At 40.0% G+C, this 144179-nt stretch overlaps 4 protein-coding genes and 1 long non-coding RNA gene across 12 annotated transcripts; 3 read left to right on the top strand and 2 right to left on the bottom strand.

The window, feature by feature from the left end:
* Positions 1-36321: 36321 nt before the first annotated feature.
* MEMO1 (mediator of cell motility 1) lies at positions 36322-64218 on the bottom strand. Of its 3 annotated transcripts, XM_050893462.1 has the most exons (9): positions 64082-64218; positions 51718-51799; positions 49854-49922; positions 47810-47922; positions 46327-46438; positions 45246-45388; positions 44003-44079; positions 38345-38449; positions 36322-37018 (listed from the first exon to the last, which is right to left on the bottom strand). In XM_050893462.1, exons 1-9 carry the CDS (start codon positions 64140-64142, stop codon positions 36887-36889), a joined length of 894 nt encoding a protein of 297 aa, XP_050749419.1. In that variant the 5' UTR covers positions 64143-64218; the 3' UTR covers positions 36322-36886. The 3 variants fall into 3 exon arrangements, with proteins under 3 accessions (XP_050749419.1, XP_050749417.1, XP_050749418.1); XM_050893460.1 differs by lacking the exon at positions 49854-49922 and having other exon boundaries at positions 64082-64196; XM_050893461.1 differs by lacking the exons at positions 46327-46438; positions 47810-47922; positions 49854-49922 and having other exon boundaries at positions 64082-64196.
* A 1583-nt stretch (positions 64219-65801) lies between these two features.
* Positions 65802-70469, top strand: LOC127014991 (uncharacterized). Its single transcript, XR_007766259.1, has 3 exons — positions 65802-65873; positions 69050-69205; positions 69768-70469. It is a non-coding gene; the product is annotated as an uncharacterized LOC127014991 (long non-coding RNA).
* A 2065-nt stretch (positions 70470-72534) lies between these two features.
* On the bottom strand, positions 72535-78369 carry DPY30 (dpy-30 histone methyltransferase complex regulatory subunit). Of its 2 annotated transcripts, none has more exons than XM_050895103.1 (5): positions 78316-78369; positions 77724-77795; positions 77592-77639; positions 76104-76246; positions 72535-72829 (listed from the first exon to the last, which is right to left on the bottom strand). In XM_050895103.1, exons 2-5 carry the CDS (start codon positions 77757-77759, stop codon positions 72757-72759), a joined length of 300 nt encoding a protein of 99 aa, XP_050751060.1. In that variant the 5' UTR covers positions 77760-77795; positions 78316-78369; the 3' UTR covers positions 72535-72756. The 2 variants fall into 2 exon arrangements, with proteins under 2 accessions (XP_050751060.1, XP_050751059.1); XM_050895102.1 differs by lacking the exon at positions 78316-78369 and adding an exon at positions 77984-78034.
* A 4575-nt stretch (positions 78370-82944) lies between these two features.
* Positions 82945-120583, top strand: SPAST (spastin). 4 transcript variants are annotated; one of them, XM_050893936.1, is made up of 17 exons: positions 82945-83350; positions 88044-88127; positions 89392-89475; positions 95153-95248; positions 103057-103241; positions 104238-104371; positions 104700-104793; positions 107640-107714; positions 108964-109035; positions 109566-109641; positions 110170-110261; positions 112077-112156; positions 112991-113033; positions 113731-113810; positions 115598-115668; positions 117585-117625; positions 119290-120583. In XM_050893936.1, the coding sequence occupies exons 1-17, from the start codon at positions 82945-82947 to the stop codon at positions 119410-119412; spliced, it is 1836 nt and encodes a 611-aa protein (XP_050749893.1). In that variant the 3' UTR covers positions 119413-120583. The 4 variants fall into 4 exon arrangements, with proteins under 4 accessions (XP_050749893.1, XP_050749892.1, XP_050749896.1 ...); XM_050893935.1 differs by having other exon boundaries at positions 88041-88127; XM_050893939.1 differs by lacking the exon at positions 95153-95248.
* A 7613-nt stretch (positions 120584-128196) lies between these two features.
* On the top strand, positions 128197-143936 carry SLC30A6 (solute carrier family 30 member 6). Of its 2 annotated transcripts, XM_050894450.1 has the most exons (14): positions 128197-128234; positions 130901-130987; positions 131609-131693; positions 132662-132704; positions 135234-135299; positions 135724-135804; positions 137067-137102; positions 137918-138012; positions 138730-138778; positions 140749-140868; positions 141162-141264; positions 141558-141605; positions 142186-142254; positions 143418-143936. In XM_050894450.1, exons 1-14 carry the CDS (start codon positions 128232-128234, stop codon positions 143913-143915), a joined length of 1383 nt encoding a protein of 460 aa, XP_050750407.1. In that variant the 5' UTR covers positions 128197-128231; the 3' UTR covers positions 143916-143936. The 2 variants fall into 2 exon arrangements, with proteins under 2 accessions (XP_050750407.1, XP_050750408.1); XM_050894451.1 differs by lacking the exon at positions 135234-135299.
* The last annotated feature ends 243 nt before the right edge of the window (positions 143937-144179 follow it).

Raw genomic sequence — 144179 nt, 5'->3', positions numbered from 1 at the left:
TCCATACCATTTACGTCATGCTCAGGTCCCACACTATCCAATACATCCTCATTAACCACCACCCCCCTTCCCATCCTTTGATATAATACACAGATATCATTCCCCTAGTCTATGGACCACCCCTGCGAAATGTCTGTAAAACGTCCATAAATGTCCACGAAATGTCCACAAAATGTCCATTGAGTTCATTCAGTCCGTGACTTTGGGCTGCATCTGTTACGGTGGTCACTCAGGACAGGAGAGGTGGTGTGTTCCGTGGAGTTCTCAGGCACCAAAGCCAGCTCAGGTCAGGTCACTGCTGCACTTGCACTGCTTCTTGTAAGGCTTGTCCTTCATTGGTTCAGGTGGTTCCTGCTATAGTAGTTCCTATAACATGCAACTCAAATCATGAGTTACAACAATTTAAAGGTATTTCCATTACAATCTCCACCCCGGTCCCTTTGGGCCAGATTACAGGGTTTAACATTGCAATGAACTCCTCCCCTTGCTCCTAGCCTGGCCAGCAACAAGGGGTTCTTGCTATAGTAATTCCCATCACATGCAACTCAAGTCCCAGGTTACAACAATTTAAAGGTATTTCCATTACAGTCTCCACCCCTGGTCCCTTTGGACCAGACCATTGGGTTTAACATTGCAATGAACTCCTCCCCTTGCCTCTGCTCCAGCGTGGACTTATCCACAGACTGCAGTCCCTTAGGGTTGTACCTGCTCCAAGTGGAGCCTTATCTACGAGCCACAGTCTCTTCAGGGGTATACCTGCTGTGGCAGAGACTTATCCACAGCCACAGTCACTTGAGGTGTACCTGTTCCAGTGTGCCCTTATCCATGGGCCAAAATGCCTTCAGAGATATACCTGCTCCAGCGTGGCCTTACCCACAGCCACAGTCCCTTCAGAAGTAAACCTGCTCCAGCGTGGACTTACCCATGGCTGCAGTCCCTACAGGGGTGTACCTCCTCTGTCGTGGGCTTATCCATGGCCACAGGCTTTGAAGTGCTCCAGCATGACCTCATGCACAGCCACTGATACTTTAAGGTGTACCTGCTGCAGCATGGACTTATCCACAGCCACAAATGCTTCGAGGTGTACTTTCTCCAGCGTGGACTTATCCTTGGGCCACAATCCCTTCACAGGTATACATGCTGCAGCACAGATATGACCATGGCCACAGACGCTTTGGGGTGTCCTGCTCCCACGTGGACTCATCCACAGGTCACAGTCCCGTCGACTCGAGTTCACACTGGAGTTCCAGCCTGTCCAGTACAGCAGCACAGAAACAGCAGCGATGCCCTGGCCATCTGCCAGCCCAGGCACATGGCCATTGCTGGTATCAAAATGTTCCCAGGCACAGCAGAGTAAGATGGTAAGCAGTATAGCAGTGCAGCAAGCAGCAAAAGCAAAAAGCAGCCACTAACAAGCACTAGACTCTAAGATACAGTAAGGCAGGCAAGCCCCATGGCAAGCACAGGAGCCTGCCAATTAATAGCTAAACAGTACTAACAGCTATAAATTCGCTCTAGCACGTTCCAAGCAATGCCTCCTCCCTGCCCCTGTAAATTCATCATGAATTCATGGAGATTACTTGGAAACACTCCTCTTGACTTCAGAAAGGTTGGATATGGCCTTTTCTTAGATTTCAAGGGAATATTATACTAGTCATTGGCTACCATTTTGTGTTGGATTTAATCAGTACCATTCGAGAGGAGACCCTGGGGACATGTATTTTCTCATATTGTTTCTTCAGACTTTGCTGTTGGCCTAAGTATATGCTTGAGCAGACAATAGAAGTTTAGCAAGAGAAAGAATAGTTCAATATTTTACCCAGCACTTGGGAGATCTACGTTCAGTTCTCAGATCTGCCAGAAGCTCCCCAGGTAGTTTTGAGCAAGTTATTCAGTCACTTTTTCCCTCAGTCCCTGGTTTGTGAAATGGCAATTATAGCACTCTATTAAGTCACGATTCCCCGGTTTGTAAGAAGGCTGGTGTGTTCAGGACTATGACTTTCTTGAACACTACAATACTATGAGCTACTTGCTTAAAATAGACCACAAGGAACTAGAACAAAGGAAGTGTGCATCACCAACCCTGCAAGACTTTGTCATTAGCAACAGTGCTTCATGGCACAGCCCATACATGTGCCTTGGTGCACAAAGCAAGCTGCAGCGGTGATGAAGCATTTCTGACTTCACAGCCTGTGAGGCTGACATATTCCTGGCATGACCTTAAACAACATGGGCCACACTGATTTTATGACTCTGCTATTGAAACGTAATTCTTTTATTTTACCCCTGGCAGTATTCTTTTAGGAATAGTTTGTCATTTTTCTTACTTATGTTAGAAGCAGCTTTGGTTGGTCTTCTATTTCAGCATTTCCCTTTTGTGTGCTTGCAAGGCTGGTATACAAGTAGTGGTAATGGAGGGGCCATAATACTGTTTACCTCTGTTTTGCCAGGCTGCTCTGACTATAGTACAGGAAATAGAAATCTCTGTGTTCGGTACGTCAAGCATTTGATTGCTTTCTGGTTGCTTCCTTTCTGGAGCTGCTGAGCATGCCTGCCTAAAGGATTGGCTGTAGCTAAGGGATGTGTCAAGCTTACACTGACGGCTTAGATGATTGCTATTTATTTTGTTTAATGTGCTCCTGATGTGTCTCATGAGGGTGTCCAGTGACACCATCCATCTTGCTATCCATTTGGGAACCACAAACTGCCCTAAGTCTTGCTGCAGAGCCACAGGTAAGGTTCACTGCCCAATTCCTTTCACTAACCCGCAAGGACTTGTAGAAAAGGTGGGGTGAGTGGAAAGGAACAGGAGGGAGGAAGCACGTGAACCAAACATTGCATCTCTGGAGTAGTAGCTTTAAAGTCACATTGTCCCCTGTAAGCAGATTTCCTCCCATGCAAAATGGGGTTGCCAAGAGCCATCCCCAGAGGCTTGGCTTAGCTTGAACGCCTGAGCAGAGCAGGGAGGCCCTTCCTGCCAAGCCTCCTCTTGGGTCACAGTGGCAGGATCCGTGGCTTTCCTCCATCATCTCCCTATCAGCTGCACTCTCCCTCACAGTGAGCTTACAAGCCTGGTCCAAAACCAACACAGCTCAACAGCACACTGAGACTTGGCATGGGCTGGGGGAAGAGAAGGGGACATGACCTCTTCTGGGGGGCATTCTGGCAACATTTTCTTGAAGTTGTATCTCCTCCATGGTTGGAGACAGGGACTTGCTATTTGGGAGTACTTGAATCTAGGCTCTGTTTCAGAAATGTGGCATTTGTCATTCTCTTGAAGATCCACATACATTTGTTCAAGTTACAAGTATTGTTATCATTAACTAGAGCTAAAATCAGAATTTATGGCTTTTATTAAGATAATTAGAATAAGATCAACATGATTCTGGCAGAATTAGAGGACAACTATAGCTGAAGTGCTGACATACATAAAAAAAAAGAACAAACTGAGAACATTTTCACTTGGTGTCAGTGACAGAGGAGAAGCAACCTTGCCTGCGTTAAGCCATATGCCAAGTCCCGTGTCCTGGTTTCAGCTGGGATAGAGTTAATTTTCTTCCTAGTAGCTGGTATAGTGCTCTGTTTTGGATTTAGTAGGAAAATAGTGTTGATAACACACTGATGTTTTTAGTTGTTGCTAAGTAGTGTTTATACTAAGTCAAGGATTTTTCAGCTTCTCATGCCCAGCCAGCAAGAAGGCTGGAGGGGCACAAGAAGCTGGGAGGGGACACAGCCAGGACAGCTGACCCAAACTGGCCAAAGGAATATTCTATACCATAGAACGTCATGCCCAGTATATAAACTGGGGGGAGTTGGCCAGGAGGAGTGGATCACTGCTCTGGAACTAACTGGGCATCGGTCAGCGAGTGGTGAGCAATTGCGTTGTGCATCACTTGTTTTGTATATTCTAATTCTTTTAGTATTATTATTGCAATTTTATTATTATTATTATCTTCATCATTATAATTATTTTCCTTCCTTTCTGTCCTATTAAACTGTCTTTATCTCAACCCACAAGTTTGGGTTTTCTTCAATTCTCTCCCCCATCCCACTTGGTGTGGGGAGTGAGCGAGCAGCTGTGTGGTGCTTAGTTACTGGCTGGGGTTAAACCACGACATCCCATAACTCAGAAGTTCTCCATATTGGCAAGCACACAGAACTCATACACTTTTGAAACTTAGCAAATATCTACTTACAGCTTTATAGAAACTCCAAAAATGTCTAATTGTAATAACAAGTGGACTAAAATTAAATTTCTAAAAACTAGAATGAGCTCTTAAACTAGTACACACCCAGGAACAATTCGGGACAAATTTTAGTTTCTCTTAGGAAAACATTCTGAATTCCTGTATTATATATCAAAGTAGCACGTATTTTTACAAATACGCAGGCAATTCAACATATATGAAATTGTAAATATGCATTTCTACATGATGCTTTTAATATAAATCCCATCAGTCCCATTGAATTTATCTAATTGTTTACTGTGATCAAGTGAGTGGCTGACTGACCTGTGAGCTTGCTGTATTGACTCCATATGAAACCATGCCTTTTTCTTGCTATAAGACAGAACTGGATACAGAAACACCTACTTTTCTTGGACAGGCACAGACTGGCTGTTCAGTCACCAGCCAGCTGTCTGACTACATACGTCAGCTGTAGTTTAGTTAATGCACATAGCTAATAGATAGCTTCTGGTTGCATTAAGAACTGAATGAGAACTGATCTGCGCACAGGATAGAATATGAACTGGAACTGGTTCATTACTCTGAAATTAAAAGACTATGATTGGAAGCCTTTGGGAAAAAAATCTGGTTTAAACATCACATTCTAACTTGAACACTGAAAAAGACAAACGTTTTCATGTGGAAGTAACTGAGCTGCCGCAAAGGCGATCAGCACAGTTAGGATCTACAGAGCCACAGTAACTGAATGTGCCTTTGTTGCTTGAGTTGATGGAACTAGTGTTACGAGCAGCAGGTTGCTTTCTGCGTTGACCTGCTGCGTGCTGAGGAGGGACAGAGGCACCCGCACTGCTGTCACACACCATAGGTGTTTGGGAAACTCCATGAGAAGGATGAGAAAGATCCTACTTAATTTTCAGGCATGGGATGGAGGCTGTTCAGCCATTTGGTGGAGATCGAGTATATTCAGCCTGCTGGGAGGGACTAGGCCATACTCATTACAGACAGGTGTTCAGAGAATTAGCTGGCAAATTTTAAGAAGTTTCTAAAGAACACACAAGTCATCTCAAGTGTGAAATTGGAACACATTTCACTATATTTCAGTGGGGATTGGCACCAGGATAAATCACTGCCAAGTGAAAACTGCCAGCTCTAAAACATGGAGGTTTTTTCTCTATTTAACAAACTAGTTCTAAGAATTTTCTATGAGGGAAAAGACATTCATTTTCCTTTCACCTCATCCTCAGAAAGACTGGTATCTTTCTCAGAATGAATTTTTGAATGATTTTACTTTAAATTACCATATTTTAATGAAAATATTTTGGTTTTCCTAAAACTGGAGGGAAATGTATTGTTTTTCCCATATGAATGATGTCCCCAAAAGTGCTGAACATTTCACCTATTCTTTTAACTAGTCTTAGGCAGATACCAAGCAGGGAAAATATAGGAAGGAAGAAAATGGGGAAGTGTCAGCAACGTTAAACAAAGGCATTATTATTGGCACTGCTTATAATGGCTTCTGGAATAGTGGAAGCAAGCTGGGTATATTTATCCCCTTTTCCACTATGCTTATTTTATTTTACTTAGGCAAATTAGCTTTCTTCATCTGTGTTATAATATGAACATTTAAACAGAGAAGAGATACTGCTGAAATGTTATAGGCAACTAAAAAGGAACACAGTAGTAACTGCGGATTGTTTTTTCCTGTAGGGGAAAAAAAAAAGACTTGTACAGATATTGTCCCTTTTTTCCCAATTTAACCCGTATTTTTTCTCAAAATAATTGGAAAGAACTTTGCCGCTTTGTTAGGAGTTGAGAGCAAAATATGTAAAAATGTCATGCTGATGTATATCCAAGCTTGAACAACTGCTGCTGCAATTATTCCTGCCTCTGCCATCCCACAAGGCCTTAGCTTGTACTAGGCTTGGCCTGCCTAATCACATTGTTCTGGCACAGCCTGGGCTGAATGTCCCACTGTTCTCTGAACGTTATTGGCATATGCCAGAGCTCATGGAGGAACTTATGGAGGATCAGACTCTATCACAACAACTTGTTGAGGGGTCTTTCCATGGAGACGTGCCTCCCCATTGGCTTCTTCCCAGCAATCACAGAGTGCTAAAATATATCAAGAGCGGTAAACCATATGTGGGGAAAAAAACACTCCTGAAATGCACCAGGTGTTGTGACAAAACCAGTGAACTGCATTAGGTCTGTACAAAAAAATAAGGATAATGATTAGATTCATCATCATCATCAGAACATCTCCAGTAGAACTCATCTGACAAAGGAATGTTAAATTAGGGCACAAAACAATGGTACAAGAAGTTTGCCAGGAGATTTAACTGGAAAAATGCCTTTCCATTTTCAGACACTCCCCACAATGGCAAGAGCAAAAAGAAATGAAATTCCAAAACTGAAAAAAATTAAGGGAAAATAACATTTTATCTATGCTGGCAGTTGGCTAACATTGTTTTGCCATGTAACTTTGTGGTTTCTCTGTTCTGGTAACCCCTGGCTGGGCATGGCCTATATAGAAATGCTTGTTGATCTCATGAGTCATTCCCAGGAGATGGCAAACATGACTAAAAGACTGGAAGACAAGACACACGCTACAGGATGAGAACCAAAAGAACTGGAGGATGATTGAAAAGCCATCAAGAGAATATCTATGCAGTGACTATGCAAGGAAAAGGACTTGAAGGAAAGATGCAGAACATGATCACAGCACCCTTTTGCTCCCATTCCTCCATAGCTGCTGTTCGTGTGCAGGCAATCCTCTGCAATCCCGCATAGAGCTGAGGGGAGAGACAGTTGTCTCACTGGTCCCAGCCCCAAAACAAGGAGACCAGTAATGGTCCCCCTGGCATATAACTACCGTTCTCCATTACACACATACCATAGCACTTTAGTAAGCTGTGCAATAGTTTGCTTGGCTCAGGGTCGACATTGTCTTGCTATTTACGAAATCAATAAAAGCTTTTTGTTTATTGAGCATATGTGCTTCGTTCAAAGGTTTATTGAAGCACACTCATCCTTCATAAAACATGTGGATGTCTTTTGGGATGGACAGTCAAATTTTTAATGTCACAGGAGGTCATATTCAATTACAAATACCATAGCATATTAACAACACATGTACAGAAGCCTCAAAATTGATAATGTGCCATAACAATCTATTAAAGTTCATTAAAAGGGTTGGAGGTTTTTTGTGAATCAATGCATGAAGAAGTACTGGGTCACATTTAATGCCCCTGCACCCTGCTTTTGAAGATAAAAGTATCTCCACACACTTGCCCAACTGACGGAGGCACTGAGCAGTCACCTTTCCTCTCCTTCTCTACTCTGCTAGGAAGAGCTTTCTGCTATTCTGCCACCCACTGAGTAGGCATTTGCCTTTAGAAACTTCTAAAACACAATATGCATTGGTAACACAAGGCAGAAATTTCTCAAATGCTTCAAGCCATGCCCTGACATGTTTCCATTTTTCTTTCCCTCTTCCAGAATTCATGGTCATTCTTCAAACATTGGTACTATAGCTCAGAAGATACTTTTCTCAGATTTCCACTTACTGAAAAGCCTATCACCCTGAGAGCAGATAAAATCAGAGTTCTCAAAATAACAGTACTATTAACATACCATTTAATTTCTACAACGTGGGGCTGTGGAAAGTGGGGGGATGCAATATTTATGCAACCAAACGAGTTTTGAAACATCTTGGCATCAGAGACTATTCCAGTACTTTGTAGACCATGTAGCTTAAAGCAATTCAGGGAGAGAAATATGGAAACATGTCTTCAGGTTCAGTTCAACATTTCAACAGAAGAGAAGCAAATGAAGAGAAAAAAATCAGTCAACATAAGTCAATTATGCATTTCAAAGGAATGCTTTCATTTAAAATCTGAAAAAATAGTATTAATACTAAAGCTGCTTAAATCTACAAAGCATAAGCTAATGTACCATTCAAATTTAAAAAAAAAAATCCTATTTTGCCTAGTTTTTGTTTTGTTGAAAAAGAAAAGCCACTAATCAATTATTTGTATAGCTCTATCTGAGGCTGGCTGCTGTATGACATTTCCTGTTCTCTTTGTTTCAGTTTTAACACCTTTTTTGAACTTTTATACACTCCATCTTATTATCCCCATCTCATTCTGCACCTTTCCTTCAAAAAATTGAATTTTTTTACTTACTTTGAATCTAGCAGTGAAAGATGATAAGAAGAAGATATTTTATATAGATGTGTTTGTTTGTTTGCTTGGACAGCAGAGATAACATTCTCAGTTATGTTCTTTAACAACGGTTCCTGACCCAGAATTCCATGTAAAAAAGCAACATAAAAGTTGGCATTGAAAATTAATTCTACATTACCAAAACCAAGTTTTAAAAACACAGCAGCCTATTCTGTAGTATGTTATTGTATTGAATAACTTAAGCCAGTGTGGGCTGTTGAATTTATGTTATAAGCTTTTGCGAGGTGACAAAAGTACACTAAACATATTAGAGATAAACATATTACCATTGATGTATTAATTTTAAAATGTGGATCAGTTGGCAAATGATCGTTTTCTCCTTCTCGGTGAAAAATTTAATAAGAACAAATTGTAGTAGATCTAAGCACCTGCTGTGTTTTGTTTGTTAGCACAATTATGTTCAAAGCTTTGTCTTCATTTCCTAAGGGCCAAGTTATACATACATTCAGCCATGGTGCCACTGAATTTCCATTTCTGTCAGTTGAAACATTTCCATTTCAATCAATTGAAACATCACTGCATTCTTGCATTTTTCTTTGTGGAAGAAAGAAAAGCAGATTTGGCAGTAAAAGAATATTGCAGCAGAAAAGTTCACAAGATAGTAAGAGCTGGATGAAAACCAGGACTGTCATTGTGCAAAAAAAGTAATCTAAACTGGTTTTATTTCAAATTTCAAATGTGTTTTAAATTTAATTGCAGTTTCAGGGCAGAATTTCTTTGCTTTATGTAACAGTGGCTGGTAATAGTGAGTTTTACTTTGGAAAAATAAACTTGGGTTTACTTTGGGTTTGTGAAGACTTTTTTTCCTTACCATAGCACTGTCAGTATGGACTTAATAGGGTTTCCTTTTGTATTTTTCCATGCTCTTCACTCATTTGAAACGCGTCAAAGAAATTGTCATTTCTTGAGAGATTGGCATCTAATAGGCACTGTTACAAGTCAAATGTTAAACAAACTCCTCCCACACACAGAAGTTTAATTTTTCTAATTGCAGTAATTTCTGTGATGTGTACGGTAGGATGCTGAGGTAAGGTTTGGGAAGACTTCCTGGCTCTAGCAGATGTTAAACATGGGATGACTTTACATCTTTTGTTTGTTTCTGAAACTACAGTGCTTTTAAAAGTATTTTCTTTTGGATTCTTAGAAAAGTCTGAGAAAGTCTGACCTGAGTCCAGCAGGGATACCCGTGTGGGAGGAGGCATCGGTGTACTTCAGCTTTGTATTCCTGTTGCCTGGAGCAGTGCCTCACGAAATACATGTACCTGCAATATGCTGGCTCCTGTGGAACCCCGCTGAGTCCCTCCCTGTGAGTGTCTCAGTGGGTGGCCTTTCCAGGGGGCTGTGGGGTCCCAGGGCTGCGCAGGCCTGAGGTGCGGGGACAGACATGGGATAATGCAGTGACCACAGCCCCGCATGCTGACCAGTGGACACTGGGGACTCCTGGATCTGGGGCACCCTGGCAGCCAGCTCTCCTAGACCCATGTGGCTTTACCCCGCTTTGAGGAGAATACTTTTAAGCTGATATTCCTTCCCATGTCAGAAGGAAACAGGTTCCCCCTCAAAAAAATGAATTGCCCCTCTCCAGGCATCACTATTAAAGACGTTGAAAGGAGTGTAGGAAAGCAACACGCCGTAGTCCCACTGGATGCCAGTGAGAAGCGGGTACCTAACCACTCGAGGTGCCTTGGAAAATCCCAGACAATTACGAAATCAAGCAACACTCAGCTGTCATCACACATTCCAGCAAAGGCTGTACGTCTCTCATTTGCAGGCTCCAGACTGTCTCTAACAATTTGTGTCTCTCTTTTTAGCATGGGAACAGTGCTGCTTCAAGGAACAACGACACGTTCCTGGTGCATTACAAAGTAAAACCCTTGCTGCTCTGAAAGCGCCCGTGGCCTGCAATGTGGGGACAACAGATCCCACTGAAGATAGGTTCATACTCTGGGTGTCAAAATGTTTCTCAAGGACTGGGCTTCCTGTTCAAGCTTTTGCTATATTCCCTGGTTTGCATTTTGCCACTCATTTTTTCCATTCTTTTGCTGCTAGCTATTTTTCATGAATAGCTAGTCAGCAGGAACCTATCCTGCTTCAACTTTACAAGAATTTTGACAATTGAAATTCACCCCATCATGTTTTTCAAAGCAAAGCTCAACAATTCTTCATCTGTTCCTAGCTGTGAATTGCCCAGACATCTGACCCAAATTATGGCTTCAGCTGGCAAGAACAGGAATTTGCTGAATGCAAATCAATTGCTTCCAAAGACTTTGTTTCATCCACGCAATATTTTTAAATGCAAGTTTGAAGACCGGATTGGTAAGAACTCTTTGTTATCACTTATTACCAACTAAAGACTCTGATTTCCTCCACTATTTTCAAAACAGATGGAAAATTAATTTCCCTGAAATTTCATTTTTTAATGGGAATGTATCAATTCTGATGCAAAATTTCAAAAGAATAACTTAAAATGAAAATGGGAGATTGCAGCCCAACTCTTTCAATTTATTTTCAGCCTTCTCATTTCCCTTTCATTGTAACATTGCAATTTTTTTTATGTCAGAAATGCTGTTATAAGGTGGTTTCTGTGTCTTTGGATAAATTTTTCTCTTTCTCTCTGAATTTTTATTCTGGATTTTGTTTATTCATTTAAATTTTGACTTTTCATCCTAAATTAGAATGAAAACAAGATTCAAAGTGCAAGAATTTGTCTTGGGATTGAATTACTTTCTTTCACCAGCTCAGAATTTGATCACAGCTGAATCATCCCAGTAACAGGTCTTGTATCACACATCAGATTCCAAAGTTCTTTGGAACTGCAGTTCTTTGGAACTGCAGATGAACTGCAGTTCATCTCCATCTCCAGACAGATGCACTATCTTCATCTCAGGCTGTCTGAACCTGGGTTAGTACCCATCTGCCATACTGAGGAACTTCTAGTGAGCACCCACGTGCCTCTAGGCAGAGGGAGCGCAGTTATAGCTCATCACCGATTTCAGCTCCAGGGCACCTTCTGCCAGCCTTTCCTTAGGATGTGAAACCCCATATTCAAGCTCTCCCAGGTACTGAAACTAGTGGCACAGGTCACGCAGTGCCCTTCTTGCCTAGTCTCATTTCTTGGACATCCACCTATGCATGGGAACTCACATCCCATCACTTATTTCCTCCAGGACAACAGAGCAAAAAAGGATGCAAGGCAGGTGCAACACAGGATGCCTTAGCCACTTTAATATCCTAGGAAATTATACACAAAAGTATCCTGAGCTGTCATGTCCCCAACAGCAGGTGTCATCCCTGTCTGTAAGTCTGAGACAGCAGACACAGCAAGAGCTGTGATGGAGACCTCAGTGTACTGTAAAGCCCCACTTACATGCCCTGTGGATATGCACAAGCTCACTGAAGAGTAACCACAGTTCTGCAATGACTGTTCAGACCCTCAGAGTTTGACTGTCCTGCCTCTCTTTTTTATTGGCATCTTAGTGTCTCGATAGTTTGTCCTGGGTTTCCACAAAAGAGTTCACGTCTTGCTCAAATGCTGTGTTTTGTGACAGCAAACAACTCTCAACAACACCTTGTAAAGTCTTGTGAAAGTAATACTGTCAGATGCACCTCATTAGCTGTCCTGACAGCTGTAGCCTTAGGAAGAGGCTTGATCCAGCTGCCATAAATACTAATGTAAACAGAGCAGGGGCTGCCACAGTGTACGGCCAGAGACAGGGTTGCTGGGAGGGCCACCCATGCCCAGAGGTGGAGTAACATGAGCATCAGCATTTCTTAGCTCTTTACCCTCTTCAAGTCAGGATATCATTTGAGGTTAGAGGAAACCAGGAAGTACAGGAAGGTTGGGATGCAGGTCCCTAAACATAGGTGTCTACTGTCATTTTACACATAGGACCTACATTGGCTTGTGCACAGCAAATAGACATAGGGTTTTATATGTCTCTCTCCCTCTCTAGTGCACCTGTTGGTCCCATTTGGCTTTAATCCATCTGAACCAAACTCTAGCCACATGCTTTCACAGCATGAGTCCTCCACCAGTGATAATGGCCTCCTGGTGCCAGATCAGGTGCTCATCAATACTGTCCCTGCCTGTATGGGATCAAACCTTTCCACATCATGGCTTGTCTGCCGAGGATCATCATCCAAACAACAAACAGAGGTCGTGGCTGGCACAAGGAATGGTATTTGGTGACACCACTTGCATTTCTCTCTTTCCAACCCACCTCAGTGTTTCTGAGTGCCTACCTTGAAGCCTGTGGTTATTCTCAAACCTATTTCAGAAAAACAGTTACACTAAGCATGGATTTAAGAGCTACTAATTTACTTGTTGCTGCAATGATAAGGTTTAAAATTAATTTGCTCAAGCAAATCCTTGTACCAACACGTCAGCATCATGTTTTAGCCAACAACTGGTGCCATGTCTTACCTAGATCTCCAAGAGAAATTTCCAGCTTGTTATTTAGGAGTGATGGAATTGCCACATGGAAGAAGGTCCAGAGGCCCTTGGCCTCCAACAGCAGCTGGTGCTGAGTGCATCAGAGAAACCCTGCAGCTGGCACTCCTCACACCCACCCAGGGCTTCTCTTGACACATGAGATGCGAGAGGTCTGATTTTAATGGCAAGGCCCAAGGATGCTGCTCTAGAAACTTCTCTTGTGATTAATGTTAATGAAAGTATTCTCCACATATGTCCACTCAGTGTCTAATTTCTGTATGAGTTGTGAGTTGTTGGTCTGAGTGACAACTGTCTTGGCAGAGGGTTACACCTCCAAGCTTGGGAGCAGGGAATCAGGGATGCTTTTGGCCTCCCCATGCCCTGAGGAGGATATGCTCAGTTGTTTTTTTTGATGGATCTGAAGATGGAATAGGAGTGATATTTGTTTCTGGATTTTACCTTGTTTTACTTGTCTGATCAATGCATTGGGGGACATGCCTCTATACCTAAAGCCTGGCAACTGGAAATGATACAGGCTAAAGAGAATGATAGCTGCTGCACATGTTGGGCCAGTGATGATGCTGGGGATTAGTGACTATTAATTGTTTTAGTTTCAGTAGTTTGTCTGAGGCTTGGCAGTTGGCTCCTTTTTAGTCTCTGTAAAAAGTGTCTTGTGAACAATTCAAAGTATGGGTCTCTGCAGATATGTCTCTTTAGAGAGACTCTTCTTTTCATAGTGCATGTTCCAAGAGATGATAGATTTATGTTTCGTGCCAGAGGTGCACTTGGGTAAAGACAATTACACTGACTGGTTTACTGAGTAGGGAAGAGAAGTTTTTCTTAGTTGTGGTGTAGAGATTGCAGCTCCAGCCTGATTTGATTTCTGTTCAGAAAGTTATTCCAGGTTTTTTATTGGTGTTTTGAGTTCCTCTTTTGATCAACATAATCTTTTCTTTAATTAAAGTTTACGTTTCTTCCATAGGGATAATTTGTTCTTTTGGCAAATTGTTTAATGACTGACCTTTTATTCTGGGGGAGTGATTTGAAACACTCTTAACTAGATGTTACACGGGAAACATTTGGAACTGCATCCTCTCTGCTCAGTGATTTAGTCTTGGCTGATGTTTGGTGACATTTCCACCCTGAGGAAAGACAGCATAACTCACAGAGTTTTAGTGCCACTCTCTTTGTGGCCCATCGGGCAGGTTTTAATGCAATGGTAGATAATTTATTTTCTATCTTTATTGTGTCTAACAGAGCTGTAGATAAGAGTTTGAACTGGTACTTTATAGCTTGCATTTTCTTTCAAACCTTTTCCTCCCATGACTTTCTAAGACTCACCTTATATAAAACATGTAATTGTGGTACTGTTGGGATTTCTCCTAAAGAGATGGGTTTGCTTTAAGCAATGGCTTTTCCTCCATTTAAGCAGCGCTGGGAAGTAGGAAAGTGAATATTAGTTTCCGTAAGCAACACATGGACTAGACAGCCCTGGGTCTTTGCCACAGTGTGGAGAAGTTCTGGGATTCACAGAGCTAACAAAAATCCCTGTTGATGTAACCTTAGGCACTACCAAGAGTACAAAACAGCAAAAAACAATCTTATAGGAGGTGTGGGATGACAAAGTTTGGGGTAAGTGGTCTGGGCTTGGCTCCTGAGCCCCCCAAATTTCCACACCAGCTCCCTTCTGCCTTGCTCTGGGCTAAAGTGTGGGACACAGAAGGCAAATGGCAGTGTCAAGGGCCTTGGGAGATCAGCTCTTCTTGGCCCTACATTTTGCAGAACTTGTGTCCACTGGTGACTTACCAGATCTCATCAAGATCCTCACAGTATCTCAGCTTTGGACCTATAAGGATTGGACAGGAGTTGATTCTCTCCACATTGACCCTTGACTCAAGCAGCTGTGTTCCCAGGATGGCACGCAGCACTAGTGGTTTGCCACTTGAGTTTCACAAGATCTGTTAGTCTCTTTTTTCAGGTCATATGAAAGAGACTTGGGGAAAAGTTCTGCCACTTAGTTATCACCAGGCCTTTATCCTGAGGCTTAAGGAGAGATAGAGGAACCTCTGGGGGATGAAGCAGTGAAGGGTTTTGTCCCTTCTTTGGCTGTCATCTTTAGGCAAAGAATTTGGCAAATAGACTGCAAACTGTGTGTGGTTTGGCTATGAACCCTCATCATTCCTCCTTTGCTCTCAGCTGGGTTTTCTCTCTGGAGCATGCAACTTCTGCCTAAAACACATGTGGTTCTTCCAGCGGGTTGATTTCTGTTGATGGGGGATGTGTTTTGATTATGGGGATTGAGGGTTCTTTGTCTGTATTCCAGGTGCTTTTGGAGTAAAGGCTGCATTTGCCTCCTGTGCTCAGTTATTGTATAATGCCTAGGCTTGGCCCTCACTGAGTTATTACAGTCTCTTTTTAACCGAGTCTTGGTTAGGAATATTGTGAAATTGCCTTTCTGGCCTTTTCATATTGCTCGTTTTAGGCTGCATCTGAGTGAGCAAAGGTATCTGAAGCAGGTATCTGAAGAAATCACTATCCGCTACAAAGGAGAAAGTTTTCACTCTAAAATAGGCAAAGAATGAGTTAGAAATTATTCAGATAATTTAGAAGTTTTCCAATGGACTAGGACTGATAAACCTCAGCATGAGATCCTGAAGACCTGGTGGAAGTAACCTCAGAGTGATGCAACCTCTGCAAACCCACTGAGGGCAAACAAGGTGGACTGAAGATGAGAAAATGGAGAATGTAGTGTATGACTTTAAAAAGCGTAGAATGGAGACAGGAAATTATCAACTGTCCAAGGGAAATTTTCTCGGAAAAAATCTTGATGGAAAAAATTGAACAAACTCTGTCTGGAAGACAAAGAAGGCAAGTATCAGCTAAGATAGGTTTGTCAAGTGTAAATAATGTTAAACCAGTTTGCTTTCCTTCTGCAATAGGGATAACAGGTCTTGTGGAAAGGGCAAAAGCAAGAGTTTCCACATTCCATGATTCTAGCCAGGCCTTCCTTAGCACTGTTGCATTTGGTATTCTCATTATAATTTAGGGAAGCATGGTTTAGATGAGTGGTTTTCAATCTTTTCTAATGTAGATCCATGAGGAAGCTCACAGTCCTCCATGGTAAATTTTAATTACTGAAAATATGCCTACTTCTCTTCGCTACATTTCAGAAGCCCCTTAAAGGTAGCCCATATCAAAGCCTAAAGACAGTAATTTCAAAATCACTGGTTTACACAAAACTGCCATAGGTTCAGTACAAAACTGGTTGCACATGTGACTATAGAGTACCCACTGGTGGTCAACTACTAAAATGTAAAACATATGGAGGTGGTTTGTTTGGAATCTCTTCTAGGTTTGCTCTGTCACCAGGTAATGAACCAAAAGTACGTAGGTCTCTAGAGCCACAAATCATACCTGGGAATGCTGTGAAGCATTCTCCAGAAAATGATCTGAGAGGATTAATAAGCTAATTGAAGAAGCTGAACTTGTATCAACAGTGTCGTTCTGGTGGCAATAAAGCAAATACTGTTCTTGTAAAAGCAAGACTATAGACTGCAAGACATAAGAAATGACCATTCTGCTCTGCTCAGTGCTTGGTAACGACTCAGCTGGAATATTGCCTGTGCTGGTCTGCCTTACATCCCTGCAGATGGAGAAAGTCAAGAGAAGAGCAGCACAAATGACTAGTGATCTAGAAAATATGACTTAAGAAGAAAGATTGAATGAACTGCATTCTCAGGCCAAAGGAAAAGAAGACTGAAGAAGTCATGAAGATCTTTCATGTCCTTAAATACATATAAGGTTGCTGTACAAAGGAAAGGAATAATCTATTTATTTCCCATATTCACAATGAAAAAAAATAGGCTTAAGTTACTGCAAAGGATATTCAAGATAAACATTAAGAAAAACTTTACAATATTAAGGGTTATAAAGTGGAACCTGTTGGTTCCCCAGTGCTGCAGGTCTTTGAAACACGAGTCTGTCAGGAAAGGTTCAAGTACACATGATGCAGCCTCAGGGCAACGGGCTAACTGGTCTCAGAAGTCCCTTTATAGCCTTTATTTCTAGAAGCCTGTGAAGTTGTCCAGTTTAAGCTAAGATAACATCTGATAGTGGATTTCAGCCAGCCCACGTGGCCAACTGTCTCCAGTTTAAAGAGACAGGATAATTTACAATAGGCAGTTCTTTATAATACTGATTTATAGTACTACAATGAGGTTTGTATGTGATTTTACTTGAAAATGACATAGATGAGACTATTTATAAATCCAGATTGTAGCTGCTATTTGTTTTGCACCTGGGTTATATTTCAGTTATGGCTTGAACTTTTTATTACTTTGTGTATTTTCACTGTTAAGGATCTGCTTGTAAATCATTATGTGCCTTGAAAACCTTGACTGAACTCAGATGGGCATAGTCCATCTGAAGAGCTTTTATAATCAACAAACTTTGTTGTCTCACTGTTCACACACTTCTGATGATTGTTTATGTATATGCTCAAGAGCACAGGCCCTACCACTGATTCCTGAGGGATTCCACTGATGTCCTTTCTCCATTGAGAAAACTTTGTTTTCTATTATTCAACCAGTTATTAATACGTAAATTATCTTCCTTCTAACCCTCTGGCAATTTAATTCTTTTTTAAAAGCTTCAAAGGAATCTAACACACGTCATGACTTTTCTCTGCACAGTATGGGACCTTTCCCAATATACCACATTTATCTATGTGACTACTTCTAGTCTTATCCTGTGCCATGTCCCTGAGTGAAAATCAGGATTGCTGATCTGTTTCCTGGATTAAAAATCTAGTGTCACATCTGTCATCTTCCATTCCTGTGGCATCACAGCTGAGGTATTATGTCTGGATGGATTATATATCCAAGTAGTAGTTTCATGACTTTATATCTAAGTTTTAGCTATATTCAGAACTCCAGTGTGAATACCTTCTGGCCCGGCCAACCAGCCATTATTCATATTATCAGCTCTGAAGTCTCATTTATTCATTCTTTAGTTTTAGGAAGTTTATTTGCCATAAAGAAAGGCTACAGTCCAACAGAGTGGACACCAAAGCTTTTCTGCTAACCTTATTGCCATGGCCTGTTATCTCTCTTGCTTGCTCCTTTTACTACTTGATATCATATCAGTCCCATCGACTTTTGGCTGGTTTCTGTTAGAGGAAAATAGATCATGCTGGATCTGACAGCTAGAGAGAGGTGAGGCTGCCAGAGCTTCATGCCCCAGGTCAAACAAGTAGCGAGGCTGAAAATGTATTCCCAGTAGGTACACGCACACAAAGCACCCCAAGTCACCTAAATCCCTGCTTTTCCCACCTTTGGTTTCTCCCCTAAACATCTTGTAATAAGTCACGTGCAATTCCAAACTGCTCTTCCCTAGCATCCCATAATGTGTCCTACAGCCCCAGGCAGTGACCCCCCACAGTCCGAAAGGAGATCCGGAAAGCTGCTCCCAATGATGCCTTGTGGTGGGTTTCAAGCCTGGACACTGGGGCTGAGGCCCTCCTGGGACAGCCCTGGGAGGGACCCGGAGAAGTGGCTCCCTCGTTCCTTGCAGATCCTTGATTTGTGTTCCCGCCTGCCCTTGTGCCTCTGTGCTCCTCTGGCGTGTGGAGATGGGCCTTTGGTGGGCTGATGGCCCCTGTGACCGGCCTGGGAGGAGCTGGGCAGGGTGTTGTGTGCCCCCCCGCCCTGTCTCTCTGTGCTCCTTTGTGGGTGTGCAGACAAGATTTTATTACATAACCTAACAATTTCCTGCTTCTGCTGTGTTTAAAGACATTTAATATTAGCTTTTGCCTTTGGTGACTTGCTCTTTTAAGTCTTTTTTCTGGCCCAACTTTTTTTTGTTTTCACATTTAACTTGACAGACATCATGCTTTATTCCTTGCTTGAAATAACCTATGTCTTTTTTTGTAAACTTTTTTTAGCTTCTGCTGTTTAACCACACTGACTTGTTTGGCTTATCAGGGGTCTTTCAGAGTTTTTATTCATTAGAGAGACACATTTACTCTCAGCTTCTAGAATGGTGTCCTTAAGCAACCTCTGTGATGCCTATCAGCATATTATCCTCAGTTTCCTTTTAATTTCTTATCAAACAGCTTCTTCATTCTTACATGAATCTATTTTTTTAAAAAGTTTTAAGTCATTATTGTGGGGCTTGTGTGTGTGTTTGTCTTTGTTCCTGCCGAAGGCCGGATTTAATACATTATGGTCCCTTGTATGGAGTACTACTTAAATAGTTACCTTCTGAACCACGTACACTGCTCAGGACTGAATGAAGAGCTGTATCTTTGCTGCAGGTCCTCTAAGATCATGACTACAGTGTGACTTTAATCACTTTAATTAGTTTGCACAGCCACTGAAGAGGGTGGTCTTGCCTTTCATCCCTGCTGCTGCTCCCTCCCTCTGGATCAGGAAACAGAGAACTAACTCAGTAAAACTATGTGACACTTAACAGTTCCATTTAAAACTTGCTGTCTTTTGCTTTGGGAACAGCGTGTTAAGCAGGGGGTTGAGCCATCAAAAGCTCCAGCTCAACTCCCTTTCAGGTTTGGCTGGGGCTGAAAGTGTTGCCAACAGCAAAACTTTAAAAACATGGCTTAGGCTCAGCTCTGGTCCAGGTTCCTGGTCCCAGCTTACTGCAGACCCCTAGGGCAACATGTCTTTTGATCTGTCACTTGCTGTGCTTGAGCAAGAGTGCCTATAATTGGCTTCTAAAAAAGCCAGTATAAAAGTAGAGAAGGTTTATCAGGAAGAGGTTCAGCACCTGTTGGAGGAGCAGCCTTTTGCACTCTTCTGCAGTTCTCAGGGAAAGGCTTTGGCCTCTGCAGCTGGTAATTTTATTACAAAGAGAAGGAGATAGATAGAAAACATCACGCTCCTTACCAGCTTTGCCAAAAGCACTTGAAAACAACTTCAAAGAAGGACAACCCCCTCCATGCTCAGAGTGCAAAACATCCCTTTGTAGGGAGTTAAACCAGACCAATGAAATGAGGGAGACGTCTTCTTTGATCATTTGTTGCTCAGACAAACTCCTCAGTAACAGTTTCTAGGTTAATTAAATGTTACTTTTTACTGACAACAGCTGAGCTTGTGTTCAAGCCTCAGAATTTGTTTCTGTGGCTGAAAGCTTGCACTCCCACATAGTCACAGCATAAGACACAAGCCTTCCAGCTAAGTAACACACAAACATAACAGCAAACAGCAAGGTCCAAGACCTGCCTTCCTGGCTTAAGTATTGGTAGTGGGGGAATGAGCTTCCCATGTCAGAGAACTGGTTATTTTCTCAAATTTATAATCATGAATGCATAACTTTCCAAATCCATTTCTTTTCTTTAAGGGAAAGAAGCATGCATTCAGTTTTCATGAACTTTCCCTTTTTTTCCCAACTGCTCCATGATCAGACTGGCTCAGTCAACTCACTTTCTCTACACAAAAGAAGAAATGGGGAGAGAAGAGAAAACAAGTCTTGCCTACTCCGTTTATGATTAGGAGTAAGAAAGAGGAACGAGTGGATTATGTATGGAGGGCTCTGGCTGCTCTGTTGCTTTCCCGTTGCTTTCCCATGTCTGTATGTCAAGTGTTGCAAAGCTTAATGATAGTACAAAAATCCTGCTGTCATGGGAGAACCATTATTTCTATGAAGTGCTACTTATAGTCTATCTGAAATAGTTCCTGTCATAAGGGAACACTTAAGACAGAAGGTCAGCTGTTACTTGGGCAGCCTCTCCTTTAGCTGTACTTTGTTCTGGGCAGTGGTTCCAAAGATTTCAAAAGGCTTCGACTACAGGAATGAACTGAGCTTAAAAATACCCTGTGGTGCTATGAATGTCAAGCCCCTATATTGCCAAGCCTGACTGTGAATGCTAGCCCTGGAAAAGTGTTTCTTTCTATAGCTAGAGACACCACAGGTAGCATCAGATGCTGCAGTGCAAATACTAATGCCCAGCAGTGTCTCCAGAACAGATCCAGTGCAGCCAGATCTGGGGAGGTTTAACTGACAAACGGACATCAGGGTCCTAATTTCTAAAATGTGCATATGGTGAAGCACACACTAACTAAGCTAGCATATGCAGGGTAGTCCTATTCACAGAATTGCCAACTACATATGTCCAAAAATCACAAATCAGACTTTTCCTTTACATAAAGGGGCTAATTTTAAAATAATGAGATTAAAAAAGAAAATACCCATGACCTTTTGCTTGTTTGAACCCTTTAATCAAAGCCAAGTAACAATTTCCAGCTTCTCTCTAGCTCATGACAGCTAGAAACTGAATTATTACTTTTAATCAATTCTGGGATTGTCCTGTGTTCCCTGGACTGTGGGAGTCAGGGCTCTAAGAGACCCTCCAGTAGCATGATAATTGCAATAAAATGCCTCGGTTCCACAGAGCACACCCTTGGCAGCGGAAGGGCAGATCTGCTTATGAATTTCATTCTAAATAGCTGTTGGATGAAATTCTCTTCTCCTTCAGTTATTTAAGTTTAGGAAACTGTGTGCATCTCCAGGGATGGGCTCAGGCCTCTCACACCAGGAAAGACAGTCCCGCTTTCGGCCTGACCAGTGAGGGTCACGGAAAACCATTACCGGGGATTGTCCCCACGACAACGCGGGCTTTCTGCTGTCTTTGTGCTTGGGAAGGTGCAAACAGCTGACAGTGCGGCTTTCACGCAGGACCTTTGCCAATGGGACCAGTCTCTTTTAAAGTATCTGAGTGCTTTGTAACCCTTTGGAGCTGGTATTTCCAGAGAGAAAAACTGCAAGTCAGCTTTTAAATCAATATGTGGGGAACAAAAGCTTGCCGATGTTGTGACCACCACTTGTGTTTTTACATAGAGACATTGAGCTCAGGACATCTATTTCAATGGAGGTGAAGTGCTGGTAGTTTTTATCATAAAGGTGATCGATGAAGGTAAAATGAAGGCTGTGAGCATGTGGCCAACCTCAATAGCTCATACTCAGTTACAAAGCACTTGTGCCTTGTCTCCGTGAGGTTTCTGTCAGGGCAGTTTTATTCCAAGGCAACAATTTTAAGTGTCTGTCACAGGGTCAGGAGCCACCTCCCTTGGGCAGAAGCAGTACAAACGCAGCTCTCCAAAGCACAGAATAATAGACCAGGCAGGAGGAAGTATGAGTCAGGAGACCAGCTAGGCTCCAATCTGTGTTCCCAAAATTATTTTTGCTTTTCATCCAAAGTCTGGGGTGCAATGTGTAAGCAGACTTGCCCTTTGTGCCCCGAGTCCACTTGCTCATCCCTCAGCTACAGAGTCTTTCTTGCTGATTCTCTCTGATGTGGGTTGGAACATCTTCCAGCTAAGAAAGGCTAAAACTCGTGTCTCTCATTTCCTGAGCACGTGTTCAAACCACTAATTTAAAATTTAGGCATTAACACCAATGCCTTTTTTTTTTGCTTTTAAAGGATGCAATGAGTGCTGTTTGGTTCTGAAAAGGCAAGACGTTAGCACCAGCCCTCAAGATAGGACCCAGGTTTGGGTGCCCCAGGTCTGGAGAAGGGCCCTAACTCTGGACCTTTCCCAGTACATCTGGTGGCAAACTGTAGGGGCTCCCTGACCCATAGTATGCCTGGTTTCCAATTCTCTTTAAAGGGTGCCAAAATTTCCATGTCTCCTGTATCAAAAGTATGAGCTCCAGGTTCTGGCTTTCATGTCGGTAGCCCTGACCGACTGCTGCAGCCTCCCAGTCCTGTAACACACTCAGGAGTTTAGGGACAGTTGTGCAGGCAGAGTATGGTGGACCACGGATCCACTTTCAGCTCCTCTGATTCACAGGCCAGCACCCTGATGGCTTTCCCTCAACATCCACTGCATAGTGAGGCTTGGCTTTGAACAGGGCAGCCTGGAGCTATTACCTCTCACTGCTAGGGAATAATCACAGAGCATTTAAAAGGAAATAAAGTGTGTTCTAGAGCCTTTTAAATCATCCCGTTGAACTTCAATAGAAACAATGCTTCTGCTGTCAGATGCTCCATGATTAAAAAAACACCAGAAAATACATGTTTAGTGAAATTATACATCTTAATAGATTGCTATCGCATAGCAAGAGCCTGATTAGTTTCCTTTTTAATAAAACACCTAGGACTTTTCCATACAGATTTAAGAGGCTAACCTGACTTGGAAGTCTCAAAAGAGAAAGCGCTTTTTTAATGCAAAGCAGTCTTGTCTAAGGATTTAATTTTAGGACACAGTTTTTGTAGAAAAAAATTTACCATTGCTCAGAAAACCTTGTCTATTGTCACTCTAAATATAGTTCCGCTTGCTGGAGGAATACTGAATACTCTGTTCCGATCCTCAGGACAAAATAATATTTTTACTTCAGCATGAAACAATACTCAAACTTCAACCCCTTCATGGTTCAAGATAAGACAATCATCTTGCCTGTTGCAGACAGAAAGAACTTTTTCTGAACTAAGATAGAATAATGTTTTCTTATTCCAGGACAAATATAAAAATGGTATTCCTTTTCAGGTTGAGTATTTGATGATGCTAAAAGAAGAAAAAATAACAGATAAATGCTTATTTTGTCATAGACAAAGTGTTGCTTTGTTCTCTGAGCACGACATCACATCCAAATAATATTTCAGATTCCCAGAGCAACATAACAACCCAGTCAAGTTCCCCCAAAATCCAAGGGGATTCACCACACAGGCCACCATGGGAGTGGGATCATGCTCTGAAGATGGCAAATTCTGTGTTTTATTAAAAATTCCTGTGCAACTGTTTGTTGCAGGGCCTTTCCCACCTTTTTAACTTTTCTGAAGCTGATGCCTGCACGAGTAACGTCACTCCATGAGCAGCAGGACTGATACAGCCTGGTTTCATGTGGATTCACCTCCCTACTTGAGCCCTTCTGCAGACTTTCTAGAGGGTGCCCATCTCCTCCTCCTCCCTCTTCTCCTGTAGTGCAGGCACACAGCCCTGCTTTCCAGGCGATGCCCTTGGCACCCCAAGCCACTGGGGCAGCTGGCAAGAGCTTCAGTCCTTTGCAGCAGGCTGGATGAGTATAAAGTTGCTAGTCTGGTGGGGGAAGCAGTGACAGTGGTCCGTCATCATCCCTTCAGGTGTTGAGCTGAGCTAGGCACGCTCGGAGCCAGAATCTCCAACTCTGCCTTTCTACCAGGGATGCCCTCCCTCGTACCAGAGACCAAGGCAGACGTTGATGTGGTACCTTCCTTCAGCACAAGCCAGAGCCTGAGCAAATCTGTCTGTGAGGGATATTGGTGCTTTGTTCACAGGATTTTTTTTCCTTAGAAATATTTCACAACTATGAAAGGAGAAAAATTGCTCATGCCATCAGTTCTGTCTGCAAACTCTCTCCCACTTCTTGGCAGTGGAATTTATTAGTGGTGCTTTGGCACCATCATGCACTCCCAGGATGAAAAGATTAGTTGTTTTAGTTGTTTCTAATGAATATACAATTTTAAATAAGTTTTCCACATAAATTAGACTTTTACACTCTTCAGTAGTGCCAGATGGACAGAGCCATCTGTCAGAGATTAACACTCATTAAAGGACCACTTAGTATTAAAAAAAATAACAATATGTAACATTCCAAGAAAATTTTTGCTTTGTACATTGGTTGAACTAAACAATTGCATGTGAAACTGCTCTTGTTTTTAAAGATCAGCATTTATGACTGCTTGTATAATACTTTACTGAGTCAGAAACAAGAGATTGTTGGATGATTAACCCATTTTTACAGCTTGGGGACATTTCTGAGGGTCTCTGATCTGGGATGATGCTGCAAATGCTGCAAAAAAAATTGGAGAGCGAGAGACAGCACAGCCATCATACAGCTGTGGCAAGTCACAAGCAAATGGGGGATTGTTGCAGGAAAAGTGAAGCCCTGAATAAAATGTCTTTCCCTTTGAATTGAGAACAAGAACCTGTATAAAAGTTAGCAATAACACTGTTTAGCTGATGAGCATTGCCATTATCCTGCAGGCTCCCTCCTGGAGATCTTGTTTGTATTTTTCCTCCTCACTGTCCCACCACCAGCCTGAAGCCTTGCACCAAGGGAGCCCAAGCCCGAGCCTTGCACCTCTCCACCTTTGCACCAAGGGCTGAGGGAGAGGCCCTTAGGCCATGACAGCCCACGCTGGGGCCACACTCCTCAGGCCACCGCAGCCACCTCTCGCCTTGGGGAATGTTCCCCCTGGCCTCCCTTTCCAGCCACAGCCTGTTTTGTGACCCAAACAGTGGTGCCTGGAGGCTTGCAGAGGCTGTCCACCCGGCAGGGCAGCAGCCGAGAGCATGCTGGTGCTGCAGCGGTGAGTAGGAGCATAATCCTCAGTAATAAGGAAAGGCAAAAGGTAAACCCCCAGGTCTCCAAAAGCTCAGCCTGCCTTTTCAGTGTTAGCAGTGCAGGGTAATAGCTTCCTGGCAGGAACTTGTTAAAGGGGATTTGGCTTGTTAGGTGCAGAGACTTGCATAGTCTCTGCATTATGTTATACTTTATGGCCACTGGAGATGGGACTTACTGAACCAGGTAGTACTTTCCCTTCCCACGTTTCTATTACTTAAATCTATCAATGCCAATAATGACACTGTTTAATATATTTTTTTCTGTTTCCACTGAAAGGGTCAAGTGTGATCGGACAGCTGACAGAACTGCCATCAAAAGACTGAGATTTCAGGGTACTAAAAAAAGAGAAAGCTATCTGAATTTATCTAAAAAGGTCATTTAGATAAATTAAATGTTTTCAAACTGGTTGTGCCTAATGAAATTCCCCATAGGTACTTCCACCAGTGGCAGAAGCTATCTATCTCAGAGCTGGCTGAGGTTAATTGAGAATTTGGGGAGCGTGACCAAGGTCATGCAAGACTGACCAAGGACAAACAGAGGGCCTAGCTTTATAAAGGGGGGACAGATGAGCAAGACAACTGGACACCAGTTAACTTCAGTGCCCAGAAAAACACTGTAAGAACAAACCAGGCTACTTGCAAATACATGAAAGATGCCAAGCATATGAGTGATGGCAAACGCAGATTAATGAGGAACTAATATGAAACCTATTTCAGGTTCCTCCTGTGAGAGGATAAAAGTAGAAACTGTCATTCTACGTAAGCAACAGATGTGCTTTGACTACAGTAAAGCTTTGGTGTTTTCTCACATGGCATGCTTACAAGGGGAAGTGAATTCAGTCAACATGACACGACCATAAGGGAAGTTCAGAACTGGTCAGAAAACTTGTTTCAAAGAGTCATTGTCAGTAAATCCCTGATCAAACTGGAAGAGTGCATCAAGCATGGATTTCACTGAAGCCAGTCTATGGTACTATACTGTATCTTCATTAATGCTTTGGATACTGAGAGCCTCGAGTACGATTATTAAATTTGCAGATGACAGCTAGGGTGGAAGGACTTCCAGTACACAGGAGAGAGCCTAGGAATTCAAAATGATCTAGCCGAACTGGAGAAACTATCTAATCTAAAAAACATAAGGCAGTTTGATAAGGACAAGAGAAAGTGCAAACCTGGCATGGGTTTCTGGATGAGCAGACATTTGACAAGGCAACACCTGGCTACACAGCTGTTCTGCTGAATTTAGGTGTTAGCATGTGTCACAGCGCCTTGCTGCTGCAGGGAGAGGTGAGCGTCATACTGGGTCACACCATGCAGTGCTGAGATGTGTGAAAACATGAAGTGATACACCCCCGTTTGGCACCAGTCTGGCCTCAGCAGAAATGAGTCATTTGGGATGTTACAGTTTGAGGAAGCATTGACGAGCAGCCTGGAGGAAAGCAGCAAGAGCAACTAGTCATAGTGTAGGAAAGGATGGAGAGAATTAGCGCTGTTCCTGCCAGGGAAGAAAAAACTGAGAGGAGATGCAATAAGGTTTTCACAATCAAAAACAGTAGCTGCAAAGGAGATGGGAGATTTTAACAAGTCTGCTGGGATAGGAAGATAAATGGGATTAAATTGCAGAGAGGAGATCCCAACTCAAGTGCCCCCCAGGAACGGCAGCAAAGCCCTGGCAGAACCATGCTGGAGGGCTGTGGGTCACCACACCAGAGGCTTTTCATGGACACATTGGAGAAACATCTGCCAAGGGCAATTTAAATGTGTGCGCTCTGAAAGAGAAATGGCGTGGCAGACCTCCCAAGTGTCACACGATGCAACACTGCTATCTCTCCAAATGCCTGCAAGCAAGAAAAAGACCCTGGTAGCTGTGGTGGAGGTCACTAGCGTTTCTCTCTTGCTGCTACCAAAAAGGAAGTCAAGTACATGGTTTCTGGTTTAAAGATGAGGAAACTGAGGCACATATCCCTGCTTGGATGGAAGTTTGGCATTTGGTCGAGCACAGAGCTGGGCAAGAAGGCCGGTGCGCTCTCCTCCAGAATGTGCAACCCTGTCGCCAGGGATCCGGTGGACTACTCACCCAGCTGGAATATGCTTTTTGATAAAATTATCAAGATTAGAGCCAGGGCTCATTTTTGTGTCTATGTTATATTGCTCAGGGAAATAGTTAAGAAAAACATTGTGTTCCATTTATAGAACAGTTTAGAAAAAGTTTAATCCCTTTCATGAGGCATATGCATAAGAGAAACCTGAAGATTTCACTGCATTTCATTTATCTGTAAAATTGATGCATCCCTCTTACTCTCCAAAGGGGTCTTTTCTCCCCTGTAAATTTCTTTCTAGAGTTATACATTGCAGAAGGTGAGGTATTTGTCTGTTATGCCAAAAGGAAGAGGGCAGTTAAAATAATAGACTTAATTCTTCTGATCTGTAGATGGGAGGGCTGAAGAAGCTTTGATCTCCTTTGGAAAATCTTAGGAGGGCAGAAACTGAGAGCTATTCCTAAAACATCCTTACAAAGCACTTTGAAATCCCTTGATGAAAAATACCCGATGGCAGTGACTCTATCAGTACCTCACTGTGCTGTATCAGCAAGATTGCAGCCAGCGGATCAAGCGATGCAACTATCCCACATCACACCTCGGCACTGTGTCTGGTTTTGGTCAAGAGGGACATTGAAAAACTGGGGAGAGCCCAGCAAGGTTGGGGGGGGTAAGTGCACCAAGATGGTTATGGGGTTGGAGACCTTGGCACATAAAGAAAGGCTGAAGGGGTTGGGTTCATTCAGCCTAGAGAAGCGAGGGCTCGGGGGGATTTCATCCCTGTCTTTCAGTGCTGGAAATGTAGAGATGATGAAGGCACTCTCTTCATGATGATGCACTGTGATGGACAGTCAAGTTGTTTCAGGCCAAATTTTGTCTCCAGACCCAAGAAAAACTTCTCTACTGTGAGACCAACTAAAGGCTGGGATAGGTTGCCCAGAGGTGTTGCAAAATTTCCCCTCAATGGAAACATGCAGGACTTGGCTTGGCGATGCCCTAGATCACCTAACCTAAGGCCCTGCTTCCAACATTCATTGGCCCAGCTGCTCTCTTTGGTCCTGGCCAAGCTGGGCTTTCCCTCAGTTTTTGTTTCTTTCAGTTATAGCGAGTTGCTGGAGACTCAAAGAGGCAGTGTCTTCACAAGACTGTCTCTTACCTCTGCTTTATCTTTCCTCCTACGGAGATACAGCTCCGCAGTAGCAACAGCCGGCAGCAAAAGGGCATCTTTAGCATCCTGTCAGCTATGCCCATGCAAAGCAGCTGTATACAGCACAGACACGATAGCTACACCGCCCATTTTAGCATACATCTCCCTGCTACGCGAGGTAGAGCTACACCAGTGCTAGGTCTGCAGTGGCATGTCCCCGGAAAGGACTAGTGATGGCACGCTCCAGCCATACGAGGTGCCAGGGCATGGATGCTCACCAGTGGCAAAAGCAACTCAGCAATGGAAAGTGAAGAATATGAATTTCAAAATGTCTTCACTGGCCCAACTCTGTTCCAGCTGGAGTCAGCTGGAAAAAAGTGGACATTGTCTTTTTTTTTGTGTGTCTTTTCCAGCCCAACTTTTTAGTCCCTCACCTTCTGACTTCATTTTGGAACACTGCTTAGTTACAAAATAAGCTGGATCCAGCCTGAGATTTCTCTCTCAGATAAGATGAGTTCAGCTAAAAGAAACTCTAGTCATGGAAAAGCTCATATGTCAAGAAAATGGAATCTAGCAGTATTTAAAAGAAAAAGGGAAAAAAAAAAAGAAAAAAAAAAGCAGCAGCTTGGCTCCTATTCCCTTTTTAATGAACAAAATAATGTTGTAAAATCAACTGGCAGACCAGATAAATGAAACTTCTGCTTGGGGTTAGAAAGCATGGACATTTGTCTCCAGATACAATTTCAGTGCATCTTCTTCATCTCTGGTTTTGTTCCACTTCATGAGCTGCCAGCAGCATCCTTCCACAACCTCTCCCCAGGTTACAATGGCTTTGATCTAGCTCCCTCGCCACCTTCTTGAGCAGCTCCATATCTCTTTAAGAACGTGAAGTTTGATTCATCTCCTATTGACTTCAGTGAGAGCTTGGTCAGACGCAGAGGTATTTTTTCAAGCTTTGAAAAAATAAGTATCTGTGCAGAGGTAGGATGCTCTAAAATACGTCGCCTGATGGGTGCCCCCCAGGCTGGCTGCCCTCCACTTGCCAGGCCAAACCAAAGCACCAGGACCAAAGTCTGGGAACTGTCCTGCCCCTAAGTGCAAGGGTGGGAGATGCCATGGAGGATGCTCACATCTGTCCTGCCGCCCCCAGCTTGGGTAGGGTGACAGCTCCAGCTGCTGTCTCGGGCCCACTCTGCTGAAACCCATTCAACCTTTGCCATCACCTTTTACACAAACAGGAGTGTATCCTTAACAATTTACTTGCAATGCCACTTGCAGTGCAGCTTGAGGGAAACCTTTCCCTTTCCTCACGCAACTCATAGCCCAAGCTCCCACCTCGCCCCTAACTGAAGAACAGCCTTCTTGAAATACCAAACAAACCAAATGAAGCAATTTTTGCACGACTTGCAAAACACTGAGAGATTACAAGGGAGCAAGAGGGTCCATGTCCGGAGACACAGCTGAAGGTGAACCATCGCCTTACTTTGAATGTTTGCTTATGAGCTTTGTCAACAAAAATATTTGTATATAATAGATGCTGTTGCCCTTTTTTACTGTAGTTTCTGACAGAGATAACTCAGTAGGTGATGATCTCCAATGTAATTTTTTTTTTAAGGATTTTTTTTTTAAAAAAAACACAGTATTGTAAAGGGACTGTTGGAAAAGGGGCTTTTGGATATGGCCACAAAGTTCAGGACAAACTGGAAAACGAAAGGCTCTAACTGATATTTTAAAAATAATAGCAACTCCTACTGACTATTTGGGGCTAGAAATATTGCTGTCTCCCGCCGGCGCACACCGATGTCTCCTGACAGGCAGCTGTGCTCTGCGGGCCAGGCAGGAGCAGAGGGAAGCACGACACTGACACCTAGTGTCGGCCAGCCCTCCCCCTCCCCAAAATAACTCTTCTTTCAGAAACAAACAAAAATCACTGAGGAAAAACCTTCTTTCCAGAATACTTTGCAATGAGCATTCCTGACGAGGGGCGGTTAGAGGCAGCCAAGTTACGCTGGCTGTGGGCAGGGCTGCCCCGCGCTCACTGGTACAAAGCTGGTTGCTGCGGCCGTACCTGGCTGATGGTAGCAGCAATTGTGGTGGTACCTGGCCTACATTTGAGAGAGGCATTGACATCTGGAAAGCAGGTAGTCAGGAGAGAGAGAAGAGGTAATGGCAGCAGGAAACTCCCATTTTCCAGTCAATCACTGTGCAATGATGGGAACACATCCCTGACCCCCAGCACTTTCACCCAATCTCGTACAAGACTCTGCTTGCAGGAAAGCAGACTGTTTAAGAGACTTTTACTAAAGTTCATTCTCTAGTACAAGCAAAGGCAGTTTTTCAAAAGACTTGCTGATCAGAAGAGACTTCACCTGCATTTAGCAGAAAAGGCCCTTCCCTCTGGACCAGGAGTCCTGAGCCTGCCCTGAGGACCACCTGCTCCAGCAAGCCTCACCAAGGGCACCTGCCTCTCCGAGGGCTCCTGCTGCAGATGCGGAATAGGAAGCCTCCCAACCCACGTCTGTCCCAGCCTTCGTGAGGAGGTTAACCTTCTGGTTGAAGTTTTCCCTACTCTTCGTAGAAATACGCTTACACATTTTTTGAGTTTTGGGGGGTTGTTTGGTTTTTTGGGGGTTGGTTTTTTTAAGTGAACATGAGAATACTCTTGTAGTTTCCATAAAGTACAGGTTTACACCTGCCACAACGTATCTGTTATCCACTTTACTGGAATTATTTTCCCACACAACTCCAGTGCTTTGGAGTTGGCTTGGAAATACATAGGACACATGTCAGTAATGCATCCTGTTGCCCTGCTGCCCAGGTAACTTCTCTGATGGGTGAAAAGCTGAGCGCGTACCAGAGCTAAATGCTTATATACTACAACCAAGTCAGTTTATTTCAGAATGGCTTGAAAGCAGCATTTGGTTACATTTCAGCCCTGCAAAGAGAAAACCATTTCTTACAATGCAGAAAGTGTGATTTCTCCCTGAAAGTAGTTGTGACGCCAGTCAGCATTTCCAGACCAGCCATTTATAGCAGACATCTTACTGACAGCTTATTTGTAGCATCGGCTCTTTGGACTGTGATCATAAAGGAAAATAGATTTTTGTCACAAAAAATATGTATGAGCTCAACACTGATTCATCACAGCTGAGCTTAAAGGCTCACTCTTCAAATCTTTATAACAATTCCTGGAGACAAATGGAAAGTTATTTAAGTCTCAGCCGACACATCCCAGGGGATGCCTTTCCCTACCTGTCCACGCAGCCTGGCAGCTCAGTCAAGCCTCTGCGGCCCAGGCACTAAGATGCTAATACTCCACTTTGTGCTCCAAGAGTTCAGCAGAAAAATACAGTAAACACCCTGTACCAAAGAATGGACTTCACCCAAGAGCACTGCTGTTTTCAGTCTTGTGAAGCTGCAGTCACAGGCTCAAGAAAGTAATTTCTCACTGTTTTAAAATTCACTAGAGAAAAAGAAGAAATCTGAGAAGTTTAGGGTCGGAGAGTTCCTAGTTTAATGCTTAATGCAATGTTTTATTCCTCTTGCCATTTAGGTCTTTGTCATATACAGAGCAGATACTATATCACTGAAGTCTAAAGTTTCATTACCAGCTTCACTCACAGCAGATTTGAGGCCCTGGATAATTCTTTAATGGGATTTAAATACAACTACTAGAATTACCATATATTTTTGTTTGAAAACAGTAATTAAATAACTTTGGTTTCACAAGCTTTGAAAAAGGTATATAGAACTGTTTGCAGGGAATACATATTTACATTAATGTCAATGAGATCACAGGGCTGAGATAACTATTTATTTCTCTTAAATCCACCGAGAACCAAATACATAGCCTTAGAAACCTGAGGGGTGTGGGGGTCTACCTGTCACCTTTGCATAAAGGCCAAGACACTTTTATTGACCTGTAACTTAAGGATATCAGCATAGGATTCTCACCCTTGAGCTTCAACAAATTGAGCTAGACTTGACAAAAGTCTTGACAAAATACCTCCAACATTTCTTCTCTTTGAAGTAGCAGTAACAGGCTGCCCACTATTACATCCAGCCCACAGCTGCACTGGGCAATATTTTGCAGCATGTCAGCTCCCAAACAGGACAGCAGAATAGTTGCTGACATTAAATTGGAAAAGCAACCATTTTCTTCCCCATCTATGTCCATTCTCCTCATTTCTCTGCCCTTTCCAAAAAGATCCAAGCCTCTACCAAACCCCCTCCCCCAACCCACCAAAACCAAAAAACACAAGCAAGCAAACAAACAGACATAATCTCTTTCTTAATTTAGAGAGATCACTACCATGACGTTTTCATTCCTGGGGTATAAGCAATGGGAGAGATGTCTCAGACCCTGCCGTTAGGGAATGCCCATACTAAATACGTACCAGACAAGACTGGAAGAAGCCAATGCTGAGTTTTCAGCAAATGCTGGAATGAGATAACCCCCAAATGACACCAGGCATCTGGAAGTTGTCTGCAGTACGCATGGACAAATTGTTTTCAGAATTAGACAAAATCAAATGAGAAAAAAAAAAATTGAAATTAAAAAAAAGCTCTAGAGACAATTAGAAGAGGCAATAGATTTTGCATTACTGAAAGAATTAAGTCAGTTCATCCCTACAGACCAAATCCAAATCATGTTTTGCAACCATCTATTGAAAAGGCCATCTGGCTGCACTGTGGGCCCCGAACCAAAACATCTCACATCTTTGGGGTGCACTAAACTGGATCCTGAAATTCAATTTTTCTTCACACTGAAGATCTTTTCATAGGCTAGCTTCAAGGGTTAATTTCAGAAAGTTTCTCACAGAAGTAAGACGGCAAAAAGGTCACCTACACAAGGGACTTCAAACATTTCTCCATGAACGTAATAGTTTGGGCAATTTTTGAGAGTGGATCAGATGCTAGTTAGCACACTGAACTTAGCCCGAGGAAATAACAACTGCAAATCATGGTGACTAATGTCATTTGAAAGCAAAGCTTCCTTTGATGCAGAGGAAAGCATTTTTCCTGAGGGAATAAGGGGAAAAGGACAAACATAAAATGGAAAAACCCTACACCCACCACCAAAACGACATGCCAGAGTACCAGGAGACTCCATGTGCCGGCGTCAAACAGAACCCCCCCCATTTCAGCACTTGAAATATCAATTCAAAATTCCTGAGTAAAGCCTACAGCAATATCCAGAACCCCCAAGACGGTGCAATAAGCCCCTGACTGGGAAACTGCGAGAGCAAGAGCTAGGCCTAAAAATGCCCAGGCGAACTCGGCATTTCCAAAGGCTGCAAGAAAGGAGGCCGCGCTGGAGTAAGACTGCAGTTCAAATAATAACATTGGATCAAAGCCACCCACGTCATGATTTTTAGAATAAATAGATAAATAAAGGCAAACCGTCATTATGAACGGACGAAGGCTGAGAGTTGAAGTAGCTACACCTAACTGGCACCATGCTGAGAGCGCCCAGGTGCCGCGAGGGGCAGGCGTTCTCCGACTGGGTTAAAAGCGAGAGGTGGCTCCTGATGCCCATGGCGGCATTCGCCGCCCAGCAGCGGGATGCTGCCTATGCCTGCGCTTTCTCCTGCTTCTGCTGATCTAAACCCGAAGCAGCAGAAGACCTACTGCTCCATTTCATGTCAAATACATCAAGCTGAAGAATTAAGAATTCAGTAGATAGTACTTTAAAAGCACTTTTTAAAAGACATTATTTAAAAAAATAAAATCCATAAAGCTCTTTTGTGAACGAGAACAGAAAAACAAAGGAGTATTTTAATCAACATTTTCACACATTGAACACTTCTCTAAAATGCCAAAATTTTAAAATGAGAATCATGTCCCTGGCTGGATTTATTGTACCGGAAGAGTGGTCAAAGCTCAGTCATCCTACCCATAGAAGAAATCTCCACAAAACTGAGCAGGACTGTAGATGTTCCATATTGTCTACACCAGACACTCTTTGTCCCAAAATGCTATATTCAAATGTATATTTAGGTGAGAATAAAATGTGTGGTAAAGCTAAAATAATGAAACTATAGTCTTGAGTGAAGATCTTTTCAGGAGATTATTTGCTTTTCCTTCTGACACATTTTAAACTGACACACCAGGAAACTGAGCACTGAAGTCAACTCCCTCCAACCCCACCAAAAGAGAAAAAAAAAATTGAGTTCTTGGAAGTCAGGTATTTTCTGCTTTCAAACAAACAGGGTTTTTACAACAAAGCCTTCTAAGTTAGAGCAGACTTCACAAAGCTTTAAATGTCTCTCTGAGTGGGCTTTTGAACTGTCATTGCTGGTTATTATTAGTAGGCACAGAAATTCCCATTTTAATTAGAAACTTTATTTTGAAATACATTACACAGTTTACATGTGAAGTGCTTTCACTGTAAGATATTTCATAACATTGTGCTGAGCAAAATGGCTGACCAATTTCCTTGAAGCTCTTCCAGTTATGTTTTGTTTTTATTAAATCTATCTTACAGAATTAAGATGCAACTTAGGCATTTGTATTCAGAAGCTAATTACTATGTTTGCCTTAGGAAGAAAGTATATACTTAACTGTTCCAATTAACTGTGTTTTAATAATGACGTTAAGCATTTGGCATAAGACTGAAAGAAACCTGAGTCCTAATTAAACTTGTACTCACCAAAGATTAAAAAAAATTAATTTTCATGATCAAACTACTTTTTTTAATAAGGCACAGTCAGACAAGTATTTATAAAGACTGGCTACCAATTCAGTTGTACCTGCACAGCCTTCCTGCTGGTCTGTCAAAAGTAATCTGAAAGTTGTTTTCCCTGTCTGCTGCTGAGACTTTTCAAGAACAAGGCAGAGCAATAAGGCAACTAAAAGAACGGACATGCAAAGGAGTTTGGCATTTGGGATGGATTCTGAACATCTGCAAAGTAGTTCATTTTGTAAATGGAGCATTCACCTGTTGTTATTAAACTGGTGGCCAACGGTGATAAGGAAAATAGAAGTGGTGCAAACAGTGCCTGTTTGCAAAAGGGTATTTTAATAGGAATAAACAAGATGTCTGGTATGCTTTCAGGTGAAGACTTTGCATGCAGCAATTCCCACAACTTTCACAGATAATCTAAATTGAATTCTGAAATTCCCCTCTGCTACTCAGAAAAGCTGAATGTACCAGGAGATTGCTTGACAGCAGGTGAAATATCAGGGAATGAAATCTCCATTTAGATAATGAGCCAGTACTGCCATCCTACTTTGCATTTCTTATTAGAACAAAAGGAAGTCTTCAGGAATGATAACTCAAATAATTACACCGTTATTTTGGCTGGAAGAAAGTTCAAGAACTCTTGAGATGTGATGATGTTTAAAGAACATGAAACAATTCTACCCACAGTCAAAGAATAAAGAATAAAAAATAAAAATTAAAAAAAAAAAAAAAAAAAGAGAAGCCTTACTTTCCCCTCCCAATTAAATCTTTGAGGAATAATTGCTTGAGCTTAGCACTGTATGGCTTCTGTGGCCTATGAATGCTTGATAGATACTCTAAGAATTATCATTTTCAAGCTACTGTTTGTTTTCAATTTTAAGTCATTTCAAATAAAAATACTGCATTTATTTCACTTTAATAATCAAACTGAGCATAAAAATCATTAAAAGTGTATTTCTGATACAAATTTGTATCACATACTAAAAGATACTATTATATAGATAATTGTAAAACAAAAAGAATTAGAATATACAAAAAGTTTTTAAAATTCTTTTGCACAGCTGAACTCATAGTGCAGGTTTAAGATAAAAAAATCTGTAAATGAAGTAGTCGTAACAAATATTGGATATAAAATACATTCTAAAGTATTTTACAGAATGGCTGAATTATCAAGCATAAGAACTGAGGATAAAGGATGTTAATGACAAGCAGCCACATACAGAACACAAAGCAATAAGTTTAAATCAGACTATTTTGGTTTGTGTAGCCCTTTATTAGCAACTAAAATAGAAGATATCTGTTGTACATCATGGGTAGTAACTGACTATACTGGAGTTTTATTATATTCTAATACAGGATCATTTATAAATGCGTTGTTTTCCTTTTTTTTCTTTTATTAAAAGGTTTCCACCCCTTTTTCTGTTTACAACTTGCAAAACTATTCTGAAAGCTGAGTACATGTGCACAGGTCTGCAAAGAGTGCAAATTTAGGATATGGTAAATGCTTTACATGTTGTATTTGTAAGGACTGTCTGCCACCATGCCTTCATAGCCATTATCTTTTTAAAAAAAAATAAAAAATAAAAAAAAATTTCACAAAATGTTTCAATACCAGCCTTCCTTCCATTGTCCTAAACAAGAAAGCATTTTTAAATGAGTTGAAACTAAGGAAGGACTACACCTACTAGAAAAGAAGAGAGTTCTATTAGTTTGAGGTTTCAGTATACCCAAAGACCAGGGACTGTATCTTTGTAAGGGCTAGGCTGGGACCCCGTATACAGAGTGTGTGCAGGTGCCATCCCTGAGCATTCAGCAGTTCAGTGGACCATAAGTGCTCCAGCTGCATAACTCACTGAGCTGTCTTGCCAGTTACGACACTGGCTTGACTGAGCATAATTCAAAAATGAAAAGCTCATATTCATTCCATTCTTCTGGAGCTCGTTGATAGCCTGAAGAGAGGAAAAAAAAGCTGCTTAAAAAAGGTATCAGTGAAATTATGACATTTTCTAGATTACAGTCCTGTCCTGTCCCCTCCCCCCAGGGGTCCTTGCACCATCTCTCATAATAATATAAGCACCTCCAAGTAATTTGTAGACCTAACCTGTTTCTGTGCCGTTTCATTCACTGACGCTGCCCCCACTGCACTAGCACATCCTTGCAGTTCTATAAAGCAATACTAAACCTTTCAAAACAGATCCTTTAGAAACAATGTTTTCAGTTCCATAGGGAACTTACACAGAAACACAGATTTAACAGGAAAAAAAACAACACTATTAACACTTTTAGATGTTATTGCTTCCATTAAGGAAAAAGAATGTACCAAGACAATTTATTGAAGTGTGACAATTGGCAAAAGTGAATGAACAGAATTTAGCTCAGATTCACTGCAAAACTAATCATTATCTGAGGTTAAGAGTTGGATATTTTTGCAGAGTTGTCATAGTACTGAATTTTGCTCCATGCATCTCCAATTTTAATATTGCTCATACAAACTTTTATAGACACCACTTTAAAAGGTTCCTCTATATGTTCTCCATATAGACTACATTTCCAGTGAATTAAGTTTTTGTTTTTAAAAAGGTTAACATGCTTCCTGTTTCAGATTTGAATTACAGTAAAAATACAGAGAGATTCACTCAAGCAATATGACAAATCTGCAGCACTCCAGCAGTGCTGTAAAGCAGCTGTGACCCAATTTAGACAACTACGTTAAGCCAGGTTTATGTCTGCCCTGCATCATCAAAGCAGAATATGGTAACTAGAAAGTACCAGTTAATCTGAATTCTAATTGCCATTAATTTATGAGTTAACGGTGCACTGCACTAATACTTACAGAGGAAATCTCTCACCATATTTGCAAAACTCAAAAACGCTGCCAGACATCAAGGCACTCACAATAGCTAGCTAATAGCAATACAGAAAAAATATATACATGTTTGTAAGCACTGATTCAAAAGAGTAAGTATGTACTTCTTTAGGGAGATGGATTTATTTATTTAGGGCCAAGAGAAAGTGAATGATTGTATTTCATTGAAATTCAAAAGGAACATGGTACCTCATCTCCCTTAGGGAACTGAAAACCCTCAGCCCTTGTAAGAGCTTACATTTGTCTATATGCAAGACATGGAATTTGGAGACCAAATTGAGAACACTTGGAAAAACAATTCAAGACTTGCCATTTTAGAACTAATGAATACTCCAGCAATATTGTGTTTAAAACAAATGTAAGCATTTTGCTAAATGTCACATTTTTCAACAAATCAAAAGTTACTTACGTTTAATAATACACCAATAGGATGTCTTCCACATATTGTATTATGGTATTTCTTCAAGTAATTGCTAAAAGATACAGGATCTAGCTGCTCTATAATGCTCATACCCTGAAAAAGAATCGATAGCTATGATTACTTCACACATTCATAAGCAGGTGTTTATACATCACCTATTTATGACAACACAGAATACTTCAGGAGGAAAAAACCTCGACTTTATATCAAGGGTATCAAGGGAATCTCAGCATGTGAGCTCTAGCTTGTAGTCATCTTCTTGCGATCCCTTGCCAAACTAAAAGTGCAGGAGCTCTTCCAAAGCTGTCAATGATCCACACATCTGTGAAGCTATCTTTGCAGATACCAGTGAAGCTCACGTTAAAAAAGCTCCTCCCGCAGACTAGCTGATCCCCACCTCCAAGGGTGCCCTACTTCCATAGGATTTTGTACAGCAATAACCAGATAGGTTTACTGGAAGGGCAAAGCAGGAAGAGTTTTGCCTCCATCTCCTCTCCCTGGTAACAGAGCTCAGGGCTGAGCACTTGCCTGGGACTTCTGGATGTCCAAAAACCCTAGACAAATCATCAATATACACACATGCAATTCAAGCACATAGCAAGTGTAATGTATCCTAGACACATCAGGCATGCAAGGTAGTTGATCTGGGCACAGGCTGGCCATCTGCTCAGAGCATAAAAAGCAGATCCAGAACATCTCTAAAGCACTAGAAAGTTGGTGCACAACAGAAAGATAAGAACCAGGAGAAGATGCTTCCATTTCCCATGAGGCAGTCACATATATACATCCTTTTCTCCATCCACAGTGAGACCCATGATCCCATGGAGTCATACTACGAGAACTAGTGCATGTATGGAAAACAAAAACTTCCACATATACAAACATTTGCATCCTTAAAAGCAAAAAGAATCCTACAACTCCAGACAACTGCCTACTCTTACCCCATCCCACAGAGCAGATCAAATACAATGAAAGCAGTTTAAAGCAAGTCTAAATCAATTATTGTCGGGGTTTTAGCATGGCTTTGCTATTTTGCCTGTATGAGACGCCATCATCTTGTGTTTTTCCTTCCTCTGAAAATGATTCATTCCCTTCACCAGGTAAATGAGCTCCAGACACTCACTAATTCAGTAAGACACATAGCTGTGCTTCTTACATGTAGCTGATGCAATAGGAAGGTTTTCCTTAGAGACTTGAAAAAACCATACACTTTGCATGGGAACAATGGGAGGTTGATATCAGAACGGGAGAGAACTTCTCCTAAGGTTTCTGCAATTGTCCCAGCCCCTCTCCCTGCTTTTGGGAAAGTGCGGGTGATAAAAGGAGAAATCGCGATGCAGGAAGCAGTCAGTCTGTCTGAAGTCTCCACCTCAAGACTGAAACCTCTTGAATGCTCTGCAAGGGCGTTGGCTGATCTGACAGATAAGCTAATTATTCAGACTGGATCACAGCTTACAATGAAGGAGCTAGAGATTCCCAGGAGAGTCAGGAAGGATTAGACAACAGCAACCATAACCACCACCTTTGTGTACTTTTAATTAAAAACAGACATAAGATGAATTCATAGAGAGATAAATTTTATGGAAAAATAACCAAACTATGCTGACCAATTGCTGGCAAGAGCTCAGTTCTTCCAGGGTCACGGAGAGGGTGTTTGGACCCCTGGCCGGTAATTACAGCTGTTACTCACTCCAGATCTACAGAACCTAAATGAGTGCCAAAAAAAATAAAGGTAGCTATTCTCTAACTAGCAATGATTGCATAGATACCATTGCATTTCTGAAGTTTAAGCAGCATGTCTTTGAACCATCCATTTACTTGTAAATTGTACATGTCAATACACAGCTAAAGAAAGCAGAACCAAACTTAACTATATACTCAAGTGAAACTAAACATGCATAAGGCACTTATTCAGATACTGAACAGCTCATAAGAATACGTATTATCCATTTGTAAACTCTTTCACAACTTTTTAAAAAATGAAAATGGCTGCTCAATTGAGAGACTCATTTTATAGCTGTAAGTCACTGGAACATACCGGGCAGAGGCATTTGAGCATTTGTCTCAAATGAATGGACATGGATTTATCAGAATGCCTAGTAAGCTTATTTCAATGCACAGTTCAGGACTGCAAAACATTTAGAGCTATGCAGTTCATCCCAGCAAATGCTAACAGAGCTCCATACATCACAGACTGGAGAAAATCCATAGGAAACGGGTATTAACACATATCATATAAGCATTCCGCTGTACTGAACTTTTCAAACTTTTAGATTTAAAAATCATTGTGGCAGAGGAGCAAAGACTACCAAGCTTGTTTCTCAGTCTAAAATGGTGTTGAGGAACAAAGGAAACATTTTTATCAGGTTGTGTTTTATTTTTCTAAAAAGCAGAAGTATGAAGCTAATAATTTTCAGTATTCAAAATAACTCAGCCGGGCATGATTTAGAACAGAGCTAAAATACACGACAAAACCCACATGATAAAAATGCAAACCATCACACAGTTCTGCAGTTTATCACATGGTTATTATGGTACCACATAGAAATTGCATATCTCAGTTAACCAGACACTGTAAATGGCATCTACAATATCCTAGTACAGTGCACTTAATATGATTAAAAGCAGTTACATTCTTAAATATCATCCCCAGAGGATCAAGTATCTACAAGCTTACAAAAAACCCCCAAAACAACCCACAGGCTTATTTTATACTATACTCCAATAATCCTTTGGCTGGTCAAGTTTAAGTTTGCAATCAATTACTTCAGCTGCTTCTTCACACTTAAAAAAATATAAACTAGTAGCACACTTATGGAAGTAGAAACAAATTTGGTCTTAGCACTAGCCAGTCCAACTATCTTTGCATGTGAGAGTCACTCAGACTAGAAGATAAACAACCAACAGGAAAATTACTGGTTGGGCACAGCAGAGAGAGCAGGGAGCTGGGCACCCAGGCAGAGAGTTGTGGTCTTGCATTATGGCCAAGCTAAGAAGCCTTTCCAGGCTGGAGCACTGTGGAAGGTGCTGGCACACTGTAGCGGCACTGCAGAAGCCACCAGATTTCAGCAGTTCATTAGAGCCACCTGAGAAGCCACCCATGGTGTGCACGGCTCCTGCACAACAACTGCTGGCTCTTCCTGCACAGCTCTCCTCAGCGCCTGCATTATCCTCCCCCTTCAGCATTCAGGGTAACAGAATCCTCCTATCGACTCAAGCGAGGCATAAGGTTTCACAAATAGATATAAAATGAGCAATCTGGCAGTGAAGATTGAAGTGAGCAGTCTGCATTTTCTGGCTAGCCATAATAAAAAAAATAATTACTCCTCAATGACGTCTTACAGAATACTCCCCCACTTTTATTTAAAAAGATAGTAGGTATCAGGTTATGATATACAAACAAATTATTGCACATCAGCTGCTCAATTATAACTCTTCATTTGAGGATTCTTCCCTAAGGTACACCTATTAACCATTGGGCTGTTCACTCCTTTCACTGTCACTTCACAAGGTGCACTGTGGTACCCCCAGGGTAACAGCGGTCACATTAAGAGTTACATGGAGAAACCCACATCTGCCCAGCAATATTTACTACTCTGTATTTTTTTATGCTGGAGTCTAAGGGCTCTAACTTAAAATCACAGCAAATAAAATTTCTCACAGCGGTTACCAGGTTAGTAAATCTTCAATGCCCAAAGCATTCAGCGTTGTTTATGCACTAGCCAGGAAAATCATCATGCATCTGTACTTAAGGTCCAGTCTAAATAAGGAGGAGACCATTGTCCTCCCACAAGGGCATTTCTAAGGAAAAGTAATTTCATCTTAACCCAGAATATCTTCCTGCTTACAAAGTGCTCAGCCGACTGCTTTCATAGTTAGGTCCAATAAAATTATTGAGCCAGTAATAGCAGAGGTTAAAGCCTCTGATGGTTTTAGTACAGTTTTGTCTCTATCTTAATGCTATTTTCTCTGTGGAGAGGCCTAGTGGTTACAACAATACAAGTTTCTTCAGCACGCCAAATGACATTAAAAATTCAATACTTATCTAAGGAAACAAGAAGTAGCTGAGTGGGGCATACAAAATTGAATAAACTCCTTCCAAAAGCTGGAGAAACGTGACAGGGAGATCTTTGTGGCATTGTGGATAGTGTCCCAAGTGTACCCACAATACTGCTAAAAAGAAATCTCTGAAATTCACCGAAAGCAAAACCTACTCTGTACAGAGTTTGAATACGGAGTCACATGTTCACATATGGCGTGATATAAACAAGCAAAAAATAACCACAGTATACTGTTATGCAGCATGTTTAGTTTTCCAGTTAAGATTGAAAAAGTATTTTCATAGTAATTAAGCAGTAGACATAATTTTAAATGTTACAAAAAAAATGTCATTTCCTTTTGCCTGAATGAATACCAAAAGAAAGAGTTGGTACAGCAATGCATTCACTAAAAGTACTTAAATGCCAAAGTCCAGTCTTTCTACAAGCTTTCACCACAGAAATTAATAAGGGGAAATTAATGTTTGCTAATGGACCTTAATCTGCTCTCCTGCAAAAACACTCTGAGCTGCAAATTCTGGGACTCTGTAGAGAAACACTTGTCTTTATAGAGAAGCCTCTCAACTGACAACAAGAATTATTAGAAATGGGATAAATAGAATGAAGGCAAATTATTTACTGTTTCCATTCCAGCGATGAATAGTGGAAAAACAAAGAGGTTAATATGGATATACAAAGCAAAAAACTCCAGAGATCTCTCCAGCAGATAGGATTTATTCCTTCAAGACAAGGAAAAGAATTAACATGCCCTGAATAACAACAGTTCTCTCTTCTAACAGGTTTTACGGAAGTTACATAAATGATCCAAACAGTTTTAAAACAAATTTTTGTTTAACAAGGTTAAAACACATTTTAAGGTTATGTATTTCCAGAAGTACTTCTATTCTATGCCTTAAGTATAGTCTTGAAAGTTAACACAATTTTTTCATTTAAAAAGAAATCCTTGGCTCCTGTGACTGCAAAGAAAATGCAACATAATTGGCATCATGATCTTTATGTATTTAGCATTCCTTTCAGCCATTTGCCAAACCCAGAATGAAGTATGGTCTACTGCTTTTCCCCACCACCTACTGCAGAGTAAGGGGTCGAGGGAAGACTACTCCCAAGGAAATGGTGACTTTTCTTTTCCTGACCAGCACAATCCCCTACAGCCTTTCCTCCTCAAAATGGATGTTGCTGAAACCATTAGCATAATCACAATGCTATTTCTATATGCAGGTATCATAGCTATCAAGCCTGAACTACCACAATACTCAATTCATAATTCTTATTGCTTCTCGAAAACATAAGAGGGTATGTGGACAGGAATTGCATTACACTAGGGCATTTTAGGTAGGCAAACATGCATTTATTCTCATAAATTATGCTTACTAGATTATACCCGCAATATATTGTGTGCAGTCAGTAAAATGGAGGATACTAGCTAAAAACAACAGCTAAGTTCTTATTGTGGTAAACAAAGGAAACGTATACATTCAATAAAATCGCTAATCTATAATATTTTGTTAGAGAAATTTCTAAAGTGTTCAAAGAAATGTAATGTACAGGAGAAATTTGTTAGTTAGTTCCACCAAATCTGAAAACTTACCATTTTATCTAGGTGCTCAATGGATCTATAAATTTCTCCTTGGGATTCATCATAGTAACTGTAACGGAACCTCTGACCTTGAAACAAAAATCATGTATAAAATAAAAAAGGGAAAAATTGTAGCTAATACACTCCCTAGTACTTACTAAATAATTGAAATTATAATATTTGTAAAGTAGTAATCTTCATTTATTTTATACTTTTTAGCTCCACTGAGGAAATTCTAGGGCAAAGTAGCAGCCCAGAAGCAAAGTAAAAAATACATTACGGGCAGCTATATTCCTAAAGAAAAACGTACTATGTAGAACTGACACTGCAGTATCACTTATTAATTGCCTGTTATTGCCTTGGAATCCAATTCTATAAATTAAAAAGTAAAGCAACATTTCATTTTGCTTTCCCTCTTGACAAAGTCAACCATGGAGTCAGGCTACTTCTGCTTGCACAACAATACCCACAGTAAATGAAGGTTAAAAGAAAAAGTTCATGATAATTCAATGAACAGTTCTAGATGGTTCATTAGCTAAAACAGAACCCTGGTCATTCTTACATACCTCCACCTATTCCACAACTCAAAGACAAGTAAAATACGCACTTAATTACATAAGTTGACCAAAGATGACAATGAAAAAAGGGAAGAAGGTCTGTTGTGTAACATAAAACATATCTTTCTGAAGCAGTCCCTTTTCCAGCTATTACCACACTTAAAAGAAAAATAAATAGTTAAAGCAGGACAGAAGTCAAGGCTTCCGGAGTCTTTATAGCTCTGCCACCAAGATGAACTGGGATAGCTCTGGTGAATTGGCATAAATACTCCATCTGCTATCTTACCCAGCAGCAAAACACACAAAACTTATTTCCATTAGAGGGATGTTGCCATGTCCAGTGAATTTTAGCTAATTAGTTTTGCAAGTTGCTTTGAAGTGCTTAAAAGAAAAGTAAAAAGAGCAAGAAACTTCAGACACTTATTTCATTGCAACAGTAAAGAGATGCATATAAACCCATACACCTTCACCATTTATTTCCTCCACTACACTGAAAACACATTACCACATTAATATTTTTCATCTATTGTTCCAGATTAAAAAAAGAAAAATCCTTTTTTAGCTTTACAAAGAGGCACTTAAGCTTCAAAGATACATTTACCAGAAGTTAAAACATTCAATGTTTAATAAAATACATTATTTGAAAATCACTACAAAACATTCATCATACTGTTAGAATGAAGAGGTGTGAAACTTACCCCAATGGCAAAAGTCAGAAGAAACCACAAAGAGGTTACTAGGATCAGCTAGGTATTTACTGAAGAGTTTTCCAAATTCCTGCTCTTTTGACTCACTCAGTGCTCCGACCAACACAGGAATAATAGTAAACTCATCCTTATGGCTTATAAGCAAAAGAAAAGAGGTTGTAATTCAAGTAACAGCTGAAGTTTTTTTTCAGGGCTTGCTAACTGAAATTGCAGATGTTTTAAAAGGGCACTACTGAATTGAAGATACAGTTCATTTGGTAAGGTCATACTAGGAAGTTGTTTTAGAACCTGAAACTACTTCAATTTCAGAAAACAAATCCCCCCCAAAACAGTATTAATCTTTGCTAAAAAGTGAAAACACCAGGCAAACAAAAAGACAAGACAGAATGAAATCGGCAATAAAGAACGAAATTCTCCCTGTACAGATGCTGCACAAACGTTGGGTAATTTTCCAACGTATATGAAAATGCTCAAGATCGCACCCAGATGTATACTGATACTCCAGGGAAAGTTACAAATATTATGGAAGAAAAGTTAAAAAAAAGACGGGGGGGGGGAACCACCACAAATTGAGAAAAATTATTACCTTTAAAGAAAAATTATTCAAAGTACTCATCTGAAATAGCAGGTGTAAACAGAACCCTGATTTCAAAGTTAGCATTAAGGTTCCAAACAAACTTAAAATCCCACAGAAAACACCTATTAGTATTTGAACTTCTTTCAGAGATGCCTTGCAAAAATGGAGAAAAAAAAAAAAAAAAGAAATCAGCTATTGAGAAAGATTCATGAAAGCATGTCTAATATTAACTCTGTTAAGTCAATATAAACATATAAACTTGTTTATAAGGGGTGTTCCAATTTCATCATTCAGGTGTTTGCTCCGCTCAGTTTCTATCACAGCAACTAATCCTAGTCTCTGATCCTCTCCTCCCCAAAATTTTTGTTGGGGCATGGGGGAGTGTGAGTATTATATACCGTAAAGGGTATTACTTCCTACTGCACTTCACATGTAGTTCAAACATTTAATGCACATAATGCTCATTCTTGTAGAAGACGTAATTAGCCCTAGTACCTTTCCATGGCTTTAGCAGTATAAGGCAAATGCATTTCAATACTGTGTTCATCTTCATCTGTCTGTAGGGACATACGCTCAAACATTCCAGTCTTCCACAATTCTCCATAAACTGAAATGAATTAAAGATTAATTTTTACTACTTTTTTTTTTTTTTTAAACACTGTAAAGCAAGCTACAGCGCATCTGTATCAGAACAAGCGCACTATAACAAATTACTTGCCTCCAAGGGCTGTCATCATAAACCACTTGTTTTTAAATAAATTCAGGATTAAAATTATGTTCAAGTCATTAAGATACAAACATAATTGATTCAGTTTACAAAATAAGTGTGTTAATCAGTGACCTTGTTAGTATATTGAGAAAAATTTTGTATCATAACTGAAAAATCTAAGTAACACAAATAAAACACATTTGAAAATATGCATGCATTTGCCCAGTCACTGAATTCTTATTTTCACAAACTACACCATCATATGTTTCAAAAAAAAAAAATCACTGATCAGCTGAGCCATTGCTGGATGTGTTACTATTTAATACAATTTATTATTAACTGAATCACAAAATCTAGAGACAGTGAAAACTGATTAAGTAATCCACATTTATAAGTTATCTTTTCTACTCTCAAGTGTGCTTGGTGGTATGCAGAGTCATCTCTACATTTTGAAAACTCTCCACTGGATGAAGAATTTGATGTAGGGCTGTGCCTCCTTCTCTACTCCATAAAGGAGTTCTACAGAAACCAAAACATTTGTTACCTAAGGAAGTTTCTGCAGGCACTATGTAGAAAGCCTGAACTAGCTTGCTTAATCACAGTCATGATGAAATAGCAATACAGCTGTGCTAATTACCCCTTCTGAAAAAGATACTGTATTATTTAGGTATACCTCAAAACACATGAAAGTCAAAATATCAAGTTTATCTTCATTGCACCTTTAAGCTCAGTCTGAAAGATCGGTATTTCATGGACTAACAGTTTAAGTTCTGTAGGTACTCTGCAAGTTAAAAAAAGTCACATGCAACAATGCATCCAAATAAAAGCAGCTTTTTGTTCCTCTATTATTCCTCTATCAGAAATAAACTCAAACCAACTAAAGCACTATCTTTTTCTGCAGACAGAATACTTCACAGAATAATGGAGCAGGTGTGTAGTGGGCTATTATTCAAATGTAACACTTTTTAATTTTGACATCCCTTTTAAAGATCACTTGTCAAGAGGCACACACTCATAATGGAAAAGATAAGCAAAGATTGAGAATTCTTGCAGGAGCAAGAGAGACATTAAGGTTATAATATAGTAATGCCTGCAACCACTAGGATCTTTCAGAAGTTAGCTTTCATTGCCGTAAAAACAGATTTATACTTGTATGCCACTTAAAAGCAATGAAGTGCCCAACAACAAGAGCGTCCTCAGCACTGTAGTACTGCAATTAATACTCAAGCCTCAGCAATCTTCAAGATGTAAGCTTTATCATGCACTTACTCTTTTGGTCAATTCGGAGATCATACAGAGGTGTTCTATAAATGTCCACACTGGAAAGTGCACATCGGGAAAGGGGCACGTGATGGGAAGGCCCAAGAATGAAAATTTTTCGGCTACAACAATTAACACAAAAGCCCACAATTTAGACAACTGTAATTGTACAGAGACTTGGTTTAGAGTAACAAGTTTAATAAAAACGTACAAAGTGATACTTCCTGGTGGTTACCAACAGAGTTTTACTCTGCTTTGTGTAAGATCACAGATCAATCCATGGCCTAGCCTTGCTCGGTATCTCAGAAACGACAATGAGATCAGTTCAGTAATGCTTCCCATAGCCTTAAACCACTTAAGCAGGTCATATATCAGTGGGCACTCATCAGCTAGAAATCTGTCTGACTGGACTCATTTGGAGGCTGAATGATGTGTTATAGCCCCTTAGAAAAGATTTTGAGATTCTCTCCTTGGACCAATACAACCTTCAGTTACACACCATCTTCAACAACTACAGGTACGTGCCCTCAAATGAGGATTACGGATTTATCATCTATTCAGAGCTTTTCACTTATTTACTTGATTAGCCTTACTTCAGATTTCACCAAATTCAAATTTAAGTAATTCTCAAATGCTGGTTTTATCCAGCTGTTGCATCAACAACAGGGACGTGGACCTGCACATTCATAGCTTTAGCTGATACTGCAAGCTTTCACACATCATCATGATGTTATTTCATCAAGTCCTCAGTTCCTGACTGTTGATTAGATGTTAAGGGTCTCCTGCCACAGGACTTAAAGAAAAAAAAACGTATAGGAAAATCAGCTTTTCAGATTCAGGATCATATCATCTTGTTTCTGGCACTGAACTAAAGGGGTTGGAGACATGTAAAGATTTTTGGTTTTTTTCCTTACATATGGAGTGCTATAGCAAGCTATACTAAAATACTAAAACTTTTTGCAGAGCTCAAAACCAAAATATCCAAACGTGCAATACTTCAGCTCAAAGATTAATTTTAAACATCCCATGCAGTAAAAAAGGAAATGATCCAGAAAGTTCAATCAACTCCATGTCACTGAACCTGGGGAATGCAACTTGTTCTAGAAATTTTAGAGAAACTACTTCTCTTCACTTTGTTTACAATAGTTTATAAAGAATCAAAACCATTGTCTTTGGAGAGCATTACAACATGTTATCTCATAAGCAACTGATAGACATAGCCAGTTTTTATATTAACATTGCAAAATACATACTTTGAGTAAATGCTGGAGATGTTTTAAATTTTTGTCACTTAAGAAAATGTTGCAGTCAGCAGAACACATAAGAATTATATTCCTTTAACCTAGAATAACTGAATTCATATTTTCAGAGGCAGGCACAGAATGCCAGTGTTGGGGTTTTTTTTATTTTTCTTTTTTTAAACTGTTGTGCTGTTAGAAATACAAGTCCATTTAAAATTATTACAAGTAACTTTCACTGACTTCAAATAATATATACACACACTGGTCACTTTCTCCACAGCAGAAGAGAATCCTGGTAGCATTCAGCCCATAATCCTGCACTGAAAAACCAATGCAGAATCATGATCAAATATTTTAATATACTTAAAAACCAAACAAAACCTCCCAACAAAAACAAAATAAAACAAGAAACAAAGATACCCTGCAAGCAGTAAAAAAACCCCCAGCTTGGGCTTTTATAAAAGCAGTGGAACGTCAAGCAACAAAGTAAATTAAATGTTATTACCTTCAAAAAGAACACTTTTAACCCCTCCCTTCTTAGAAGTTAGTTACCAATAATTCTCAATAATTTTTGAAAATACTGCTTTACATTTTCAATTTCAACAATACTACATTAATGTTTTCTTTTGTAACGTCCAAACAATTTGAGCATTTATGATGTTAAAACAGAAGGAATGCATAAAAGACTAAAAAGACAACAAAACTAAAATTTGAGTACTTCAAGGTGTAAGAATGTAAAAAGAACATTCAACTTCTCAGAGAATTGCAATGGCATTGTCTTACACTTTGTAAAGAAAAACTTTAATACTTACGTAATATTAGGATCCACTTGTTTGTAAGCATGGGCTGCACAAGATCCACAATAGGTATATCCTGCATGGCTGCAAATGAAGGTGTACAAATTGTTAATGTGTTAAATATTGTTTAACATCTTAAATATGCTGATATTGCTATTAAATGTTAATATTTTAAATATTATTTGTCCCCAATGAGCTAGAAATAGTAAGAGTGATCCAAAAATCAACTCCTGAAAGAGCTGGAGAGCACCGTTGCAGTACTGAACGTACAAGACACGTTTTTGTTAAAGAACTATCAGTGACCATTTACTTGAAAGTTAGTAAGTACGCCTCCAGATCAAAGCACCTTTCATTACTTGTAAAAGATACTAGTAGGCAGACTACACAACTGCATATTATCAGAAGCTCATGATAATGCTACGAGTGCAGCCAGAGGACAAGGGAATAGCAAGCTGCTAGAGAAAGCTCTTCTAACCACACTCCAGTAACTGAATACAATGACAGTAGAGGGGTCTGGCAAAGAAAGACTACACGTTACAGCAGATAAACAGAGAATAAAAATGTTATTGTTTATTTCGAGTCAAGTATGTGAAACAACACAACTACAGCTTTCCAGATGGTCTTTTTATACAATGATACGTGATGCAAGTCCTGGGACATACAGGATGTTTGAAGATAGAAGTTCCCCATTGACAGCACTGGAGGATTTTATATTTAGTTATACATATGTATGCTCGCATGCATGTATATTCATCCACAGAGTGATACCTGGAGCAGGTTATCCTCAAAATTACCCTGGGGTTTTACTTCAGCGTCACTTACCTCACTCATTCTAAAGAGCTCAAAAAGGTACTAACATACACGCTAAGGGGATAAACAGGAGACTGAGACCTAGTGAACAGGCAAAGTATGTTATTTGACGACGTCAGCAGAGCCTTCTGAAAGGCTCCCTCTGCTACAGGCTTCTTCAGTCTTTCACAAAAATATTATTAGCCATATCCCACTTTACAAGTGGGAAAACAAAGGCACAGTTAATGAAACAATTTGGTGAGACCACAGGAAGACCTCCAGCAATTCTATAAAAAGAACCCAGGCTACCTAATCTGCAGCTGAAAGGCTTCTTTCCTGACATTCCTGCAAGAAAGACTAAGGCAGATTTGGGACAATTTCTCCTGCACATTCAATATTATTATGGAATACTTCAAACATTATGTCAATGCTATGTTAGCACAGGAAAAACATCATATTTAAGGTGCTTTTTCTAGTGTTTCCTTCCAACTCATAATGAATTGGAATGACCAACATACTTTTCTTATTATACATCTCAACTATCTTCAGGAAATTGAATTCTACCTAAATAGTTGAGATGATCCCTATTTCTGCTGTGGACAAAAAAACCCAAACAAAACCAAACTAAAATAACAAAAGTAAACCATTATGGATAGCTGAATAGTGTTTCATTACTTTTTGTTTTAAGCTTTGCTAAGTTTTGATTTGGGAGGGGATGCCGGAGTTTTGTTTGTTTTGTGTGCTTTGTTGTTTTGTTTTTTTTTTAAATAGGTGTAGCTGTTCTATACTAGAAGTGCATTGAAAGAGCTGTCACCTTAGACTACCACTCCACTAATACACCTCTTATCTGTCTTGCTGGATCGCAAGTGAATGTTATGTCTGCCATCCATCAGCAAAAGCAAACTAATCATATACCAAAATATGCACAGATTTCTTCCATTCTATGCCATATCCAAAATACTTATTTAGAAATCACACGACATTCCTTTCAGCTAAATACTAGCTTTCACTAGTTTTCAAAATCATTCAAAATAAAGAAGCATTTAACCAATCAAGTATTATACATACTAAAAACAGATGTCAAACTTACGGTGCAATAATGGCTCTAGCAGGTCTTTTTGTGGACTGTACTTGAGAAAGCCAACCTTCTAGCTGTGCATTCAGCTGGGGTCCTATGAAGACACAAGGAAATACTGAAGCCCTAAAAGAATCTAAAATACCTCAAGAATTAACAAATAAAGTCCAAAAGTCCAACAGATTTAAAATAATCTTAAACAGCAAAGCCTGTGTTTAAATCTTAAAAAAAAACCTAACCAAACAAACAAAAAAAAACCCCACAAAAAACAAACCCAAACCAGACCCAAAACCCAACACGCCTGTAATGTTGAAGCTTACAGTAGGAAAGTTTCAACCTCCTAGTCCAGGAAGTTCATTTATTGCACATCCAAACACACACTTATTGTTTCTTGCTCTGTGGACTGATGCACATACCATTTTATCATTAGAAAGGATGGCTGCTGATCTCAAAAGAGAGGCTAACAGATGATTGATTCCTCTGGTAACCATATTTGCAGAATTCAGAAGTAAAAAGTTAAGATGACCTATACTAAGAGAGCCCGATATGGGAAGATGATATAATACAAAGACATTACATACTGACATGATAGCCAATGGCTATGGTATTCAGTCCTTTATTATTATCAAGTAAGTATATGAGCAGAACACAAAGCACACTGTAACCTGGAAAAACTGTAAATACACAGGAAAAAGCTAAAAGTGAGAAGACACCATGCTTATACTAATGTCTTAACAACTTCTGATCAATCAACATATACTACAAGTACATAAACTTCTTGGCAACATTAACTTTGATAATTGGTCAATCCAATATTTAATTTTTTTTTAAACTAAATTCTGTACCTCAACGAGTGGCAAATATTCTCAATTCAATTAGCTGACAGGTGATAAAAATGCCTCTAGAAATACAACATTAAAAAAAAAACCACCACCACATTTTGGTTATTTCCCATCACAAAGAAAACTTTTTGATGTAAAGCTATTCCTGAAGAAGCAAGTCTTGTAAATACAGTGCAACATTCTTTATATTAAAGAACACAAAACAAACTTTCAAGTAAAACTCATTCAGCTGCTATTGTTACAAGTAACATATCATTAACAAAGAGGAAAATAGATGCACTTTTTTCAGTTGACATTATGCTTTTGACAGAACTGTATGTCAGCAGAGTCTATCTGGTGCAGTAAAGTGTGGTGCAGTAAGCCGCTTTTCTTCTACCATGTACGTTGTAGATTTTTGTATCTTCCCCATGCAGGTGTAAAACCACCAACTGCCAGGAAAAGTCAAAATCAAATTAAATACCTGAAACTATTTCACAGCTATGTTCCAAACAGCCCAGATCTCAAACTGACAGGTCTCCAAAAACCTGACAAGAACTACAGAGAACCGGAGCAAAGATGTCAAATTTTGCAGAATCCAATCAGTCACTTATCAGTGATAGCCAAAAAGCTTTCTCTAGAAAACCTGGGGGAGTGGGGGGAGGGTGGGGCGTCAAAGCCACCGTTTTTTATACAAAACTTAAATCCATGTGTTTCATGAAAAAAGGGACGACTTCTGTGGTTGTATAGAACCCCATCTTCTTACATGAAGAAGGTGAACTAATGCAATGGCGTTTCCCTAAGCCTACAATCACCTTGAATGCCTTAGTTACTGTCTACAGTTCTAACAAGGCAAAATAGTGACATTGATTAGCCACTGTCACTCCTGTAATACAGTGACTTTGTGAAATGATGAAATAGTCAAAAAACCCCACACACCAATTTTGTTCTGCTGCTTCTGTTGCTTGGGGAAATTACAAGCAGCAGAGACATGCAATAGAGATAAGGATAATGACATCTTAGAAAATGGAGGCTGTTGGGGAAGCTAAGTAAAAATAAATAGATGTCTATTTCCATCCTCTTTCTAAGCTACTAGGAGACTAACAAAACAGTACTCTATTACAGTCTTACGACTTTATTTTTTTATATACTTAAGAGTGAAGACACAAATCACTTAAAAAATTTTTACTTCCTAACTCTCCCAAAGTATGTAGAAAAATAAAGTACTTTCTGAATGAAGCTCTTTAGGAGGACACAATTTTTTTTTTTTTTTTTTTTTTCAAACACCTACTACCCAGAGACTTAAACCAAACATGACTGTCCCACCTGACCCCTTCTCCTCAAAGAACAAGATCCACAGGCAGCACAACAGCAGAAGGGCCAGAACCTCTCAAGCAAAGCGAGACAGCCTTGGGACACTCTTCCCCAACAAGGCACAGTGCTCGGCCTTCCTCCGTCCCTTCTTTAGCAAAGATTTTTGATTAAGAAGGTGGTTAAGGCGATTTGTCTTTGGTTAAGACAAATCAGTCAACCTGCTGAACAGTATAAAGACAAAGTTCAGAATTTCTGGTAATTTCCTAAAATTCCATATGATTGTTCAAATCTGGCCAAAACTTCTGATCTTACAGTGTAGTAGCAGAGTAAGATGCCCAGGTTTGCTTAGTCTGCTATTACAGGCGCACACTCTGACAAAGCAACAAACATTTCTTCCCTAGAATCAGTAAAATAACAGATCTGTATAACCCAAGTGATGAAACTTCTGTCAGTGTTTACTTAAGGACCAGGTGACACATCTGCTTTCAGATTTTTTTCCCCTTTAATGCAACTACAAGGTGTCTTTATAAATCACTAACTCCAACCTAATGTAAGTTTCCATTTCAACTGATATTTATTTGTACTATTGTAATAAAACATGTAATCAAATCTGCCTCTCCAAAGGACTAACGGAAAGAGAGAATGGAGAGTACAACATATCCACCTGACCATTTAGCTAAAGGGGGGGGAGGAAATCAAACAGCACCCACATGAACTGACAGGAGTATAGCCTACCTGCAGCTTCCTATGCTTACAAATACTTTAAGGGGGATATTCTAAAACTGTAATTTTCTTGTTACCAAATTAGCATCAACTTTTCATTGAAGTGTTCAGAGAAGTTTTTCTTCCAATTTCTCAAACATGACAATGCTTCAGGCTAAAGTCAAAATATTTGAATTGGATATACAAAATATAAATAAACCCACATTATCACAGTAGATATGCTCTGCCATATGGAATTGTATTATACGAGATGAGTAGCTTCTTCATGAAGAGCTCTATAAGTAAGTTTTGTTCATATGTAAATTAAGTTAAACTGGAAAAAAGTCTTTGCAAATAGTCACTGAGATAACTGCAGTAAATATCCATCTCCTAAGCTGACAAGCATGGGCAAGGAATAGCACTGCTGCCTACGTATCCTCCTGCTGCAGTGGTGGGAAGTAGGAGAGATCCTGCTCCTCGAGCCGCAGATGGAAAGGCCAGCTTGAGAAAGCTGGCAGGATGGGCGCAACAGAGTTTTTAAGGCTAACCCAGACAGAAGGACAGAAAGTCATGGATGCAACTTCTGGATGCAACAATCAATACACTTTAGCATTAATACTGTAAGATCCGACCTTGTATTGATTAAAGGAAGATTAGGTGGCAAAATATGAGCTTCACTGAAGCACATAACATTAGGATCTGCATTTCAATCCTATGAAGTAAGGTATAAGTATAGGTATGTAACTAAAGAATGCTGACATTATCTGTGGATATTTCATATCCTGTTTTGTTTTAGAAACGGGCAGAAGTTATGCCAAATTAAAAGTAAATGCAAGCACAAACCAAGTCTCCACCAGACGAATTTATGAATACAGCTACAGGCAGCATTTATTCAAATATCTTGCCTAAAAGGATAAATTATTTTTACAATCAACATTGTCCCCTCACAAAGCACTACAGTAAGAAGGAATCCTTCCATGTTAAACGCGTGCCAGTGTTACCCAATGAATAATAACACAAAGACATCTGGTAGTCACACGCTTAGGTTCATCACCTCAATTTACAGCTGTCATGATCCAGGCTTTGTGGGTTAAGCCAAACCAGCACATTCTTTCCACAGCTAAGCTCACCCCGTCGCATAAGGCTGAAGTGCTTATATGCCAAGTGTCAATACAATTTAATGGGAACTTGCTCCTGTCCCAGCAGCCACCACTACTAGTGCAAAACCTAGCTTTTCAGACTGGTAGGGAAGACGCAGTGCTTGCTCCAAATCCTCAGTCTCAGTGAATGGGTTTTTTTACTGGAAGAGCATAGGCCTCAACCAAAATTTAGAGCAGCACCAGGGAAAACTGCTCAGGTCTCCCTTGGTTGCAGGTGTATAGCACTTGCAGCAATGCAAGTAATGCTGGAGCATAATGACAGTAACACTGCACTCCCCAGCTTTCACACTTCTACTTGACAGCTTTTACTTGTCTAAGCATGTCTCCTACCCTATAGGAGCCAACACTTTTTTCTGAGCCTTACTCATTTTATCTTTTAACTACCTTTACTCATTGATGAAAAAGTCTACACCTCGAAAATACTTCTAATAAATATTACAGCATATGTACTAAGTAGTAAATAAGTCTTTATTCTTGTAGGGTGTTAGAAAAATCAAGGTAAGTAATAGTTAAACCTTGGGGGCTGGCGCACAATTAGTTTAATATCTGGAACTAAGGGAACTCCTCTCTCCACGACTTTGAAGGTGAATCCAAAACATTTAATTCAATTGTCAGGCAAACTCCAATCTTGAACATGACAGAGGACTAACTAGTTTCTCTTCTTAGTTAAAATTGCAGAAAGTATAAGGATTGTTTTAAAGAACACAGGCCCCACTTGAAAAAAAAAAAAATCTGTGTTTCTCACTGCAACAAAAGCCAAATCCTTGAATAAAGAACAAGTTTTATCTACGCAAAGACTAGGATTTGTCAGGAATAGAAGGTGACTTCCAACTCATGTTGATGGGCACATTCTCTGCTGCTAGCATATACGCTCTCCCAACACTGAAGAGTGATGAAACAGTGAAATCAACCTATAAGCAAGGCAGAAACTTACTTATGCAAACTATAGGACTGGGGGGAAAAAAGTTAAGATACAAATAAAGATTACACTGATGCTACATAAACTCCTATTATACACATCATAAGGTGAACATAAAACAGCAGGTAATGCTTGAATGGGGGAAAATAAAACTGAAGCCACAACAGAAACGTTGAAATCTGCTTTGGTGGCAGTTCTCACTTACATGTCCCAGTTTTCCACTATTCCACTAGCTCTTTAATTTTCTTTACTGAAAGTTATTAGGAAACAAATAATCAAACTATAATGTCACTCATTAAGAATATCAACCAACATGCACCTACCTAGCTTTATAAAGTACCTTAGCAGTTAGGTCATTCAGAGATCCAAACAAATGACTTTGTTTTATAGCTCTGAGAAAGTGATTTTGGCTCTAATACATGCTAAATGTAACCTGAATTTGTGACAGTATTCACTAAGTGACACTTGCAGGCCTATTTGAATAATACCAGGACTGCACCAAATGTAAGGCTCTTTTTCCTTTCAATTCCAACTGTACAGTAAAAATTGAATCTACACTATTTACTTGGAGTATCTTGATTCTGCCTGTATTTAAGTGATTCAGCTAGAAACAATAGCCTGGAAATTATATTTTAAATTATTCCGGTATACTTTTGCAGTATACAATGTTAAATAATACAGTTTGCATATTAATACTGTGTTCCATGATTAATTCATAAAAGAGCCAGCAATGACACATCCACTTTCCCCACAAAATGTCTAAAAACCATAGAATACCAAAGGGAGAGAAACATTACACTTAGTATTTAACATTGCAAAGCAAGTACTTTATAAATTTGCAAGACACTATGATTAGTTGTTCACAGATTGCAAGGTAAGAACTTCAGTTAATAGCTGTATTTGCAATGCTCCAGCTAATGTCACAACATTAAGATTTCATCATCAGTACATTAATTATCCTGCTACTGCAGAAAGCTCCTTTCACTACAACAGAGATCAGGTCAAAACTTTCTCTCATTTCAGTGACCCTCACATGCTTTTTACATTTTTTCCTGGATCCATTTGTCCATGACCATCTACAAATGACATGGCGATTCATTACTTGTACATTACATTTATGAATGAGCTGTGATGAGTTATTCCAATTTTGGGGAACATACCAGGGTTCTTGGCACACCAGAGTTAAGCACTTTCATAAAAAGACTCTTATGATAGAGCGACCATCTTCCTCAACCCCTCGTCAGCATTCATAGTCTAACAACACACAAGACTGCACACATTATTTCCTTCTAGCCACTTCAGCTGCTGCAGAGACTCAGATCCAACACACTACAGAGAAGGGTTTCTGCTCTAAGTTAAGGGAGGATGCAGTCACTCTGAGGGTCAGTGAAAGACATCATGGACAGCAGGCCTGCTGAACAGATTACACACATTCAACAACATCATGGCAGAGCAGAAACAGCTGTAACTGATGCACACACCTTCTCTGATGCTGATGAGAAGTTCCAGCTCATGCCAACAAGCATACAAATGCTGGGGTTACATCACTATTCATTAAAATGGACACTTTCACGTCACTCTCCAGGGCCCCCAAGCCCCAGAAGGCGCAAGTGAGAACAGCTGTACTATCTCAGAATCACACTGCTATTGCACGTTGAAGCTAGCTACCTCAAAGAGCTAATAACAGAGTCAGTGGGTTTCGGCATCAGAAAAATCAGTATTTGGTACAAAGGCAGTAAAAAAGCATTAATGCAGGTCTTATTGGGGATTACAAAGGAGTAGAAGAGACTGCAAACACGCTAAAATAGTGGTCAACTTTGAGAGAAACATCATTTCTAAACACATGATTCATGGCACACAACTGCCTTTTCATTTATTTTCTGATCTGCAGAAGTTCTTCGAAGGATTGCCCTTTCCAGCTGACCTAGACACCATCATGTAGACCTAAGCCCGAAAGACAAGGTCTGAACACCCCTGGCCACGTAACAGCCAGTTATTCAGAAGTTCTGGCATTTCTTGTCCAAACAAGTTAGAAGCTTAATCCTTGCAAATGCTAGCAACAAGATGTCAGTGCCTACCTCCTTTGGGGTTCTTTTACTTACAAGCCAGGGCAGCAGAAAACCAACTCTGAACACAAGAGTATCATGAAGTTTAAACTCTCTTCAAATTTTTATGTGGAGATAGACCATTTACTTGGCTCATCATAAAAAATAGCTTTGAAGACAATAAGTGCAATGGCCTTTCAAGTCGACACAGCAATTACTCTGCCAACTCACATTTGCATCAATAAGCGTATGGAAATTAAGGTTCTCATAGTTCAAACGATTTGGCATAGGCTACCAGAAAGCACACCTCTGACCACTATGGCTTTGTCAAGGAAAATGGAGAAATAAGCCATACCTAATACAATGACAAACTTGTTTTGCAGGCCAAGTTTCAGATCACGTAGTATTGTTATTCACACACACTCTCAATTCGATTTTACTCCTGTGATTTGGAATAGCCTACTAAAAACCTTTGTGTTTTGTCTGTATCAGCATGCCCCTGACTGGGGAAAAGTTGAGACAAGAAGTCTTATCAAACGCTTTAATAAGGAGTGGTACAGTATTCAGTTAGCACTTCCAGAAGCCAGGCAAGGCAGGCCATCTGCCAATGGACAAGCCGTGTTAAGCACCCTGATGTGGGACATGTCACTTGTAATGGCATGCTATACAGGAAAAAAGATGCACGTACGCTAATGTTTATTTTCATTTCAGGAACTTAGAGATTGATTCCCCACAGAACTGCCCAGCACTTACAGAATCTACTCACATGGAGGAATAAATCAGGAGAGAGCATCCACACCCTGTCCTACAAATAGTCTGTGCTCAGGATAGCATGTCATTCCCATTATATTTCAGCTGCTCCTTTTATATCTAGGAATGCATCTGTCCTGCATTCAAAGTAATGGAAAATTATACCATCTTTGTTTCAAGTTGTCCTTAATCTTCCTCTTCCCCCTGCAGGTCAAAATCAATTTCTCCAGAGGTCTGGATGCTAGGTGGTTGAATTAACCCAGCAGGAGTGGGACTTTCTTCCAAAAATAAATCAGAGTGTAATATTTTTCACCACACAACAGTGATTATTTTTTTTTTAAACAATCTACATGACAGCAGTGCAACAGGGTGATACTTCTATTTACACAGTTTGCCTTTATCTCATTTTTGCAAGTGTTTTTAGCGGCCACCATGCACCAGGCTGCTAGTCCACAGAAGCAATGGCACGCCACATACCATTTTTAACTTTTTTAAAAGCAGACGTATAGATCAACATCTGTAGGTAAAAAAATAGGTTATTTAGACCAGTGGCCTACTATCAGCAATGGTCATAGCACTATTTCAGTTTGGAAGCTCAGCTGTAAAGCTTCCCATATTCAGTGCTGCTGCTAAGTAGAAGGAGGAACAACTGAACAGACTTCATTGTTAGTTTGCTGCCAGACAGATGCTCCACAGGTCTACATCTAAAGTCTATTAAGATGCTATACAAATTGACGTGGAATGAATGTGAACTTCCCCACACCAAGAATTCTAGAGGAGAAGATATGATGATAATTTTGGTCAAATTCTTCATACTGAACTCAACTGCAGAAACTTCTTACGGAACTTGCTTTTTAAATTTTTCTTTACAACAGCACATTATGGATGAAGAACACATGGAAAGTTAAATGTTAACACCACCGTGAAGCCCATCTTCCCCTCCCCGCCCCCCTTCTCAGCTTCATCAAGTGAGTAGGAAGCAGTGAGCTTTCTGCCTGGGACCCCACTTTCCCTCCAATAACAACAAAGTTGTTTACTTATAGTTAGATGTGACATTCTAACACGTGAACATGCCTGCATGTGCATAATTGCACAGCCAGTCTCACCTGCTCTAAAACATTAATTAGCATCATACAATTAGGTGATGTATCCACACTAGAATGTAGTGCCTGTTTATATTTTCCAAGGCAGAACCTAAGCAGTGCATATCCCATAGCTGGAGAAAACAGGGGAGCAAGGGTCTACTTTCAGCTGAAGCAATTGCTGCCTCACAGAAATGAGCAGTCTCTACAGACAAGAAGTGATATTTCTTCTAAACCCTCTTACATACATTACTTTGACCCTCCATGAAGAGTAGTAGCTCCCTCTTACTTGGTTGTGGCTTCACCTCTGATATTGCTTCTGGAGCACAGAGGAGCCAGCTAATCCAGTTCAAGAACATCCTCTGGCCACAACAGCTGGTTTGCATTCTGGATCCATCCTTTGTCCTCTTCTCCCCCCGCTGGCTTCAGCCCTTCTTTCCCAGGGATGACTTCTACAGCCAGATCTCGTAGATACAATTTTTTTAAGCATAGCAATGGGTGCTCTACTTCTGCAGTCAAACCACCCCCCCCCCCACCCTGATCCAGGACGCCATGCATCATCCTGAATGTTTTGTTGATGTTTTACCCTCAGGTACCAGGCACTTTGGGACAAACTGCCACTTAAAAACCTCATCCTGACACGGCCTCTTTAAAATGCTTTCAGACATAATGATTTTGAACATAGCCTTCAAAAATCACATTTCTCATTACCTTTTCAGACAGGGTCATCTTAACTATGGAGCAGGATGAGGGTTTCCAGGGCGTCTGCTTGCCCTGTGTAATCAAACTCAGCACTGTAGAAAGAGAGCAGTTTTCAGGAAACGGGTAGCTTAAACGCTAACAGGTTTATATATAACCCAGCAAATCACTTCTGGGCTGAGACGGTAAGCATGAAGAGAGGAGGTAGGAGGACTTGACAACACAATCCCCAGAGAATCGCGGGAACGCACTGAAGAACTATCACAATTCAAACTTTAATCCCTGCCTCAGCTCCATCCTTGAAGCTATGCAGGTTGAAACCACATGGTAAAATCCAAGCTTTCTTCAAGTAGTACGACTGAGGAAACGAGCCTATGTTACAAGTTTGAAATAGCAGCTGACATGTGAGTTTGGCCTAAAATAGAGGAAGATTTTAACTTAAGTCTACAGTGGACACATACCCTCTTGGCCCCCATTTGTCTCCTCTTGAGTTTAGATAGACCCTCCTAAATGGCACACACAAATTAGGTTCCAAGCAACAAATAACATAGTCCCTGTCTTGCTGAACAGGGAAAATTCCTGCTCTCACATACCCTATGTTAACAGCACAAGACAGTTCTATAGGAAGAGACATAAATAATGCTCTTTTCTTGTTTAAGGAAAACCTACAAAGGAAAACAAAACACACTTCCCAAAACTCCAGCCATCAACCACTTACCCCCACCACACACACTGTAACAGTTACGATTTAACTTGTCAGAAGTACCGTCACCATTACTCGTTACAACATGATTCAGTTTGGTTTTTTTCATGCAGTGTAAGTGTCTGGGCAACCATCCCACACCTCCTCAACAAGCAATACCCAGAGGGCTGCCCAAAAGCAATGGGAGCAACATGCTTTTGGATGTCCTTTTACAGACAAGTAGTACTGGCCAAACTAGTCACACAGACTTACCAGGGTGTAGTCTAACAAAATTATTCACTGAATTTTTATAGAAAAAAACTCAGCTAAACACAGCACCTATGCTTCTTAAATTAAGTATGAAAAAAATTAAAATTCTTATTTGCAAGTATACAGCAGTAACTTGGTATGAAGCCCAATATGAAACAAACTACATAATTTATGTGTAAGGTCATCTAGCCATTCCACATCGCAAATCAATTTTCTGCCTTATTCATAAATGAAAATATAAATAGCACAAGCAAGTTGGGAAGTGTTACCACAAAGCTTCAACGTTTTGATGTCTTTGCACGTGTTTAAATCTATACCTTTGACATGATTTTGTTTGCTTTCTGTAAACAGAGTACTTCCTACCTTCCTAGACCACTGGAAAAAACTGTAATTGCAAGCTATCGACACTGGATGAAGATTTGAGACCAGTTTTGTAATGGACACAACAGTTATGTTTGGAATATTAAACTCGGAAGGAAAACAATCATCCTCTATTGTTGCCTCGAAACTGCCTACCCACCATTTGAAGGGCAGCTACTTATCGCACAATCTGCCTCTTCCTGTGTTACCCTCCTCCCTGTATTTCTTTTCTTCCCTTTCAATTTTTGCCTCATACCTTGTTCATTAATTTGTAGAGGAGAGGGGAAACTGCACCTATTATAGCCAAGAGAAGTGTATGACTTTTCACATCTAGTTCTTCTTAAATGTCAGTTTAGGAACCTGAATGCATATCTCTTTTTTTTTTTTTAAATTATATCCCTCCTCTCCCTCTGTACTATTCTTTACGACAGCCTCTTGTTCATCTAAGCTTGTTCACTTGCAGTTTTGCAATGATCTTTATTCCTGAGGCCAGTAAAAGACCATCCCTTACAAATCTCCTTATTAACAGCTCTGAAAATACAAATGTGCATCCTATCCACAACAGCGGAGTTCTGCCCCAAAACCCAACAAAACTTGTTTCCAAACATATGTGCTATCAAGCCATTATTACAGGTTTCTGTCTTTTTTTGGGAGCGCGAGGGGTGTGGTAGTCCTCTCTCCAATGCACCGTGTCTTTCTTCTGTTCTTTTTGTGCAAATACTACATTTTTAAATGGACAGAGCCCATTCTGCACCACTGCTTTATAACTTTTCACTATTACTAGAGAAAGCACTCTGGAAGAAGAGACAGAAGCTCATCTTGGACTATAAGAAGTGAAATAAACCTCCTTATTTCCCCCCTACCCCATCACCTGCCTTCTAACCCTGCAAAACACCCCAGACATCCTGTATTCTCTCAGAGGAAAAAAAAAAAAAAACAAAACAACAAAACCACAAGAGCACTCCAATATACCGAAATCTGTTCGTGTGCTCTCACATCGATTAAGCGCAATATGCGGTACGAGGCACAATACACAGGCTGGCTCTACCACCACTGCCTTGAGACATGAAGTTACAGCAATGCGCGTCTCTAAAGCAGGGGCAGGCACGCAAGGAGCACCTGGGGGGCCGAACCGGCCCTGGCCACGCTCAAACACCGGTTTTCCGGCGAGAGGCGCCGCTGCCCCGGTGCAGGCTCCCGGGCCAGGCCGGAGGGGCCAGCGGCGGCAGGCAGGCAGGTGTGCTCACCTTCCCCGAGACGCACGCTACGGCCACCGGATGCCCAGCGGCACCCCTTCCCCGGCTCCGCCCGCCCCGCCGGCCTCCCGGGCCGCTCTCTGCCGGCAACCGGGCCGGGCAGCCGCCCAGACCCCCACCCGCTCACCGGGCCCAGGAGGGCCGCGGCCCGTGGGCCCCGGTCCCCCCCTCGCCCGCCATGTGCCGGCCGCGCCGGCGGGGGCGGGGCCGGCGGCCCCTCCCCGCGCCCGCTACCGGCCCCGGCCCCGGCCGCGGCCCCGGCGGCGGAAAGTGCTGATTCAGCCCCCGCCCCCCGCGGCGCTGCGGGCCGCGGCGCCGGTACCTGAGGCTGTGTACCAGCTGCCGGCGTGGCTGGCCTCCCGGCAGAGCACCCGGTTGGACATCTTGGTGCCGGAGCCGCCTATGGTGTTCGGGGGAGGCGGTGGGGGACGGGCCCGGCCGCGGCGGCGGCGCTGCTCCCCCTCCTCCCCCGGCACGGCCCGGGCCCCGCGGGCGGAGGCGGCGCTGCCGGCGGCGCCTCCGGGCGGGCGGGCGGGCGGCGAGCGGGAGGGGGGCGCGCGGAGGCGGCGGGCGGGGCGGCGCGGGCCGGGGGCGCGGTGCCGGGCTCGGCCGCAGGCGGTCGCCCCGCGGGGGGGGGCGCGGAGGGGGGCGCGGGGACAAAGCCCGAGGCCGCCGCCGCCGCCAACTCCGCGCTGGCAGGTGGGGGGGCGCGAAGAGAAGGAGGCCCTGGCAGCAACTGGGTTTGGCCCGGCTCGGCTCCCGTCGACTAGGGGCCGCACAGGCGCCGCTCCCCCATTGGGCACGAAAGCAAAAGCCTCACCGCCATTGGCCGCCCTCCCTCGCCGTTCCCGCCCACCGCTTTGACAAGCCCGGAATGGAGCGGCACCGCCTGGTGGGGTGGAGGGGGGGGGAAGGCGGGGTTCGGAGGGAGAGTCCCCCTCGGATTGGCCGGCCGCGTTGCCGTGGCGATCGCTTCTGGCCCCGCTGATTGGCGGGGCTGTGTCTCCGTGGTGGAAGGGAAGATTACGAGCGCAGGTCAGATGAGGGGAGGCCGGTCAGGGAGGGGGGGCGAGCGGGGGCCGAGGGGGAGCTCCGCCCCACGCCCCCCTTCCCCCCCCCCCCCCCCCCGGGGTCGCGGGGGGTAGTGGCGGTTATCCTCACGCGGCGCCGCCGTTGGGGGCGCGCGGCCGCTGGGCCCTCCTTGCGTCCCGGGCCCTTCCGCCTCGGCGGGTCGGGGAGCGGCGAAGGGGCGCGGAAGCGCGGCCGGCTGCCGGAGCCCCCCCTCCGGCGCGGCCTGGCGGGCCCCTGCCTCACAGGCCGGGGCAGGAGGTGAGGGTGCGCGGTGTTCTCGGGAGCGCAGCGGCGCTTTCTGGTGCCTAGGGTCGCCCCCTTGCTGTGAGGAGAACACAGTGCAGCCTCCGGTGCCGCCTCTGTTTCCCCCGTCCCCGGTACGGGCTGTGGAAGCAGTTCGGATTGTGAGGGCTCGAGGGACAGAGCATCGTTTCCCAAAGGCAGCGGTTTCGGGCTGAGAGAACACGCGTTTTGCTGGGCTGAAGCTCCTTGTTTCTGAGCTAGCACAGTTCCTTTCCTACGCCTCCCTGCCCGTACCGTCACGTCTTAGGTACCATGGCATGGAGCAAGGGCTGTGGGAGTACATTTGTGTCGATTATTACCTTGGTGAATGGACTGCTGTCATGGACACATCAGGCATATCTCATAATAGCTAATAAGGCAGAACTGGAAAGGGGAGTATAGCCAGTACAAAAGGGGGGAAGGGAAAAAGCAATTTTAGCCACTGACGTATGAGATGCAACCAGGAGAGAGGGAAGCCACAACAGGAGAGATGAGGGGCTGCAACCATTAAGGTATTAAGGCAGACTGATGCTTTGTGAGGTGGAAAATGTACGGGCCAGGTCAGGAAACACATTCTCCTTTTCCCCCTTAATGTCATTTTATTCTTTGAAAAGTCCTCCAGCCAGTTATAAATGCATGCAAAATACAGAGCTGTTTTGTTTTGTTGTTTTTTTTTTTAAACAGGAAAACAAAGGAAATGGAGGGGACAAAGACATTGTTTGCAGTATGTCTTGAAGATCAAAAAGGCTCGTGCTGCAGAGGTATGGCTGATGTCATTTTTATCAGTGGGGATCCTCCTCTGCACCCATGACACTGGCCTCCCAATGCAGCTGACGGGCAATAAGGACTGGAATCTCCAGTTAATATTTGTAATAGGTTGTCATGAGGAAATGGGGCCTCACTATCCCAGCAAATGTCTAATGTTTTATGTAGCCTTCACTGCTCTATCTATCCTTATAGTATTCCGTTGTTATTTTACAAATAGTGTGTTGAAAAAGGTTAACGTGGATTATAACTGCTGCCTAGACTGGAAGAACTATCCTGCCTGACCACTTTAACATAAAACTATATTGGCAGTTGTGATACCCATTTATAACTCTCAAATCTTTTACATAAACTTCAGTATTGGGAATAGTTCCTGAACTGACTACTAATCCCTCAATAAAGTTAACTAAATGCAGCAGAGGATAAATTTTAGTCGATGAGGAAAAATAAGTGTTGTGATTATATACTTACAAAAAAGGTCATGCCAGCATATAGTTCAAGTTTTTGATGCACCATTGTCCCACAATCCACCAAGAACAGTTAGAGGAAGCTGCTAGGAGGAACATCTTAGGGGAACTGGAGGTTAAAATAATTTTTAATTATCTGGTATTCCTTTCTACCATTTAGAGGAAGAGCTTTCATCTCCTCTAAGCACTTCCCCTCCAATGAAAATAAAATATAAGAACTTCCAAGTGGTAATCTAGGCAGTTTAATGAGTACAAATATTTTATAAGTATTTTCTTCTGGGTTTACTACCTTTCTTTATGTAGTGGGTTTTTCCTCTTCAGCTTGCCTTTTAAAATTTCTTAAATATATTTCTTTTTTTGTTGTTGTTGTTGCTGCATACCTCTTGGGCTGGATCCCTTTTCTCCTTGTGCTTCCTTTTTAAGTTTCCTTCTGCCTTGCTTTCCTCATTAACCTTTCTTCCCTTGTGTGTAGTTTTTTCTCACCTAGATTAGGTGTAGATTAGGATGAAGTTTTTACTTTATGTAATGTGAACATAGCATCCGTATAGATGCAGAGGAACAACTGCAGCTCAGTGTTAGCAAATCATAGAAAGCACAGGCTTTTTTGCTAATCCTTAGATTGTGGCACGTGCCACAAACACCGTGGCAGCCTGTTTTCCAGTGAATCTCTGTCCTTCTCTGTTATCAACTAGCACTCTCAATCCAGAGCCCAGTGAAGCTGGAGGACATCCTCCTCAGTTTCTGCCTGTTCCTGCCAAAGCTTGTCATCCCTACTACTACAGGAGGCATTTCTGCTGTTTCCACTGGCAAGGGTGACAGTAGGATTTTTCCTTTGTTCCCTATCGCAGGTGGACATAATACCACTGAGCAGCATTTAGTGATTTGTGGGTTCCTTTTTTTAAACTTCTAACTATCACCTCCTGATGATGGATTGTTTCTTTGTTTAAGGGCTGGTGATGCGCTCCCTTAGTACCACATAACGTAAATGAAAGAGGCAGAAACAGAAAAGCAGGCAGCTCTTCAGTTAAATAGAAGATGGCGGTGCTGGGCTTCCGGGTGCTCAGGACATGGAGGTATGGAAAGGTTCTAGCTATAGGCTGAGAAACGGGGCTGAGCTTGAATGCTGTGAAGCATGGGTTAGGTTAGGAGATCCTCCTGCTTTGTCTGTAACTCTTCCAAGCACTGTTTGTATGGGGAGAAGTAACAGGAGCACTTACTTGTTCAGAGCTATTATTTCAGTCATTTTTCTCTGATGTGCGGGGGAGAGTTGACACAATGTATGGACAATCCCCCAAGTCAGCACACCCTTGAAGCACAGACCACTGCTACACGTGTCTGTCTGTTGGCAGTTTGTTCCTTACCTGGAAGAAAAGCATGAAGGCAGATTGTGGCAAGAGTGAGTTGCCAGTTAGTGTGCCCTTAGCATGCAGGGTTTTCCTTGAGTAACATCCTGTGCCCAGCTGGGGTGGCACATGTCTTCAGCTGACCCAGCTTTCAAGGTCTGTTGCTTTCTTGGTTTTTGCTCTCATTGTCCTCTTGCCCATGGTTTATTTTGCCTTCTTTCCTATCATGCTTTTTACATCGTCCACTTCCTGTCTCCTCCCTTCTCAGGAAGCTGTTCACTGTTACACTAGGTTTTTCTCTTTACAAACTGTCATTCTGCATCTGAGGAACCTGCTGTTCCTAGCAGTCCTTCCTTTTACTGTTAAAAGCAGGCCCCCGCAAACTTCATAGTCCTTACAAGGGAAGTATCTCCATTTCCTGTATAACATAGTAGCATCTAATATCAGTGGGTAATTATCCATATTGCAAATACCTCAATGTACACCAGAGAAAACAGAAGGCCATGTGCTCTCCAGGAGATACTTCTCAACCATCCAGCAGCCTTTTATCAATTTAGGCTCCTCTCAGAAAACTGGTTCACTATGCACAATTGCAAAGCAAACTTTGAAAAGAGAGATAAAAGTGCGCTGGGAAGAAGAACATGACACATTCCCAGTCAGTGTTGCACTAGCACTGCTGTAAACTGCCCCATAATTATTCACACAGCATTTACATTTTAAGTCCTCAGTTAAAACTGTATTTGAATAGGGAACATTAGCAGAAGCGGTGCTGATGATACTTTTTTCATCATGGTAAAATGCCTCTTTCTGTAACAGCTGGCATTCTGTACTTCTGTGATCTAGGCTATGTAGTCACTCTTAAAATGAATTCTGACTATGAAATAGAATAGGGAACACAAGCTAAGGCTTGGCTAAGAATAACATGTTATGTAATTAGTACAATGATAAGAATAAATCAAAACCTGTATTCTATCAAACATGGTAGGCATAGGGATTCTTCTCATGTTTCCTTTCCAACCTACTGGTTTCAACTGCTTGTGTCTTTCAGAATTTTTCAGATTTTTCGTTTGTTTGAAAGCAGCTGTTTTATTTCTAGAAAGTCTGATGGGGAGAGAGAAGTTCTTTTGATCAGACTGCATTTACAATAGTGACAGCACTTCAGAAAATAAAATGGATAGCTCAAAGACCTGTGCTGATTTTGGAGAAAGTCCTTGATAAATCGGAGATGCAAAAAAAAAAAGATTTGACAAGTCAAACTGTATTTTGAGGTGGTAACAGGCTTCAGAATATGAGGATTTAGAACACTTTGATCAGAATTGCTTTTAGTGGGAAATCCTTTCTTCTGTCACTGTCCCCTTCCAGGTAAAAGATAGTGTTCTCAGTGGAAGCATTTAAAAAGGCAGACTTCACAATACGGCATACGAGTCCTATATAATTCTTTCACAGTTACTGAATAGTAACTTCTGGATATTGGAGCTAAAACAGTCATCTTGGAAGCCGTGCTGTGGTGTTAACCAGGTATTCCGTTTTATTTTCTGCTTAATTTTACTGCCTTTTGGAGCATATACTGACTCAGTTACCTAGGGTAGTGTGGAGAAAACTGAAAAATAATTGTTCAAGAATCAAGAGATAATGGCTATCAGCTACTTAGCAGTGTCCTGTCATACATCTAAAGTTGCCACTTTCAGTTATTTCTTCAAGCTTTTATTCTACATCTATTAATAACGTGTAGCCCCTTACATCTATTCTCCATTTTATTGATGAGTTCCTCATTTTTATAAATGTAAAATCACTTGGTTTTTAATTTGTACTTCAAGATTAAATACATTTATCTTGAAGCCCTCAGAACTGGTGTTTCCTGTGGAAAAATAGTACTTCTTTCTTTCTGGATTAAATTGGGATAGCAAGCATCTGTCAAGTCTCTTCACAGAATTTTCATTGTTTTGTAGTGGGGAGAGTGTAAAACAAGTAAATGCTTTGAAAATTTGGACTTTATCATTACTTCCCTAACTGAGAACTGGATTATTCAGATATGATCTGATTATTCAGATAGTAACTTGCTATCTTCTTCCCATTACAGAGTATTCTCTATGCAGCAGATCCTAATCGGTGAAGCCAATTTAACAAGTAAAGGAATACGGTTGCACTTTTCTTGTTGACTTGTCATACCCTTGCAAGTATCACTAAAATTTATTTCTTAGAGCTGGTGAGTTCACTGGTGCTAGTAACATTTCAACTTATTTTCTTGGAGGGAGCTGCCCAGAAAAGCTGCTGTAGTAAGTCTTCCAACATCATCACCTTGTGAACATGGCTTTTTCATTCTCTTGAACTAGCCTAGATGGGAAGACAACAGCACGTGACACCATGTACCAAACGGTGGCACCAACAGCTGAGTAGGTGGCATGCTGCTGGCGAGGACAGCTCACCTTAAGACTGGTACTCATACTTTGAGATTCTAGGTTGATGCAAGAGCTGTCAGAAACCCAGCGTGTTTACAAGCTTTTGTGCAGCTGCTTGGAGGGTGTTACTGTAAGCCGAGAAATCCGATTGTATTCTGAATTCAGGCACGGTGATATATTACAGGAAAATTGCTCTGTCTAGGGAAGATTAATAGTTGAGCTGCTTCTTTTTGTATGGTCTTGCACAAATTCTCAACGTAGAAATTGGGGATCAGCATAGATTTTTTTTTCACATATAACAATTCTTACAATCTTGCGATGTTGTCACCTATGGATGAAACCTTGGAATGCCACTTTAGCAATAAAAATAGCAGTACCAAGTCTTTATGGTGTCTCCTTGTCTTCACTTAAATGTTATTATTCATTCCAGAAAGTCAAAACACTGTTGTTAAAATCCTTTCAGTGTCTTTTTTAAGTGTCAGTGTTTGATGGAGACTGTGTTCACCACAATGCAATAGAATTAGTAATCTCATTCCACAATTTCTGTACGTTTTCCAAAATAGAGCTTTTTAGGCTTGGTTTGGGGTTTGCAGTTTTCTTTCAATTTTTTTTGTTCCCCAATCTTACTGCTCTTGGACTACACTAATTCAATGTTTCCCTCTTAGCATATTAAGAAATACGTAAAATATTGAGAGCCTTCCTACTAGGAGTAACAGCCAGATCTCATTCCAGCCCCTGCAAGTTAGCAGACAATTGAAAAGTTAAGTTTTTTCCTCTGAAGTATCTATCTTCTGGCCACTCTTACACCCATGTATCTGAGCTATTGAAGAAGAAAAGCTATGTTAAAACAAGTTAAAAAAAAAAAAAATCTTCAGATTACCATAGGAAAGTCATCTAGATGTCAGAGAAACTAAGGGAAAATATTATTTGTGCAGTGGACCACCTAATATACTGCAAATACAATGTATATATTTAAGTCATCGCAGGAACAAGTCAAATGAGAGTCCTAAGTCTATTTTTTTGTGAGTTTATGCATAATTACAAAAAAAATTATGCAGCCTTTAATGTCACACAGAAGAAACCTCCAACCCTTGCAGCAAAGAATTTAATTTACAAGGTTTTAACTGCTTGCTATGTTAAAGCAATTAGCTAAGAAACACAGAATGAAGATGGGAATAGTAAGATGGCAATATTGAAGTTTATTTGAATAAAAGTTTAGGATTTTGATTAATTGAGCAACTGTTGGAGGCCAAGTTTAACATTTCTGTGACTGTCAAACAAATTATGGTCATTCCCCTGGTCTATTAAAAACTGGGCTATGCTTAACCTGGATTCCAGTATCCAGTGCTGGTGAACAACATTGATGATGCTCCTTGTTACAAGTTTCAGAAAAAAATAGGAGTTGAGGGCTGTGTCTCGTCCCTGTACCCATTGCCAATAACCTAGCAAGCCAGTTCTCCAGCTACAATATTTGTATTTCCAGAGCTTTGCTAGTATTTTTTCACAACATGTTGTTTACTGTCTTAATTCTAGCTTTTTCTTCTGATCTCCAGTCTTCTGTTGCAGCTTCTTATATTGTACTCTGAGGTCTGTGGCCTTTACCCCTACTGAGATTACAGGAAAAATAAACAAGGGGTCAGAAAAAGATGTTAAGAATGGGAAAAACAAAAAAAAGAGGTGTTAGTAAACGCAAGGGGAAAAAAAATCAGAATACTTGGTATTTTACTGGGCAGATTAGGATAATCTTGGACAGCAGGAAAAGGCTCTTCACTGAGAGGGTGGTCAGTCCCTGGAACAGGCTCCCCAGGGAAGTGGTCACAGCACCAAGCCTTTTAGAGTTCAAGCAGAGTCTGGATGACGCTCTTAGTCATATGGTTTAGTTTTAGGTAGTCCTGCGAGGAGCAGGGAGTTGGACTCAGTGATCCTTACGGGTCCATTCCAACTTGAGATATTCTATGATTCTATCTTTGACAGAGAAAGAACGCTCCAACTAGGGGTAGCAGTACAGACAACTGAATTACAGAACCTTTATAAGTCCCTTCAAACTTTATTCTGTGTTTCCATTAAATCCATCACACCAGTCACAGGAGATCAATGACAAATGCTGAACGGCACACCTCATTAATGTAAATATCTGAAACATCGGACACTGTCTGCAGGTGATCTGTTCAGCTGCTGAATCTGTTTGTTTTAACTAAACCCATTTCCTGGTGTTCTGAAGCAAGTTCTCTCCTCTCTACTTAATCAATACTTCCTCAAAATAAATTCTAACAGCTCTTGATTTGTTTGCTTTCTGTTTAGGCATGTTGCATGTGGAAGGTGCTATATAAAATTAAATAAAGTTATATACATTATCACCCATGTGATTCCCATAATAAATTGTTCCCCTTTGTTTCATGTGTTTAGGTGATGTAGCCCCATGGAATTATTCAGACTTTCATCCAGCAGTGCAGTTTCAGTACTTTATTTTGAAAGTCTCTTAATAGCTAGTTTAAAACAAGTGAACAAATTAAATGTAAAGTGTTCTTTATTAAATAACTCAAAAGGTAAAGCAAATTGTGCGATTAAGGAAGACAACATCATGGTTCCAAAGGATTTTTACAGCAGAAAACAAATTGCGGCAAATGAGCATTTCAGTCTAGCAGCCAAATTGTTCTCATTTTTATGGAGTTAATTTCGGTCCTCAAATTGTGACTTGTTTTTTAAAAGATATGCTGCTAGAAATTCAATGGGATTTGGCGGTCTGTAAAGAAAAAAGTAAATCAAAAGCAATTATTTTCTGTTATGTAAAATTAGGTAGCTGAAGAACTAATCACCTTCCCTTAAAAGCATCATAACTCCTCCCAAACACTTGAGCATTGATTTAGGGATTGCCAACTACCTAGAGTTACCCTGTAAATTTCCAGTTTGTGTCTTGACTAGAAAGTTTTTAATAAGGAGTCTTAGTCACTGTTGGTTCAATGTTACTAAGTTGCTACAACAGTTACATACCTAGAACTAGGGTATAGTCTGTAAGCGTAAATACTGTATGCACATCATTGGAAGTTACATGCATTTGCCTATTTCTTTAACTCATGCTATATAAAGTAAAAGTTAATCTGTCAGTGCTTTCTTGCTTCATTTTCTTCAAATGGTTATTGTGTAGCTTTGTGCATTAGAGCTGTTTTCATGGTTTCTGGCAACTGAAATGAATACAACAAAAACTTCCAAGTTTGAGAAGTGCTGTAACTTGCAAGTAGTCAATAATAAACACTTTTGATCACTGGCCTTAGTCTGTAAGTTTTTTTTAAAAAGCTCCTCCAGCTACAGTGCATGAATCCTGCTAATCTGGATTCTGTCCACAGAATAAATGACAAACTTGCTTATTCCACACTGGGTCAGACCGAAGGTCTGGCACTGAGCAAACACGCCTATGAAGAGCACAAAAAAAAATGGAAGAAGTGCGCAGAGATACTTCTCTGGACCATCCTTTTGGCTTCCAAGCATGTACCAGCTTTCTGAGCTAGCACCTTTAATAGTGCTGGGTGGATTCCTCTACAACTTTGACCAGTTGCCCCTTGAGTCCAAATAAAATGTTAATGTCCTCTACCTGAGGCAAAAAATTATATAGCTTAATTATGTGGCCTGCATAGGATCAACTCCTTTTGTTCATTATGAATTTGCTACCAGCTTCGCTTAATTTGATTACTGTATCAGAAGAGATAATAAACAATCCATCCCAATTCATCATCTCTATGCTATTCATGATTTAACAGATTCCTAATATATTCTCTCACAGAAGTCTCTTTTCTAGGTATCATCTATTCAGTCACTCCATATACAGATAGCAGTCCATACTTCTGACCACCCTGTCACTCTTCTTACTTTTTCACATTCTACCAGAATACAGGGGAATTGGAATTACATACAATATTAAAAATACAAGAACATTATAAATTTAAATAGTGACGTTATGCTTGGTTTTACCCCTTCAATTTCTAAGTCCTACCATTCAGAATTTATTTTTGATTGAGCAATGCACTGACATATACATTTAACAGTCTAAAGATATTTTTTCAAAAGGGTAATTGTCAACTCAGAATCTATCATTTTGTCACTAGCATTAGGATACTTATTACCCTCCTAGGTGTCTCATTTTCTCTTTATATTCAATCTTTCACTTTTTGTCATAGTTTCAAATTTTCATAGCAGTCTTCCATAGTTTCACATCGAGTTTATGAAGTTCCTGTGCAATTATTTACAACTTTAAAAAAAACCCAAACAGAAAACAAAACACAAAAAACCCCAACCTATTCTGCAAAACTCAGTATCATTAACAAATTTCATTAGCCACTTCTTCAAATTGTTATAAATGATCCTTTCCAGGATTCTAGTGTTGAGTTCATTTCACCGTGAAAATTCACCATTTACTTCTACTCTGTCTCATATCTTCCAATCAGTTCCTCGTCCATATAGAGGCTTTTCCTTTAATCCCACAGCAACTAACTCTCTTTAAAAGCTTTTAGTGAATGACTGTGCCAGAAACCTTTTGGAAATTTAAACAGACTGTATCATCTGGATTCCTGTTTACGTGTGCTCGCTGACTCCTTCAGTGAACTCCGAGACACTTACAAGACCTAACAAAAGTTGTGTTGACTCCTCCCAAATATGTCATTTATCCATATGCTCACTGTCCTGGATGATAATTTCTACTGAATTCCAGGCATAGTAATCAGATGTACTGGGCTGTTCCCTGAACATCTCTATATTCCTTAGGAAAAGAAATTAGCATCCATTAGTTACTTTCCAGTTCAATTTTAAGCAGAAGATTATACAGCAGACCTGCTAGTTCAGCTTTTTCACCCCTCAGGTTTTAATATGCTCAACTGAACAGCCAATTTGACCTTGGCAGTTTGATACTGTTAGTTTTTTTCCTATACGTTCCCCAACCTCTTCTATCAATGTTCCAGTTTCACTCCTGTGATGAGTCCCCACAAAGAACAGGTCCTTCCACAGTGAACAAAGGTTTAAAAAAACAAAAAAGGTTTCTCTATAACACAAGTATCCAGACTGTAAGTGTGGGGTATCCACCTCAGGCTGTGTTTTACATTCAGTCTGCAGCAGAACTCCCACAGATGTCAACCAAAGATCTGCACACTGCTCAGGTGTACGCACGGGGTATACCTTCCTAGATGCACTTTTGCCTAATCAGCTGTCTGCACAATGCAGTTCAAATTTACAACTCCTTTTGAGGTTAAGACACTGTTGATGGTTGTTCTGGCTGTAGGTACCGTGATGTGATTATGGTCATCCATACCAGCTTTTGATAATGTTATTTCAGCAAAATTGAGAAATGGTTACATGCAGTATGACTCGCCAATAGTTTGGATGCACCAAAAAGCTGGAAATTAATTTAGATAAGATGAACAACGGTTTGCTATTATTGAAGAATACCCTTCTACATTGACTGATAAGAGATTTGGGGCACCTTGACAGCATAATCTTTACTCAAAGGATAAACTATCAGTTTGCTTCTTACTGTGTTGACAGTGCAGGGTCAGCCTCATCCTTTAGAAAGTGTTTTAATCTCTGACAAAGACGCATGTCAGGCCTGATTTGTCTGTCTGTCTGTCTTTCTTTTAAATGGCAAGCAGAACTCTTTACAATTCCACACTACAAAAATCTTGTTCAAAACTAGAACAACTTCTTGCCTTGCTTCTATAAGGTGAATTATGTCATAAAAATAATTAAAAAAAATATATTTTTCCCTCCAAAACCTTTGCAGTAGCATACCTCATTGGGAGATCACAAATTCATTAAATAACTCTTATCACGCCATATGCACCTAAGTGACGAACAGGTCCTGCATGGTTCATCATAGTAATTCATAGGTTCATAAACCTGTTGTAATGACTTTCTTACAACTAGCAAACTAGCAAAACCACGTGTGGTGTGCGAGGTCTGAAAAGGTGACATACCACCCAAGTTTGAGACCTACTTTTTTTCCTAAGAACAGAAGGAACATTGAAGCATCTTACCTCTCTTTTGCAAGAACAGCAAGTCCCTGTAGCAAGATAGGTACAACTGTCTGATCCAAGTAGGCACGTGTGGGTAACGACTGAAGATCCACCTTCTGCTTTGATGTTTTCTCTGCATTTATTTTCTCATTTTCTACTATCCTCTGAAGTAGGAAAAAAAAAGTCAATGAACATTGGTAATAGCAGCCACATCTACTTTGAAGTGTGAGTGCAAACAAAGTACCCATCTCTCTGCAATTCACTGGCAATAATTTCTTTGCATCTTTTAAGAAAATCTAAGTGCGTATTTTTCCTTGCACAAAAACCTGATCCAGAGCGGCCTTCCATTAAATTCTTAGGTTTTGGGAAAACAATGTTAGGAAGTCCGAAGTTTTCTAGAACAGAAGACACCCAATCTCTATCATTTTTATTTCTGCTTTTGCATTCACAGATTTAAATTATACACCACTGAGACAGGAATGACTACTAACAAGAGTGGTCTCAATTAAACAGTTCCTGTACGCACACACTTCTAACACAAAGTGCTAAAAGCACACGAAATTCAGGTGGAGTCTGACGGGACTCTGTTAAAGTCAAGCACTTTGAGACCTTGCTCTATTAAAGTATAGATGGACACTTTAAAGAAAACATATGCAAAACGCTTCCAGGTACCTTTTGGTCAAAAAGTGCTGAATCATCTTACACCGTTAACTGTAGTTAAAAAAGGATACCCTACCACTGCCAGTAAACCAAATGTATTCAACACAATATACATGAATCTACCGATATGGGACCAATGTATCCAACGTGTTATGGTTCTGTAGTGGAAGTTGAGGCATACAGACAAGCAGTTATCAGGGAGATGAGTCACAAAGGATGTTTAAGAAAAGCTTCTGCAAAAGCTTAGCATCGAGTAGGAGCTTATAATGGAGGGAGACTGAAGGCACTTCTTTAATAAAGAATAGTAAATAAATGTCATAGTTATTATTCTAACCCACATTGTTACCAACAGTGGAGAGAATGGATTGTGTCTACCCTTTCTCAGCATAAGTAATTAAAGATAGCTTGGATTATTCTGATCCAGTATTTCTATTGACAAGAATATGAAAAGAATCCCTCCCTTTGATACTTCTATAGAAATGCCATCAACTCCTCCTATTCCCCTCCCTGTAATAAAATTCTGGCTGGCTTTTTGTGGCATAATATATTATACAGATATATATAACAGACAGGGATAGAATAGGTAACGATCATAGGATACTTCCAAAAAACCCCACCTCATTAAAAGGTTCATTATTTACTTCAGTACTCTTTAGTATAATGGAAGCAACACAACAGAAAACATATTAACAGCCAGTTATGCAAGGGACTAGTATCTGTTGGTTCAGTTTCCATCTAACTTTCTTGGGAACATTACATTTGCTGAAGTTAGACTGAAGACTCAACATTTTTCCCCTTGATCAGGAATGTGACTTTCACTGTACTTTACAGCAACAAAATCCTTGTTACCTCTACATTTTCAGTGAGACCGTATTCAGAATGGGGGTTTTCTGGAACCTGTAAAATAACACATGGTCAGCAAAGTGAAAATGCTCTTTTTATGCATGCAGTATTATGCACATAAAACATTTCTTGCAATACCTGCGGCTGTCCCTCCATAATCTGTTCTGCCTCCATGATTTGAAGAGTGGAATTTGCTGGATGTACAGTAATCTTGGAAAGCAATAAAAAAATCGGTCAGCTGGCTGAGATGAAGACCAGAGTTAGCTGACTGATATTGCATCACTTGGTTACTAAGGCACAATTACTAGAGAGCAAACGGAGTTGCTCTGTGCTCCCCCCCAGCCAAACTTGTACACGTTTTTCCCGCATACAGAATTGAGAAGTGTCTCAAGGTTGGCGTGACGTCCGCTGGAGAAAACGGTACCGGGATTAGAAAATACGGCATTCATCATTTAAAACAAGAGCCCCCAGCGACGGCCCGCTGCCCTGCCCGGCCGGCAGCGCCCGCGGGAAGGCGGAGACACCCCCTGCCTTCCTTCCTTCCCTGCCCCGCACGCCTACCCGCCGCGCTACGCTACGCTACAGCGCCAATGCCCCGGGCCCCCCCGCCGGCAGGGCCGGGCTGGGACCCCGCCGCACCGCAGGCCACGTGCGGGCGCCGCCGGGGGGCGGCCCCGGCCATGCCCCAACCGCCCCGCGGGGAAGAGGCGACCCCCCGCGCCGCTCTCACCCGCCGGTGGGTTCGGGGCTCGGCGGCGCGGGAGACCGGCGCTGTGGCGGGACACCGAAAGCCTCTCCACAGCAACCAGAGCCGCTGGCGATGTCGTAAATTGTTTTGACGTAAGTGAAACGGTCGTGCCGCCGACCCCCGGCGAACTGCGCCTGCGCAGGATGGGACCCGCCCATCCCTGAGAGCCGGCCTGCGGGGAGGGGGAAAAGAGAGGGGAAGTTCGAGCCGCCGGTGAATGATGTCATCCCTGGGCGGGGCCTTCTCCCTTCTCAGCCCCCTCCCCATTGGCGGGTGGGCGCGTGGAGGCGGTTCGCTGGGCGGTGCGGGTCGCGCGGCGGTTCTTCAAGCGTCAGAGAGCGGCTGAGGGGAGTGTGGTAGCTGCGGCCGCAGGGCTGTCGTCAGAGCCTGGCTGGTCTCAGCCCGCGCTTGGTAAGGTGGTCGGCGTTACGCCAGGCGGCTCTGACTGAGGATTTTTGTTTTTTAAAGTAATTTTCCTCACCGAAGCAGAGGCTCTGTTCTGACCTCTGTTAACCGTTTTGAGGTGTAGCCGGAGGAGCCCTGGTTAAGGACAGTTGTCGGGGAGCAGGCAGGTAATTTCACTTGTAGGTGCCCTGTCAGGACTAAAACTGGCGGGATGTTTCTGTTCTCCAAACAAGCCTTTGAAAAACACTGGCCCTTGAAAGTTCTGTGGTACAGAAATCTACTGGTAATCAATGCAGTCTGAGGAGTTCACTGCAATGTTTGTGCAAAATAACTTTGCTGAAACTAACTTTGAACTGAAAAGGTGGTTTTGTTATTGAAATAACCTTTCAGAGCTGTGTACAGTTTGCAAAACAATGACTGTTGGCCATTAATTTTGCCTAGTTGTGTTAAGAAAAATGCAGCTGCTCAGCTTTCTCTAGATTTCAGCTTTAATCATCCTATCTTGACTTGAACCTGTCAAGAAATGGCAAATGTATTGCTTCTTTGGTTGTTGTACTGTTACAAATTACACCAGTATTTGAACATCTATGCCTGATTTCTTTGGGGGTTTTTTAGATTTTTATTAGAAATTAAATTCTGTGTCTGGTAACATTTGTGCTAGTAGATTAAAACAGCCTTTAGAACCTTTTTATTTTTCGCTTGAGAAAGTAGTTACATTCCTGTAGTCTAAATTTTTTTTTTTAAATAAACTTTTTTGTTGTTTTAGAACAAGTCTATTCCTTTTTCTGTTGTCTTGCTGCAGTGATGACAATGCACGTGAATAATCTAGCCGATGCTCTTAAAAGATCAGCGATATGGAGAAGTAACAAACAATGCCATGTTCTCATTAGATTATGCTCTGATGTAATCATCTAATACTTAATGGCAATGATGAAGTGTGTTTGCGTCAGTGAATTTGAAATAATGTTTACAGACCTCACTGTTATCAGTGTGATAAACAGGCTTAAAAACTGTGGTGCAGTCAGTCACAGATTTGATACTCAACTGAAGGACTTGGAATTGTAGCAGAACCGCATGCTGTCATTGTGTCAATTTGAGTACCTAGTGCTGGCAAACTTAGCTGGTGTCGAGGAGGCTAGGTGAAAACACAGAAGGCAAAATCCTGAGATTTTTTTCTAAAACTTAAAACAGGAATACAAATAAATTCTTAATGTGAACAGGTGAGGGTGAAGAGGTGTAAGCTGTTCGTTCCATTTTGAGGCTCTTTTCCAATTTTTCATCATGTTTTAGCAATGACATTTTAGAGAATTACATTTAGAATACCTGAATTTGCTGTAGCAATAGTTATCAAGGAAAAAAAAAATCCTTTTACCCCTAGCCCCCTGTTTCCCCATTTATACATTCTCTATTTTATTCAGTTTTTGCAATGATGCTGTGTTGGGAGTGAGAAAAGGTTTCCTAACTTGACCTTTTGTGCAATAGTAAGTTGTGGTGTCAGGGTAGTTGCACCTTTCTAATTCCTGTGATTGTGGTGCTTGTCTGCTCTGATTCCAAAACCTTTCACTGAGATACCATGTTCTACCTCCCATATTTTAAGAGTCCTTAATCTTCAGGGTGAAGTCAAATCAGGTGGATGAGCTGATCTAACAGTTGCCCACTCCAGAAAACGCAAGGTTTCACTTCTTCCCCCACCCTTTCATGGTGTTCATCAGAACCCTTGCTGAGCCAGGACATCTCACTAAGCCAGCAGAAAGCCATCCATTGCTCTGATTTGGTTTTTTAAGGCTTTTTTTTAAACTACATTAATTTTATGCCAGGTTGTCGTGGTTTAACCCCAGCCGACAGCTAAGCACCACGCAGCCGCTTGCTCGCTGCCCCCCACCCCTGGGATGGGGGAGAGAATCAGGAAAAAAAACTCGTGAGTTGAGATAAAGACAGTTTAATAGGACAGAAAGGAATGAAAAACAATGATAATGATAATAATAATAATATGACAATAGCAATACTAAAAGAATTAAACTATACAAAGTAAGTGGTGCACAATGCAATTGCTCACCACTCGTTGACCGATGCCCAGTTAGTTCCCGAGCCGCGATCCCCCCTCCCAGTTAACTCCCCCAGTTTATATACTGGGCATGATGTCATATGGTATGGAATAGCTCTTTGGCCAGTTTGGGTCAGCTGTCCTGATGGTGTCCCCTCCCAGCTTCTTGTGCCCCTCCAGCCTTCTTGCTGGCTGGGCACGAGAAGCTGAAAAATCCTTGACTTAGTATAAACACTACTTAGCAACAACTAAAAACATCGGTGTGTTATCAACATTCTTTTCCTACTAAATCCAAAACACAGCACTATACCAGCTACTAGGAAGAAAATTAACTCTGTCCTAGCCGAAACCAGGACACAGGTCATTAGTGAGAATAGTTCAGACAGGTCCCAAGGAATGCTAGAGCTTAATATAGGAGGGTAGGGTGATTCCACTTGCAGATCACTAAAATATTTAATAGCCACAATAGTGAACTGATTCTGTAGGTTCTCACTATAAAAGCATCATCATTTGCTCACAATTCCTGACAGATGTCTACTTCTGAAGCTGTGTTTTGCCTTAACAAGTTGTTACTCCCCTAACCGCTGCACTGTTTACTAGTGCATCAGTCTATATTTTATTGCCATGACATAGCCAGGTGACTTACAAAGGTGGGATTCTAAATACTTTTTTAAAGTAAAAGTAACTGAATAGATTGAGTAATTGGGATTTTGAGACTCATTGTCTTCTATGGCCATTCAGTTTGTCCTTTAATTTATTAATAACTTATTTCTTCATCAGCTTTTCTACTATTTTGCTCAGGAATGGGAGGATGCTTTATATAGTAGATGGATAATAGAGACTGTAGATGGGTCATCTGTTGTCACACGGCTTATTTCACTTGACACTTTTGAATGCTACATAATATTAACAGTGCTTGAAGTTTCTGGAATTTCCTTGTATTCCAAAATTTGTTAATTTTTTTACATCAGTAAACAAGAGAGGGGTTTTTTTTAAAGGACAGTTAGGTATAGTGAAAAAATTTAGTATTAGATACTGAACTTTTTCAAGTTATGAGTAGACTGAAAATACTTTGTGATATTTTCACAGTAGAAGTACATCATCCTTCTGACCAAATACAGAAGAAAAATCCTTAATGAACCTTACTTTCATTTGTGCTGAAATTTTTTTCAGCACTGATAGGTTTACTGTCTCCCATAATGGTTCTAGGTCATGAATAGTTATTTTATGTGTTATAAATTTATGTGTTAATGAAATTCTGTCTCTTATACAGTAATAAAATAATGAGGGTGGAAAAATAATTTATCCCCCCCCCCCCCCCCATGAAGTATCTATAATGCATACTCAATTACAACAGTTTCCTCCATGTGAGGAGACAGTCTGTCATTTCAATTACAGAAATGTGGAGCAGACAAAGCCCTGGAGAATATTCTCTCGGGGGCAGTTCTACAGGGGCGGGAGGATGGACACAAAAAATCACTGGCTGTTACGCACCTCTAAGTGAGAGGCCTGTGACTTTGGAAAAAGGGAACTCCCCTGAACCCTCCTCACCTGCCTCTCAAAATGACTGCACGCGGGGAGGGGTGCGAGGTACCTGCACTGCATTTAGCCTGCAGGGCGGTTCACAACTCCAGTCAGAATAATTAATTTTATTAAATTATTCATCGTCTTTCCACTCGGTGTGTTTCAGCGCGCTGAAACCTAACGGGCTCGGTCAGGGCTGGAGCAGGCTGATGCTTTCCCGGCACAGCGCTGACAGGACGCGGAGCCCACCCCTGGCCGCCCGCGCCCCGCTCCTGTCGGGCTCCCCGCCGGAGACCGGGCCGGGCGCTGGGGCCGCCGCGTACCGCCCGCCTCCTCCGCCCCGGGACTACGCTTCCCAGCATGCGCTCCGGAGGCCGCCCGAAGCGAACCGCCGCCGCGGCGGGGCACGCCGGGAGCTGTAGGCGCCCCGCGGCGCCATCCCCGCCTCCTATTGTCGCGGTCGCTGCGGCGCGTCGACAATAGCGGCGCTGGGGGCGGCGGTGGCGGCGCCGCCCCGCATTCGGCAAGGGCAGCTGCGCACTCCTCCCCCTGGGGCCGAGCGAAAGGGGCGTCGCCGCCGCCGCCGCCATGGCCGGTTGTTGTCAGTCCCTGGCAGCGGGTTATGGCGACGGCGGTGAATGAATTCTCCGGGCGGCAGAGGGAAAAAGAAGGGCTCAGCCGGCTCCAGCTCCGCGCCCCCGGCCGCCGGGGCCTCACCCTCCTCGCCGCCCGGGCCGGCCCCCCCCGTGCCGCCGGCGGGGGCGGCGGCAGCGGCGTCCCCGCACAAGCGGAACCTGTACTACTTCTCGTACCCGCTCTTCGCCGCCTTCGCCCTGCTCCGCTTCGTCGCCTTCCAGCTCGGGCTGCTCTTCGCCTGGCTCTGCGAGCGCCTCTCCCGCGGCGCCCTCATGGCCGCCAAGGGCAGCAGGGCCGGGGCCGGCGACGCGCCCGAGCCCGGCGGGGCGCCCGAGACGGTGCGGGCCTGTCACAAGCGGGCCTTCGAGTGCATCTCCATGGCGCTGCGCATCGACGAGGACGAGAGAGGTAGGGGAGCGCCGGCGGCCGCCCCGGGCTGCGGGGGGAGGCGGGCCGGGCCGGGCCGGGCAGGCCGGCGTGGGGAGGGCGGGCAGGGCGTCTCGGCCGTGCGGCGGGGGACCGGGGCTGCCGCTTTGAGTTGAAAACAAAACCCGGTTATGTGAGAAATACGGGTTGCGAAGGATCTGTGCGGGAGGGCGAACTGCGTGCCGGTGCCTGCATGCGGTGACGGTGCTTTGCTCCCCCGCCGCCCCCAGCTGGGTCCGTCCCTGCATCGCCGCAGCCGGGAGGCGCAGGTTGGGTCAAAAAGCTGCGGCGCAGACTTAATTTCCCACGCGAAGCAAGTCTTTGGATTTCGCTCTAATAACATTAAAGTTTTTGATGCGGAGGTCTGAGTGAAGCGATTAAAAATCGGGGGGTGTGACTGTAACTAGCTGTCGGTTTAACCAGGCCACCCGGACAACAAAAGCACTGGGGACAATAATAAGGGTGCATCCTTTAATGTACTGTCTGGCAAATGATGGAAGCGTTGAAGTGAGTCTTCAGGAAACTTGGCCCCCAAACTGCCCATTTGGAATCGTCTGACTTTTAAGGAAAGAAATATTTATTCCCATTTTGGCAGTTTTTAAAAATTATTTTTCTTAAACTGTTTGACATGCTTACTCTTAAAAAACCTATCACTATGTGACTAGAAGACCTTAAGGAGGATGTTTAGAGTTCGATTAAAACACAGGAGTGAGGATTTTTTTTTTTGTCTGAAAGATTAAAAAAAAAAGCAATTGCTAGTGCATTTGATTTAGCCATTTATTATAAATGCAGCAGCACAACTCTGTCAGCATCCAAAAGGTAGTCCTTAGGGGCATGCTGTGCTGGGTTTTAAAATTATCTGGAAACATCAGAATACCTTATTATACCCTTTCAGTTGAGCTTTAGTGAAACTGCTATCCTAGAGGAGGAGGTTAAAAACATAGGAATAGGCCTTCAATAGAAGCTATATGCTGAGAGCACCATAAAAGCGAGGGATGTGTCTTGCTTTGCATTGACAATTCGGGAGTGGCAGTGGTAAGCTCTGGGAGAAAAAAAAAACCAGCATGTGCAGCAAGGTTAGTTCAGAACAGATGTACAGTAGAAGAGCATTGAGGGTCATAGGAGCAAAGCATGAAAGAAGGTGAGGTAGCTTAAAACTTCAGTGTTGTTGATGATTGCTATGTGAAGAGTAGCAAAGTCTTAAATTATCAGGTGCCTGCTCCTCTGTTGTGGCTTATAACTGTTGGTGGTTTGAAGGGCAAGCCTTCAAATACCAATTTTAATTATTGAGTTGCTTTATAGATGTTTTTAGGGTTGTCATATATGAATTAGCTGCACAGGTCATACATTTAGTAAGAGAAAAATCTTTGCTGCTAACACAAGTAGTTGCAAAGCTGTTACAACCCTGCAAATGCAATATTCATTTCACTAAGAACTCACTTTGTTTTAATACATAGATTTGTTATTTGCTTATCTGTTTTTACTGGAATACATGCATACCTTTGAATTTATTTGATATGTAAACAAGTTTTTTTTATAACTTCCAACAGAAGACAATTTATTAGGCATAGTATGTGAAATGGTTAGGACTTCTGGATTGTCTAATATCCTGTTAATTTTGTGGCATTTTTGCTGTTCTGGAAGCTATGCACACTTCAGTAGTTATGATAGCACTTCTGGTAATTTTTATGCTTCTGAATTATTGGGGAAATTAATATTCTTGATTTGGTATTTTCAAAATCAAGCTTAACATCTTTTCCTGGGACTGAGAAGGCACATGTGGTGGGTTGACCCCAGCCAGCAGCTAAGCACCCACATAGCTGCCTGTTTACTCCCCTCAGTGGGACAGGGGAGAGAATAGGAGGAGCAAAAGCGAGAAAACTTGTGGTTCAGTGTAAAGACGCATTAGTAAGTGAAGGAAGGAGGTGCACGGAAGACAAGTGATGCAAAGACAATTGCTTACCAATGCCCAGCCAGTTTCTGAGCAATGGCTGCCTTGGAAGGCAGCCCCCACCCTGTCCTTCCTCTAGCCAAGTTGTTACTGCTGAGCATGGTATTATATGATACAGAATATCCCTTTGGCCAGTTTGGGTCAGTCATCCTGCCAGTGTCCCCTCCCAACTTCTTGTGCACCACGAGGCTACTGGCTGGGGATCTAGAGCGGGAAAAAGAAAACCTTGAGGCTGTGCAAGCTGTTCAGTGATAGGCAAAGCATCGGTGTGTTATCAACATTTTCAGTCACAAATCCAAAACACAGCACCATAGCGGCTGCTGTGAAGAAAATTAACTCCATCCCAGCCAGACCCAGTGCAGCAAATCAATGGCTTCAAGGAATGTGACTTTTTATTGTACTTTTAATGTCTTGATCACTGAGAACTAGTAAACTGTTCTGTGCAGATTCAGAGCACGACCTTTGCAAACAGCTCAGTTTGGTATATTGCTTTTAAAACTTCTCCAGTTAAAAGGTGGAAGTGAGATTGTAATCGTGACCTTGGCATGTTTGCAGCTGCTCTTCAGAATAGCAAAGCAATTCAGGCAGTAGCAAAGGTGGCTGGAATCATCTCTGATTTCTAATAGCCATAATCAGCATTGATTTACACTGCAGGTGAAACTGTTTCTATAGGTGATGGGGAGAAGCCTAAAGAAAAAGAAGCTACAGAGAGGATCAGAGTCACTCAGCTTCGATGATTTAATTTATCTAGCTTTGTCCTTAACATTCAGGATATATGAGGCTGGCAGAGAAAGGGCAGTAATAAAATGATTCCCAAGGTGTGTGATGTACATGACTGTAGGAGGGTGCTGCTCCTGTGGTTTGTGTCGGTAGGAAGAGCAAAGCGTGGAATTACCCGCACAGGGTGACTTGCCAAATGTTATTAAAAGATTTTGCATCTGGAGAGGTGTTGTGGTTTAACCCCAGTCAGCAACTCAGCACCACGCAGCCGCTTCCCCCTCCCCCTCCCAGCAGGGTGAGGAGGAGGAAAGCAAAGGAAAAAAAAGTAAAACTCGTGGGTTAAGATAAGAACAGTTTAATAACTAAAGTAAAATATAATACTAACAATAGTAATAATGAAATATAATAATAATAGTAATGAAAAGGAATACAACAAAAAAAGGAAGGGGGGGAATGAAAAAAAACAGTGATGCACAATGCAATTGCTCACCACCCGCTGACTGATGCCCAGTTAGTTCCCGCGCCGTGATCCGCACCTCCCGGCCAACTCCCCCCTGTTTATATGCTGGGCATGATGTTCCATGGTATGGAATACCCCTTTGGCTAGGTCAGGTCAGCTGCCCCGGCTGTGCTCCCTCCCAGCTTCTTGCACACCTGCTTGCTGGCAGAGCATGAGAAACTGAAAAGTCCCTGGCTTAAGATAAGCGCTACTTAGCAACAACTAAAACATCAGAGTGTTATCAACATCATTCTCACACTAAATCCAAAACACAGCACTGTACCAGCTACTAAGAAGAGAGTTAACTCTGTCCCAGCCGCAACCAGGACACGAGGAGAAAGAGAAAACCCTTAAGAGGATTCTAGAAGTGTACTGAAATATTTTTACTGGCACTAAAATTTGCTAGAAAATAGGTTTGGGACTGAGGTTACCAAAAGATTTGAGTGCAGAAGCAACACAATCACTGGTAACTGGCACTTAGCAATAGTTTTTGTGAAACCTTGTCTCTTCTGAAACTAGGGTAATAATATCTGAAGGTTTCATTCTAGGCATTTTTGTTTTTTCTAGCACTAGCAGCTTGTTAATGCTAATTAGGTTTAAATTGTAATACCTAATGTGCTGTATTCCTGTGTGGAAAGGCATGCTTAGTATGGCATAGCTACTTTGCAAAAGTATGTTTCCATATGCAGGCAAGTATCTTTTTAATGCAGAGTATTTATAGAAGGGGAGCAATATGAAGTAGATACGACTATCTCTTCAATGGTTTATTTGCCGTCGTGGTGTCAGATAGTATAGGTTAGGCATAGGCGTGTTCATGGTTGTATTTGCGGTAATACCCATTTAGGACATTGTTGGTACAGAGGTGTACTCTCATTCTACATGTATTGTACTTCATGTGAAAGTTGACATACACCTGCAATACAGCAGTTTCATGACAGGATGAACAAAGAAATACCCCCATGACAAATGAGCTGCTCTGTACAAAAGTTAACCAGAGAAAAAGTGTCTCGTCTCACTCGTGTAGTATCTTAGACTCATTGCTTTTCTTCTTGAGTTTCTGTGCTTCTAGTGTTACTTTGGTATTGGCTATCACTGGAAGATTAAGAGGCATGTCTCAATTTGATGTTCCAGAAAGAAAAACTGTTAACTTCACCATTTCTGCTGTGAATGAACATGTGTAGTCTAGCTTTTTTACCTTTTTTTTTTTTTGTGAGTTGTTTGAGGTTTTTTTAGGGAATTGATCTCTTTAAGGTGGATGGAGAAGTATCCCTAAAACAGGCAAAAGTGATTTGAGGCTGGTGTAGTACCTGTTTTTAATAGAAAAGCTTATTTGAAACTAAGTAGATATAAAGTTGACAGTGTCCCTTTAAGTGTTTCTTTAAGTCATAGGATTTTGTTCAAATATCTCTTCCTTCCTCTTACTTGTTTTATGCAGCATTATATGGAACCATTCCTAAGCTTTGATTCATTACAGAAAATAATGGGTTCACTTCCTTTTTAAGCAGGACAAAAGGAACAAGCTGTTGAATGGTATAAGAAAGGAATTGAAGAACTGGAAAAAGGAATAGCTGTCTTAGTAATTGGTCAAGGTAAGCCAGTTTTGAGTTTTGTGGAAAAGATTTTGGTTTATGGCTTCTTCAAAGCGAGGAATCAATATTGCTGAATATGGTAGGTGCTAGGAATGGTCTTCTGTATGAATTCATTCGTAAGCGTGTTTCTTATTTGTGTTTTAGCTGTAGGTGAACACTGGTCCATTTCTCTGTTCTACCTTAATGTTCTGGTCTATAACGTGCAAATCTTGCTCCAAATATTTTCAGACTGTCCAAAATCACAAGCAGTTCATGAAAATTCTAAAGTAAAACACTTGATTTCATACATAATGGGAATGCCAAATTGAGTTCCGATTTTATTTGCCAAAGTTGACAGTTCATGTTCTCACTTATGCAGAATTTTATATTCCCTTCAGTATAACTCAAAAAGAAACACCCCAGTTTGGAATGGTCTAGCATTGTGTTTCTGAATATCTTATGCCAAAATAGCTGAACATTTCCAACAAAGGAAGAAAGCCATCTGTGTATATGGAAACATTTTAAGTGGTAGTGTAGAAGCAGGTATGTACCATAGAGAAATAGTTGTAGTGAAGGGCTTGCTAAGAATTTCTGTCCTCAAAATAATAATACAATAATAATAATACCCCCACACACACCCAAACCTGTAACTGCTTTTGCAGGCTGCTGTTTTGTTTGTCAACTATGTTTAGAAATGTTTGTGAACAGTATATGGTGACATGTTACTTATGCAGCAATACCAGGGGCATTTGATACAACCCGTCTAAATTGCACAATTAAAAAGCTTGACTTGAGCAGACATTATTTTTTAGGAAGTGGTGATATTAATGTCTGTAATTCTGTGTGTTTTGAAATGTAAAGGGACACAGTCAACTGAACTTAAATCAGTTAATTTTGCCAAAGTGAATTATTTCAAATTGTACTTGCCTCTCAGTCACTTTTCAAGCTTTTTAAAAATCTTTTTTGTTCAACTTCTGTTTAGAAAAATGCAGTGACAAAGAACATATATTAGGTCATCATGAAATGTTAGAGAATATGCAAAGCAATGCTTGGATTCCCACTGCTCTATGAGCAATATTGTAAAGCAGATAGTGTCAACTAACTTTAAATTCTTGATTAAATAGAAAGCTTTAGGATTTTTTCATTAGTTTTGCAATGATGTTCCTTAGTGGAGGGGGTAGATAAGGGGTGGGAGGAAAAGGAGGGAAGGCTGGGTGTCAGTATTTTAGCACTTAAAAAACTTAATTTGCCAAATTGTGTTTTAACATTGATTTTTCTTTGTAAGGTGATCAGTGTGAACGGGCTCGACGTCTGCAATCTAAAATGATGACAAATTTGGCAATGGCCAAGGATCGCTTGCAGCTTTTAGGTACCAGTTACAATTCATGACTTTGGAAAGTTTGTCATTATTCACACAACTTCATGTAATGCATTCTTCTAAAATATGACTTTGATTTTTAAAGTGAAGGAGTCATTATCTGTGTAGGGTCTCTTAAGTTTGGTTTTTAGTTGAGAGTAAGTAATACTTTTTAAAATGCTGTTGATGGATTTTGAAATTGGAATCTCATGACCCACTTCCCTATGCCTTAAGAAATAGGTGTAAAAGTAACTGAGAAGTCTTTATACAGTAGCACGCTTGACTCATAAACTGAGGAAGTCTTGACTAACTTTTGTTGGAGTTAGTTTAGGATTTCTGTGTTAGAACTGTAGTAAAACTTACGATATATTGCTGATCATGAATGCTAAGTGTGCCTTCTGTAAGTGTAACTGCTTCATGTTCTGTTAATTCTGTTGTCACTTATATGATAATAATTTTCCTGATTATTGGTATGTACTGTAGTAATAATTCCTTAGCATTATGTAGACCATAAGGTTGTGAATTCCTAATTCTCGTAATTTGTATCTAGTAGTGTTCTATTTTAAGACTAACAAGTAAGATCACTTCTTTTCAGAAGCACCGTGTTGTATAGTTTTAACTTTATCAAAATTAAGTGTTGTATATAAGCTCTTAATGGACAGACTAAAACAGGCAGGATTGGAAATGGCATCTTACTGTGCATGATAGACCAAGATCACCCCTCCCCATCAAGCAACAAACTCACAGCTTTGTGTAGTGTATCCTCTAAATTGAGATCTTTGGAAATGCTTTCAGTTCAGGCAGTAAAATGAAAATAAAGATTATTTTTTTTAACTGCTCTTTAAGGGAGAACTAACAAATGTACTTGAGTTTAACTTGCGTATCTGCAGCTTTAATCTTGCACTGTGTTGTTCTGAGTTCTACTAACTCCCTCTCCTAGGAGTGTATAGAGCAGACAGGAAAACTCATGTTTCTCCTCTTACACTTTTTGATTCTGTGGTCCTGTCTGGTGGTTGACAGGGAAGTTGTGACAACCACAAGAAAGTGAATCTCTTTTGTTTCCCTTGAGTTCCTGGTGTCCTTAGTTCTTTTTGAAAAAAGTGAAGGGAACATGGGGTGAAAGAGGCTTCCGGCTTCTACGCTTTATTATGGGTGTTTGTCGGTAGAACCTTAGTATATGCAGAAAAGATATTTTCTACTCATTAGGGTTAAAGGCTGACTTCTAGAGGTAATATAAACTAGTGAACAAAAGAGTGAAAGTGATTACATGCTAAGAATCTTTGATAAGGTATGGCTTGTTACTGACATCCTAATTGCAAGTAACTAGGATTTCTTTAAAAAATTTGCTGTTCTTTGAACCTTGAATTAGCAGTGTCTGTATTTTGTGGGTGGTGCTTTGTCCTTGCATGTGCTATTGTAGTAGCACTTGCAGTGTTGATAAGTTGCTCACTTGCTGTGCTCTGATTGAAAAGATAAACAGGGTCAACATTGCAAAAAAACTAAAGTTGAAATCAAGATGGTACATTCATCTCTACTACCAGAATGTGCGATCACATGCTGTTTGTATGCTTTGTTCAGAGTGCAGATTGAAAGGTAAACAGATAGAATAGTGCTTATTGCATAAGTTGATGTCAAATATGATTTTATTTTATTTTTACTTTGAAATTATCAGAAGTTTAGTACTTTGTTCTACTTAGGTTCTTGTTCAGTTTGCACTAAGGATCTGCCTCAAACAGAGTACCTGAGAGCAAAATTTGGATAGAAAGCAGCAAGTGAAGTTATTTGCCCTTTAGGAAGGAAAAAGATGTTGTTTGGAGAGATATTCCAATGGCTTTAAATCCCTGAAAGCTTGATCATTATGGATCTATTTGGGTAATATTTGTTATACCATCTAACCAACTTTCAAGTATTGACAGCATCTGTTTTTATTACTTTATATGTCATTTTACATGGATTTTGTGGAAATTTAAGGTAATCTAGAGTTGAATTGCATGTGCAATTCTAAACATAGCTTTTGGCTTGTTACTTACATTAACAGATATTTGGAAGTTTTTAAGTGGTGTAGAGATGCTTTTGTAGTTGAACTAAACCTGAGGCTCTTGAAGCTCTTAAGGTTCAACAGAGTGATTTTTGCTATGAATTCAACTCTTAAGATCAAAGAGTAAGTGTTTTCCTCTAGCCCAGTGGAATTTCTCCATTTCTTAAGGGAGAATAGGCAAGTCCTTTATTGCATTAGCTGGCAGGATGAAACAAACTTAAAGTACACAACAATATCAAATATTTCATCCTGCTTGCTAGACAGAGATGTGATTGCAGACTGCATAGCTGAAATACCATCCAGTCAAGCAAGTTACATTGGTAATACATAGAAAGTAAAAATTATATCATATGGATTATAACTGTCCCTTAAAAGCGGTCAGTGCTTTGATTTTTGAAGTGTGTTGCATCATCAATGTAAGTTTAAGTTGCATGACACCACTGATGGGGGTGTTTGACACCTCTGATGGGAGTGTGATGTCTGATTACACCCATGTGTTATCACCATGTGTCATCACACCACTGATGCCTTTTAGTGTTCGACCAAGAGGATGTAGCTGCTCATCTTGGATGTTGGCTTTGCTATTCTGAGTCCTGTTTTCATCTCGAGTCTAAATTACTGTATTATATTCGGTTTAAAGCTGTACTATGACACAGCATCAAAGCGGAAGTTACTCCAGGTATGTTTCACAGAGCACCTCAAGGTGACTTGATCACTTTGGCAGTCCAGTGACAATATTGAGTTGTGCTAGCTGTCAGCGGACTTCCAAGTTCTACCATTCAAATTGGTGGTGGCCCCTGTTTTTGACACGTTTGGGGGTGTGTTAGCTGTGCAGTTATTTAGATGAGTGGATAAATCTTGCTCTGATGGTCTTCATAGACATGATCTCTCCTAGATGACTGATCACCCATGTTAGAATAGTTATAATTGATATATTTAGAATCAGAGGAGGATATTTGTTTTCTACAATCGATGCATAAAACTCAGCAGTTTGCTGTTCCTAAAGATAGGTAACCACAATGTCCAGTGCAACACTATTCAGTTCTAATGCTATACACGTGTTGTACTGATTTGTGTTCTCCCACTTCAGAGAGACTTTCTGTAGGGGGACAGATTTCTGTCAGCACTAGTGACTTTCTGTGTACTATGTGTAGCTTCAGTATTTTGGTTGAAGGATGCACATGGCACACAATGAAAATAACTTTCATCAGTATCCTCTTTGGTAATAATTCTGCCTGGGTATAGATATGGGCTTCAATGGACACCTTTTGGAATTCTTCCACTTTCTTGGAGGTCATGGTGTTTTTGCTTCAGGCTTGTGTTATAGGGCAATGTTTTTTTATTAGAAATCAGTTACCTTGAACTCAAGACAACAGCTGCAGTGGTGTTTATTTGGTAGGTTTATGTCAATGTTGTATCATCAAGGAGAAATAATGAATGAGATTCTGTAAACTCCCGCTCCCCCTCCCCCCCAATGTCTGGAGACGTAGGGAGAAAGCATTTAAATGAAAGGTGATAGGGTGTCCTGTTAATTCCCTGGAATAATATTTAATAGCTCAATTTATTTTCATTATTCCCGAGAGCTCTACAGCTATGCTGTCTCAAGAAAAGTTTATATGTTTGCTTTATGTAGTTTTATGTGCAATATTAAAATTACCTGTTAATACGTAATGTGATGGGAAGACAGTGTATGAATTGAAACTGGACAGCAGTTGGATTACGTTTTTTTGGTTGCAGTTTTGGAGTTCCTGAATAGTGGAACTTGCTAAGCCATTGATAATTGTGGTAAAACCCCAGTCTCAAACTGTAGTGTTGAAGCAAATAGCATTTCCTGAATTTGTGCCCAAGCCAGCTGATTTTATTATGGTCATTCGCTAGAAAGTTTTTTTTTGTAAAGCTCAGAAATGTTCTCCAAAACTTAACTGATTATCTAATATCTTGCCAAGTCTATTAATACTAATGTTGTTTCCTAAGCTTCTCTATATACTTTCCATTCAGATTGCATGCAGTGGGCAGGGAGTAGACTATTCTGCTGTCTCCTTCAGTAGTGCTGCGCCCACTGTGTCTGCAGTCAGTCATACTGAACGACTTTTCTTAGACTTCTTTAGAGGGAGGTTTCTTGGGGTAACGTCTTGCAAGTTACAAAGCTTGTGGTTGTTTGTAGGCTGTTCTTCTGTGACTAACATTTCTTTGTTTTACTGTACCCGACTCTTCAATGCTTTCAGTTTAAAAGAAAGTAAACCCTGGGTGGACATACTACTCTTGAACTTTAGCTTTTCATATTTGCTTGTGGCTACTAAGTTTTCACTCTAAACCGCGTCTTGTTCAGTCTGGATATTATTATTAAGCCACCACTTAAACTATTGGGTCTAAAGATACTTTTCAGGGAAGCTAAGCGGTGAGTGATCAGGAGTAGGCAGAAGAAAGGAATGAAGCAGAAAGACTGGAAAAAGATCTGTAACAGACGAGTGGAAGCAAGGAAGTGTTTATGCTTGTTGGCTGTACGATCTGTAAGCTCTGAATGACAATTATTCCTCCAGTCAGGGCATTTATGATCTTGCATGTGCACATTTTCAATAGTGTTCTGCTTCTTTTGCAATATGTGCTTTCATGTTGCCAGAGGACATCGCTCCTCCACTTGGTCATCTCTTTTCCTGCAGCTTCTTGGTACTGTTATGTCTTGGGGGAGAGGAGAAAAAAAAAAGGGGGGGGGAGGGGGAGTGGGAGTGTTACAATGTATGCCTTGCATCCTTACGAACCGTGTTTTGTTTTTACAAAAAAAGTGTGTGCGTGTGTGAAATAAAGGTGGGAGAGGCTGTAAAGTGCCCCAAAAGTAAGGCCTAGAGGTTTTTAACTGCAGTGGGAAAAGCAGGAGTGGTAGGTGAGCTGCAGAGAACAAACAGTCCTGAGACTTAATTCTTGTTTTGTGTCGTTTGCAGCCTTACACCTCTTTGACTTATGCTTTGGCTAGTTTATCATGCCTTCTTAGAGTTAATTTCTTTCTGCTTAATATTTAACCTTATAAATCTTGTATTCAGATGTTTCTGAAGTTAATCCTCTTAAAGAACACAGCTTGCATGACAATTTTATTGACTTAATTTCAAGGCAATTATATTTCTAAATAGAGATCTTGAAAGACATCATCGTAGTGTGTATATATATGGTGTTTTATTTGAACAGTTGAGGTTTCTGTAAAATGTTGACTGGCTGTTACTACTTAAGTGAAACATTTTATATGCAGGGAAGTGACGACTCCTTGCAGTTGGTCAAAAGTAACACCTTGGGGCGGGCTTTCAGAAATGGGTTATCAACAAAAATATTTAGTAAATGAAGTTGAATTAATCCTGACCATTGCTTTTGGGAAGTAACTACAATCACTAGACTGGAAAGATTGTTACAATTAACTCAGCCGTAAATGGCTGGTTTTAAAGCTGTTTTCAGTCATGCTCATACTGACAGAATTTTCTTACAAATTTGCTAAACCTGTAGAATAGATAGAAATACTCCTTTTATCTTTAACCCTGTATCAAGTATAACAAAGCCAAACTTGACATTTGTGTGTTCAACATACATAAATTTTCTTGGTTCATTTTTATTTTTTGTTTGTTTATTTTGTCCTTTTTCCTCCCTCCCCCTCTGTCTACTATGTAGAGAAGCTGCAGGCAGTTTTGCAAATTTCCAAGCCGCAAATGGAGGTCTATAATGACAGTACTAACCTGGCATGCCGCAATGGACATCTCCAGTCAGGTGGGTTTGGTTTTACCAGCGCCTATTGAGGGGATGTCTCTCAGTTTCTGGTGTATTACAGAGAAAGAGACGCAATGCTATGTTCTGGCCCCACCAACTTAAAAAAAAAAATGTTTTATATTTCTGTTTTTAAAGGCTTTATATAAAATACATTCCATCCTTTCAATGACTTTGACAAGACTGTTTTATTTTGTAGTATTCAGTTCTCTCTTACAATGACTGTCCTAGAATCCAAAACTATTTACTAAGACAACATTTTAGAAAATATTTCTCATGTTATATTCTTAAAGGAATTAAATTAAACCTGTTTTTGAAAGTGTCAAATTCAATGTAGAATATGTAGGTTATATATTGTGCCTACATAAGTAGTTCTTCCTTTATGATATTGTGAGAGTGAATGTGAATTTGCATTAAGCTGCTTTAAATTTCAGATTTTTTTACTCTGAGAAAGTGATACACGATTAAAACAAGGTGGGGAAGAAAACAGCTCTTCCTTTTTGTCAAGGAAGGTTGTTTTTATCCTTTCCCAGAAGACTGCATCAGGGATACTAAAATACCGGAAGTAAACTTTTTTGTCCATACACAAGGAGTAAAGTTACTGCGAGGTTTGTGAATTGTCTTCAGGGAATGTTTTAAGCCGGCAGTAAGCTATTGTCACAACTGTGATCTCAACTGATAATTCGTACAGTAGACTATAATGAGGTTAAGTAAAATAGAGCTAACAAGCAATGGAATTCATAAAGCTTGTCTGCTGAGTCAAGAGCAGTATTCCGTTTTTAAAGTAACTAAACTTGAAACTTAGTGTAAACCACATGCTTCTATTTTTTTTTTAGCTCCATTTCTAGTTCTGAAGTCATCTTACTGTTTGGTTTTATTCTTTGTCATGTATGAGAAGTTAAGGCAGTGGAACTATGTCATGTTAGGCACCTTTAGATTACTGTATGTGTGGTATTTTTGTTAACTGCATTTGTCAAAAAGGTGTAGTTAAAATGGCTGTTCAGTATAAGTTCCTATGTAGATTGAGCTTGAGAACTCTTTACCTTTAATGATCCAGTATAACTCTTGTCTTTTTACCTGGTTGGCTAGAGGTTGAATGAACAAATACATACATATACACACAAAAGTTGATAACATGCTCCATCTGATTCGATATGAACAGCTTTTTCTTTAAACTCTTTCCTTTATATGTTTTTGTACCCTTTTCTCAATGTATCTCAGAATTGGATGCTGCAGAAGAAGGTTAGACTGAACTTCCACTCTTAAAACTGTTTATTTAGTTACTTAAATCTGTTAGTAACAAAGCACAGAATATCTATTGGCATCTACTGGAAATGAAGGAACATTTTGCCAGTTCTGTGGCAGGCGTTTTTATTTACAGAAATTCCTGTAGCAGGAGGTGGTCACTGTTGGTAAACTTGTGGAAATTGGTATTAGTCAGTTTACCCATTTGGAGTCATATTCCTGGTGACTTACAGAAGATGGATGACCGAACCACTTTGGCAGAACTGTGGAGGAATGGGTAACGAAACAACTGCAAAGGGCTGTGGTCTTCTGGGGATGCTTTTTTCTGAGAAAGTGTCTTCTGACTTCCTGAAAAGGAATGCGGGCTAACGGAGAAACTTTTCATTTACCAGGCTCAGTGGGATCTGAGAAGAGGCAGAAGGACTAAAGAGCAGGTCATAAAAAAGAGTTAGGTACCAGGCATCTACTGATTACTTTGAACAAGACTTCAAGGGGCTTGTTCCATTTCCATTTGCATTTACATTGCCAAAGGTAAACTTTAGATTCATAACTTGTGGAAGTTAGAGGTTTACCCGAAGTACTGAACTTCTCCTGCAGCTGTGGGGTCCCTGATAGTACCAGGCAAGTCAGGCTGTTATCAGTCATCTGAATTTCTTAATTGGCTGGTGCCTATGCTCACATGCTCACCCTCACACTTTCTCTGTCTCCTTTTTTTGGGGTGTGGGGGTAGGGAGTCTTGTTTGTAAGATGTTGGTGCTACACTTTTTTCTTAAAAGTACTTCCTTTATACACGTTGCAATAAAGATGGTATTTTCACATGGACAGCAGCAATCATTTAAAAACACAAAGTAGATGCCAGATTCTTAGAAAACTGTACAAAATCAGCTTGCAGACTACTTGAGATAAGAGGACTGCTGTTACTGAGAAAGTAGAGGTGCTGCAGAGGTACTGAGCCACAGGGCTCTGGCATAAGCTTCATTTTTCTATCTACATAAAATATTACCTGCACTGTTGCCTAATCAGGCTGGGCTTTTTAAGTCTACTATTTTATGAAGTGTGAAACATGGTCATTCATAGTTTTAACATCAAGAAAGTGCCTTTTTGCCCGTTCTTTGGTCAAAAAGTACTTTGCTTTCTTTCATTTGCCTTTAAAGGCCGAAGTCTTTAAAGATGTTTTTGCTTCTTAATTCTGTCTGATATTCTATTCTCACAGCTATACTACACATTTTTTATATTTCAAAAATGTTACTGATTTGAGATTCTTCCTTCTTCCAAGATACTATGTGTCAGCCTTTCAGACCAATTAATTGATTCTAGCACAAATGACTACCTATCCCTGTTGTCTTCATTCATAGTTTCCTAACTTACCTGAATAGGTAGAGATTTTTCTTGAAAATTTATCTGATAGATTTATAATGAGGTTTTATAAGACCTCATTACAGCAGTATCACCTGCCCTTCAGTTGCAGAAGGCTACACCGTAACTTGTCTTAAGAGTACTAACAAGTAGCCTTGACCTAAAACTTTATTTTGAAATACATATTTATTGTTTAATATCCATCACTCTTCTTCTCATAGCAGTCTTAAATTAGATGTAAAACAATTTAGCTGTTTGTTTTTTTTCCTATGACATCCATGTTTTCCTTTGCATTGTGGGTTGTTATTTTTTGTTTTTAAGCTAGCCTGGGAAGGAGATTATGCCAGTCTTGCCAAAGGCAGTGTTCATGAGTTTTATGAACTTACTGGGCATACAATACTGGTAGTATTACAGTAATTCCAGGGTATCATTTTACATTTAACATGTAAATCTCCGCGTGATGTACGATCAGAGAAAGCATTAAATTTATCTTACCGCAACATTAGCACTGTGCAAGTAGCTAGTATTTTATCTCAGTTTTCACTTGGAAGGATTTGCCGGCATGCCTTTAATAGTAGGCATATATTGGCAATGTTTTTCAAGTTGCAAAAATTCTACTCTTAATACTGAAGTTTTTTAAGGACTTTCCCAAGTAGAAGAACAAGTAGCAATAAGATTGGTTTTAACACCATAATTTGGCAGCAGTAGATCTTTGACACAGCTCTGTTGGTTCAGAATGAGAACAACTGTGTCCCTGATCTGTGTAGCTATGCTACCATTTGAAACATGGAACAGGTCCTTGTTAGTTGCTGAAGTTTCCTGTTAGGTAGTTTTTATTACTTGAATGTGCCTATTTGAAAAATCTGAATATAATCTTTGAAGGAATTACTATTTTGGGGGCTATTGTGAATGCTGATCCTGAATAACTATCAGTCTTACAATTGCTGCATGTATTTTGCTATGCGATATTTGCAGAAAATGTATAGCTGAGCAGCTTAAAGATTGATTGTTTTTTGGTTTTTGTTTTTTAATAAAACTGCATACGTAAAGTTACAGACAATTCTAGACTGGTGAAATTCTTTTTTTCCGAACTTGGGGTCCACAGACCACATATAATAACTTCTCTTAGTCACTTTATATCAGTTATCAATAGGCATATGTAAGGAATTTCTGAGGAATATTCCCTGATGATTTTTAAGGTTTCACAACTAAAGGCTGGAAACTGTTCTGCAATACTGGAACTGCTGCTGCTGATTTTAATTTAAACTGTTTTTTTGGATGCTTAAGAAGTTATAAAACAGCAGAAACTTGTTTATTAAGATGTGCCTTAATCTGTTTTAGATGCACAAAAGAAAATAATTGGTTTGCTTTTTAGAAATACAAAGCATGCTGTTATCTTCATTAAATAAGTTAGACCTGCATGTTTCGCAGATTGTTTCTGTGTTTCCAGATGTGTAGTATAATCAAGCTTCTCTTAAAGTTGTTCAAACATCCTTACTTCACTGTACCTTTAAAAACAGTTAAATATAATAAATGCATTTTAACATTTCTTTCTGTAAGGGAGTCTGAAATTAGGCACCTGTGTCTGCAGCTTATTACAATTTAACCAATAGAAAACCTCAGACAAAATTTTGCTCCTTGCTTGTTTGTAATTTGTTTGTTGTGTGTATATTTGGATGACAGATTAAAATTGCAGGGATGCTTTCAGGACCAGATAGTTATTATTTCTTTATGATCTAGCGACATTAGCTTGGAGGTTTGAAGTAAGTTATTCTGTCCGGTCAAGAATTAGAGAGTAAAATCAAAATGATCAAGCCACTATTACTATCTTACAAGTATATATGAAGTAGACAATTGAATTGTTTAGTGTTTCAAATACACTTGTGTGGTGGTGGGTTGACCCTGGCTGGATGCCAGGAGCCCACCAAAGCCACTCTATCACTCCCCCTCCTCAACTGGACAGGGGGAGAAAATAAACCGAAAGGCTTGTACCTTGAGATAAGGGCAGTTTAATAAAGCAGAAGCAAAGGTCACGCTCGAAAGCAAAGGAAAACAAAAGATTTTATTCTCTACTTCCCATCAGCAGGTGATGTTCAGCCTCTTCCTGGGAAGCAGGGCTTCAGTACGCGTAGCGGTTGCTCCGGAAGACAAACATAAATAAACCAATGCCCCCCCTTCCTCCTCCTCCTAGCTTTCATGGCTGAGCAGACATCATATGGTATGGAAGGTCCCTTTGGTCAGTTTGGGTCAGCTGTCCTGGCTGTGTCCCCTCCCAAGATCTTGCCCACCCCCAGCCTGCTGGTGTGGGGGGGCAATGTTGGAGAGACAGCCTTGATGCTGTGTGAGCACTGCTCAGCAGTAGCCAAAACACTGGTGTGTTATCAACATTGTTCTAGCTACCAATACAGAGCACAGCACTATGAGGGCTGCTGTGGGGAAAATTAACTCCATCTCAGCCAGACCCAATACAACTTGAAAAAATGCTATGGTCTGTCTTTGTGATTAGAACGTATTTTAAGCGCTTCCTTACTGTTTTATATGAAACGGTGAAACATTTGGCAAAAGGCTGCTGGAGATATTGCAAAGGTTTTAAGGCCACTTGCAGCATATTTTCCATCTTTCAGCAGATGACATACAAATAGGTAAGAAATGTGTTTTGGGGGTTTTGCATTTGTTACAGGAAAATATATGTTTTACATAATGCAATAATAGGGGCTGTGAGTCTGACAAGAGACATACATGTGCTCTTAAACACTTCACCCTTTAGAAAGAGGTAAACTTTACATAAACTGTAGTTCTGAACAGTTTGATCACATTTTTATTTGCTTCTTCAATGAAAATTTGATTATATAAAATGAAGTTTTCCTGTGGAGTTGACCCTGAACAACTATGTTCAAGAGTAGTTCATCAGTGCTTTCTGTGCTACCCATCAGGACTGACCACAGAACATATGTAAGCTTAGTGGTCTTGATTCCTGGAGGTACAGCTAGAGTAAATCGTAATTTGTATTTAAACCTTTCTTTTTTCCCTTCCCCCCCACCCCCCGTATTTCCAGCTTCCTGAAATACTCCTTACCTGTGCAATTTTATGATACTCAAAATTGCAATGTGTGTGTGTTGTTCTCAATAGATGGGGGTAGTTCTGGGAAAGTGTGATAACTGAGCAACATGTTAGGGTGAAGGAGGTGGAGAAAAACTACTTCAGCTTTTTGAAGCCTTCCCATGTTGGCTGTAAGCCAGCTGTGAAAATGAGGTTGAAGGAAAAAAAAAACCCACAACCAAACTGAGTGCCACCTTTTGATTAAATAGGACCAGTCGAAGTGTTGGGTAGATAGGGTTTTTTTAATAGATTCATATACTGCTTTTTGAACTTGAAAGTTACTAAGTATGCCTAATTTTGAAGAGTTTTGACTTAGTCATTCCTGCACAGGAATTTCCAAGTAAATTTAACCAGCTCTGGATCTGTGTGTGATTTAGTCAGTAGCCAGGGGGTTTTGGGGGGTGGGTGGGGGGTGGGTGTGTTTTATTTTGTTGTTTGTTTTTTTTTTTTTACAAGAAATGTCTTACAGGTAAATGTAGTTAATCATATTCTTCAAGTTCCCTTGTTTTTTGCATATTGATGCATCTGCATTGTTTGTGATGAACCCTGCAGAGTTTCTGTAACTCTTAAAAGGGGTAGATTTGTGACTGAAGAAAGGCTTTAGAAGCTTGTAAGCCAAGTAGTTCAACACATGGATAACTACAGGCTGTGTAAAGAGTTGCTCCTGGTAGTATGCAAGACTTTTATGTTTAAAGAGGCTGAGAAGATGGTAGTAATTAATTGATCTTTCCATGATACTGTTTCACTGAAGTATTCTTATTTGAATTTTTTAAACACAACATTCAAAATTGAGGCTTTTTTTACTTAAAGTATTTTTCACTGAACTGCAATATTATAAATCAAAAATTCTTCCTAGACTCATTAACTTCCTTAAAAATCAGAGTTCTTTGGCCCGTTGCTTAAGACTAACAAGTCAAACTGAGTTGCAGATTTCTAAAATCTTAGTGAAGAAACTTGTAGCTGAAATCCATCTTGAGCTTCCTTACGTCTGATGCCATATTTCTCTTACCTAACCAAAAGGCTCCTTATTCCTTTTAAAAGGATATAGAATAAGGCAGTATTTGCAGTTTCCATTGCAGACAACAGTACTGTACTAGACAGCTTCCAGTACTGTATTCCTACCACAAAAAAACCCTGATCTGATGCTGTGCTCTAATCATTAACCAGCCTGACCAACCTGCGTGCTCACTGTAGTATGTTCTTACCTCTTAGTCTCTATTTTGGTGTTTTACACTTGCCATTTCTGTGCCAAGGAACCTTATTTTATCGTGTATCCATACGGAGAATATAGAAATCAAGTGCTATTTCACTTACTCTGGACCAAAATGACCTTTTGTATTTTAATCACCTGTGGCCAATATGTTAAGTTTTATCTGTCACCTAATTTGAGACCTTCCTGCTCCATCATGGAGGTGAATTAGAGTAAGTCTGAACGGAATGTGTGGTGGTGTTTGAATTCAGTGGTATAATATAATATTTTAAGACTTAATTTTAAATATAGGAAGGTAAGCTGCTTCAGAGCTGTCCATTCAGAATTTACGTATACCTTGAGATTCCTGAAGTGAAACAAAGTTGTAAGAAAAAGCTCCTGGTAGTTGCTTGCAGGTATAACTATTTTAATTTTCCCAACTTAAAGTGCCTTGGTGAAGCTTCTGTGTGGAAGGTGCTAGATAGTGTTAGCTAGCATCCAAAGTAGCTAGCCTGCTAACATCACTTAAGGAATGAATGCTCTGAATCTAAGAGATTGAAATTTGGGGATTATTATAATGATTATTTTTAGGAGTTCTTGGAAGGAAAATCTGGCTGGTGTTCTGTTGTCTTCTGTCTTAAGGAGTAGATGATGTTCTTCCCTTGTTACAGGACTTAGCTGTCTCCAGCTTTTCTAAGATGGTTAAGTAGTGTTGGTTTTGAGAGCTCCTAAAAAATCAAGACTTGACTTTAGGAGAAAGCTACAGTTAATATCCCCTTAAAAGTACTAAGCCTCTTTAAAAACTTGTATTATTCTGCTATAATACTGTATTGTATGTGTCAACAATACTATCTTCAAGTTAGAATTGATGGTACTAGTATGACTGCTGAAAATGTTCTCATGACATTGGTTTTCTTTATAGAAAGTGGAGCGGTTCCAAAAAAGAAGGATCCCTTAACACACACAAGTAATTCCCTTCCTCGTTCAAAGACTGTTGCAAAAACTGGATCCACAGGCCTTTCAGGTCACCATAGAACACCTAGCTACAGTGGGATATCGACTTCGGTGTCTAGACCAGCACCTAATCCTGCAGCTTCAACTCATAAGGTATGGTAAGGATAAATGTAGTAGTATACACTTGGAAAGTCAATGTAAATTCTAGAACAAACTTTGGATTTACTACCTTTATTGCAGTATTGTAGTAGCAGTAAGTTTTTGGAAAAAAAAAACAAACCCTAAACCTCTACAATTTTGGCCAAGCGTCTTGAGCTAGACTGCAGAGTGGATTTTAGAAACCAGGAGTCATCAGGTAGCTGCATGGACAAATGGATTTTAATTGCGGTCACAGTAATAAATGATAATACTTGTTTTGAAAATTGCATGAGAAACTGAGGGAAACTTATCTAGGAGAAAAATAAATGTTACTCCAGAACTGCAGATTTTCCCCCCATACATTCCTTCTCTTCCAAAGCATGTATGCACAGGTATGCAACCACATTGAAAAGCAAATTATGGTTAGATTGTGACTGAAATACAAAAGTAAGTCCTATCCTAATAAGACACAAAAATGCTGCATTTCTTTTGACCCATCTCTTTCCCTTCCATCCTTATCTCCCCCCTGCTACTCCCACAGTAAAGTAGAATAAAGAGCAGAATGGACAGAACATAAATGTGGTTAAGCATTATTGCTGCTATAACATGAAGGCTTTTAATTGGCCTATTAGCAAAGTATGACAGCAGTAGAAATTCTTGCTTATAGGTATTGAGAATCTGAAACAGTTTGTGATGCTTTATTTCTAGAATATGCTGGGGGAAAATACTGTGGTTAAATATAATGAATTATCTTAACAAACAGCAACCAAAAAAAAAATCCCCAAACCAAAATCAAACCAAAAAAACCCTCTACTGGAGCCTAAGATGTTCTACCTGTGGCTGAATATGATAGTATGATTTGTAGCAAAATAGAGCATCGGAATATGTGATATGTGTTAATGTATTAGCTTTTATTGGAGCATGTGAAATGTAACAGTAATTTTGTTAACAGTATGCTTTAAAAGTATCAAGTTGGTTTTTTGTTTGGTTTTTTCCTTCCCCCCCACCCAGGCTGCTCCTAAAAATAGCAGAACAAATAAGCCTTCTACTCCTACCACTGCTCCTCGAAAAAAGAAAGACTTGAAGATATTTAGAAATGTGGACAGTAATCTTGCTAATCTTATCCTCAATGAAATTGTTGATAGGTAAGTCTGAAGAAAAGTAGGATTTTCAATGCAGAAAACCAGTTTTTTGTTCAGTACAATCCTGGTCCACTTGGAATGAAAACTAGTACTTTTTGTTTGTTGTGGGTTTTTGGGGGGTTGTTTTGGTTGGGTTTTTTTGTTGTTGTTACTTTGGCAAAAGGATGAAAATTCAACTCAGAAATGCTTATCTTTTTAAACGCTTAACAAATCTATAACAGATTTCCTCAAAAGGGTTCTGTATAAATAGTCAAATGCATTAAATTAGTCAGCTGCAGCTGAAAAAGAGTATCTCATTGTTAGACTAATTAGTATTCCATTTCTTTGTTAGTGGGCCAGCTGTCAAATTTGATGATATTGCAGGGCAGACACTGGCTAAACAAGCTTTGCAAGAAATTGTTATCCTTCCTTCTCTTAGACCTGAGGTAAGCAACTGGGTTTTGTTATCCCTCTGTCACAGAATCAAAGAAATGTATTGTGCTTCACACATGAAGTGGTGATTCTTGAATCCTGTCTTTACTGGTTATGATTGCTATTGATAGCTGGGTGGTGATAGCTATCTTGGAAAAGGAGAATGAAGAATTTGTGTTAAAACACTACCATGAAATTCCTCATCTTCTGGTTAGTCAATGTTGGAGAAAGCGACTGAGGCAATAGCTTAAAAAAAAAAAAAAAACCCAAAACAAACAAAAAAACAGCAAACCACAAACCCCTAAAAAACGAAACCAAAAAACCAACCAAAAAAACCCCTAAAAATTTGTGAGGCTGACTGTTCCAGATAGCTATAGCTGTGTGTCCAACCGTATATGGACATGTAAAGGACAAAGCCCATAATTGGAAGAGTGAAACAGATGAGATTTGTATAGGTAAATTAAGTCATGACACTATCTGATTTGAAAAATATTAAATTGGTAGTGTGCTCAAGTTCTCTGTGTGGATGTTCGTTAGACATTCTGAATAGCCTGTTCACAGCAGGAGAGGATGCAAAGAAGTGTCGTAGTGAACAGGCAAGTACACTGAGGTGTATAACATTTGAGGGCAGATTTCCTCTTTACTTGGCTGTGTGGAAATTGGTCGTTTAGGCTTTTATTTTATTTATCATAGGTGGTACCTCAACTACTGTGACTGCCTAGATTCAGGTCTGGTCTATATACTACTAGAATTTTCTGAGCCACTTTTTTTAAAAAATTAAATTGGTCATTTTCTAAAGCTGGACTTCTTAAAAGTTGCTGGACTCTTGCAGAAATTGCATGCAATGATTTACTGCAGTGCTGATTATTCAAGCAAAATTGCTGTTTGTTCTTTGTTTGCTTGTGGGTCTCTTTTGTCACATTGACGGGTGACTGGAGTTGCTCTGTGGTCTTCCTCTTTCATTTAATGCAGCTTCTGGTTTTGAAGCATCGCGGGGAGGAAACTCTAAACATGGCATAGCATCATAGGAATACTAGCCCTGAGGAAAACAAAGCTTTGGCATTACATATGCATGCTCTGGTATTCTTATGCAGAAGGAAAATGTCATTGTACCATCTCTGTTATTACAGTGGTTTAGTATGTTGAGTTTGTTCAGTAACACTAATACAATAAGCTGGGTGGGAAGGACTTTGAGATGTGAGGCTTGGAATAGTTATGACTCTCTTCTGATAACAGTTGGTATTTTCAATAATTTCTACCTGACCTTGATGTAGGTAGAGATATAACAAGGACAGAGAATCCTGCAGATGTTTAAAACGTTCCTTGGAAGAAAAGAGGTTGGTTTTATTCCTTGTAAACGAACGTGGTAGATGTGGCAACTACAGGGGAATAGTTAGTCAATTAAATATTACTTCAGTTTTAACCTTAATGAAGTTTTGAACTCAAATTCCTATTTAAACAAGCCAATTAATGGTATTTTTGTAGGAGAGCAAGAGTTGAGGTGAATAAACAGAAAACACTGGCTAGAGACATGACTGCAACCATTTCAGCAGTAAGATGCTAATAAAACAGTAGCAATTAGTTCAGACCATGTTTAGTATGATTAGTCTGTTGTTAAAAACTTTAAAATCTTAGTGTGTCTCAGTGATAAATGGCAGTTGCAGCTGAACTGTGTAGGTGATGATCAAGGTGAGGGAGAGTTGTAGTTTTGGTCTGGACTGTCTTTAAAACGAGGGAACTCCTGCAGAATGATTCCAAACAAAGGGAGTCAGGCAGGAGATGCATGTGGTGGTGTGCAGCATGGAAAGCAGAAACAGTGGAGGAATGTAGTTACCCAGTTTAAAACGCTGCAATACATTTGTAACATAGGTGGTATGTATTAGTGAATAGGATCATGCTGGATAACTGTTTTTAGTGATCAAGCAAAGTCAAGCACAACCAAATACTGTGAATGATGAAATAATAGAGAAAATGCATGTTGGTCGATCATCTTAGAAACACTACACTGGTAATGGAGCCATTTGTTATCATGGATTTTGTGGAAAGGAGTGCCTGCTGACAATGGTGTTTAGACATGGTGTGTATGAGACTCCCTACTATTCCTTTTGGTTGTTTGTTGGAATTATTGGAAACTGGAATGGAGGGGTGAGTGTGAGGCCAAAAAAGGAACTCCGAAGCTCTTGAGGAAAGTGGTAAAGACTAAGCGCTGGGGAGAACAGGCTGCAGGAATAACTAGAAGATGTGTACTCTATGAGAATTTGTAGGTTTGCTTGCTGTGATGGTGCATATGATGGGTGCAATTTTACAGTGTAGGAAAGATGAATCCAGTGCAAAGTGAGAGGAAGAAGATTATTAGTAGCATTTAGAGAAAGTAGGTAGTTGTTAAGTAATATTTTAAATAGTTTCAGTCAAAGCTTGTCTTCTCAAGTTTCATTTAATAAAAAAAAAAGAGAAAGATGAAGGGGTTCTTCCATATGGAGTTAATAGGGATGTTGCTTTAACTCTCTTACTACACAAATGCATTCCCCCCTTTTTAAGTGCAGTTGGTGCTTTAAACTGTTAGACAGACAGGCTGGTCTGTCTTGTGGAATGTGTTCCTGCCTTTTATGCTCCTTTCACAGTACCCCTATGCACAGAGTGATCATGATGTAATTTAACTGTTCTGTGGGAAACAATAGTGACGTGCATTAGGTCAAGTTAGTAATAGAATGTAGTTCTCTAAAACCTGTACTGTTGTAGCTGCTATTTCTACCACTGCTAGCCAGTGAGCCATTCCTCAATCTTAAATCGTTTTCTTACAAAGGTAAATCAATATTTTCGTTAAGTCTTTGAAGGTAACTTATGATGGTGTACTTTTCAGTTATTTACAGGACTTAGAGCTCCTGCACGTGGTTTATTGCTGTTTGGCCCACCAGGAAATGGGAAGACAATGTTGGTGAGAAAATTACTTCATGCATGAGTTGGTGGGCTTAAAATGTAACCATGAGGGGTGGCTTTCAGTTTGGGTGTTGTAGTAATAAACTGTATATTCTTCCTGGATATGTGTTATGGTGTCAATTTAATACAAAAATGCAAAATTGTTCTTAACTGTGGATTTTACGGGGGAGGGAATTGCTAAACTGTTCTCTATTTAATTCTTTTTAGTATCACCAAGTAATATTTTAAAACTTAAACCAGCAAGCCCACGTTTCATTTTCAGAGAGAGTAAAAGTAACATGGTTAATTGTGTATGGCAGTGATTAATCACAAATGGTCTGCTCTCCACTAAAACATACTAGAAGTGCATTTTGGAAATGGGGAAGGAGCACAGTAGCAAGAAAGGGGGTTGTCTCACTTCCACACTGCTGTGCAAAGAGCATAAGTGCTGTGGAACTGTCTGGCCGCTGCTTGTTTTCCCAGACTGATGTGCTGGGTTCAGGGAACTGGATGGAAATGGCTGTGCATCAGCCAGGGAGCGTCGCGTGTCCTGATGCAGCTGAGCCGGGCACATCTTCCTGCATCACATGGCGTGGCTGCAGCTGCACACTCCCTTTGCTGATACTGAAGCTGGATCAGCTCTGAAGCGCAGGAGTGCAAATGTTCAGCAGCTCACTTGGGCTCATCTGTTGTGTTTTATGTACTGGAACATTATTGGTGATCACTAAAATTAAACTATATAACCAGGGAATTATAATTTCTTGATATGGTGAAACTGTTAAAAAAGAAGGTACTCTGTATGAGCATTCTGGCTGAACTGATTCTTTTTCCTAGCTTTCCTCTGAAAACAGTTTTTGTATAGATAGGGTAAGGAGGGAAAAAACCCATAATTTTTAATGTGATTTGATCCAACTGCTGTGCTAAATTACCACCCTAAATTAGTTAGAACTGTTTCAGATGTCTACTCAGGATACATGGAAAGGAGCTAGAGACTTGTGTTCTTCAGTAAGCAAGTTGTAGTTGGCTATGGAGACGATGTGATGAGAGAAGTCTAAGGGAGTCTGGAAATTTCTCTAGTGGTTTGACTGCTCCATTCTTATTTGTAAGTGGCCTGTACAGAAGTTTTCTGTAGCATCTACAAGGTGTTCCCTTTGAAGGAATAGGGGTTTTCAAAATCGTCAATCAGGACATGAATGCTAGCTGCAGAAGCAGAGAGGTATCTTCAATGTGGTGTTTTAAAAAGTACTTTTTTTTTTCCCGTCTCCTAGGCCAAAGCAGTCGCTGCAGAATCAAATGCTACTTTCTTTAATATAAGTGCAGCAAGCCTAACTTCAAAATACGTAAGTAGCAGGTGTAAATTATATTGATCTGAAAATGCACATGCTGTAATTGGGGCTTAAGAAGGCCAGAGACTTCTGATGAGTCTTTGGTGAACTGTTAGCCTATAGTGAACATAAAGTTTTAGAAAAGTGACTTGTGAAGTAAAGAATTTTGTTTTGTGCTTGTGATAACTGAATGTCAAAGGCTTCTGCAGTTCAGGTTGACCCTGGCTGTCATATAGATGAGTGATTGTGGGCTTTTTTTTCCTTTAAAAAGTAAATGAAGTGTGTCCCAGCTCCCTTTCACTCTGATAATTTAGGCACCAAAGTCTCTTGACAACTCAATTGTGATCATAAGTGAGGTTGTAATGTTTCTTTTAAGACATAAACAATAGCGTCGTATGTAATACTGAACTAGTGATAATCTGAGTGTATATGAATGGACTGAGTGTGGTTGGTTATCGGCAAGATTTTCTGTAGGTCCTTATGTTAGCCTTCTTGTAATAAACACTTTCTAAACCCCTTCCAAAAACAGTTTATTGTTGTTTTAGGTGGGTGAAGGGGAGAAACTGGTGCGTGCTCTATTTGCAGTAGCCAGAGAACTTCAGCCTTCTATAATTTTTATTGGTAAGACCTTAAATGTTGTTGACTTTTGTGTATTTTCTTAAATATTTTGACTTATTAAATTGGAATCATTGGGTAACTTCTATGGGTAATTCTGCAGTGCAGAGCAAGTGTCTTGGATATGACCTGCTGGCTAATCAGTAGTTCCATATAGAGCATGTTGGTTACTGTTACGTTATTTAATTGGTGTTAATAGTGGGAAGAAATGCCCTCAAAACCACGAATGCTGTACTACCTTTACAGAGTAAGTCCATTTATGTATTAAACTTCAAACATGAAAATGGGTTTTGCTTGTCCTGAGTTGCAGCTTATTATCAGCAGGGTTTTTTTTCCTCTCATCTGTGCTTGGTGTTACATATTCAAAGGACAACACATTATACAAGCTTTTAAACTTTACTAAGATCTATCTGTCTCCTAAGGAATAAAGATCTGATCTCTCTTACTGGAGCCCTATATTAGCAAAAGAACTTAGGCAAATATGAAGACTTTGATGTTGTATGCTTAATTAAGATGTATTTCTTTGTTTTTTAGATGAAGTTGATAGCCTTTTGTGTGAAAGACGGGAAGGTGAACATGATGCTAGTAGGCGTCTAAAAACAGAATTTTTAATAGAATTTGATGGTGTAAGTATTTAGTCTTGGGTATTGTTTGATTTAGCTGAATTGGGTAATGTAGTGGGTGCCAGTACAAGCTACAGATGAAGCACAAAGAGGATTTGGCTGCTGGGGCTTAGCTCTGTCCCCTTCTCCGCCCCCCCAGCCCCCACCTTGTCGGCAAACAGCTTTTTTCTATTGCTGTTAATTTTTCACCTGCTTACTGTAGTAGTCTGGAAAATTCAGTCTGGGGTGAAAGGTAGTAATCTGAAGATGAGCTGAAATAATGGGTTGAAAGACTATGGACAGAGAAGAAAGGATAACAAACGGTAATAATAAAGGAGCTGTGAGAACAAATATTCTTACACGGCAAGAGGAACACTTGAGCGTTAGGCAGAGTTGAATCCTTGTTTGCAATTGCATGTTTTGGTGAAGCACATCTCTTCGTTCTGGCAAAGTAAAAGAAGATTAAATGGCTTTTCAGTAGTGTCTTTTTGGTTTTTAAGGGATATGTGTCACAAAAGCATGTACTGTCAAGGGGTAAGGTGAGACTTGAGGGATGAGGATTTCAAACAGACTAGTTCAGATCATGGGTATACACAGCTCTGACACATCAGAAGGATTAATTTCTGTGTTAGTATGCTTTTTATTGAGCTATAAGTTTTTTCTTGGCATCATGACCTAGAGATGACAGGATACAGTAAGAATATATTTAATAGCACATATGTAATACCCAGGAAAAGGAACTGGGTTTCATAGTTGGGGGGGGAACAAATGAATATCAGAATATTTTTCTGTCACACAGCACTGTTTTTTGTATTGAACAATCTTAGTTTATATTCCACTAGCACAGTGGAATATTGCTACAGTGGTGAAGTGATAGTAATGAGGTACAAGAGGAGAAGATAACTGTATAGAGAAACAATGAGATCAGGAAAAAATTCTCCAGAGTGGGATGAATCAGGGCAAATAATGCAATGTGACAGTGATATGGAGAAATTATTACACACACAGAGTTTTCTTTTAAAATGAACAGGGGAAAATTAAACATAATTAGTAAGTTAGCAAACTTTGGATCAAGGTGTAACTATATCATACCATATTTTTGTGGAACTTTTTGGACTCAGGCAGCAATGAACTTAAGTCTATGAAGGATGGGACACTAGGTGAATACTAACATGTCTGTGATACCCAAATGTTTTCTCTGAAGTCTGGAAGCTGTAAGTCTCCATATTCTTGGGTATAAAATCAAGTCTTGCAATTGAGTGAATTGGGGGAAAATTACTGTGTCTGTGTACTATTGAATAGCTTCTCATTTGCATTACTAGCTTCTTGCGAGACCTGTATTAGATGAATCTCTGATCTGATTTAGTGGTTCTGGCTGTACCTTAGTCTAAAGTTTTGATTCTCTCTTTCTCTGTAGGCTTCAAAATAATGTTTGGTGTTAAAACTCACAACAGCAGAAAGTCTGTAGCTTTTTAAATGTGATTATCTCTGGATGACTAAACTTCTGAGTGCTTTTTGTAGTCTCAGTTTTCTCCAGCATTGTAACGTGCAATTCCACAGCAACATTTGTGCTCTTGCAAGACTCTTTTCAAGCAACATAACTTGGGCATAGTGTCCTGTGTTTACATTCCTTCTTTTTCTTTTTACTTTTTCCTAGTGTGACTTTACATTTATCTAAAGAATGTTTTAAAGCTAACTGCATGGAAAAAAAAAAAAAAAGAAAAGCATATACAGTAAGATCCCATCAGTGAGCTGAATACACAGCAAGTCTCTAACTGGTTTTATTGTATTACTACTTGATGTAAACTGAAAGCTGTCTTGCCTTCCTACACTATATAGGTGCAGTCTTCTGGAGAGGACAGAATACTTGTGATGGGAGCAACAAACAGGCCACAGGAGCTTGATGATGCTGTTCTCAGGTATCAAAATGTCTCTTCGTTTGAATACAATAATATGATGTTCATTATGAAGAGCAGGTTTTGCTACTTAGTGTCTTGGTTGTTTTAAGTTTTGGAATAAGTAGCAAAAGCTGTTCAACAATGTTAAATTATTTAACCTCTCAAAGAGGTGCCTGTCTCTTCTCTTTTGGGATACATCTGCACAAGCGTGATGGCCTTGGAATTGTCGAAAACAGCAGTACCTGTTGAGACCAAGTCAGCATTTTATAACCTTCTTGCATCTTACGTATTGCTTTTTTATTATTTGGATCTTAATGGCATGATGAAGGAAGAAATTTGACCAGTGAAATCTAGTATTTCTTCTCTCTGAATATTGGACTTGTGATGTCCCATGCAATTACAGATCTTGCTGTAGATTTGCCTTAGGACTTTTTTGCTACGAGTTCTCATACTTTCTTCTCTTTTCATTCTCGATTGAGGAAAATAGGCATGTCAGCACTGTCTGAACAAATAAAACACATTTTTAATGATGCCAAAGATTTTCTGTGTACAATGAAGAGATGCTTCATTTTGTTGCTGGTAGTCAGTGGTATTTCTGCCTTTAGAGTGTTTCCTCTCTGGGAGGAGTCTCATAACTTAAGAGTAAGGTAACAGCAGTGGTTCGTGCATATTGTTTGGTTGGTTGTTGTTTGGGTTTGTGTTTTTTTTTTTTTTTTTTTAAATCTGTAGTTCGACTCCCTAGAATTTGATGATGTAAGTGAAATTTTGACATTTATCAAACCAAATGTTAGATCTATATGTGCTAAAAAGTTAGAAAAGTGTGTGTGTATGTATGTATATGTGTTTGTTTTCTAGACGATTCACCAAACGGGTATATGTGTCTTTACCAAATGAGGAAGTAAGTATTGTTTTCCATGCATTTTCTTCATTTTGAGATAAATTTTATTAAAAAGTATAAAATATATTTCATAGGCTATTCTTAACTTGCCCTAGTGGATGATTACAATTCTGTGAATTAACTTCTGGCCCAGCTTGGCCATATACACTGTGCTTTAATTCTGGCGACTATCTTAAGTTTTTGCATTATTTTTTACATGTGCTAGTAGCAAATCTGGTAGTAGCTACTCAGTATTTCTTGGCTAGTGAGGTGTTGCTTACATACTGGCAGGCACGGTCAAGTTTGAAGTAGGGCTTGCAGGAGCACGTTTGGTTGGCTGGAGAAGAGTGTTTATGCAAAAGATGAAAGTAGCTTTCTTAAAGTAATGTTTTTCAGCTCAACAGCAGATTAGGGCTTTTGATGAGGATTCTAATGTATTATTCTTGAAGCAGTTTGACCCCTTGATCTCATAGCCCTGTACTAGCTACCATGAAGAAAATTAACTCTATCCCAGCCAAAACCAGCACATTACCAAATCCCTATCTCTTCCCCTGAAGAGACGATAGTGTACAGTCTAGTCACAAAAGCACTATAGGCAAGTTTAAACTAGTGAAGCACAAAAGCTAACCTGACAAACACGTAGTTTTGTTGTTGCAACAGAATTTTAAGTGTACCGTGAAAATGAGTTTTACATCTGATAAATGTATCTTCTTTTCAGACAAGATTGATTTTGCTAAAAAATCTTCTAAGCAAGCAAGGAAGTCCATTGACCCAAAAAGAGTTGGCACAACTAGCTAGGTAAGTATTTTGTAACTATACTAAATAAATATACTTATCTATTGCATTCATTCAGACCGTTTTATTCATGCAAAATGTAACTAATGTAGATCATCAGATAGTGACAACACCTGCTGAGAATGAATTGCATGCATTTTGGGAAGATGGTCTCCTGTCAGGCTGTATGAAGGTGGTTTTACACATGCTTTTATATATATGTGCTGCTTCTTTCCCTACACCACCTGGCTGGGTTTCTGTTGTTGAAACATGCTCATCAGTGCTTTTCTTTCTTTCTGAGGAGGGAGGGGGATGCTTTTCTCCACCTATCCCCCAGGCAGTCCAGCTCTCCTCTGTGATGCAAAGAGGCAGTACCAGTTTTGCACTTGGCATGCATTTCCAATCAAAAGCAACTTTCCTTTGCTTGTTCATTGCTAGGTTTGTTGAAGGTATTACCAACATAGCAGAGCAAGCACTGGGTAATTTTAGATTCTTTTCAATTTCATATTTGATTGGGAAAATGTGGGTTAAATGCCCTTCCTGTTGTGAAGTTGTTTTATGTTCTTCGTCATTAAGATTGACACAGTACTGCTGTTTGTCACCCTCAGAAATCAAATGTAGTGGGTGTGAAGGAAGTTAGACTAAAAAGTGGGGAAAGCACCTAGGGCAGGAAGGAGTGAAAACTGAATGTGAGAGATCAAAAATATTCAAGTGGATGTACTTTAGTCTCTGTTTCTGTTTGTGTTAGTACACAGGAGGTGAGTACACTCTTGGATGTAGCATTTTTCAGCCTCTTAGTAACATTACAGAAATTTGATGTATAATCCAACTGAATAAATTCTCTCTGTACTTTAAGGATGCTGGCTCAGGCCATATTTAGGCTGCAGTAATAGCTAACTGGAGGAAAAAGACAGTGTTTTGGATTCTAACTGCAAATTTATGAACCAAATTACAAATGCAACTTAAGTGCACTTTTTTTAAACAGTTTAGCCAAAATATAAAAGCTGAGGGTCCTGCCTGCTTCATCTGCCATCTTTCTTTGTTTTGAAAGAGATAGATATTTAACCTCCTTCATAAGTTAGTGTTCCTTCACTCCTCTGCAACTTTTTCTATAAACTATAACAGAATTAATTATCTCCAGAAGATTGAGCTATGAAGCTCTTGTTACAACCAGCCACTGCTCTACAAGCTGGTGGATTTTTTGTTGTTGTTGTTTTAAATTTTTCATTAGGCAACCCTTACTACTTCTTTTCACTTATGTTGGCAATATGTATTGGCAGCTTCCTGGTTCAGTGGAGGCCTTTAATCTGCAAAGTATTTCATTGGTTAACTTGGAAATTAAGTCTAATTCTGGAAAAGCTCCTGTAGAGACTGGGTCCTTGGTTTGATTTCCCCCCCCAGCCTTGTGGTTCTGAGGATTTGGATGGCAGTTGAGTTTTTGGTTTTGTATTCATCTATGACAAATGATGACAAACTAGTGGTAGGGCATTCTTGTAAGACAAATAGTAAATGTGCTTGAGATTAGTTTTCATCTACAAATCCTAGTTGGTTGCTATCTTTTTGCTTTTCCTAGCATGTTACTTGGGACTTGACTATCTGTACTTAAATTTAATCTGGAGAAGACTTAAATATAGATCACTGATGTTGAATGCACTTCTGATTTATTAAACTTGCAAAACAACATCAAAATAGTACTACTTCTGATTAAGTAACATTTTAATAATCTGCAATTAAAATGAGATGGTTTGAAGCAGGTTTTTTTGGTTTTTTTTTTTTCTTCCTCCTTTCGTCCACTTTTACTTTTGACAAAGAATGACAGATGGATACTCTGGAAGTGATTTAACCGCATTAGCAAAGGATGCAGCGCTGGGCCCTATTCGAGGTAAGCTGCATAGCGTTTTATTTAGGTTTTGAGAAAACTCAGTGCCCTTGGTAGTAGAGATATTATATTTTCCTACATCTTTATAACTCTTAAACCTCTGAATTTAAGCTTTTTAGGTTGGATTTTGGTCTGTTCCTCATAATAGCATCTTTGTAAGATGCTATTACACAAAACCCTTCAGTAGCTCACCATGTGAAACACAATTTTTGTGTCTTAAGAGGAAAGCAGGGTGAAGTGTTTTTCACAGATTTGTGGGATTTCTAACGAGTGCATCTTTCCTAGGCTGGTATCAGTTCTGTTATATCTAAATTATTACTTGAATAGCAGTCTCTGGCTGCATTACTTGTCTTATAAAGTGGGCAGATCTCTTTCAAGTCTAAAGGAAGAAAATACCAAAACAGAAGCAATTTTGTATTCTGGGTTTTTTTTAGATGTGGTTTGAATGGCATAGCTTTTTTTATTTTAAATCTTCTTAATGTTGAATTGTGATCCAGATGACAATTGTGACTCAAGTAGAGTTTTACCTATATTTGTTCTTCCTCTGACATTTCCAACTTTGAAAAAATACAATTTTAATGCAAAGTGAATACTTCTTTTAAAAAAAAAAAAAACAAACCCAACCCTAAGAGCATGCCCCCCCCCCCCCGCTCTGTTTTGTTTTACTAGCTAGTTATTATGTGTCCAGTAGCCACATTTAAATGCTTTTGTTTAGTGGAGAACAGTAGAGGGAATTTGTGAATAAAAGATTGTGAAGATTTGATGTTAGTTTTCTGTTTGCCGATATATTGTCCTACCTGATAGAAAGGTACTAAAGGCAGCCAGAGCCCAAGTATTCTATAGTATCAGCCTATTATGTGTAAATAAAAGTTGTTGCAACTCTCTTAAATGATTTATGGGGAGGAGAGGTCTGTGCATGTTTTGTGAGTGTGTTTGTTTTATTTTTTTTTTTAATTGAATCAAATCCTATACCATGCAGTTTTGGCAGTACACTCTCTCTTTGGAAAGTAAAGGTTTTTTACCCACTTTCAGCTATTGAGATTGTAAGGCACATCTTCCAAAATCCTGCATAAGAACTGGGAAACAGAATTGCATTAGATAGCTCTCATGAGAGACATCATGTCTCCTAAGACTTTGAATATATTTATTTAGAGTGGTTGAATTAATAATGTATGCATTTAGGTATGCAGGCTTTACTTTGCTGACAAATCACTTCACATGCAAGTCCATTTTGAGATAAGACCATGAAATGTTGTGCAACCTGTTTCTTCCCCCTGCTCCTGGCTTCCATATAAAACAATCTGGGTTTTGAAATGTTTTTTAATGTCAGCCTTGCCAATCCTGCCTAGATTCTTTTTCTTGCATCCTTAGAGCAAAAAGTTTGCTGTAATATGTTGATACTGTAACAGTATTGCAAGTAAAAAAAATGTAAAATGGTGAAGGATATGGGAATGATTAGATCCTGCCAGTATTGCATGGGCAAGAAGCACTCCTAGGTGCCCTGCTTGTTTTTTTATTTCTGTATTCTTGGCTGACAGTACCTTTCTGTTTCCTGAAAATTGTGCACGTTTGAGGGGTAGGGGGGTTGTAGGTACCAGCAATACTATGGGGGAAGGCAGCTCTGTTACGCTTGTGTGCTGTTCCCCATACTTATGAAGAAGGAAGTAGTTCTGCTGCTACTTTGTACTGTATCTGCAGTGGTTGAGTGTGGGAGCAGCCTGGTTGAGGAGCTGATAAATGGGGAAGGAGGAGGTAAAAACACCATGTACCTTTCTGTACAGGAGGTTATGTTGAGGCAGAGAGATACCATTTTTAGTTGTGGAGTTTTGTCAGAATAGAAGTGCTTTTAACATGCTTTAGTTGTCAGAAGCGAGGAAAGTTTTCGTATGAAACTCACTGATCTTCCTTTATTTTTACAGAATTAAAACCAGAACAGGTGAAGAACATGTCTGCCAGTGAGGTATGCTGTTCTAGCAGTTGTATTTTCCCCTTTGAATAGAATGCATGCTCACCGGAAACTTTTAAGGTCCCTTTATTTACACATAGTACCATAAAAAATACCTAGCATAATTTTTGGAGGGTATTACCCTTTTTGATTACTTCTTCATTGAAGAAAATTCTTTACAAATAGTGATTGAGAAGAAAATCTGTCCTCGGATGTCTGAGGTTCTTTGTGTAGTTTGTTGGTTATCAGGCTTAAGAGCACCTCTTTTTCTGATAGTAAGTCTCTGCTGTTCTTAGTTTCAGCTGACTGTCCTATCTTTTCCTTCGCACTGAACTGCAACTTGATCTGTTACCTATCAGATGATGTCAGAGGCCTGGCTTTTATTTTCTTGTAGTGTTACTCCCCCAAAACATTCCCAGAAGTATTACGTCAAATGATTTATTTTATTTCCACTCCCCCACCCCCATCTGTACATGAAGCAAGTCATCTTAGGGAGAGCCTCTGAGGAATTTTAAAACAGATCTGTTTGTGTATATGTATAATACTTACATTCATTCACATGGACCACCATAAAGAAAAAAAAAAAAAGATTAAGTTCCTCACCGCAAATTGCATCTGTAAACATCAAAGGAAGAGGTTGGTCCTGTATATAAAAGTTTCTGTTCAAATGTGTGTGCATGTCACAGTTACGTAGGGGAAAATGAGGCAAAACTTAATTCCCTTGTTGCTTTCTGTGTTTAGCCTTAGATCATGGCTAAGGCTATGATAAGGTGAAAGGATTTGTTGCAGGAAGATGAGAACATCTGTGATAATTTGTTGTGAATGCAAGTTTACCTCCAATAGCCTATAAACACTAGTCCTGAAGAAACATGGGGAATCTTCTCCAGTTGTAGTGTTAATACTCCTTTAATAATGAGTCTGCGTGTTCCACACACTTTGGTTATTTACCATCATGTCTGGGCATTTCTCTGTACGGGAAGTGTCTGCTTATCATCATGTCCTCAGCAAACAACTGAAAGGCATGTGTTGAATCAGAGAGGTTAGATAATTGGGATTACTTGACTGACAGCATACTGTGGTCTGAATACAGTTGTGGTAAGGGCGGGAACTTTCAGTGCCTTACTCTCCTGGTATGCAGAGGTATGCCATAAATGTGTTAAAAAACCCCATGCCTTACTCTTTACTCAGTTCTGTGCCCTTGTATGCGCCAGCTTGCACCACCTAGTGAAACAGGAAATAATAACACAGTCTCGTGGGCTATTAAATAACAAGGCGGACATTATGATTACCAAATGTTAGTTTATTAAAAACGGTAAATACTGATAGGCTTAAATTACAAGACCCTTGCACCAGGTCATAGAATCATAGAACAGCCCAGGTTGGAAGGGACCTTGGAAAGATCATCTGGTCCAACCTTTCGTGGGAAAGGGAGCCTAGATGAGATTATCTAGCACCCTCCCCAATTGCATCTCGAAAACCTCCAGCAATGGGGACTCTACCACATCCCTGGGGAGGTTGTTCCAGTGAATGACTGTTCTCGCTGTAAAAAATTTCTTTCTTATATCAAGATGAAGCCCTTGTAGAATATGCTTTGTTAAAAGTGAATACTGAAGTACTTCTTGAATAAACTGAAGTACACCAACCACTTGTGATCCTGATGTCTTTCATTTTTTGTTTAGATGAGAAATATCAAACTATCAGATTTCACTGAGTCTTTGAAGAAGATAAAGCGCAGTTTGAGCCCTCAGACCCTGGAAGCATATATTCGCTGGAACAAGGACTTTGGAGATACCACAGTGTGAAACACTACTTGAAGCGAAACAAAGTGCTGCCTAAGGAGCAATTGGTACAGACTACTGCAAAGCAGCCAGAGTTTACAGGACTTTACAGATCTTTAAGTATCTACATTAAAACTTGAGATTAAGAAAAAATTATACAATGTGAAATGTGTTCATCAAAGCCTCCTTGCCATTTAGTGAGGATTTACACACTGTAAGTAAGAGCACAATAGGACTTGAGATAAGATTCCTAGCAATCTGATTATGGTTTGAACAATAATGTATGTATTTTGTTTCAGCTAGAAGGCTCTGATGATATTGATCATTGGAAAACCTTTTCCCTATGTTTTGTGTGTGGTTTTTTTGTTTTTAATTTTGCCATGACATTGACGTCTGGCTTTCTTCCTTATAACTACTAACTTACAATTGGAGGTTTGTAAACTTTGGTTCAGTTTTTGACTTTTTTATCCTTAATGTGCCAAATAAAACAATTTCCCTATGCAGAGAGGAAGAACAACATTGGGGAATTATGATTATTAAAATGTAAAAAGCAGCTGGTCTGTTATTATTTGTCTTTTTGTTTAGTTGTAATGTGACTGTATTGTTCACAGAACAGTTTTAAAGAAGACCTTTGATAGCAGAACAGCAAAAAAACCCAACCCTATAAAACCAATTCAAACTGTCTTTTAAAAAAAAAAAATTACTAAATAAAAAAATAGACTAAGACATTCATTTACTGGCAGTATTTTCTCTTAACACATTTTGTAACGCTTCCATTGGTAGAATGTTAGCTTACGCTTATGGTGTACAACTTGAAGCCCAGCTGCTGTTTGAGAGAGTAAGTGATGCTAATTGTCAAGTTTCAGAAATGACGTGTTTCTACTCTGTCTTTTGGTCTGTTTATGATAATTGAAAGTAAAATTTCCATTGTGATAATTTTTTTAATTGACACATGTAAGCATTAAAATACGAGGCTACATGTTTAATACATGGCACACATTAATGTTTTTATAGCTTTCATATGTTTTGGTTTATATATTAAAGTATGAAACACTCAACTGATCTGCTTTTTTAAAAAGAAACTGCATCTTTGTACAAATACTTGTTTTTATTATATAAATGACAAGCTATTAAAAAAAACCACTTAAGTGATAGTCTTTAAATACTGTAATAAAGGAAAACATCTTTGCCTTTACTTCTAAAGGCCTGACATCTTGTTTACAAATTCTACATGGATTAAACACAGATGTTTGCAAGGCAGAACACTAGTTCCTTGTTAGAGTAGGTTTGTGGATTTGTTTTGGTGTTTGTTTGTTGTTTTTTTTTAAAAAGACAACTCTCCCAACTTAGTGATGTTACAAAAATGCATATTGTTTACAGTTGTTTAAACTAAATCGAGTTACAAGCTTTGTTTGCTTTTGGTCTTAACAGAAAATTTTGTTCTTAATTTTTCATTTAACTTATTTTTTTATTGGTAGGAGTAAGTCAAATATTTCTGGGACTACTCACCTGCAAGTTGACTATAAATAATATATTTTATATATATATATTAAAAAAACCCCTAGCTGATAGATGCAGTGTAAGTATAGTAATACCCAGAGAGGACTCTGTGCTCACTGCGCAGTATTGGGTACTAAATAGCAGAAACTGTGTCAGACTTTTGAGACACAGAGATGCAATATGTTTGGGATTCTGTTTTTTTGAACCAGAGATGCTTTTAACTGATCTTAAGATTAAAAGCAATTAAATAGGAGAAGATTGTGTTACACTAGTATGCCTTTTGAAATAGTCTAACCAAACCACTTCTAGCCTTCTAAGGGTATGACTGTCAAATGTATGTCTGATGTAAATGAAAGATGTGACTTCTGTTCCCCTGATTCACTTTCCTGGAGAATTGAGAAATCCTAAAGGATTTCAGTTCCTTAAATCTCTTGTATTGCTTGCTTTGCCTTAGTTCTGCCTTCAGTAGACCATCTCGATTGTTGGAGATTCCTGGCTGACTTGATCCGTATTTGTCATAGACTTCATAGTGCTAAGCGTGAATATTACTGTTTTATTAGCATCTGCCAGATAGCCAAACAGCTAAGAAATGTCCTTGGTCTTCCTATTCATAAAGCTTGTAAACTTTCCTTGAGATCCTTTGCAAATGAGAACTTTGAGGGTAACACTTCTGGTTTTGAGTGTTCCTAAATATTTGTTGTCAAACTCTGTTTTCATCCACTTAATTTTGAGGAATATGCTGGTATTTATTTCAAATACATACCTATTGGCATGCGATAGGTACCTGAAACGTAGAGGTAGAAGTTCCCATCTGCTAAAACACCACCAGGATGCAGCACAAAGGGTCAGAAGTCTGATCTGCTACTTCAGAAAGAAAAGGGACTAGCCCTTTCACTCGTTTGTACAACCAGTTCAGGTCAAGAGAATCTGTGTGACTGGTACCACTGCTTTTTGGTTTTCTATTCTGCCCTGATTGTTTTCTGCATAATGGATGAACTACAGCTCTATTTCTAGAACACAGTAATAAGAGCTTAATTTTCTTCTGCAACATCAGTTTGCCCCACAGCTGCTGGATTTTTTAGCCTGTGACCAAATGCCATTTGGTTCATAAGTCGGCTTTACATCTTTCTCACACTATTTTCTGAACAGTGTCTTTTAAGAATAATTCTGTTCCCCTTAAGGTGTTATCTCGCATCTTCTGGTTTCTTGTTTTACATGTACTGAGTCCCAGCTCAGTGATTTTCATCTATGTGTTGGATTAACTGTGTATAAAAGCAGATCTGAAAAAACAAAACAAACGAACACCCCCCAAAAAAAACCCAAAATACCTGTATTTCCCAAATCTATGGTATTTTATATAGAACTTTGCAACTGTATTTACCATAAAATTAGATTATGTTCTAATACAGTATCTTGAATTAGGCTAGGATAAGCAGGACAACAGCTTGGATGCTTTTAACCTTTGCAAAGATTGGCATTACGTTAGCTCTCTAAACTGCCTTTTTCTTTTTTTTTTTTTTTTTTTTTTTCCCCTGAATCTGCCCACTGCTACTGAATGAGTGACTTGACCCACTTTTGAGATGATGAGGAAGCAGCTTGTCTGGCCCTCTGCAAGTCTGTTTACTGACTTAAAGTGTAGCATTTACTGGGAGGGAGAAAAAAAACAACCCATGCCCCCTGGTTTTTTTAACAACCTTCTTCATACATCTTTGCCTCTTTTTATTAAGCAGGAAACGCACCTTTTATCCTACATGTTGGAAGAACAATGTGTTCTCAGGCAGCAGGTTGCTGCTTTTGGTGGCATTACAGGAGGGAAAAACGGAAGCACTGTGTGGTGCTCTTTCTCCTTAAAATGAGAGTTTGTCATGTGTTACGATGTTCCCTTTACCGATATTGACTTTTCTGTAGAGTACACCAAACCTGTACAGGTTCTCTCCTTGCAGCTAAGACAAAAACAACACTGAATATTAAAGATAAGCCTTAAACTAGGATATTTATGCACGTGTAAGTCTGTCCTGTTAGTTTCTTAGGCTTTACAGAGTTCAGCGTATTAGAAATAGGCATTCCGCCCCTGAGATGTCTTACTGACTCTACCTCAGAAAGTCAGTCGCTAATACAGTTTTGTTGAATATGGCCCTGCAACTTACTTTATGTAGATAATAAATGTGATGGTAACACTTTAAAATGGAGAAGAATGGGATCTCTGAACTGAGAAGGAATTTGTTGTCACTGCACTAATTAGAGGCCATTGCTGATTTCACTCTTAGATTCTCTCGAATGTTTTTAAAATGACAGTTTTCATACATATAACTTAGACAATTAACCTTACCTTCTGGTGTAGAACAAATGGTATTTTTTCTATTCTAAACAAGCGGGTTTTAGCACTGGTTGGTACTGTTGCCAAGTCCATCTTGTGAAATTTAAGTACTTTTTACTGGGAATACTGAAGTCAGATACGCTGCTGAACTTAACTGAGATGTCTGTTCTGCAGCCAGTATGGAAAGCAGCGTTCTACTTAGGGCTTCCTTATGGTGAAACTTTTTGCCCTAGATTCTTATAGTGCTTTCCTACCCAAGACATGGATAATGCATAGTTGTGCCCGAGATGTGCTTACCTCGCTGCTCCAGTGCTTTAGTGATGCTTCTGCATGTGGCAGCTTTGGGAGGTGGCAAGCGCTATTGTAGGTTACAGATCTTCATTCATTGTCTGTGGTAGTCTCAAGCTTTTGTGATGTTTTTAGCATTGGGGACTTCTACCAGATATCAAAAATGGAATGAAAAGTAGCAAGCAGGTAGTTATCTCGGTCATTGTGCTAACTAGAGGCGGTTGCCAATTTCATTGTTGGGTTCTCTTGAGCTGCTAGTTAGTGTTTAAGGATGTTGTTTTACTCACCTATGTGAATTTTCACGCTTAGGATGATCTGCTGGTCATCCTACGAGATGACCAATGGATCAGTTACTTTCTTTTAGAATTTTTTCTTTAAATTGTCTCTTCAATATTTTTTCTTTTAAATATTATAACTGTAATTCCACAGGATGAGGAAGTTAAACTGTCGCTTCCTGCAAATACAAAATCATCTTCTGAAGTATGGGGAAATGTGTATTGTGTTTTTCCTGCTTCTCATGTAAATTGTTAACCATCTTAGAGTGGAAACTGTTTACTTTGTCAATAACTACCTCCCGAGTTTGGCAATAATTGGCAAGGTATACACTGCTCCAGTGGTTTAAATATATTGGCTAAACGCTGTGGGTGCTTCAGAGTTTGATCTTTTGATTTGCAAATTCTTGACATGATGTCTGGAAGCTATGGTGATCAGCCTTGTTTTGCTGCAAGACTTTCCTTGCCTTCATAAGATGCACTTCTTAAAATCCTGTGTCAGAGAAGTGGCTTTGAGGAAAAAGGTCAATGTTCTTTGTAGTTGGTTAATACAGGTGTATTCTTCTAAGATGCTAGGGGTGTAGCCTCTCGGTTCTGCAGTCTTTTTTACCATTAGAAGTGGGGAAGAAAGTACTTTGATAGGTGTGTGAGTATTAGATAAAGGGACTGGAAATACAGAAACCATTTTTGCCACATGATTCAAATTTTTATTCATGTGAAGGGCTAGTCAGTATTTTTCAGAAATCTGGATTAAAGTGACAAAAACCAAAGGTGGAGACAAAACACTATACCCCACCCCCATTAAATATATTGGACGACTCTAGTCTGGGATGGGGTTAATTCTTGTATTTTGTTGTTTTGAAGCACTTTTGTTCCATTGTTCTCTTAAGAATGTTTTCTGAAATGTTAAACACCATTTTATTAATAAGCAATGTAAAAAAGCATGATGAGCAGTCACATAGCTTTAGCTTCACAATAAAATGTTGCATTTGTCCTGTTCTGTTTTCTTGTCTGTTTATCAGATAGTGTCCAAAACTAGGAGCCTTTTCATTAAACCTGAACTAGTTTTAAAAAAAAAAAAATTAAAAAATCAGGTGTTGTATACCAGATGATGGAACAATAAGTATGTAAGTACCTCATTTAGTTTCTAAAGGACATAACTCAAGTTCTTAAAACTAATGTAAACAGAAGTGCTACTTCCTAAATAAATGTGCTGAAACTGAAAGTGTGTGCCTATCCTCCTATCCTAGTCTTGCTCAATCACAGTGAAAACCAGGAGGTTTCATGTTAACTAATTCCGGTAGTCATGGTGAAGTCCTGAAAATAGCTATTTGGAGCCTATTTACTTGATATCAAAATAGCACCTTTTCTTGTGCTGGAGGGAGAGTGCTGCTGTTATTTTTGAGGTAACAATCTAAATTCTTCACTTATCCCCATCTCCTTACTGTTTGTAATTCTTTCTAGCCATTGTCTTGAGGCTGCATCTGGCCTGCTAACAGCTACGGGGGCTGTCTGTTCTTACAATTACATCCTGAAGACAAGATTAAAAAAAAAAAAGTTGGATTAGAGTAATTTTAATATTACATATCTGGCAGCATTAAGGGTCTCTCAAAAAGCAGCCATGACCAGTGCCTTCAACATGTCATTGTATCTATCACTGTTCAAGCAAACCAAATAAAAATCAATTGGGCAAATCAGGAAAAAAAAACCCCAATGTTTTGGACTGAAGCATAAGAGCTATTACTGCTTCTGTCAAGCAGTAATTAATTCCTTGGGATAGAAAGACACCCTTGTTGACTATGCAGGAGAGTTATCCAGTATCTCTCTTTGGCTGAAACGCGACTACTCGGAGGTAGATTCTGAACCACTGAAATGATTTAAATTAGCAATTTTGTGTATAGGTTACAGATATTCAAACAGACTTTTACTCTTGTAGAGGAGATGCTTAGAAAAATTTAGTGAAGAAGCAAGAGCCTGAAAACTATATCCCAGCACTTGCTATGTTGAAATCTACAGAGATTATGGACTTGGCAGCATACCCTGGTCTGAAGCATGTTAGACTAGGCTCCATGCCTAGTGTCAGGTGCAAGCATATTTCAGATTAAATCTGTTTATTTCTGTATTTTAATGTTTTAAGTTTGCCAGAAAAAGTGAGGAAAAATTAGTTTAAAGTTTTGTGTGTGTTTGGTCTTTTTTTTTTTTTCCCCCCACACAAGCCATCTTTCTACAAATTTCCAAATACTTTGTGAACTTGTGAAATCTAGCCTGTTTCCTACAAGGGTGCATATGGCTCTGGAACAGACAAGAGTTATGCACCTTCTCCAAGTCATTTTTTATTCTGTGCGTAATGATAATACAGAAAATATTATGTAGTGGTGAAGGCAGAAGGATATAATTTAACTAAAATCCATCTCTCAACACGTGATTTATTGGTGCTGTGGTGTAGCTAAAAATAAAAGGTGGGAATTTCAGAAGCCTACAAACAACCTAATGAGCAGTGTGTTGTTTTTACCAAGTGCTTTTGAAGAGTCCACTTTTTTTGCAAATATATATTGTAAGCACAGTATGTTCTTTCTACTATTGTAACTTCATTATTTTCAGATCTCATTTTAGTAATTTTTAAAAGGTCTCAAACTTGCCTCAGTTGTAAGACATCCTTGAAGACTTAGTTTTGTTATGTGGACAATGCTAGTATCAGCTGTGCTATTAGTTGTAGTATTTCTCTTCTGTGAATTGTAAAAGTGCAATTTCTTATAACACTTCCTCTTCTGGGAAGAAATATGCTAAGACATGAAATAATCAAAAAGCCTGATAATGTGTCAATAACAAAGTAACCAAACAACTGTATATTTGTGGAGCATATCATATAGATAAAAGGTTACCCCTGTGGTTCACCTGACTTCTGATTTCCTGGTTAAATTTGAGTGGAGGCAGCAGCTGCAGCCTGTGGAGAGCTTACATACCACAACATTGCAGTTGGAATTCTCTTACCTGTCATGCAAATTTTACAGACTGCAAATGGATTTTTTTTTTTTAAATTGTTCCCAAAACTACTTCTGAACACTGGAAAAAATTTCTTCGTTATAGCCAACAGCTTAGAATGAGCAGGTCTGAGACATTAAATACGTGTTTCATGGAATACAATTACCTGTCCAGTCACTCCAAACCACAGTCAGGTAAGTCTCTTGGTGTGCTTCACAGAACAGATTAAATGCAAATAACATTTTTAACCGCTTTAACTATGGTCACTGGAAACTGCATAGACCATTAAAAGACTAAAGACAGGACAGTGTTACAGAAGGTTGTTCAAGTATCTTCCTAGGCACAATAATCTGTTTTAATAAAATACATAGCTTCAGTTTTTATTCCTACCTCTTCTCACTTATTTCCCAAAGGTAATAATAAATAAGCTGTCTTGTAACTAAATCTTTCTATACATTCAATCCCATGTGGGTGTTTTGTAACACAATTTTCCTTAACAGAGCTATCCTAACTTCCAAGAAAACTTCAGTTCTGTATTTTGTTCCTTCTGACAAACTATTGGGCACAGTTTAGCGGTCTGCTAGTCAGGTCACACAAGGAGATTGTTGTCACCTTACAGCCCTCGTGTCCCCATGTTCCAGAGCCTCAGTAACAGTGGTCACAGTGCCTTAAACGTGACACTGTTTTTCTTCCCACAATGTCCGCTCTCTGCTTCATACCACGATGGACTTTGGGATGGGGTTAGGCTGATTGTAGGTCACTCTGCTGAATCTAATGCTTCCAGTGTTTTAACACATTCAGAGCGACGGGAGCAGTTCTCAGAACTTCAGGACACAAAGTAGCGACTACATTTTCAAAAACAGCGCTCCTGTGATTCTGAGAGCTACTGTCCTTTCGAAGTTTTGCATATCGCTGGAAAAAAGTCCACTCAAAGATGCGTACTTACTGCCGTTACCGCAGAATACAGCAGCAAAGAGGACTGGCTGCGGTGATGCCGTCACGATTTTAGGTGTATTTTTGTGTGGAGGAAGCGGTGAAACAAAACCATCCCTGGGGTTTGGAGTACCATGACCGCCACGACGGGAGTCCCTTCTCTGAATTCTCAGAGCGGGCGGGCGGATGAAGTCCAGAAATGCAGTAGGGTTCCATGCAAAGTCCGTTTGTCACCAGGGAAGGCTGAGGGGGCCGGGCCGGGCCTCTGCCGCCACCTCTCCGCCTGCTGCCTGCCCGGGGCTCGCAGCACGCTGCCTGAGAACGACCCGACTGCGGGTTTCGGTGCGCTGCCTCCGCGGGAGGAGGGGCGAGGTGCTCCGCCGGCTGAAGGCGCCTCCAACCTGACGGCCCGGGGCAGGCGCCGTTTCCGTTACACGTCACATCCGCTGCCGCGCGTGGCCTTACGGGTCCGTTCGTTGCCGTAGCGACGGAAGCCTTCTCCGCCTCTTCCGGCTTCGCATGGCGCCGTCTCTTCCGGTGCGGGGAATAATATGGTGAGTGGCCCCCGCTGGGGGAGGGGGCGGGAGGGAAGTCGCGCGTGGGAGCGGGGCGAGTAGGCGGTGGGGTCGGCCGCTCCCGGGCGGGGGGGCCCTGCCGCTGCGGTGGGGCAGGGCAGGGCAGGGCAGGGCAGGGCAGAGCGCCCCGGGCCCGGTGCCGGCCCGGCCTGGAGCGCGCCGCGCCGCCGTCCCCCGCCCCACTCCTGGCGCGAGCCCCGCCGGGCCGGCGGTGACGTGGCTGCGCGCGGGGGACCGCCCCGCCCGGCCGGGCCTCCGCCGCGTTCAGCCGCGGGCGGTGTAACCCGTTACCGTTAGTCGAGCGCCGCTGCTAGCCGCCTGCCGGCGGGGCAGGGAGCTGGGGGAAGTGCCCCTTCGCCAAGGCGGCGGTGCCCCGGGGCACCTGCGGCGGGGTGGCCGGGCCTGGCGCGGCCGTTAACGGTTCCGGGGCCCGGGAGGAGCGCGCGGTGTGGCTTTCCGTGTAGTACTTCCTCTTCACGCCCCCCCCCCCCCCCGCTCTCCCCCTGTACGCGGTTTCCCCGGTCACCGGTGGTTCTCCAGGGCCGCGGTGGGAGCGTAGGCCCCGGCCGCTGGGCAGCGGACAGCCGGTGCTGCGGGCAGGTGCCGAGCTGGGAGGGGCGGGATGGGTGCTGGGTGTCGTGGAGGGCTTCTCCGCTGGGGCTGTGTCTCGAACGAGCGATGCGCGCTCAGCCTTGTAGCTGGGCTATGGCCCGAGTCCCGGTCTCAGCCTCGAAGTTTCCATTCCACACCAAATCAGTCGGGGAACTGAAATTCGCATCAGGACAAACAGGTTATATTGCCCCTGCTCCCGTGTGAGCAGGGAGCGAAAGCAGAGGACTGTTAGTCCTGGTACGTATGGCTCGCTTCCCAAAGAAGAGGAGTGATTCTTCTGGGAATGACCACCGTGTGTGCTTGTTCAGCTGGGTGTCTAAACTTTCCCTTTTTATGCTGAGCACAAATACATTGATATCAGTATCCATAACAGGTACTGTCACCTGTTGGCATTGTTGGAGCAGACACTTGCACTCATTGTAGAAATACTTCTTGTACAGCTGTTTTCGCACCACACGGGGACCTTCAGTGGCTGAGATAGGGGGTAGCTGCCCTCCTGCTCAGCACAGAGGTGTTTCTCTCCATTGTGTTGGCAGAAGTTTAGGAGCTAGGGAAGCTTTAATGCCAAAGTGCAACATCTGCTGAATTAGAGCTTGCTTCCAGGGGTGAGCTATGGCTAGCACGGGTTTGCACGAGGTTCTCCTCTGTGGTGCAGAATCCACAACTTTAATGCACGGTATCCTTCAGTAAGCAGGGAGGTGTGGCACAGTGCACCTTGGCAATGGACATAGTGCTAACAGCATGGGAAAGCAATGGGTGCGAAGGCGATAGAGTAACCTTTGTAAGCAGGCAGTTCGCTGCCTGTTAGAAAAGCGTTCCAAAGTGTTCTGTCATCCTGTATGTCTCTATTGAGAAAAAAAAATCATCATCTAATGATTTGCTAGTAAAGAAAATAGTAAGTGCCAGCCTTTTCCCCCAGGTGAGCTAAACGTGGGATCTATAGTACTGCTTTTTTAATTCATGGCACCAAGGCATACGTGTATTTCTACAGATAATATGAAATACAGCTGTGTTGACAAATGTGTCTGTAAGTTAATTGAGTCTGTTTTGGTGACCAGCCCATTAGTACTGTCTTTTTGTCTTCTGCTGGTAATTACAGATGTGATAGCTTACAATCAAACCTTATTTCATCCAGCCCCAAATTGTTGCATATGACCGACCTTCCGTTACAAGTCCACAAATTTCTATCGCAAATCAGAAGGGCTTTTCACGTGGAAAACTTAATTCTTTGTGGGGAGAGTAGACTGGAGGACAACTAACTAGAAGCTTGGGCCCTCTGAGGAAAGGGAGCAAGTGGCATGATTGATGAATTTTTCTGGTAGTCTGCTCCCTGCCACACTTTCAGAAGAGCCACGTAGCACCCCCTCGCTCCCATCTCCTACATGCACATACGTCCTCTCCACCCCAGGAAAGTGCTTATCTGCATGTAACTGGAAGTTAGGAGAGGGAGCGCCTACAGTGACCGCGTCTACTGTGCGCATTTAGGTTAAGCCATAACTGAGATTGTTTGTATGTCTCATCATGTTACTGGCCTTGTGTCCACCACATCACAGATGATACCAGCATTGTTTTTATTTCTCTGATGAGTTCTCATTTTTATATATATATATGTATATATAAACAGTATTTTCCTGTTGAATAAACCGGTTGGCTTTGGATGGGAAGTGTGCTTTGATAAAGAAAAATATTTTGTGTTTTCAGAACATCTGTAGTAGTTTTATTTAAATAAAAGTAAAAAACCACTCTTTAAATGGTATTTTGGTATGTTTTCCAGTAAACTTGAATTCTGGATTATATCTAAATGAAGCTTGATTCGAAGTCATTCATCATTTTCTAGTATAATAACCATATAAAATGGTTATCAAAAAATATTGCTGAATTTAATGTTTACGGGCTATCTCTAGTTAACAAAAAACTCATTCTGATTCTTTGATATAATTATGAAAATAGTTCATAAATGAAGATTTCCTTTTTGCTAATTTAAACTATGGTTTAAGTAAAAATTTTAATTAAACTTTGAAATTTTTTTTAAGGGGACAATACACCTGTTCCGCAAATCACAGAGATCATTGGTTGGAAAGTTAACACATGAATTTAGGCTGGTTGCAGCAGATAGAAGAGTAAGTATTTCTTTTAAAAAATGAATAATAATAAAAAATATGTTAGCTGTGATAAGTTAAAATACATTATTAACCTGAGTATATTTTGAGAATATTTCTTTGAAATTTTCCAGCTGTGCTTAAAAAAAAATCCAGCTGTGAAACTGGATTCCTTCCTGTGCACTGTCCCTGTCAATTAGTGTTCTCCAGAATTGTACTTATATTTAGTGCGTTCAGTAGAACTGTAAACTGAATATGCATAGATGTTTTTGGGACCTAAGTTCCAGCACAAAGAAAGAAACCCACTAATATAAAGTTGTATAAGTCTGTCTTCAAAAGTCAGATGGTGTGTGCTGTAATTAAATGCAAATATTATACAGGGGTCATTTTTTTAGACCAAAAAGGTATTTTAAGTGTGGTGCACAAACACTGTTTATAAACAAGTTTTGAGACAATCTGTAAAGTTAAAAATAGAATATGGGCTTGTTGTTCTGAAATGAGTTGTAAATTTTTGGGAGGGAGGAGAAGCCAGTTCTGCTTGCATGATGAAGTACTGCAATATTGTTTTTTAAAACCAGATAGATATATTTTTGTCTTGTAAATTTTGGAAGATGTAAAATACATATGTATTCTCATCAACAGTCCTGGAAGATATTGCTGTTTGGTGCTATAAATTTAATATGTATTGGCTTCCTGCTAATGTGGTGCAGCTCTACAAACAGCATAGGTAGGTGGCTCTCTTGTACTGAAACTACAACCAACTACCATGTGTTTCTTAGCTTGTGAAGTTCCAACATACTAAAAAAGCAAAGTTCAGCATGTAATGGAGTTACGTGGCTGCACAGCCAGGTTTGGAAAGTGCTTCCTTTTGATTTGCCACAGTCAGTTTAGAGGCATTTCTCACAGGCAAGCGTGGATGGGTGAAAGTCCTTCAAAGTTTGCAAGGTTTTGCCAGACCTGCTGGTCATTTTCTTCCTGCAGTACCCTCTTTATCTTTAAAGATTGCAAAAAAGCAGTCTTTTAAGCTAGTCCTCAAACCTGTTCCTTATATAAATAGTGCCAGTGACATAGAGAGACCCTCGCTTGCAGTTGAATGAAGATGTTTGTAGTGTGCCAAAAGGCTTCTCCAATTCCAGGAATGCCCCTTTTCAATATTTTGTATATCCTCTACTTTCGTATAGGGGCTCCAAGATGCTTCCCATCATCTGTACTGAAAGTAGAATGCCTTACATTTTTAATTTGTGACACAGGTTTTCTTGCAGTTTCAAGATGGGTCGGAGAAGCAAAACAAGTAAAAAATTCTGTTGAACCTACTTTTCACTGCAAGAATGCACATAAGAGATCTCTTGCTTTGGCGGATGATGTGTTACTGGAAGATCTCCTGACTTTTCTGTATTTAAATTCTTAGTCACAACTTAGTCACAAGCTTAATACCTTTTGTATCAGGGCATTATTACATGCTTTGTTATAATTAGGATTGCCATAATCAACCTGTTTATGAAGTTAAATATATTGGTCTGTTTAGGACATTCATATTATATACACATACAAAAGACAGAGAGACTTGCTCTGTCAGCAGAGACAGTTTATGCAGATAGGAGATGGAAAGGAGCTGCACAGGAGGGACTTAGAAGAATACAAGTGATTTCTGCACTGAAAAATTATATTAAGTTTTAATATTTGCTTTTTTTACAGCTTTAACTGCTTACACATATTTGACAATCTTTGACCTTTTCAGGTGAGGTTTTTTCCCATTTAGTCTTACTGTTCATTTGTGCCTGTCTTTGTATATTTCTATACATATAAAATTTATTTACAGATACAAACACATGTCATTTAGAGTCATCAGTATAGAAACACTAACTGGTTTAAATATAGCTTAAATGAGTATAAAATTGTACATCACAATAAATAGATGATGAGAAACACCATAGCTGTATTGAGAATGACTAGTAACAAATCAATTCAGTCATGGATTTCTCTGTGCAGATGTGTAACAACATAAAACAGAATCTAGCATCAAACCGTTATCTGGTGGCTCACTCAGAACATTTCCCTAATGCCACAGTCATTGGTTCTGAAGTATCCCTTGGTTTCAGCATCAGGAAACAAGGAGTATGTAATCCTATTTCTATTTCAAAATATTTCAAGAGCTAGATCCCATGCACTCTTCCAATAAGGTCATTAGGTATTTTTAGTATTTTTCCTGTTTCCTAACAAAATGATATTAAAACTACTTTAAGTATGGAAGTTCTGAACATGTTTGATAATATTGATAATACAGACATGAAATATATTCAGTTCTTATCTGAGATGCACATTGGTAGCAGTGGTTGGGAAATAAACTGCATAAAATGCATGTATTTTTTAATTATTAACCTACATTATCTTCCTTGCTAGCTCACAAGCTTATAAAAAGCTATCTGCAGTCTGTTTTGCCCACTACATACTATAGCTTATCTGACTGATAGCAAAACATTTATAAATAACAGCAGGAAACATGCAGAAAGGAAGATGAATGGTTGATATAGGCACAAAAATACTTAACTTGATCTATGACTGCATTAGAATTGTGATATAACTTTAATGAATCTCATATTTCTCTTAGAATTTTGTATCTGCTGAGTTTTGTCATCTTGACTCAAAATACCTTTTTCACCTTGGGGAAAGTTTTGATGTTGTGTTTCGTATTTGTATAGAATATTACTTTTGTAGTTTTAGGAGAAGATGGAATACCCCTGGCACTCACATATTAGGTTAATTAGGGGATGGACTAGAAGGTTATTCTAACTCACAGCGATCTCTTTCAAGAGTTTTGATTTCCTGTAAGGGAAAACAATGCTCAGTAATTCTGCTGAAAAAATCAGTTTCTGGTTCTTTCATTTTTGTCAACTTCCTGGTCATTTATAATAGTCTAACTGAGTATATAATTTACTGTTTTGTATATGAGCAGTATTATTTCCTCTGCTTTTGCTTTTACTCCACACAGCTGTGGTTCAAGTTGTGAGAATGTGATTGTTCAGCAGCTGTGGGGATGAGTTCTTGATCCCGTCTGATTTAACATTGTCATTAATTAAGAAAGGGCTGCATGAAGGCACAGATGGCACTGAATCTGGGTGGGTTCCAATAAAAAAAAAATTGTCTAAAGGGGTCAATAGAGGAAAAATAGGCAAAGGAAATGAGACTCATCCTAGAAAAATTCAGGCTAGTACCATGTGGATAAAATAATTGGAATTTCAGACGTTCAATATGAGAGAAAAACTTGGAAAGAAAATAGCAAGAGAGACCTGTGGCTGTCAGTGAATGGTCAGTTAGATTAGAGCTTGTGTAGATGAAAGCAGCCAAAAAAGTAAATGTTTTGGCCATATATGTGGACAAATTACACTGTGGAAAAGAAAGGCAATACTTGGCATAGCCTGAGACTTATTCTAGAGTGCTAAATCTAATTCATGGTATATCTCTAAAAGAAAAGTTTAATGGAGAGCTTTCTTCCCCTTTTCACTGGGATACAAAGGAAGTGACACAAGTGTGACAGTCCTGTCGTCTTGCTTATCATGTTGCTTCTCATTTAAATGGCCATTTTCAGGTTACAGTATTTATAGGCAAGTTCATAAAGCACATGTAAGAAGAGCATTTACTGGGTGTCTAGTCTGATAGTTTCATAGACTTTTCTTTGTACTTTTCATTACTATGTGTGATACCAGACAGTATTAAAAGGATTTTCTCAAACTACCTTTGCCTATTAATCAAATTCTGGGGTACCTGGTCTCATGTGCTCCAGGTCCCTTTCAGAAAAATTCATGGAGTGCATGCAAATGAAACACTGGTTGTGCTGTTTTGTGTCAGGGCCTCAGTGGAAAAATGCATTGCATTTGGAGTTATGGTAAACTTGATTTAGGCTGAGTGATGTTCTATATTGAAGAAGGTTGGTGGTAGCCTTTGTAAGCACAGCATGCCATAAGTACAGCATTAGGCTGTCTCCTGGTGTAAGGAATTAGACCGACTACCATTCTGCTAAAATTATTTGCAGCCCTTTTTATGGGAACAGCTGAGACATCATTGTGCAGTCTCAGTTTTATTCCCAAGCACAACCTTTTCTGGATTCACTGGAACCCTCATTGTGACAGTGATGGAGGGGTTGAGTTCATGGTAAGACGTGGTTACATCCATTTGTTCAGTTCTGATGGCTGAAGTGTACATTTGTAGATTATCCAGTTTGTAAAAGCTGCAGTTATTTATCATAGTCTAATTCTCCCCCTTCTTTCAGTTTGGTAACATGTCTAATAAGCTACTGGGTAATGATGAAGAAACCTAGCCCAGTCTATTCATTTGGGTAAGTAGTAATCACAAGATCTAGTGTTTGATCATACAACATTTGATACGTGGCTGACTATCGTTGCCTGTATCCCCTAACAGGATTATGACTAATAATCTGTGTGTAAAAGAGCTTAAAAATAAGGAGGCCCAAGACTGATGCTGTAAAGAACAGTTACAGAATAGAGGAGGAGAGGAAAGGGGAGGGACAGGAAAAAGAATTAAGAAATGCTTAATTTTAAGCTGTTTGTGATAAGCGGAGTGTTGGCTTAAAACAAATTGAAAATAATGCCTATTTCATAAAACTTCCAGTTTCTTCCCATCTGTCTGCTCTTGAAAGAATTGGAAATAGTAGTCTATCCTGCTGGTTCCTGCACAGACCAGAATGCATTTGATGCATTGTTCAATGTTCAGTGTTTCTAAACTTAATTCTCAAATTTCAGGTTTGAAAGGTTTGAAGTTCTAGCCGTATTTGCATCTACAGTTCTGGCACAGCTTGGTGCTCTTTTTATACTGAAAGAAAGGTAGGGATATGTACCATTTCCTTTAATTTTTTTGTTATGTACGAAGATATTCCAGATTGAGCAAAAGCATATGCATTCTACAAATGCTATCTGTAGAGAGACAGTGTGGAAAAAACTTCAGATTTTTTTAAAATATTGCTAAACCTTACTGCTCACTTATATTGATTATACTATATGTAGATTTTAGATGTAATGATAGGAATTGATAAATGTAATTAAACAGCTTTCAAGGAAAAGACTCAATGTTCTTAAGAATCATATTTTCCAAAATGTTAGGTATTTCATTTAATGCATTTCCCTATGCAGCTTGACTTTTTAAGTTCATTAATAAGTAAAACTTCTTTGATTTTTTTTTTTTTCACTTCAGTTACTTCATGAAGTAAAGCAACTTCATAATATATTAAGGATCTGAATGTTTAAACTATCAACTTCATCAGTCCCTCAAAATTTGCTCAAGTATTGATTTGACATACCATCTATGCTTGGAAGCATTTGTATTTCAGGAGATTAGCCTAAAAAATTATTTTAGTCTTTAAAAATGAAGATGCTTTTGTTAACATCTGGAATTTAAAACTGGGGCAGCATAACTTCCTTTTTTCTATTCAAGGGTTCTATTTTCTCTATAAAGGGCTATGTTAAGAACTTAGCAATTTTATAATATAGGTTGATCTGTTGTACTGACAATACACTGGAATGAATTCTAATGATGATGCACTGTCAAAGCCTCCAAGTTTTCGAACATCAGTTTTAGGAAATTCCCAAAACTTATCATAGGTTTTTCTGTTACAGCTGAAGCTCATTTCTTATTTTACTGGTGGGTAAAAAAAGATTTGTATCTCCACCACAGCATCCAACATCTACTTTATTTGGCCTTGCTTAGTGAGAGGCTGTAAGTCAGGGGTTTCAGACTTAGTTTGTTGTGGTTACCACACCAGTGGTGGCAGTAGCAGTATTTTTTGACATGTTCATTTACAAGCATCTTTTTATTGTGTAGGCAGCATTCGTGGTAGCTAGCACCTGTGTGGCACAGTTTGGAAATAGTTGGAAAATCTAAATTACACCCTGCTTCATTTCAGTTTTAAATGCTTTCATCACTTATAAAAACTGCTGTGCTTATTTAAGCAATTCATTTTTTTTGTAGTACTGTATCTGTCAGTTTTTGTTTATGAATGGCAGCTAATGCTTCAGAACTGAAAAAGTATGCTTCAGGTATCAAGGTTTTATTGTATGAATATAACTCAAATTTTCGATTATTTTTGTAGTGCAGAGCGATTTCTGGAACAACCTGAGATACACACGTAAGAAATTATTTTGACAAGTAAAATGATAGTTTTTTCAGTGTCCCTTTGTGTTTCTAATTCTTAATCTAGCATGTATTAATTATGCAAGTACATTCAACACCAAATTGGTTTTGATACCTTGGCATTTGTTTCAAACTATGTGCAAGCTATATTGCAAACAGTTTTTTCAAGGTACAATTGAAATGTAATGCTCTCTTAAATAATGATTTAACTATCTATTGCTGGTTTTGCTAGTTTAGTTGCTCTCATTTCTTTTGGAGGCCTCTTAGGAGGCCTGGTATGTGGGGGGCAAGGACGCTCTGATCATTAGGGAACTGAAGGTGTTGCAAAGATAATGAAGACTGTAGAGAACACAGGGAAAGGAAAAGAAGGTGTTATGGAGCAAAAGACTGGGACATGGGATGTATGGTGAAGTTGTAGTTCTAGGAAGGGGTAGGGGCATAGGGCATAGTTCCGTAGGAAACAGCTTTTTTAGCTCTACTGCTGAGGGGACGATGTATTTATATCTTCAAAGGACAAACATATATGTGTGTGCATATATGCAATTAGTTTAGAACTGTTACTCAACAGTATGTACAGCCTAATGTGATAACACTAATGTACAAAGTTCAGTGATCTCATATAACCCTTAAAATGATAATACACTGCCAGTTATTAAGCGTTACACTAGTTTATCTTACTCCTGTTTTCAGTTTCAGTGAAAGATACCAAGCAAAGTATTTTGATGTTGTTGCTAGTAACCACAGCTTGATTTCATGGTTTGTGATGATGTGAAATTAAGATATGGGTTTTTTCCCCCCCTCCCTCCCTAGGGGGCGACTGCTGGTTGGTACTTTCGTGGCTCTCTTTTTCAACTTATTTACGATGCTTTCCATTAGGAATAAGCCTTTTGCTTATGTCTCTGAAGGTATGTGATAAATTAATCTCTAACAAGAATTGGGAAAAGATTTTAATGTTCCTATTTTTATCAACATGTAACTTGTTTGGTAACTTTCTTAACTAGTGGATATATATTACTATTACCTCCGTTAATAAAACTTCATGCAGTTTAGAATTGCCATCCAAATTTCAACTCTAGTTTGCTTATAGGGCTCTCTGAGTAGTATGTAGTCATTAATATGATAAACTGAGTATCATTTTAATGCTGAAGTACCCTTTATTTTCAATCTTTTGGATTCAACCAGTGAAGGTCATCTGACAGATATTAGAACTTTGAAGACATTTTATGGATATATTAATGGATTAAAAATAAATTAATGTAATAATTCTTCTTAATAGCTTTTTTACCTGGGACTTTTTCACTGTGAAGTAGGCTTGCAGTCATTCCCGCTAACTGTAAATTGTTTATAGTTATATATTATACTTTATATTATATAAAAGATAATTATGATGTTATAATCTGCTATTATATTTGTATTTAGTCAGTTCAGATTATTATGAGAGATGGGCATTTTACTGCCTGGAAAAGTCAGACTTTGGGGTTTTTTCAAGTGACAGTGAATCTGTTGAGATACATTTATTCATTCACAGTGTATTGGGTTCTTCCCTTAAAATAAAACTTTAAGTGTACTTCAAAATGGATACCTTTACTCCTAGTAATTTTATTACCTTCTTTCTTTTGCAGCTGCCAGCACAAGTTGGCTTCAGGAGCATGTTGCAGATCTTAGTAGAAGGTAAAGCTTTATAAAGTTTGTCAAAATTGTTAGCTTCTGGAAGGCAGTGTTTTTTTGTGTATAATAACAATTTGGATGGGTATTGAGGCATAAACTCAATGTGTATTAGAGCTTTTAAAATAGCTTTACCTGCTGTAGGTCTAGTGTATGAACTCTAGAGCAAACATTCTCTCATATTTCCCAGATACATCAATCTAATAGAAATACATCTTTCTGTATAACTTTCCCTTTGAATGTGTTCAGTACGTTGTATGTAATTCTCCTTGGATGAGGTGAGGTAAACTAGCTTTGTCCTGTACAGACTTGAACTGCATTTCTCAGCAATCATTACCTGAGTGATATATTTTGTAGTATATTTACTCTGTGGGGTGGGCAAATGACTAGGATGGTTACAGTTTAAATGTGATACATGAAACAGGTTACTCACTGAAACATAGCTATGGAAACTCCTCACCTGTCCAGCAGGAAACTGGAAAGTCTGTGTCTTCCAGGGGCTGAAGCAGTGTTGCTCATTCATCTTGTCTGTTAACTTTCTTGCTTGTATTGGATATCTGAATGTGAGATAACATTGTTTGCAAATAATTTTGTCTGACCTCAGAAACGTTTATTTTGAGCCATACCTGTTCTTCCAACTACTTATGCTGTCAGTATCAAAATAAGAATGTTAAACCATATTGTATAACATGTTAAGTATGCTGCAAAGCCCATCTGTTTCTGCGTGTTGTGATTTTTGTATACAGTTGAGGAAAGCAGAGAATGCTAGCTTGTTAAACAAAAGAATTGATTTTATGCGGGTATAAGGTATTACATTTTCAGACCCAAATTCTGCAAATCAGCTTTGGAAGACGAACAATAGGGTTGCCCAAGTACCTGGAGTTTCAGTGTGGAAAAAAAACCAAACGTGGATAGCAGTCACAGACACTAGCAGCGTTTTTCTTTAACAATGTGGTAACAGAGTGTTACAGGGAAGGACACAGATGGATAACTTGAAGAGCTCCCGAATCAAGAGTCTAGAATTACTACTGGGTTTTGAGATAACCTGTAGACAATTATGCCAACAATTTAAAAAAAATTATTATATTTGGTTAGTATGTATACAGCTATTTCAGATGTGTTCTGTGAAGCAGTGCTGATTACAAAATATCTGCACCTACATATAATTATGTTGATTAAAATTCTTACAGGAGCAGGCCAGCACATGATGTCTAAACATAGGTTGGTTCTAAACAGAGCAACAAAACATTTCATGTTGTCTTTTCCTTTAAATTTTCCAATATGTGACATATGCACTTACATTCACTGGGAAGTACAGAAACCCTTTTCTCTCTTCGTGCTCCCATTGACAGGAGATAATTATAAATAAATAACTTTTCCCAATGTTCCCTCATGGGTTTTTTGGTCTCCTCTTATTCAGCTAGCTGGTCTTCTCGATCTTTTCAGACTCCATGAATTGGTTAGCTTTGGCTTTAGAAGGCTTTTGCACACCAAGGTGGCAGATGGCTTGAAGACTAGTGATATGCAAACCCCCCAAGACTTATAAATATGTAATAGCAATATCTGAACCTGTAAAGTACTTGTGTACAGCTGACACAGCTAGCTATGTTACCAGAAAAAAGAAGGTAGCACAAGATATGTATTTTAACATGTAGAAAAACTGTATAAAGATTAGTGTAGTATAACGTTTTGTAGATGGGAAGATAAAGCAAATTTAAGATGCAAGAGGTAAGTATTAGTTTCAGATATGGGAGATAATGTGACGTGGATCTAAACTTGATTAATTTTTGCTGACATCAGACTATTACGGAACTTTGAGCAGAATTAGAAGGGCCTTTTCAGTCCTCAGAGACATCATTTGCTGTGACTGCAAGGTGTATTTGAAGTCAAATGCTGAAATAGTGGGTGTAACTCTTTTGGGTTTTGAAGTAATGATGAACAGCTAGCTGACAACTGCTTTTTCTGTTTTGTTACAGTATTTGTGGAATCATCCCAGGATTGAGTAGCATCTTTCTGCCACGAATGAACCCTTTTGTCTTGATTGATATTGCTGGAGCTCTAGCTCTTTGCATTACATACATGCTCATTGAAATCAAGTACGTACAGTTGTTGTTTAAAAAAAGTAACTCTTTTTCTATCCAGTCTATGGGAAATTGCATTTTTTTACATGAAAGGAATGATCTCATCAAAAGCTGTATTTTGTATGAATGGGATTGCAACGCCATGAACGTATTCATCTTTTTTCAAAGATGTATAGTTCAGATGAGATTAGTATGTGTAATATTCTGTGTCTATAATTTAAAAGAATGAAAAAGAATCAAAAGAAAATTCTTATGCCTTTCAAAAACGTAAATACCTGTTTTTCTTTAAGATTGTTCTTTCTCTCTAGCAATTATTTCGCTGTAGACACAGCCTCTGCTATAGCAATTGCTCTGATGACATTTGGTACCATGTATCCCATGAGTGTCTACAGTGGGAAAGTACTACTCCAGGTAAGGCAGTGTCACAAAACAAGGTTTCTTGTGGTTTCAGTTTTGTTAAATGTCCTTATTTTTTTAAAAACATAAAATCTGTTTTAAGCATTTGAATAGGAAGTGTTCCCAGGGGAATTTGTGATGTGCTAGAAGAATTTTAAGGGCAGTAGAAATATGCGTCATGAAGTCATAAGAATTTATTGTTTAATGCCATTGGTCTCTTATGTAGGTAGACCAGACTTAAAGGCTCTCTTACTTAAACAGGGCCAGTTAATCTTTATTATAACTTTTTTCTCTTCTTTTTCTTAAAGACAACCCCGCCTCATGTGATTGGCCAGTTAGATAAACTTCTTAGAGAGGTAAGTCAGTGTATAATGCACAGCTAACATTAAATAAGCATTCAGGAATATGAAGAGTTTCTGTGAGTAGTCCAAGAAGATTGCTAAAGAATTATTTTTTTAATATTATTTTTTAGCTGCATGTAGAAAATATGGATCTTGCTATCTAAGATGAATAGTGTCATTCAGGTATCTGGAACAAATCTGTTGAAGTAGTGCAGGCTGTTGCTTTTATTAACTAAATTCGAGGTACCGTTGAAGTAGTTTACAAATGTGAGTGGGCAGAGGAAAAGGAGTACAGGCAGCTGTTGACTTACAGCATATCAAGTTGAGAAAATATTGCAATTTGGCAGGAAGAGTTACTTGAAATGAGTTACTTAAATCCACTTTTTTGATGGATTTGGAAGTTTAAGGGTAGCAAAAGTACAGTAGATAAGCACTAGTGGCATTATTAACAGACATCATCTGTTCTGTGTATGGAAGCTTTTATTTCACTACTGAAAATGCTGTATTATTCAGCTGTGTGTAAAAGTAAATTTCTAAAAGGATTTGAAACATTTCTAATTTATTTTCATATTTCTGGATGTTTGTGTAAAATTAGGTTTCAACTTTGGATGGTGTCCTGGAAGTTCGAAATGAGCATTTCTGGACATTAGGTTTTGGCACTTTGGTAAGTTATGTCTTTGTTATCTTTTTAGCCTTTAAAAAAGAGTTGTCAGTTACTACTTTAAATTTTTTATTTAAATAAAATATTTCTTCTGAAATCTTAAATACAAAAAAAATTTGATGGAGTCAGTACTCAGTCCTTGTGATTTATTGTGAAACTTCTCTTCCCCTGTCCTTTATATTTTTTTAAAACTTTGTTATTGGTTAATATTATTTATGTATATTGCAGCTCGGGATTAAAGCATGCATTTTCCAACTGTAGAATTTCTTTTTTATTTTGGCAGTGAAGAAAACTCCAAACAATAGTAAAGACATTTTTCAAATGGTATATTAGTGTAAATTGTCTCAGAGGGGAGAAAAAGAAAACTGTAAACCTTCAGGTACCAAAGGTCTACAGTAGAATCATACATTTTCAGCATTTCTGGGGGAGGGGGTGGAAAAAACAACTACAGTTGTGTACTGATATTCTGTAAGCTGAAAGAAATGAAAGGGTTTTTTGTGATACAGAATGATCACACAGAACTCGGTTGTTCTAAGTTGATGCAGGTATGTTGTGACAGCCGGAAAAGCATGTGAGGGGTTCTGTTTTGTGTCCTGTTCTCTGCTGCAGCAGTAGTTCAAGGTAAATGAGATAGTGTTACTGAGAGGAAGGCAGGAGCAGCCCACAGTTATATGCACGTCCAGGAGAAACTCTTAGTCTGAGTTCCACAAGGGGCATTGCCTCTATTCTTGTAATGGTCCCAATTTGGGCATGTCTGCCACGCGCGTTGTCCTCTTGCCTGCTCCAACAGCACATGATGACACTTCTTCCTAAATTTGGCATGTGGAGTTTGTCTGCACTTTGTTCTTCTTTTGGGCCGCTTTTTTTCCCCAGCTGTTGCCTTTCCATTCCTGCCATCACATGTTGTATTTTATAGTTTGGTTTTAAGACTTGCTTTTCCTGAGTGACAATCTTGATATGTTCATAAGAGATCAACGCATTAGGAAAGATCAAAATGTATCCTAATTACGGAATTATTTAATAAGTTTCTCAATTTAGTCAGTAGTCTTCACCGCGAAAGGTCTTTGCATAATTCTCTGCAGGATAACTTACCTCTTCTTGAATGCGTATGGAGAATCTTTATTGAAATAACAGTTAACAGCCAACTTATTTTTATCACTTTCTAGGCTGGATCAGTACATGTCCGAATTCGGAGAGATGCAAATGAACAAATGGTACTTGCCCATGTCACTAACAGATTATACACATTGGTCTCTACCTTGACTGTTCAGATTTTCAAAGATGACTGGATCAGACCTACCTTATCATCTGTGCCTATTGCAAACAATATTCTGAACTTTTCGGATCATCATGTTATTCCGATGCCATCTTTGAAAGCTGCTGATAATTTGAACCCTGTTACATCCACTCCAGCTAAGCCCAGCAGCCCGCCGCCAGAATTTTCTTTCAATACACCAGGCAAAAATGTGAGTCCAGTCATCCTTTTAAACACTCAGACAAGGCCCTATGGATTGGGCTTTAATCATGGATCCGCACCCTACAGCAGTGTACTCAATCAAGGATTTGGAATACCAGCAATGGGAGCAACTCAAGGATTCAGAACTGGTTTTACAAATGTCCCAAGCAGATATGGAACAAACGCTCGTGGTCAACCCCGACCATAATAAACACCATTATTTATTGTACTTAAGGGTATTGACTTAATTCTTTTATTACCCAATTTTTATAAACATTTGGAATGTCAGATCATTCTGAATGGCTGGGAACAAGTGCATTGTTCATATTCATGAAATGGCTAAATTGCAATTTTTTTCTTTGCATCAGCAGTAGCCTGTGTAATGCCACAAATATTTTCCAGACTTATGATACTTTACAGGTAGTTTTTATAGAGTGTTTGTTTCTGTTCAGCTTTTTATTCACTTTTCTTT

This window comes from Gymnogyps californianus, chromosome 3 (genome assembly GCF_018139145.2).
Source record: "Gymnogyps californianus isolate 813 chromosome 3, ASM1813914v2, whole genome shotgun sequence".
Lineage (NCBI taxonomy): Eukaryota > Metazoa > Chordata > Aves > Accipitriformes > Cathartidae > Gymnogyps > Gymnogyps californianus.
The sequence above is the reverse complement of the archived record's forward strand: the minus strand, read 5'-3'. Positions and strand labels throughout refer to the sequence as shown.

Excerpts from the sequence above, each read along its gene's own strand:
- SPAST (XM_050893935.1), top strand. The coding sequence starts at position 82,945 with ATGAATTCTCCGGGCGGCAGAGGGAAAAAGAAGGGCTCAGCCGGCTCC. Across the intron at positions 103,242-104,237 it reads CTGCAGCTTCAACTCATAAG|GCTGCTCCTAAAAATAGCAG; the intron begins GTATGGTAAGGA and ends CCCCCCACCCAG. Across the intron at positions 109,642-110,169 it reads GCCTTCTATAATTTTTATTG|ATGAAGTTGATAGCCTTTTG; the intron begins GTAAGACCTTAA and ends TTTGTTTTTTAG.
- MEMO1 (XM_050893462.1), bottom strand. The coding sequence starts at position 64,142 with ATGTCCAACCGGGTGCTCTGCCGGGAGGCCAGCCACGCCGGCAGCTGG. Across the intron at positions 51,800-64,081 it reads CAGCTGGTACACAGCCTCAG|GACCCCAGCTGAATGCACAG; the intron begins GTACCGGCGCCG and ends GTGTCTTCATAG. Across the intron at positions 45,389-46,326 it reads ACTGCTAAAGCCATGGAAAG|CCATAAGGATGAGTTTACTA; the intron begins GTACTAGGGCTA and ends TTTGCTTATAAG.
- DPY30 (XM_050895102.1), bottom strand. The coding sequence starts at position 78,034 with ATGAATGCCGTATTTTCTAATCCCGGTACCGTTTTCTCCAGCGGACGT. Across the intron at positions 77,796-77,983 it reads TTTTCTCCAGCGGACGTCAC|ATTACTGTACATCCAGCAAA; the intron begins GCCAACCTTGAG and ends TTGCTTTCCAAG. Across the intron at positions 76,247-77,591 it reads GTCTCACTGAAAATGTAGAG|AGGATAGTAGAAAATGAGAA; the intron begins GTAACAAGGATT and ends TTCCTACTTCAG.
- SLC30A6 (XM_050894450.1), top strand. Across the intron at positions 140,869-141,161 it reads TACATGCTCATTGAAATCAA|CAATTATTTCGCTGTAGACA; the intron begins GTACGTACAGTT and ends CTTTCTCTCTAG. Across the intron at positions 142,255-143,417 it reads CATTAGGTTTTGGCACTTTG|GCTGGATCAGTACATGTCCG; the intron begins GTAAGTTATGTC and ends ATCACTTTCTAG.